Genomic DNA, 101,507 nt, shown 5'->3' on the forward strand with positions numbered 1-101,507 from the left:
AAGACAAACTCGCTAACCCGCTAACCCGCCACAGACAAACCCGCTAAACCCGTGTTCCGCATGGACCAAGCCCGCTATGCCCCCATTTTTGTGGACAAAATTTTGCTTGTCCAAGCCCATCCCGCAGTGATACTAATCGGGTCATGCCCGCGGGCTCTAAGCCCGTTTGACAGCTCTAATCTTGCATATTGGAGTTATTTCAGGTGTTTGGGAGATGTCCAGACTGTTGGAACCGAATGGAGGTTGAGACATGCGGCTCGACCAAGCATGACCGGAATGGACGTCATGTGACTCGACCGACATGCGACTTGGACGCGATCCTAGGAAGAAGCATCAGTATTCCACTCGATCCATCATGCCTGGAATGGATGTCATCAACGCTCGAGCCACACTCCAACATCCATGCTCGAGCCGCATTCCAAACTCCCTCTCTCGAGCCGACTTTGTCTCCCGTTCGAGCCTCACCAATCGAGCCAACCGCTGAACTCAATCGAGCCACTCACGCTGCTCCACTCAATCGAGCCAATTTCACTCACGCGCTCAAGCCACCACTCAGGCAACCATTAGAGCCACCAGTCGAGGTACTTAGCTTTTGACGTGTTCTTAAAAGTTTTAGGAATTGAGTCATCTTTCGAATGGTGTTTATTTCAAGCCAATCAGAGGTGTGGTTCAAGAGTTATCATCGTTTTAGTGGATGCGTATACACCCAGCTCGAGCCAACACCACTCTGGATCGAGCCAACACCACTCTGGATCGAGCCAACACCACTATGGGTGGAGCCAACAAAACTCCACTCGACCCAGCTCGACCGACGCACTCCTAGGACTGACAACCCGCGACTTGGACGACCCGATTCCCAAACCGACGCTCTATCTTGTCGTTTTATGTTCTAGGGCTTTCCATGTTTTTCTATACATACATTTTGTTATGTTTTCAGGGAAAATCTTTTATCTCGTTTTCTTTTCTAAGGTTTACCTAGCCACCTAAAATGTTCTCTGATCTTGTAATCCAGATAGCTTTGATTTTATTGAGTTTTTGCATTTGATTTCTTCTACAAAGTTGTTCACCTCATTTTTATCTATCGCATGATGCTTGATTCAATGTTATCCAATTTTGTAACTTTGATGATGATTTCTAGATCCGAGTAGTATGATAGTTCTTGAGGATGGGATAGATTAGGTGCAGGATCTTAGTATGTAGGGTGTTTAAGCTTGATTCGTATGATATCCTTCTGGACTAGAGTTAGAAATATTAGTTTCTCTCTGATCAATTGGAACTAGGTCTTAGACACTTCCACACCTAAAAGGTGTTTGATGAAATGTCTGACCAACTAGTGTTAGAGACTTACGTTCCTAGCCTAAGAGATTAGTTGTCTAGGATGTTTGTTGACGTGAATGAACTGGTTTGTCATGCCTGCTTAACCATGTTTCTCTAGCGAGAGCTAGGTTTGGAAGTGTTTGAGTATGAGTAGCTTCTGCCAAGAGATTGGATTAGCTAAGTCGTGTATAGGGATAGTTTGCTTGTGGCATGTTAAACACTCTGTATACTAGGAGACTCCGCCGACATCAATTACTCCCATCCTTAGGACTCATTGTATAGGGATAGTTTGCTTGTGGCATGTTAAACACTTCTGCTTGTACTCATTTTTACGTCTTGTCATACATGTTCGTTTCTAGTTCTGTAACTCATTTTCGTTTTGCATTCTGGTCATTCTAGGATTGTTAGATACAAAACCACTCTTTGAATTGGCTTGACTTGTGATTTCTTGATTGCATCCTGATTGCTAGCAACATCCCATTTGGATTGACACCTTAAGTACTACAACTACATAAGGTTAAGTGAACCTACTAGGACATACAAAAAGCCTAGTATCAGTTCGTTAACCGGAAATGGTAGTATGTTCTCAGTTCGTTAACCAGAAATGGCAGCCTCCTTCTGTATCTTTGAATCATTTTTGATAGAAAACAGTATGATTCTTGACAAGTTAGTACCATTGTAGTCACCAAATTCAACCAACAGACGAAGCACCCTCCACATGACAGTCTAAAAACTTTGTCCACCTTGTTAGTTGAAACCATTTTAGCAAAAGAAGTACTTTTAGATCAACTAACACATACTCATACTATGAAGTGTACAACATGAATTAACCAGTGAAAATTTAATCACAAAATTGTGATGAAGTACTCTTTTGCAGGGACACCGTTATACTCTCCCTCAGGAAGGAGGATGAGATCATCAACAAATTTTTGTGGTTGAAATCGGCATCAAAGACTTTACCGGTGGAGAAGGTGGCTGGTGATCGGCGGGGTTTAGGGCTATCAATAAGAATGTTGAGCTCTCCTTTTCTTCCCGTCAGAATTGAAAATGGATGCCCTCTACATTGTAATCACTAATTACTTGGCTTAATAGCATAAACCTCATCCTTTAGACAAATGAGATCACATTTCTCTTTATACCCAATGCATCTGATATGTTCGGGAAATGAGATATATCAGTAACATACCAAACTAAAGAAAGAACCTAATTGTCACATATAGGATAAAATGTCCCGCTCTACATTTTTTTCATGAGCAAAATAGCACTCACACCTACTTTTCCCAACTTTAATCACACTTACACCCACTTTTTGCTACACATATACATTCTACTTGTAAAACTACAATATACCCCCTAACTAAATTCTAACTCTCTTTACCTTTACTTTTTTTCTTTCCTTCTCATTTTTTCTCTATCTTTTTCCAATTAATCATCTTATTTTTATTTTTACTTTTTATTTCCTTCTCATTTCTGTCTCTATTTTTTCCTTTCTTTTAATATTTTTTCTTCAACATTTGTTTTTTATTTTAATTACTATGTTTTAAGTTTAACTTGTAAATAAATATTTTTTGCATCTTTCAGTATTTTTTCTTTCCACAAAAAATAATAATTTATGAGTCTAATCTAAATTAAATACAATTGAATTAGTGTTCATAGTCAAATCAATAATTTCTAAGTCCAAACTAATTTAATTAAATATTTGAGAAATTAATAATTTTATTTAACTAAATTTTCAATATGAAATAGACTTGTTTGTCCACATACTTTACGCTTAAATTAGATGCATAATGGATTAACAAAATATTGCATTCGCAAGTAGTTATCCATTTGGATAAGTTTTAAGAAACTTTGATCTGTTATCATTACCCACAAATTCTATTAGTGTCCGCATGATCACGAAAATATGGATTTGATGTTGTTGTTGTATCTTAAACCCTAAATATCTAGAACCCACAAATTCGATTGGTATCCACATGACCATGAATATATGGATTTGATGTTTTTGTTGTATCATAAACCCTAAATATTTAGAACCCATAAATTCTATTGGTATCCACATAACCACAAATATATGGATTTGATATTGTCGTTATATCATAAATCCTAAATCTCTAGAACCCATAAACTCTATTGGTATCCACATGACCATGAATATATGGATTTAATGTTGTCGTTGTATCATAAATCATAAATCTCTAGAACCCACAAATTTTATTGGTATCCATATGACCATAAATATATGGATTTGATGTTGTCATTGTATCCTAAACCCTAAATCTAAGCCTTAAACTCTAACTTCTAAACCATAAGCCCAAAATATTAACATTGAATCCACATAACTCCTAAAATCAAAATCCTAAATTATAAAACTCTAAACACTAAATTATAACTCTAAATGTTCAGATAAAAATGGATAACATATAACTTATTCATATAAAATAGACAAAATATATCTTAAAATGTAGAAAAATGTAATCATAATATTTTGTACAAAAATATATATTATTTATTGATATTAACTGCACAAATGATTTTAAAGATTAAAAAAAAAAGAGAGAGGGGGGGGACCATGGACCAAAAAAACTCAATATTTGTCCTATAAAAGGGATACAAGGGCAAATTTGTCCCAAATTTGTTATAAACTTTGCATAACACACACAAAAGTATAGGAAGGAAGAAAAGTAGGTGTATATGTAAGACTTTTCACAAAAGTGGGTCTAGTGCTATTCTCTCTTAAAAGAATATATTTACCAACCTATGTCACCAAAGTGCAATTATCTTTTTGGTCAAGGGTCTCGAGAGTATTCCACAGTTAAGCGTGTTTGAGCTAGAGTATTCTCAGGATGGGTGACCTTCCGGGAAGTGAATGTCGGAAATGTGCGAGTGAGGACAAAACAAAAGGAAAGATCATGTGGTGATTTTGTAGGGACAAGTCTTTAAAATCTTCCGGATGTAGCAAACCGGCCGTCGGATATGGATGGGCTCACGGGCCTACTGAGAGGACATGAGGCCCATTAAGAAAGGTGGACTCATGGACTGGGACTGGACATGGGCCCACTGACTAGTATTGGACATGGGGCCCACTGAGAGGTGGCGATCGGGGAGTTACAAGTGGTATCAGAGCCGAACCCATACGAGTGTGGAGTCGTGTGGGCTCATACCATAGGGGGTGACGGTCTTGGTGTGCAACGAAGACGTTGCGGTCTGTTAGGGGGTGAATTGTGACACCCCGGTTTCAGAGACTTGCAAAGAGGTTTAAAAGAATCGATTTTGTCACCTATGTCACCAAAGTGCACTTATCTTTTTGGTCAAGGGGCCTGAAAGAACTCCAGAGTTAAGCGTGCTTGAGCTGGAGTAGTCTTACGATGGGTGACCTTTCGGGAAGTGACTGTCTAGTGAGAGGATGTGAGGCCCATTAAAGAAATTGGGCCCATGAGCTGGGATTGAACATGAAGCCCACTGAAAGATGGCTGTCGAGGCATTACACCACCCTATTTAAATAAGGTTTTGAGAAAGTTATTGTAAAAATATTTTATCTTAGCTAGGATTAAAAAAAACTATTAATCATTATTATTATTTCTCGAATATTAGAATATAGAGGTTTTATTATATAAACATCTAACCACAAGGAAATATAAAAGCACACAAGCACATGAATTGATAATTAAAAAAGTATATGGTACTTCTGGGATATAATTTTTCAGTACAGTATATATGGTATTTGGTGAGATTAATTATATAACTTAATGATTCGTCACCCAAGTAATATCGAAATATTAGGTCTGAATTTTCTGATATAACTTTGAGCCAATCTAGGTTTCGCACATGCGAGTAGAGGCTTGGCCATGAACAAGTTGCTCTCCGCCGAAATGAGCTCGACTTGACTTTGACCATGAGGGAGAGTCCATTCGAACCCTTGGAGAAGCCTGGCTAACAACATGATGGTCATACATGCCCCAACCTTAGTGCCGGGCAGCTACGCCAACCGGTGACGAATGTAACAAACCGCATGTCTGGCTCCATCAAACCGGGGCAGCTAAGGCATTTCTGGCTTGAACCGCATGTTAGGCTCGTCCCATATTTTAGGATTCCAAACAAGCCCCAAACGGCTCACAAGAATTTGACTACCTGTCGTCATTGCAATCATATAATATAATTAATGTTAGACTATACCATGTTGGAATAAATGACATTTAATTATTTATTATAATTTATCATTAGAATTTAATATTCAAGATAAAGATAAACTCACCCCGTTCATATGGTTTCTTTTTATAATTAAACTAGATTCTGACCCACACGTACATGCGGTATTGATTTCATAAACTAAGTTTGCTAACATATTTATAATATATTATGTATATACTACAAGAAACATGCGCTTAACGACTCCAATATTGGTCGCTAAACAGTCGCAAACACCTACTTTGCGACTACTAAACGACTGTTTAAGATAGTCGCAAAAAAATGGACGTAAATTTGTGGAATCTCAAAATGGTCGCAAAATTGCGACTGGATTACGACGCTGTTCTATAGTCGCCAATAAGAGACGCTTTACAGACTCTTTATATTAGGAACCTTCGGTCGTAAACATAGTTACAAGTCAGTCGCAAATTAGTGATTAAATTGTGTGACAATTTTAAGACTCCGTATCTGCCATCGCAAAGTAGTCCTCATATATTAGTAACCATTTTGCCACTTATCTGATAGTTTCACAGAAATAAATTTGGTCGCAATTTGGTGACATTTTAGCATATAATAAACTGTTTTATTTCTCAAATTTGGAAAGAATCACAATTAATTAAAATTCAAAACCAAATCATTAAGAAAGATATCATAATCATTCAACACACAAAAAGATTAGCATCATTATATCTTAATCATTCATTATCCAAAAAGATCATCCTAAAGCAAATTAAAATTTATGTTTTCTTAGAAAAGACAATGTTTAGAACTTGAGTAAATGGAGAAAGGGGATGTGGTGGCTGGTGTTGTGTCTAACGCGGTGGCTGGTGAGTACCTGACCCGGTGGCTGGTGGTATGATGTCTTCAGGTGTATAGTCTTCAGGTGTGGTTGGTCGAAAGGAAGCAATAAAAGTCTCAAATCCTGGATCTTTCTCTTTCATGTAGATGAGAAGCTTGTTGGTCTTCATTTGAGATTCTTGATGCTTCTTATCACGTCGGGTATTCTCAGCATCTAGATGAGCTATCTTGTTGCGAAGTTGTTCTTGAAGCTCGAGAAGTGTTGGTGTTGATGGAGAAGATTCTGCATAGCTTTCTTTCCTTTTCCCTTTTCTAAGTGTCTCAACCAATGATCCAAGACCAAAAAGGTTTCCCTTCTCATTTGTTTGAGTACACTAAAACGAATAAAAACAAAAGCATTTCGTTAGTCAAGGCTAGAAACAAGTATTAATAAAGTAACAATGCGGATTATGAAAACCAAAATGTGGATTGAGAAAGCAATGGTGAGAGTACCGTAAGAAAGATTTCAATCTTTTCCTCAATGCTGAGATTACGATGACTTGAACGTTCAGAAGAATTCCCTGAATTTTCTGGACCATCATCGTCTACTTCACACAGTTTCTCCTCTAAGGTTTTCTCATAAGCTTCGGCTACTTGTTTAGCTTTTTGATCAACAAACGATCCGTCAGCTCGAGTATGTGTCTTCATGAACACTTCTGCAAATGATACCGGATAGCCCAATTCTTCCTCCTACAAAGAAATAGTAAAATGTTAAAACCATGGAAGCAAAGTGTTTAGAGTTTTAAAATCATGGAAGCAATGTTAAATTACCATTTTTTGATGAATTTGCACATATAATTTCTGACCAGCAAGGTCTTTGTGGACTCCAAGACCACCACGATCGGAGTTTCTTCACTGTGAGGCATTTGAGCTCCTCTCCATTACATCAAGTTCGTTCCAATGATCACACATCTCAGCCCACAGTTCTGCACTGGTAATCCAAACAGATTATTTACCACTGCTTTTAGCTTGACTAACAATGCCTTTCAATCGTTTCTTGTCTATGTTTAAGAACCCCTCTCTAACAAGCTCAGTAATCCCAGCATCCCAATAGAACTTCCGCTACATATTACAATTGAGTTAAGTTAGTGATGATACTAAAAGTCAGTTATGAGAGATAATAAAACTTTGAAAGCTATAAGACATTACCGCAAATGTCCTGAAATATCTCTCTTGAATGGGTTTAGGAGTAACCTTCCAGATGTAGTAATGACCATCGAATTTCCTTCTAAATATTCCAGCAATCACCCGGGAAATTTTTCCTTTGTGTCTGTTAAACCTGTCACAAAACAAACACAATCAGTCTTAACCACAATCAGTCTTAACCAATACAAATTAACACAATCAGTCTTAACCAAACAATCAAACACTAAGCAGATGTAACTTACAGACAACTAAGCATAAATTCTCTAAACTTAATAAAAAAAACAGAGTATTAGACTAGACCAAACAATCAAACACAATCAGTCTTAACCAAACAATCAAACACAACCTCTAACTAAATCAACAAAACAATCAATCTCAACCTACCACTAAGAGCAAAGAGAACAATCTCAATCTCAATCATTCAACAAAACAAACAATCTCAATCTCAATCTCAACTTAATCAACAAAACAAACAACCTCAAATCTCAATCTCAAAACAAACAATCTCAATCTCAATCAAACACAACCTCTAACTTAATCAAACAAAGCTGTCTTTCACTAAACTTAATCAAACAAAAACAGAGTCTCAACCTAACACTAAGAGCAAAGAGAAATTACCAGAGAGTCTCAACGCCGGGGATGGGATCGACAGACAGAACTGGGAGATGTTGTCGGCCTGGAAGAGCTAGCATAACATCTAACAATCTTGGTATTCTTCTTGAGCTGGATTAGGAGTAGGGTTTTCTTCTTCGGCAGGATTTGGATTAGGGTTTTCTTCTTCGTAATCCTCTTCCATGTTTAGGTCTCGTTGTTCTTGTATGAGTGGAGGAACAGGAAGTGGTGGTTGAGGAGCAAGAAGCAGTGGTTGAGAACCAACCCGCGATGATTGAGAAGCAAACTGCGGTGGTGGAGAAGCAACCCGCGGTGGTGGAGCAGGAGGCGATTATTGTGTCCTCGGCGGAAACTGGGATGGCATAGTTCTATTTGAATTAGTCACGGAATGAGAGGCTGATGGATTCGAGGAGTGAGACGACGTTAATAGCATGTTTGTCGCAAATTGCAAGAGTCGCAAAATTAGTAACAAGTCAGTTGCAAATTGTTGCCGTATTGTGACTCTCCTACTTTAGTCACAATACAAATTTTTGGAATGTATCATTTTTGACCAGCTCTATTGATATCAATCAACAATATGGACTAATGATTGTCTTATAGAGTATATGAAATAGTTTATCACTTTTAAATATTGTTTTCATATCTTTTTTTTGCAATTTTCATAAAATTAGAAACCTTCTTATGAAATAACATGTAACTCTTTACAATGATTTTAGATATTATGAAACTTTTGTGTCTAAATACTGAAATGGAAACTTTTGACAAAGTTTATATGACTGATATTGATCAATTAAAATTGGAAACATGTATAGAAACATGTTAACATTTCTCTAATGTGAAATTTCAAATTCAAAAAATCGAGAGTTGCTAAGGAGTCGCAAAGCAGTATCTAATTCAGGTGTTAGACGCTAAACAGTCGCAAAATAAGTTGCAAATAAGTCGCACATATGGTAGCACGTTCGTCGCAAAAAATAGGAGTTAGCAAGTTATCTATAAATAAACTTGTGACCGGAGTATACGTTACAAAATCGTTGCTAATTTGTGACTCTTTTGTTTTTTATAAAATACTGTCACTGAACATTCTCAAATTGCGATTGTTTTGCGACTATATTGTTTCCGTCGTATATATGTGACTGTTTTGCTTCTTCTGTAATTTTGATCGGGAAACAGTCGTAAATGAATCGCTAAATGGTCGCTATTTTTTACTACTGAATAAAGAGTCACAAGTGGTAGTCGCTAAAGGCAGGTTTTTTTGTAGTAATATATGAAGTTAAGTTTTTAAATATATTGTTTTTTAGAAATATTTTATCAACATTCAGCAGTCGAACTCTACCAATTTTCTATTTGATTTGTTTTTAATTCTCTTCAGACAAAAGATTGATTAGATTGGTTTAAGTTATCAATAAAGATAATTACATTAAAAATAATAGTAAAGGAAATATGTTATGTTATTTTGGGACAGTAAATGGGTCACGTTGTTGATTTAATTTCGATTAGTTTGTAAACAAATATCCACTTGTTTATTTGAACAGGTCATCAAATTACTTTTTTTGCATTTTTACTTTATTCAAAAATATTCTACCCTTTAATCAAATATAAAACAAAAACCGTGAATTACAATTTCAAAACAGTTTTATAAAATTTATTAATAAACAATTTATCTTTTATACCACATATATATCTTACACTATGTGTGGATAGATGCATAAATCTTCTTTAAGATTACATGTTCTTTTCATCTATATAAATCTTAACGCAGTAAAGCCAATCACAAAACCAATCACAAGTGAAGTATATTAAGATTAAAGTCCCTTGCTTATACTTCTCCCTGTATGATCTTGCATGCTTTCGTCTTTCACACCATCTGTTCTGCAATGTCAACTGTACATCATTTTTAAACGTCTTTCAATCTTGCAAGTTCAAAAATCTGCTTAGACTACATATATATTATTTACTTGAGGGTTGTATACTTGTCTGTCAACAGTAACATTATATTTTATTATACCCATGTAATTTAGAGACTATATAATACATGAACTTAATCTATTATTGGTTTAGTGACTTACCTCTTCATTTGCTAATAGTAACTTAATTGTTGCATCTTCTGTTTTCTTTTTGCTTCTAGATACTCAAGATGTCATTGGGTTAATCTGTCTAGACGAAGATCTGAAACAAATTAATAAGTTATGTGAAACAAATGAATTTTAGTGGAACTACAGAAACACTGAAGAAATATTTTAATAGAACTACAGAAATGAATCTGAGTAATCGGCTTGTCAAGCAGTATTTATACAATAACAAATAAACTTTAACGATTTAGGTTTATAGGAAAATCTTTCATTATTAAAAATATATTTTTTAATAGTTATAGTTCCTAAATTTACTCCGAAAGATTAGGTTAGTAGTTTAGGTAAATAAGATAACAATTCCTAATTTTTAAAATACATTTAGAGCTATGATCAATTCAATGCAATTCAATTCAATAGAGCTATGATCAATTCAATGATATTTTATGAAACAATTTATTTGTTGGTATAGATAACATATTGTTGACAGTTTTTATTTTGTAATTTACTAATCTAGTTGTTTAGTATACGTGATCTGAATTTGAAATTCATTTTAGTTATTTATAATATTTGTACTTTTCATATAATTATTTTGTTTTTATTTAATTTTATTAAATCGATTTGTTGTTTCCGTAATTATCTCACAGTATAAAACCAAATAAAATAAGTTTATGTATATATAATTTCGAATTTAATTTTTAATTTAAACAACTTCCTAAAATATTGTGTAATTAAAATATCGATTACCTTAATTATTCAAACTGATAAGATTTCTTTATGCTGCATTATTAGGAAACTTAATATTTTGTATCTGTTTAGATAAACGTTTATTTCCAGTTGCTTGGGTAAATTTGTTTGTATTTAATGGCATCTACACTAAAATATCTTTTTTTTTTTACAACGACACTAAAATATCGTGTAACCATATTTGTTTGGTTCCGATTTTTATGTGTTAAGAATCAATTAATATTTATTAAGAATCAATAAATATTCTCGCTGCATGTTATTTTTGTCACACACTACTAGTTTGGTGTCTACTACGTTGTGCATGCATGTCTTACGTCAGAAATGCCTCTCTTGTTCTAACCTTTATCTTATATAACGTAAGATTACGTCAGCAATTTATTGGTATAATTTAATTTAAAAAAAAGTTTGAAATTTTTATTGCTAATTTTTTGTTCCATATCTTTAAAAGTTGTGAAATTTTGAGGCAAACCCGCTTCAAACTCATCAACAACGCTCACGGAATAAATGAATGAGTATATTTACGTACCTTTGGGGACAAAATAACCAGCGAGGGTAGTATGTTCTCGGGCTACATGATGAAGCATGAACACATTAGCTGGGTGAAGCCGAAACGTTTCTCTGCTACGAGCTTTGATATAGTTGAGTTGTGGTATGTCTGATTCTTGCACAAGTCTGTCTTTACCAACTATCATCACTACAAAAAATGATTGTATTACACTACAAGAAAACAGGCTAACGGCCACTGTGTTAATAGTCGCTAAATAGTCCTTAAATGAACATATACGACTATTTAGCGACTAATTACTGTTGTAGGTAAAATTTTGTTGCTAATACGTATAGTCGTTAAATAATCGTTATTAGCAATTATTTAACGACGATATAGTGTTGTCGTTACTTTGTCGTCGCATTGTCGTCACTTAGTAACCAAATATGGCGACAATTTGCCGACAATTTAACGATTATATTAGCATTAGTCGTGTATTAGTCGCTAAATTTAGCGACTAATCTGCAACAAAGTTACAATGTTTTTACATGAAGAAAACTTGCAATACTTTAGTCTGAAATTAGTCGTTTTATTCTGCGACTATTTACCCTCTATTTAACGACAATTTGCCGGCTAAATGACGACTATATAGCAACTACTTTGTTTTAGAAAATAATGAAATTAACTGGTTTTTATTGTTTTGTAATCCTGATTTTAATCCTGATTTATTAAATGAAAAATCTAATGAAAACATATTATAAACATAACCATAATTGTATTAAAAGCAGAACATACACAAGTCCAAAATAGAAATCAAACCAAAAGCATAGAAAGAAAAAATTTATAACACATACAAACTGAATAAAAGAACTTAGTTCATGAGTTGAGAAACAATATGCAAAGGTTGTGGAGTTGATCATGGAGTTGTTGATGGAAGATTGTCCTCCTCAGCTGATTGAGAGGTAATAAACTCCAAGTAGGCTGAATTAGTGTGGCGCATAAACTTTTCCATCATCGTCAACTCTTTAATCTCGTGCTTTTGCTCAGCCACAAGGAGAGCAGTCTCTTTTTCTCGAGCAACAGCTTCAGCGTTGAGAGTCGCCTGAATTTCAGCCTGAACTTCAATCTGGCGTTGGTCTTCCTTTAGTTGCTCTTGCAGTGTAAGAAAGGCTTCGGTTTGTGATAGTCGATTGCCCTTTCCCTTGCCAAGAGTATCTTTGAGGCTTCCAACACCATAAGGAGTTCCACGTGAATCCCTCTCAGTGCACTGTTTTTAGAAAAAGAAAAACAGTAAGTAAAGAGCAAAACAAATGCATGATCGAGTAGAAATGCTACTTTACCTGAAGAAAAATGGCAGTACTTCATCGTTGGTGAGCTCCTGACGGTGTGAAGTACCATCTGAAACAGTTGAATCTGCCTCGAGCTCAGCCAACTTCTCTTGCAACTTCTGGTGATAAGCTTGATGGATTTTCTCTGCTTTGCCATCACCATAAGAACCATCCGGCTTTGTATGTGTTTTGAAAAAAACTTCACCCATACAGACCTCTCTTCCAAACTCCTCTTCCTGCAATGTTAGAAATTAAAGAATGGTTAGTACTAGATAAAATAGAAATGTTGATAAATGTAACTCACAAAATAGAAATGACTTATTACCGGATCATCTTGGATTTCCCTATATGACTTAGGGCCTGGTAAGTGGATGTGAGGACCGAGACCATTACGGTCAGACATACGACACTTGGAATAGGTGGTACTCCTTTGTTGTTGTTCTTCAGTATCCCAATTAGCAACCATCACTTTCCAGACTTCACCTTCAATCCATTAAGGTTTTATTCGAGCCGTCCTTGCACCGCTAACCATGCCCTTCATCCGGCGGTTACAGATGGTGTTGAAATGTTCTTGAACGGTTCCTGTTATCAATGGATCCCAGGTGTGAGTTTTCTACATAACAAAGAGAGAAGGAATTATGTCAGTGAAAACAAGCAATAAACAAAAGTCTAAAACAGGTTACGTTGTACTATTCTTACCGCAAACACCATGAAGTATCTCTCTTTTCTATCGGGAGGCACACAAGACCAAGTATAATATGGACCATCGAATTTGTTTGTAAAAATCTTTGTAATCTTCCGAACAAGTTGGCCTTTTTTGTCCCGATCAAACCTCCATAAGAGTGTACATGATGTTGTCCAAAAAATTCTTCTTTGTATGCATCACATCAATATTATGCCGGAGATTAAGGTCCTTTCAGTACGGTAGCGACCATAAAATGCTTTCCTTGTGCCAGTTATGGTGCTTTCCATAACCATGCATCTTCCTTTCATGACCATTTCCACCGACGTCTTTGGTTCTTGGTGAATTTACAGAATTCAACCGTTCAGAATAAACTTGCTCACCGGTCAAGGACTCTGGTGGATACTCTCTTGTAGTGTCTTTTCCCTTCAGGAAGTCTTTTTTATTTCTCCTCAGAGGATGATCAGGAGGAAGAAATCTCCGATGACAATCAAACCAACATGCCTTCCTTCCGTTAGGTAGATAAAATGACTTTATATCATCCATGCAAACTGGACAAGACAATTTACCATGTGTTGTCCATCCAGATAACATGCCATACGCTGGAAAGACGCTTATCGTCCACATTAGCACTGTGTTTAGGTTGAAATTTTGGCCCAAGGACACATCGTATGCATCGACTCCAGTAGACACAACTCTTTTAACTCATCAATAAAAGGTTGGAGAAAGCCATCAAGACTAGCTCGCGGATGGTTTGGACCAGAATTCAGAATTGTAAGAAACAAGTACTCAGCATCCATGCAAATACCAGGGGTAGATTATATGGCGTCAATATCACTGGCCATAATGAATGGTGATGAGACATCCCAAATGGATTGAACCCATCAGTACACAATCCCAAATACACGTTACGGGTTCTTCAGCAAATTGAGGATTTTGTTCTTGAAAATACTTCCACTCCGCTGCATCAGACGGATGACTCATTTCTCCCACCTTTGCTTGGTGTTCGGCATGTCATCGCATTGCTGCTGCAGTCTTGTGACTCTGATACATTCTTTTCAGTCTATCACCAATAGGTAAGTACCACATACGACTATATGGTACTTTGGTTCTGCGTCGGTCATTCTTAGGCTTCCATCTTGGTGCATCACAAAACAAACATTTTTCTTCCTTTTTGTCATCTTTCCAGAATAACATACAATTGTTTATACAAACATCAATTGTATGATATGGGAGTCCTAAATTGCGCATCAATTTCTCTGTCTCGTAATGAGAACTCGTAGCCTGGTTTCTTTCTGGTAAATAATCACTCAACATTTTACATACTGATTCCACTAACTTTTCACTCATATTATAATCTGCCTTATTTTGCATAACTCTAGCAGCTAAAGATAATTGTGACTGACCTTCACGACAACCATCATATATTGGATTTTTTGCACTTTCTAACAAGTCATAGAATTTTTTTTGAATGGTTAAGTACTGGTTCTTCTACATTCTGATAACCCCCATCCCATTGATAGTTATCATCAAAACCCACATTAGAAGGAAATGCATCATTCACCATATCCACATATCAATCTTCTACTACATTACCCACTTCCTCACTCCCACTAATAAATGTCGGATAAACAGTACTCGTTCCTATATCCATATTAATTTCTTCCCCATGCTTATACCAAACATAATAATCTGGCATAAACCCATAACTAAAAAGATGATTCCAAATTCTAGTCCCTAGAAAACGCTTCCCGTTTTTGCACCTACTACAAGGGCAAAAAAACTTACCCCCGTTTTCTTGTGCAAAAGGCTGGCTATTTGCAAACTGCATGAACGCTCCATCCCGGCTCTGAACTCTTCTGTAAAATTTCTCGTCACCTCATCGATCCTCTTGTACATCCACTCTCGGAAATTACTATAATTGTAACTTCCTGACATTATTATAAATCTCTATGATCTCGTTTTTTTTGTGTTGCTTTGTGTTTCTGTGAGTGAGAAAAACGATTGGTGAGCTCAGTTTATATATGCATATTTAGCGACTAAAATGTGACTATATTACGTAGTCACCAAATACAGGTAACACCTACTCCGGAATGCTAAAAACGTGTTTTAAACCAACTTTTAGCGACTATTTTGCGACTAAATTTTGCGACCCGCCGAATATGTCGCAAAATAGTCGCCAAATTTACGACTACACAAGCAACTATCTTTTAGTCGCTAATTTAGCGACTATTTTGCGATGAAGATTTGCGACCCGCCGAAAATGTTGCAAAATAGTCGCCAAATTTACGACCATTCTTATTTCGTCGCGTTTTTGTCGCCATTTAGCGACTAAGGTAGCGACTAACTTATTTTGTCTCAAATTAGCGACTAAAAATTGACTATGTTAGAATAGTCATAAAGCAGTCGTGAATGAGTGGGTAATTAGTCGCTAAATTTAACGACTACGAATATAGTCGCCGATCGTAATCGGAAAATCCGTGTTTTCTTGTAGTGTTACATCATTTATTTTATATATTTGCATCATGTATAATTGATGCAAACAAGTTTTACATAACTTATAAAAGTTATTTATTGTTTGGCGATGCAAATATTTTGCATCAGTTTAAAAAATATTTGCATCAATTATTGTTATTGATGTTAATATGTATCACTTGTTAAAAAATGATGTTAAGTTTTGTATCATTTATTATAAATGTTTTTAAATTTGTATCAATTAATATAAGTGATATTACTATTTGTAACAATTATTATAATTGATGTTAAATTTTTGTATCAATTGTAAGTGATGATGTTAAAATTAATGCCAATATTACTTTTTATAATTGATTTTCAATAATTATATTATTTACAATACATTTATTTATAATTTTCACATTACTAATTTATTTGATTATTAAAAATATACATTTTTTAAATATTATTTTTTATAGCAAAAACCGTTAAAAATATTAATAAAAATCTCGATAAAAATATATGAAAAACTTTAATAAAATCACCATTAGTAAATCAAATCTTATTCAAACGGTGATCTTATACATGATCATCAACCCTTTACAGAAAAAAAAATAATAATAAAAAAATACTGATGCAATGGTCCTTCAGCGTTTATGATACACATCTTGCTTTTGTTCATGTTACTTCATTTCCATTGTCTTGCGGACTAATGAAGTTTAGCTCTGGCTAATTGGATCATTCAAACTATCATGGTGCTTGAAAATATCTCCATTCTATAAAAATTTAAATAAAATTAGAAGGATTATATCTCTTGAAAAACTTTTAGATCTATAAGAATAATTATTTGAAAGCATAAGAATAACTTTACATTACCTTTCCCCAAACCATATGTAGAACTACATACATATTGATCTCCTCACCGTTTCCAAAATCATGATTTAAACGAAATTTGCAAAACTCAATTTTAAGATAAACGGAATCAAAGCTGCAACATATATAGATTTATTGAAGAAATTAAGAAAGCAAAAAACTATCCAGAAAAATTAAAGGAGCATGGAAAAGAATGAAATACACTACAAAATTTGGTTCGTATAGCTACGAAAAATATTGTAGCTATTTACATAATTTTGTCACAAATTTATATTTGCTACAAATTTGTTTCGAAAAAAAATTTGCGCCTATAGGGTAGTTGCTAATTAAGCTTTGTAGAAAATCGTAACAAATTTGCTACAATTTGATTTGTGTCAGTTTGCTTCAATTTTGTTTCAAATATAATTGTAACAGATTGTTACAAATTCCCACAAAATAAATCGTCACTAACAGTTACAAATGCTATATTTAGTGTGTAACAAATTTGCTACAAATTGCCATCAATAACACTTGTCAATTTGTTTCAATTTTGTTTCAGTATAATTGTTATAAAAGCCCACAAAATTAATTGTACACAAAAATGCCACTAGATCATTTGATATGGTTTTAAACCAAAACCATTTATATGGTAGTAATCATTTGTGTTCATATGGTTTTAAACCTGTAAAAGAACCCAAAATTAATAGAAATTTTCACAAATTATATTACATCATTTCAAACATCCTATACCAAAAAGCAAGCATTTATAAAGAGTTTCAAACATCCTGTACCAAAAAGTAAGCATTTATACACGCTTCTCTCAACCCAAAGTTAGCAAAGTTAACAATACCTTGAGTGTTAACAAAGTCAAAAAGATGTAAAGCACTAAATTGAACGTGAAGCATGCAGGTCGGACAACTGCCACAATCTGTTTTGGGGGAGCTCGCCTAGCACGCACGGAATCACCAACTGGTAACTGTAACACATTGATACATAAAATGTTAGACTATGTGATAAGCTTGTAAGAAAGGAAAAGGTTCTTAATACGCAAAGGCAGTTGGCATCAAACTCTATTACTAGAACTAACCTTAGTTTATACTAAATAATGAAACGTTCATACCCCATCAACGCTCAATTCACTGCAATCTCTCTCATCCAGCAAATCAATTTTTGACGGTGCCTTTTCCTGTTGCTTCTCAAGTTTTCTATTCCATTCGTTTGCATTTACAGGTAGACACTGTACAAAAACATTTCAGATTGAAAATCATTAGCTGTATGCAGAAGAGGAGAATAAAAATATATACATATAAAAAGATACAGAACATGGGTAATAGTTTAGTGATTGACCTTTCCAGAGTCGATTATAGTGATTGGTAAAGATAAAGACCTCCCAGTTTCCAGTTTCGCAATTCCATCGATGATTGAAAGCTTGCATCCCTCTCAACAGTCAAGGAGAGTCACTTAACCAAGAAACTCTCCTTATGAGAGTTTCCCACCACCTGGAGACAATGGTGCTTATGAAATACCTCCTTGGAGCTCTCAACAATCCCAGGATGTACCTCTTTCTCAAGAGACACCTGTCAGGAAGGATAGGAAGAAATGGAATTCGGCTGACGATGAAATTCTTATCAGTGTGTGGCTGAACACTTCAAAGGACCCAATTATTGCAAATCAACAAAAGGGAGGAAGCTTTTGGCAAAGGGTTAAAAAATACTATGCAGAGTCTCCTCATGCTATAGTCAATGGTGAACAGGGGCTGAACAAAAACTGTAAGTAGAGGTGGTTTAAGATCAATGAGTTCACTAACAAGTTCTGCTGGGCTTATGCAGCTGCAGAGAGACTAAACAGTAGTGGACACTCTGAGAACGATGTGCTGAAGGTGGCTCACGACATCTACTTCTCTGACTATAAGACGGAGTTTACAATGGAGCATTGCTGGTGTTTGTTAAGGTTTGAGCAGAAATGGCTGAACCTTAACGTATTAACAACCCTTCAACTTCAGTCAGAACAAAGAGGAAACCAGTTGCTGCAGCTTCACAATCCAAGGCAGCTTCACAATCTGAGGCAACCCACACTGAGCAAGACTTTGAGAAAAGGCCTCAAGGTATCAAGGCTGCAAAGGCCAGCAGGAACAATGGTCATGGACAGGCTCTTGCTGAGTACAAGAGCATGTGGGAAGTAAAGAAGGTGGATATGGCTGAATAGGAGAAGCTACGGAAGCTTGGCATACTAGACACACTTCTTGCCAAACCAGAGCCACTTAGTGCAGCTGATCAAGTTATCAAGGATAAGATAGTGGCTCAGTATTTTTGAGATTGATGTATTGACTTAAGATGCAACTTTGTATTTCTTATTTTAGTATCTAAGTTCGAATTTCTATTTTAGTTTGTTATGTATTCAATTATGTTTGTTCTTGTTTCATCAACTCGGCTTAAGATGCACTTTGAATTGCTATCTAAATATTAATATGTTCTCGAAGGATGATAAATTCTCCTTATGTTTCAAATAAATCAGATGGGCCAAGACTACAACTACTCTCAGCCTGATTCCTCAAATCAATATGATAGATACTCTGATGACACTGAGGACAGGGAAATAGAAGCTTTGATTCGGATGGATGAGGCTGAGAGTAGCTTCATCAATGCTCAGACGACTCAATACCCTCCTCAACCTGAGGTTGAGTTCGGATTCCCCAAGGTATGCTACTGTGGTGGTCAGCCCTTGTTATCCTCAAGCTACAACAGAAGGTATGTGGTTTAACATAAACAGATTATGAAGTGAGTTGCTATGCTTTAACTGATTATGAAGTGATTTGCTATTTAAATATGTTAATGCAGTTTCTTCACATGTGGTAATGTTGATGATGGAGAGATGCATATTCACAAGTGGTGGGATGAAGCTGTCATGGAGGAGATGAGAGAGATGGGCAGACAATGTGAAGTGATGTCTGAGAAGGTACATAACCTTACATTATCGAGTGACTATGAGTCACACATCAGTAATGAAACAGAGCAGAAAATAGTCCAGTTAGAGAAGGAAGTGTTTGAGCTAGGGAAGACCAGAAATAGGTTTAGTAATGGTTTTAAATTGATGGTTTTGGTAATTGCTATTGTGGTAGCTTTAGTAGGTATGGTGATGATGTCTAATTAATTAATGGTTTGTATCCTTTGTTTGTATCCTTGTATCCTGTTTTTTCTATGGCCTTTGTATGATTTTGGGAACCTGTTTGTAAGCTTTTGGTTTCCGAAAATATCAAGTCTTCATCATTTTAGTGTCACAGATCGTTACTATGTAGTCACAAGCATACAAAGGAGTCACATGCTTGGATATTTTGATATCACGGGTAACAAAAAGCTTGTCATAACATTTCCTATATATATGCAGGTTCTTTTGTAACACAAAACCAAACAAACATAGTCAAGATCTCCACTTCTCTCTTTTTTTTACTCGATTTCTCCTCAGTAACAAAACAAGATCCCCACTTCTCTTTTTTTTTCTAAATGGCATCTTCATCATACCATTATCACTACCAAAGATATGGTGCGGATGATGATTTTGATGATTATTTTGATAATTTTCTTGAGAATTCTAATATCATTCAAGAACCAATAGAGCCAAAGAAACGGATTTTTATCCAGAGAAACCAGGAAGAAGGCCACAATAATCTTTGGAATGATTATTTCAGTGATACTCCAACATACTCGGACTATTTATTCCGGCGACGGTTTCGCATGCACAAGCCATTGTTCATGCGTATTGTGCAACGTCTCTCTACCGAAGTCGAGTATTTCCATCAATCCCAGGATGCAACCGGATGGGCTAGTCTATCACCTATACAAAAATGTACTGCAGCAATTTGTCAATTGGCATATGGTACTGCATCCGACTCATTTGACGAGTATGTACGAATTGGTGCTTCAACAGCTCGGAAATGTTTGCACGAGTTTACCGTCGGAATAATCCTGTTGTTTGGCGATGAATACCTAAGACGTCCCAGACCGGACGACCTATAAAGACTACTCTATGAAAATGAAAAACGTGGATTTCTCGGGATGGTTGGGAGCATTGACTGTATGCACTGGGGGTGGAAGAATTGTCCAACAGCTTGGAAAGGGATGTATTCATGATCAACTGGAAAACCTACAATCGTGTTGGAGGCGGTAGCTTCGTACGACCTCTAGATATGGCATGCTTTTTTTGGACGATCTTAATATTCTAGATTGATCAAATGTTTTTGATGACATCGGTGAGATAGTACGCCAAATTGTACTCCCTTCCGTTGACAAAGTAGTTGACTTCCGGAGCTTTACCGTTAATGGGCCACTTTTATACAATCTATCCGGCTTCCACAAGGTATGAAAAATTCTCTCTTTTCTACAAAACAAGAAGCTGTGCGGAAAGATGTTGAGCGTGCTTTTGGAGTCTTGAAAGCTAGATTCGCCGTTGTTAAAAATCCATCTCGTTTATGGGATAAATACAAAATAGCAAATGTTATGAGAGCATGCATAATACTCCATAATATGATTGTCGAGGATGAATGAGGTACATACAGTTTCCGAAACATTGTTTCTGAATTTCACACGGAGAAGATGTGGATCAAACATATACCGTCGGTGCCGCCAGCTTGGGTTCAAATATGAGCACTAAGATTACTCGTCTTACAAAAATTCGGGATAAAAAAGTCCATGAACGGTTAAAAGAAGATTTGATTGAGCATATTTGGACTAACTTTGGACATCTTCCAGATAATGAAGATTAATTAAAAAAAATCTATGAATTGAATAAAATGTTTGTTTTTATTATTGATATTTGTATGTTTTATGTTTTTAATTTTCAATGTTTTAATTGTATGTTTTGTTTTTTTTTTCAAGTTTTTTGTAACTTTATAATTTTCTTATGTTTTTAATGTTAATGTCATATGTTTTATTTTAATTAAAAATTTAATATATTTTTACTTATTAATTTAAATAATTATTTTTTAAAATTTAAAATATAATTATTTTATTAAAGGAACCAACTGTGAGGGACACCAATGCTCGTACCAAACTTAAGAAACACTCAAAATAATCCTATGTGTCGTACACCAATGCCTATGCTCTTAGCACGTTACGGGCAATCTTGCTTGAGGTTACGGTGATGACGTGGAAACGGGCAAAGCGGAAGCAAGCTATCTCCGTTTGCATTTCTTCCATGACGCGGTGGATCCACAAGTGAGCCAGTTGGTTGGTAATCATTTGGACCATGTTCCCAATGATTTGCCATCCCCGTGGACCGGGAGGAAGCTGATCTTTTGGTTTCTTGGATCTTAAGAAACGTTTAGCGAGAGCCGGGACCAGCGTAATAGAAAGTAAAACAAGTGTGAAACTAGATGGATTCGTGATAATACATGGTCATGGTCAAAATGATTTTTTTTTGGGGGGGGGGGGGGGGGGGAAAAAGAGGTTTCACTTGTAGTAGTGGAGAAATCTTACTACAAAATGAGTAATAAGAACGTTCACCTAACTATCTATTTATACATTTTAAGTTTTATATATAACCGTATAAAATATTGTTGGTCTAAGAAAATCGTTATTCATTAATCAAGTAACCCTAACAAAAATTGACCTAAAATTTAATATGGTAGCTAGTAGCAGTAATTAACTTAAATAACATAAAATTTAAATTGACCTAGTAGCAGTAATTAACTTAAATAACATAAAATTTAAAGTACCCGCCCGATGACCGGATTTAAAGTTTTGTAAATAAAATTTAATAAAAATCAATTAAAATTTATTATATATTATTTATAATAAACTTTTTGTTATAATATACTGATTTATATCCATATACAAATCTTTTATTCATATTACCACTAAAAGTGTATTTTTTACACCTAGATATATTATATGTTACAAAATATATTATTTACCATTACCTAGAAAATGTCTATATCAACAAATTAAGTCTGCTATTATAGGCCCTGATTGGTGAAGACTTTTAAGACTTTCAAAGCATTTAAAAGTTTTAAAAGCATTTTATTTACCAATCAGACTTTTATGACTTTTTTATTTTTTAAAGTTTTAACAACCACTTTAATTTTTTCCTTCTTTATTTTCTATCTTTTTAAAAAACTTCAAAATGAAGCTTTAAAACTAACAAATTTAAAAAAAAAAATTTCTTCCTCTATCATAATTCAAAACTCTCTATAAATTTATATATATTTTTGCACAATTTGTTTTTTACAGATTAATTATCAGTATTTTTTCTCTTTCTTTTGACATCCACTTCTCTTCACAAATTTATTATTTTATCATCACTTTTATATTATTTTACAATTTTGTTATTAATAAAATTACGGTCACAACTTTTAAAGTTTTTTTTAACAATCAGATTTTAACAGTTACAGTATTTACAACCAAAGTATCTGCAGTCAAATTTTATACAGCCAAAATTTTACAGTCAAATTCGCTATAGCCTTAAATAACAGTTGTTACCGATCGGGACCTATGTATCTCTTTACTTTTACTTTTGCATAGTTTCTTTAAGGATGTGTTGTAGGTTTAGTACACTTTTATAAACAAATTAAGTTTTTAGCAGGTTCACTATTTATAATTGTGAAAGTAGTTGTGAGACAGTGTGAGAGAGTGTGTGGTTGTGTGGGTCTGGTTGTGTGGGAGACGTGAGGTTCACTATTTATAATTGTGAAAGTAGTTGTGAGACAGTGTGAGAGAGTGTGTGGTTGTGTGGGTCTGGTTGTGTGGGAGACGTGAGAGAGGGAGGGTGTGTGGGAGATGTGAGAGAGGGAGGGTGTGAGAGATGTAGGACCCATTTTTTTTTAAACACCCCAAATCTAGTTAATCACATATTTGATAATATAAATTTTTTTAAAAAAAAATTTCAGATACAAAAATACTAGGTTTTTTTCTTTATAATTTGATATGTATTTTGTTTTAGTTATTTAAAATATATTTTATACCAAAAGTGATATATGCAATGGTTCTCTACAGACATCTGTACATATAATAATCTGTACAGACATCTGTACAGATAGATAGTTTGTACACATAATATTTTTTTTTAATTTTTTTCAGATACAAAAATACTAGGTTTTTTCTTTATAATTTGATATGTATTTTGTTTTAGTTATTTAAAATATATTTTATACCAAAAGTGATATAATAATGTGTACATATGTAATTTGTATAAAACCGTTGCGGTACAAACATCTGTACAGACATATGAAAGTCTAAAAATTGAACGAATTACATCTACACACTTAATAATGTGTACAGACTTACATTACAATGTATAAAGACATCTGTACACATTAAAAGTCTTTACAGATATATAATTTGTAAAAAATATTCATATTATTAAATAAAATCATCAAACAAAATGCATATCAAATTCTAAAGAAAAAAAAATTAGACTTTTTGTATCTGAATAAAATTTCAAAAAAAAATTAATATAATCAAGTATTTAAGTAACTTAACATAAGGGGTATGTTAAAAGAAAAAGAAAAAAAACTACAGTGCCACGTTGCTACAATGAGAGATCACTTATTTCTATAATTATGAATAGTAAACGTACTAAACTCTTAATATCTTCCCAAAAACATACTAAAATTACAAATACCTCTTTCTTTAATCACTAAAATTGTTAGCTCGAAAAACATTTTGAATAAAAAATAAATTACATCACAATAGTGTATGACTAACCATAGAGAGAATCTCGGATCTGCCAAAGAACCTTGCGTCCAACCTCCTACACCATGGATAGAACTTTCACTCCACCTTCCTCCCTTGGGGAGATAACCTTGCGTCCGACCTCTCCCACTTTCCTCCCTTGGGGAGATTACCTTGCGTCCAACCTCCTTCAGCATAGAGAGAATCTCGGCTCTGCCCTCCTCCTATGTGGAGAGAACATGTTTACGTCTTTTAGATATCTCAAAGTGGCTTGCTCCAAAACCAATGAAACAAAATACCCTTTTCCAACGTCACAAAATCTTTTGATAGTAACTAATGTTAAATTTCACCATGTATTCATGAATGTTTCTTTGACACACCATGATGTAGCCTCTGTCTTCAAGCTTCTATGGATCTATCAACAACGATTTATGTTTTTCCGATCTATCTATGTTTGTTGTAAGGTTGTGTTTGATTAGCCTATTTTATTTAACTTTATTCAACCATTAGGTTGATGATCTTCTCCTCTTATCTCCTTTTGAGATTGAACAAATGGTAACAATTATGTTTGCACAAAAAAAAGGCCTATGACCAACCAATCAAGGTTGAGAAATTAGAAGAAAATTAATTTGACATAATTAATGAAATAATAGAAAATGATAAGCACGACAATATATGAATCTCAAATAATTCAAAGATAAAAATATAAATTAAATTAAATAATCTAAAACTACTACAATAAATTTTAAAATACAGTATTAGAAAAAGAAGATACATATATTAATCTTCTATTTTTTGTGGGTCAACGTATTAATCTTACATATTCCAAACTGCAAAAAGTAGAAAGTAGGAGTATATTTTGGTTTAAGAAAATGAGGAAAATTTTTCTTCCTATTATAAAAGTTTGACCAATAGAACAAAGGGAAAGCAATATTTTTGAATAAATTATTTTGTTAGATGAATAATATGAGACGATCTATGTTGATATAGAAGTGAGTATTTACATTTTTTAGAATTAATAATTTGCAGTATATTTTCCTTAACCCTTTTTCTATTTTATGAAAAAAATTATTCCAATGAGCTCATTGTTTTTTTTTTCAATTTTTTGATTCTCACTTTCTTTTAAGACGTATTATCGTTCGATGATAAGAACACTTTCTGTTTAGTTGATCTAGTGTTATATAATCTCGTTAAAATTGACACGTGTCACGATCTGATGAGTTACTGATTGGGATATTTAAACATTAAAATTGACACATGTCACGATCTAGTGAGTTATTAACTTTGATTTTTGATCATTAAAACTAACATATGTCACGATCTGGTGAGTTACTAACTTTGAGAACTAATGTTTATATAATAAGATAATGTTACTGTCATTTTGTAAGCTGGATATATATGTCCTATATTATGCGGTTAAAAGTGTTATGTTCAAGTCCAAGCCAACTATTCTATTAGTAAGATATTGTCCGTTTTGAGCTTAGGTGGCAAAAGACGCACTTCACTCTGATTTGCTAAGGAGAACCACCACTTTTTTCAATAGCTATTTTAATTAATAAGATTTTAAACATATTTTACAAAAAATAAGACATGTTCTAAAATTGAAGTAATGTAGTTTTAAATTATCAAACTAAAGATAAACTTTTATTCTCTATTAATTTTACGTTCTTTATTTTGGTATCCTTCTACACTCTTTATTGTCCGTTTGATTTTGCCTTTTTCAGTACTAATTAGGGGAAGTTCTCTATTGTTTATAGAATAATATGTAAAATAGTTAAATTGACTAACTATGGAGTTTGCTTTTGTAACATATTGGAGTGTAAATTCATAGATACGGGCTTGCTGATGTTGTTACGCGGGTAATAAATATACATATATACACACACATATATATATATCTTGTTTTTGCATGTTGTAACTTAATGGTAATGAATACAACACATATTGAACAATTTCAGCATTGATTTTTTAGTTTTAAATATCTAATTGGTGACCAAAATGATGTAGAAACTAGGTTTCACACGATGAATTTGTTTGAAGGGGAAACAAATTCGATAGAGCTTTCTCTCTAAAAAATCGGATCTAAGCTAAAGACAAAAAAGAATTGAGATCTCTTGAGGAAGAAGTTAAGGTTTTGCTCAAGAACAAGTAAAAAGTAGGGTTTTTGTATTAATTGCTGGATACTTTACAAAGAGGGGAATCCCCGTTATTTATATGTTCTCCTAGATTACAAAATATGTCTATTTTCTAATAAATTGTACTACGATTAGGAAAGTTTCTTCTTCCTTCCACGTTGGTCGCTGGGCGATCTCGGAAGTCGGCTTCACACCTTCGGACTGGGCCTCCAAGATCTTGTTGGATCCTAGTTTAAAGGTCGAATTCAATCTTGACATTGAATTCCCGGGTTTAAATAACCGGTTCAAATTATGGTTTAGACCGGTATGTCGGGGTGCCAATTCCCACACCAACAATTAGTCCCCCCCCAGTTCGGAGTATTCGAATATTAATGCGAATGTGTGAACTTTGAAAAGGAATTATCTGATCTAAACTATATGGAAACCGTATTAATTTCAACTGGAAATCCGCACAGTTTTATTATTAGATGTCGATACGACGCGTCGGTCAGGTCGGGAGTCGAAATGTCGCGTAGGTCATAATGACAACGCGTAGGGTTCCCGCCCACTTGCTTCTATAAATACTTCTCCTTCCTCCTCATTTTCACTTTTCGCCAAACTTCAGAAGTTGTTTGCTCTGTTCTATCTCCTTGCTGCTTGCTTATTTTATTAATTTATTTTCTTAGATCCGTCAAATTCTTCCACACTCTTCGGCGAACTGCTATGACCGACACCTCGACTCCCGTTTCATCGTCTGGTACAGAAAGTGATCAGCTGATCTGTCACAATTCCAGATGAAGATCTCCCAGATCGGTCAGCTTGGTACTGATCGAAAGGGTTGTCAGATACGATAGCGGTACTGAACTGCCTTCAAGTTCCAGAACTCACGGAGCCAACGTTTCACAAACTCTGTTCCCAGTCGGTGTGACACCATGTAGGAGTCGTGGTAATGCTGCAGCCACGTCCGACCTGCCGTCAGACGATCTGAGGAAGAATCTCGAATTGTTGCATGCGGGATTATGATAGAGGATATCCCCCCGAGCATGGACCATAAAGACAAAGTTGGGGGCAAAAAGACACAGAGCGACACTGAATTTGTTCGAAATTCTGAATTCTTGCGGCCTCAGCAATTGCGGTGTTTACATCATCATATCCAGAGAGCACCAACGCCCATGGAATCCACCAAAAGGGTTTATCTGTTTGTACAAAAGTTATTTCACCCAGTGTCGCCTGTGGTTTCCTCGACTGAGTCTGCTGATCCGGTATACCCATCGTCGGATTTGTTAGCTCGCACCTCGCAGTATCTGCAACGAAGTTGCAGCTCTTACCATTGTGGCTGAAGCTGGTGTATTTGTTAGTGTCGAATGTTTTGAACAGTTGGAAAATTTCAAAAATTTGCAAGGGAACCCCACTTGGGCTTTCAACATGAAACCAGCCCACAACTTCCTTCCTAGTCAGAAGGTTAGCAACTTTAAGAAATGGGCTGCTAGGTATTTCTTCGTCCGAGTTGACGAACGTTCCTTTGAGAACCCAAGGTGCGGTAGGCGAAGAGTGTGGAACAGTTCGCCCAGTATTGATTTGCTCCTTGATTTGTAAGATCGGAAACACACGTCCTGACCTAATTTTATTTTCCTTTGGTTTAGTAGATCGTCCTTCCTCAGCAAGGAAACTAGCAGGCGAATTTCAATTAGTCAAGGACGCGGGTTTGCCGAAGTCAACCGTAGATGGGAACACATAACTCGGCGCTGTGGCGTCGGTAATCGCCGATGCCAGCGGGCTCCAATCCATCAACCCGAACACCAAACGTGAAATTGTTGATATTGACCCAGAACAAACAGAGGATGAGTTCGTTGAGATCAAACAATTCAATGACGACCTGATCGTTGATAACTCCAATCAGGACAATCTTTGGCCTTCCGACCCGCTCCCAGACGATGCGGCTGATGGTGGCTCAACGCACGATGAGCAGGCCAAACCAACCATCCCTGAGCTAGCTGCCCCCGAGCCGAGCAACACCGGGAAGAAAAAGAAAAAAAAGGGAGTCAGAAGCATGCTGCTTTGAGGAAGCCGAGCTCGAATCATACGACCGCTTTTGAGTTAAGCGGGCAGGCAATCGATCAGACAAGTTTGCCTTTGATTACTTTGGGGAAACCCCTCTTGTATGAGACAAAGCAGCCTGCGGTGAACTCTACAGGAACCTGAACCAGTCCCCAGCTATGGTTCCGCCAGTGGACAAACTTGAATTCCTAGAGCACTTCCTCAAGGTTCCCAATCAGCGCTTAAGGTAAAATTCAACGCTTGCTTGATGAATTTTTTCTCCCCAATTCCCCGCCTAACCACCTGCTTTTTGTGTCGCCTAGACTGCCGCCTATGCCAGCTCGCTGGATCTGGCTTACGATAAGCGGGTTAAGTCAATGTCGGCTTCGGAGTCAGAGTTTGACAAGCCAAAGGAGTGTTTGGAACAGGTCCGAGCTGTAGATAGACTCAAGGAAGAGAAGATCAAAAGGCTGGAAGGCACGCTTGCGGATACGGAGGAGGTCAACAGAGGTCTTCAGTAGAGAGTCACCGAGTTGGAATCTAAAGAAAGGATCCTAAAAGAGGAGAGGTTCAGGCTGCAACGGGAGCTTGATGATCTGAGAAGAAAATTTGACTCGGAAACAACTAGACTCCGCCAAGATCGGTTTCGTTCGAGGGAACCGCGAAGAAAGGTCAACGTCGTCTGGACAAGGTGCAAGCCTATCTGGTTGAGCAAAGCAACGTGGTTTGATCGAAGGAGGATATTCTTAACTAGGCACATGGGGTCGTGGAAACCGTGAACTCTCTTCTGGAGAAAGGGGCATCGATTCCCGACGTGTTGGTCTCCAAGATTGAGGAGAAACGAGAGAAAGCTCTTAACAAGGTCGAGGCTCTGGACGTCTTGGAGCTGAGTCAAGGCGATCTCACCATGTCCCCAGATCAACTCAACTTTGGACTTCTGCACCCAAGGACTTTTGCTCCAGAGTCCGTAAGAGATCCTCATGGATCCAATGCTGAAACGTTCCAAACCGACCGATTAAGCCTCATTTTGTATTGAGGTTTGCCATTTAGGCTCCTCCCCCTTGACCTTTTTTCAGAATATTGCTCGTTTTGCGGCCCTTTTCCTATTTAGGACAATTTATTTAGGAATTTCGGCAATTTTCCATTTGTCCAAAAAAAAGGAAAATTTCCAGAAGAAATTGATTTTCTAATTGGAAAAATTGGGAACCGAATTTGCTTCAGTTGATATAAATATGACAGTTTCGTCATTCATCGCCCACAAAATTTCTAAAGTAACAGAATTTGCTTTTAGACAGAATGTCGAGCTCAAGGAGGATATTTCTAAAGTAGCAGAAACAATGTTCCAACGTTCTCGAATGCCGAAGCGATAGAACAAGGAATTTCCTACTATCCGAGCATTCGAGTTCCATGGACTCTAATGTTTCACGTTAGCCCCGAGGAGAGGTCTAAAATGGAGGAATTCTTTTTTGCAATCGAGAACCGTCACTTGGAATACCATCTTCGTCTTGGCGTGGTGGATGACATGCGAGATGACCTGCTAGCAAAACTCAGACTGCTTGAATCGCACCCACAAAACTGGATTCAGAACGGGCTCAGAAGAGTGGCAGAGATGCCACCCTGTTTAGTCGCGTATTGCAACAGATGTTCTGCCGAGGCGAACTCGAGACTCTCGAACAATATGTTAGAGCTTGTCTCGAGTAGCGATTTCACCCCCGTAGATGTTAAACCATTTTATCTAAAGGAGCATGTTGACTAAGTCAAAGTCGCCGAAGCGCACACTTTTATTCTCCAGGTAGGTATTTGCAACCTTTACCAATTGAATTAATTATTCATTAATTACTACGCTTTTGCAGATTTAAGCGATGCATTTATATCAGCGCCACGATCTTTGCTACTTTCGCCAGGCACCGGATCAAGGATCACTTGGCGGACCTGGAAGCAGAGGTCGCCGCTTTGAAGGTGAAGAGAAGGAATATCATGGCGTGCATCGACGAGGCCGAGCAAAAGATTAGGGCCTTCGAAACCCGTTCGGAAGATTGGGAGAAGACATGAATGCAGCTGCTATGGCCCATGCCGACCCGCCTTGGGATAAATGCTCGTGAGGTCGCTAATGGTCGAGCTCAACCTTGCGACTAATTTATTGCGATGCCCCAATTTTTTATTTTTTATGTGCAATGAAACATCAATTTTGATATTCGCGAATAAAACGAAACATTTATTTTATTTTATCTTGATTCGGACTTTACAAGAGGCAGGACGTCTCCCGGCTTACATCAAGTAATCCTACGTAAAATAATTGTGGAGAAAAAAAATTCTAATCTTTATGGTCGGGTTGTTCTGTGCTGAGCAAACACTGCTTTGGCGGAGGGCGAGATACTTGGCTCGGCTTATCTCCTACGCTCTAACTCGTAATCGGATGGCAAAACAATAAAAACTTTGGGTCCGGTTTACAGATCTGTCCGAACTAGAGCTTGGGTGCGAAACAAAAAAACTCTGGGTTCGGCTTATCCCTCAATAAAGAGTTAACGCGTTATGATGCAAGTCGATCATCTGGCCAGGATGTCGACGAAGTACGAGTTCGGTTTCGAATTAGCCTTTTCTTTAACGACTTTTACGTTCCTGAGGCGTAACCGCAACATTAAATGTTAACGCGGTTTTCGCAACGCGTGGCGAAAGAGGCCTCGGGACGCAGCGAACATGCTCTTGCAATCTAATTGGTGCTTGAATTCTCGGGACGCAGCGGTTATCTCCCTCACCCTTTGCTATAAATAGGACGGGTGGAAGTTCGCTGAGCATCACACATCCAATTTATAGAAAAGAAAATAAAAGTCTGAACGATGCCACTAACTCGATCTGCATGGTTGAAATGAGTTCGGAAACTTTCCGCCGCCGAGGTAAGCGGTTTTGATCCGAAAGAGGCTGATGCTTCCCTCCTCCAAAAAGGGACAATTTTGTCCCAATCTCGTGAACTTGCTGTTGTTAGGAGATTGGGATGTACAAAGCCCGTTGTCAGAAACTGAGCACATATAGAAGAGCATTCCGCCGCAAATACGACCTGATTTTCCATCTTTGCGGACTAGAAGGAACCATCAAGGTCCTTGACGAGCTGATCGCCGATGGTTTTTTTCTTCATCTTACTGTAGGAAAAACCATCGGCACAGATCAGGTGTAGGAACCGCTGGAGCCGAACAGGACAGCTCAGATCCGCAAGGGATGGCGAGGTAGTGATGCTACCACAGGACGACACTGGCACTGCGGGTCGGTGCTCCAGAGATCAGAAGGCTACAGATTGCCCCCCTAGAGAGTTCGCCTTGCGGACCATTGTCGTTGGAACACGGCGAAGGAAAGCTTAGGACATTCGTGCTTGGGTTGTTTTTTTTATATATATATATATATTACTGGTGATGTACCGGACTAAATGTAAACAAATCGAGATGAATAAAAATTTGTTTGAGAATTTCCACCTTATCATCCGGTGAAGTGCCGAGCTGTGCGTAAACAACGCAAGATGAATAATAATAAAAATTTGTTAGAGAACTTCCTTATCATCTGGCGAAGTACCGAGCTGAGCGTAAACAACTCGAGATGAATAAAAATTTAAATAATTTTCTTATCATTTGGCGAAATGCCGAGCTGAGCGTAAACAACTCAAGATAAAGAAAAAAATTTGTTAGAGAATTTCCTTATCATCTGGTGAAGTGCCGAGCTGAGCGTAAACAACTCGAGATGAATAAAAATTTAAAGAATTTTGTTATCGTCTGGCGAAGTGCCGACCTGAGCATAAACAACTCAAGATGAATTAAAAAAAAATTGTTAGAGAATTTCCTTATCATCTGGCAAAGTGCCGAGCTGAGCGTAAACAACTCAAGATGAATAGAAATTACAAGAATTTTCCCCTTTCCTTTTTTTTTGAGACAAAAGAAGTTTTATTATCTTTCTAGCTGTACCTGCTTGGTCTTAATGAAAAGACAAGGGGTTGCCTATGTACCCTGAAGCAGGGATCAAGTCAGTCATAGTTCGAAAATACAAGTAGACAAGGGATTACAGCCGCGAAGGCGTTAGTAATAGTAGCGCTTAAGATGCGCCGCATTCCACGAGTTCTGGATTTGCTTGCCGTCCATGGTCACGAGCTCATAAACTCCAGGCCGAACTGTCTTAGATATTAGGGATGGCCCCTCCCATCGAGCGCTGAGTTTAAAAGGCTTTACAATCGGCAACCATCGTCGGCCAATAAATTCCATCTTTTTTGATCTTCAACGAAAGTGCGCGGCCCTCGCCTTCATGCACTTCCGCCATTATACACTCCGCCTCTTCACGAATGATGCAAGTAAGCAATACTCTGGACAGGACGGCCTCAAAATCGCAATCCGGCCAGGACGGCCTCAAAATCTGTCTTGTTGTCGGACGCTCTGAAGTTGAGCTTTGAGGACTACTCGAGGACTTCCCCGGTCGGAGATTGGAGGATGAGTCCCACTCCGGACCCTTGATGGGAAGATGAACCGTCAACAAACAGGGTCCGGTGCAGGTCCTTTGGAGTGGCGTCTTCCAGTTCAGTGGACAGCTTGGTGATGAAATCAGCCAGGACTTGTGACTTAGGCTCGAACGAGAACGATACTTGATATCGTACTCGCTCAGTTCGATCGCTCATTTCATTATACGTCCTAACTGTAAAGCGCTATGAAGAACGGTCCGGAGTGGCTGGTCAGTATAGACAATGATGGAGTGAGATTGGAAATATGGTCGGAGCTTTCGTGCGGTGACGATTAAAGCGAGAGACTACTTTTCCAAAGTTGGATATCGTGTCTCTGCATCGTTTAGGGCCTTGCTAGTGTAGAATATCGGCCGATGGTCTCCGCGGTCGTCCCGGACAATAACTCCGCTTATTGTCGTCCTTGAGATGGAGATATAGAGGTATAGGGTCTCCCCCTCTTCGGGACTGACAAGAACAGGGTGACTCGTTAAATATTCTTTAAGCTGCAGAAAGGCGAGCTCGCAGTCTTTGTCCCAGTGGAAATCTTTGTTACCTCGGAGAAGTTGGTAGAACGGAAGGCACTAATCTGTGGATCGTGTGATGAACCAATTTAACATGGCAATTCGTCCGGTTAAACGATGGATTTCTCGCTTGTTCGTCGGAGATGGCAGGCTCAGCACGTCTTCGATTTGCTTTGGGTTTGCTTCGATTCCTTGTTCGGTGACGATGTATCCCAAGCATTCGCCCGAGTTTACTCCGAACGTGCACTTGGTGGGGTTCAACTTCATTTGGAACTTATCTAGGACGTCAAAGCATTCGGCGTGGCGGTGGACATACTGCTCCACGATTAAGGACTTCACCAACATGTCGTCGATCTAGACCTCCATAGTTCGCCCTAGTAGGTCAGCGAACATCTGGTTTACCAATTGCTGGTAAGTTGCCCCCACTTTTTTCAGTCCGAACGCCATTACTTTATAACAATTAGTGCCCCGATCGGTTATGAATGCAGTTTTCTCGCGATCTGTTGGGTTCATTGCGATCTGATTGTAACCGGAGAAAGCATCCATGAAGGAAAACAGCTGGTTCCCCACGGTGGCCTCGACGAGGCGATCTATGTGTGGCAAGGGGAAAGAGTTCTTTGGGCAAGCTTTGTTGAGGTCGGTGAAGTTGACGTAGACCCTCCACTTGCCGTTTTTCTTCTTTACAACCATCGGGTTTGCCAACCAGTCCGGATATTGGACCTCCATTATCTGGTCTGCTTTCCGGAGTCGCTCGACTTCATTCTGTACTGCCTTTGCCCGATCCGGGCCCAAACGTCTGCGCTTTTGCCAGATTGGTTTGAACGTGGGGTCGATGTTAAGCTTATGCCAAGTGACGACGGGGTCAATGCCGATCATCTCTTTGGTGGACCATGTGAACATCGAGGATCCTAACTTCAGGAAGGCGATAAGCTAGGTCTTGATGTGGTCTTCGATTCGGCTCCGATTCCGACTGTTCGTGAAGGATCCGCGTTGTTGATATTGACCTGAATGGTCCGACATCCCGATGACTTCAGCCGGTCACGCTCCGGTTTATGAAGATCGACCAAGTGATCCCCGTTCTGTAATTGATATGCGTCCTCCTTGACCCTTTGCTTCTTTTCGATGATGGAGCAAGTCTAAGCCATCTTCTGGTCGCCATAGAGCGTGTAGATACCGGTGGCATTCGGGAATTTGTCGCAGAGATGGTAAGTGGAGGGAATCACCTGCATGGATTAGATCCAAGGTGATCCCAGGATAGCGTTATAGATCGGAGGTGCATCAATAACCACGAACTTGGTTTTGCGAGTAACTCCGCCGGCGCGAACCTGCAGTTTCACATCACCCATGGACATTTTGGCAATTCTATCATAACCGGTCAGAGTTCTAGTTTCTGGTTTGACTTGCTCCGGTGTTAATCCCATTTTCTCCAATGTCTGCCAGAACATGACGCTGACCGTGCTTCCAATGTCAATCAGAACCCTCTGCACGTCGAATTCGCCCATCGCTACCTCGACGACCAAAGGATTGTTGTGAGGGTGATGAATTCCTCTGGCGTCCTCGGCCGTGAACATGATGGGGTCCGTGCTGAGTGGCTGGTCTTTGGAGTTCGCCTGCACGCTGCAAATTTGGCGTGCTCGCTTATTTAGAGCTCGGACGGAGTCCTTGCAGTCTTCCACTTGCCCGATAATCATGGTGATCCGACCTTGAAGTGGATAGTTTGCACGCTCGGATAGTTGTCCTTTCTGACATTTTGGGGGCCCTAGTAAGTTGCCTTTTGGCACAGGGTTGGCCTGCTGCTCGGCAGGAGGTGGACTTCGACGGTCGTTTGACGGCTCGTTGGTGGGAGCATTGTTTTTTGGTCTCTGGCCACTGCCTGGTCGTCCAGATTTCCCTCCGCGGTTACGTTTTCTGCCGCGGAAACCCTTTGGTTGGTAGACAGCCTGAATCTCACCGGACAAATACTTATCGTATAAATAATTAGACAGGTGTTTGCACTCGGCGGTAGAATGGCCCGGAACCATGTGGAATTCGCAGTATAGCTCTGCACGCGCGTCTGAGGTCTGCTTGCTTAACTCGTTGTCGTCGGAGACTACGTTGATTACGCCGCGCTTAAGATCCCTCGGGTCGTGGTGCTTGCGGGGCTCCTGGTAGCTGTCTCGATTTTTATCTTACGTTGAGCTCGGATGCTTGGGACGGGCTTTCGCGACTCGCCGTTCCTCGTCCTCCTCGACGTATGCAAATCAAGATCCTTGATGAAGTGCGTTATCCAAATCATTGGCTTCCAGTATATTGAGATCCACTTGAAGGGGCGACCCGGGGATTAGTCCTTTCTTGATGGCGGCGATTACAACGTCTTCGGAGACCAAGACGCTGGCGTATTTTTCCATGAACTTGGTCAGATAGTGTCGAGGGACTCGCCAGGCTCGTGGACCGTTTCCCACAACTCAACACTAGAGATACCTCGCTCGATGAAGACCCGGTAATTTCGCAAGAAGGCCGTCGACAGCTGGGCAAAATTATCGATTGAATTTGCTGCGAGCCTGGAGAACCAAGTCAATGCGTTTCCTGACAAGCATTTGACAAACAGCTGGCAGTACCCAACGTCTTTCTGCACCTCGGAGAATCTAGCTTTTGACACGGTGGCCATGAACAATTTCATGAATTGCACCGGGTCCTTCTTGCCCTCGTAGGTCGGGAGCTTCAGCTTGACATGTGGGACCTTCGTTTCCAAAATTCTTTTGGTAAACATAGTTTGCTGTGTGGCTTCGAACATTTTATTAATCTCTGGAGGGTTGCCCGACGTGGGGATGTGCTCCCGAGGCTACAACGGATGGGGGGTTTCCCGTACCGAATCGTTTAGTTGACGGAGGGGGATCCTCGAACAGGTGTCGTCGGAGCGTGTTGTTTCTCCTGGTGGGCTGGTGTGGCGCGGCATTCTCCGGAAAAGGAGGAGGTGCACGACACTCCAACGTGTCCATCCTTCGGTTCGTGTCAGTGATCATCTGGTAGATGTCCTTGGAAATTGTCCTGAACACGATCCGGAGGTCGTCCATCGAGACGACCTGAGCAGGTTGTGCAGTTGTGGTCTGTCGAACACGAGGCTCCTCAACGGGTAGATCTCCGCTGGTGTCCTCGGTTCCCTGTGTGGGATCTTCCACTTCTTCCGTGTCTACCCGGGGCAGTCAGGCTGCCAGTTGGGTTTTTCGACGCGATGTGACTGCGTCGAGTGTAGACAAGTGGGGGAGGCACGGTCGAGGTGGTGGTAGGACTGGAAACGGCATCCTGCGGATTCGTGGTCTCAAGGTCGTTGGTGTCCGGAATGTTCTACTGGGAGAGAGTTGCGCCGGTAACATCGTCGTTGGTTGTTGGCGATATCTTTCAGGTTTTATGGGTAGCTTTGAGGGTTTTTATTAAGAGAGAACTAGCTTGAGAACTTAGCGTCCCCATAGACGGCGCCAATTGTAGAAACTGGGTTTCATACAATGAATTTGTTTGAAGGGGGAAACAAATTCGATAGAGCTTTCTCTCTAAGAAATCAGATCTAAGCTAAAGACAAAGAAGAATTGAGATCTCTTGAGGAAGAAGTTAGGGTTTCGCTTAAGAACAAGTAAAAAGTAGGGTTTATGTATTAATTGATGGATGCCTTACAAAGAGGGGAATCCCGGTTATTTATATGTTCTCCAAGATTACAAAATATGTCTATTTTCCTAATAAATTGTACTGTGATCAGGAAAGTTTCTTCTTCCTTCCAGGTCGGTCGCTGGGCGATCTGGGAAGTCGGCTTCACACCTTCGGACTGGGCCTGTAAGATCTTGTTGGATCCTAGTTTAAAGGTCGAATTCAATCTTGACATTGAATTCCCGAGTTTAAATAACCAGTTCAATTTATGGTTTAGATCGGTATGTCAGGATGCCAATTTCCGCACCAACAAGAGCATTTATTTTTTCCATTTGTATATGTTTTTTGATTTCGTTATAAAACGTGCATGAAAGGGCTTTATTTCCTTTATATGATTCGATTGCAATATTGGTTTAAATGTCCTTTGTTTGGATTTATTATATATCTCCAACCTCTTTCATTAGCCGTGAGATGTCATTGTTATATTATTATCTCCAACCTCTTTGCTTGAATATACGTCAAATTTTTATTCCGATCGAGAGTTTCCCCCTATTTAAGCCGTGAGATGTCATTGTTATCTTATGTACATGATTGATGATTCACGTGAACGTGATGACGATTAATTTACTTACAAGGAGTACATTTAAACTAATGAAAAAAAAAATATATATATATATATAAGGAGTGCATTACTGGTCACACAGTATCATAGAAAAATATAAAAAGACCAATGAAAACTAGATGAGAAGTCATTTTAAATGATTGTTTGTTAGATTATTACGTATCATAATATTTCCTTATTGGCTCATCGTTGTGTTCTTTGGTTGAGAACATTGATTGCATTGATTTGGTATGACTTACCGATTTAGAATTTTTTTTTGAACAAAGATTGAAGAGAATTTTCAAATATTCACTAGCTAAAATACCCTGCTTCACATGCATTGCAGCATTGGCCTTGCACAAAGAAACCATCACCTCCCAGATATACTACGTACTCCCTAGCTTCTTTTTTCATGCATCTCTTACACAAGTTCCAAGCATAACACACAATATCCCAAAATGCATATACTATTAGAACAGAAGAAGCATAATGTACATATCCACCATTGCTTTTGTGAAACAGAGTCAACATTTAACACACGCCACGCCACTAATATTGTGAGATACACAAATGACCGTAATCATCTACATCACACTACATATTGATGGAAGGTGAGTGAATCAAACCACGGTGATGCTGCTGCTGGTTCCCTTTACCTCTCCCTCCTTCAATCCCTTTATTATCTCTGAAATTGTTCTATTGTATCGTCCTCATCTCCTCTTCGATCTCACTAGGCGTCCAGTGTACAGTTAGTGAGATCAGTGTAGAGACAACATATATTATGAGAGCCACCAAACTAAATTTCCAAAAACGTTCATCTTCTGATATCAGACTGAGCTGCTCATCGTAAATTACCACAGCCTTAGACCTGCTGCAAAAACAATTTTTAAGATACTCAATGGGAAATGGCTCCTCAGAAAGCTACTGGTTTTGGACCTCTTGGACACAAAGGGAATCATGCAATGTTTTGCTTGTAATTCGTTTTTTTTTTTTTTTTTGGCTTAAGTTTTGCTTATGTTTTATCTATTATTTTCTTTAAAACATAATGAGCGAACTTTATATTTTTCTAGAGCAACTATACCGTATTAGTAGAATTGTAAACAAAATAACTTCTCATAAATACGTTATAAACCTACTAGATTAGGATCCACGCGATGTAAAAATTATAAAGAATATTTTTGTTGGAAGTATATATATATATATAGATATTTTTAGTTACAAAAAATCATATTCATGTTAATACACCAATTTTTATTTAAAATTTATTATAACAATTATTAGAATACTCTAAAACTAAAGTATCAGACCAAAACTTTTGCCAAACATTCATTATTACAAAAATTATTATTACCAAATTTAAAAAATATTCCACAACTTATTCACATGATACTCTACTAGATATCACATATACAATTTTACTGTATGTTTTATCACAAAAATGGTGTTTTTACACCAAAAAAAAATTATTTTTAAATTATGCTCGTTATCATCACCTATAAAATGCCTCTATGAACAAACTAAAACAATTTTATATCCCTTTACTTTCACTATGATATAGTTCTTTTTACCATTATTTTTTTTTGTGATATAGTTTCGTTAATCAATAGTATTGTTAAAATTAATTTGACATCAATAATACTTTTGTAAAATACCTAAACGATTGCAATGGGCTTATGACCAACCAATAAAAGTTGAGTCGGTCACCCACGTTATAGGGATTTGCTATAGCTTGGGGCTTGTCGATTCAATGAAAAAAAAATTATTGATCTTGCATATCCTTATCTAAAAAAAATTCAAAAAGGTATATTAAATCATCACATATGTCTAATTAAAAATCAAAATGAGCTACATAATTTAAAATCTAAACATACTACAACATAAAAAATATAAAAACAAATAAAAGTAATAAATAATGTTATCCTTCATATCTTTAACTGAAAAAGAAATACAAATAAAAAACATATCAAATATATTTAAATCATCGAGGATTTATAATATTAGAAATTAAACCATAACACATGTCACTATCTTTTATATGTGTTGTAATCTTATATAATATTTTAAAATATATAACATAAAAATAAAATATTTATTTTTTGACATGTTTTAACATAATCTCATATCGATAACTTGACATGTGTCAACATCTTAAATTGATAACTTTATTTTTAAGACCAAACTTTAGATAAAAAATAGTTAGTTTTTTTTTTCTTCTAAATTTTCTTGACATGTGTCAAAATCTTATCGATAAATTTGACAAATTTTGCGATCATGTTAGTGGTCAAGTTAGAAGCGAAGTTTTGTATAATGACACATGTCGTAATCACACTAACTACATAGTTTGACATATGTCAATATCTTAAATTGATAACTTGATATATGTTATGATCACGTTAACGATTAACTCAAATTTTTGTAATTTATATAATAATATTGCTAATTTTCCTTTTCTAAACATTTTTGTGACATTTGTCAAAATCTTATCGATATACTTGATAATTGTCACGATCATGTCAGTGATTAACTTTGAAACCAAGATATATATACATATATATATATATATTTATTATATAAATAAAAAAATCCTGCAGAATTAGGTTAATAATTAGAAATTAGTTTTATTTTTACATATATATAAATAACTATTTGTTGTTACTTATATATAGATTTCCTTTTTATCACATGTTTAGAATTTTTACATTTCTTATTTTTAAATATTTTAGATATGTAACTCTTTGACCCCCACCTTTTAGTGGGCTCCATATCCATTCCCAGTCCATTGGTCCACCTTTTTTAATGGGTCTCACGTCCTCTCACTAGGCCAGTGAGCTTAATCGATGGTCGGTTTGCTACGTCCATGAAGGTTTAAAGACTTGTTTACCGTCCTTACAAATCAACACATAATCTTTCCATGTGTTTTGTCCTCACTCGCACAGTTCCGACAATCACTCCCAGAAGGTCATCCATCCTGAGAATACTCCAGATCAAGCACGCTTAACTCTAGAGTTTTCTCAGGACCCTTGACAGAAAAGATATGTGCACTTTGGTGACATAGGAGGCCAAATCAATTTTCTTAAACCTCTTCGCACACCGGGGTGTCACAATTCACCCCCACTAACATATCGCAACGTCCTTGTTGCGCACCAAGACCGTCACCCCCGATGGTGTGAGCCTGGTCGACTCCACACTCGTATGAGTTCAGCTCTGATACCACTTGTAATTCTCCAACCACCACCTCTTAGTGGGTCTCATGTCCACTCCCAGTCCATGGGCCCACCTTTTTAATGGGTCTCACGTCCTTTCACTAGGCCCGTGAGCCCATCCATATCCGACGGTTAGTTTGCTACGTCCGGGAGGCTTTAAAGACTTGTTTACCGTCCCTACAAATCACCACATCATTTATCCCTGTGTTTTTCCTCACTCGCACAGTTCCGACAATCACTTCCCGGAAGGTTACCCATCTTGAGACTACTCCAGCTCAAGCAAGCTTAACTGTAGAGTTCTCTCAGGACCTTTAACCGAAAAGATAAATGCACTTTGGTGACGTAGGTGGCCAAATCAATTCTTTTAAAACCTCTCCGCAAACCGGGGTGTCATAATTCACCCCACTAACATACCGCAATGTTCTTGTTGTGCACCAAGACCGTCATCCCGATGGTGTGAGCCCGCTCGACTCCACACTCGTATGAGTTCAGCTCTGATACCACTTGTAATTCTCCAACCACCACCTTTTAGTGGGTCTCATGTCCACTCCCCGTCCATGGGCCCACCTTTTTAGTGGGTCTCACGTCCTTTCACTGCGCCCGTGAGCCCATCCATATCCGACGGTTGGTTTGCTACGTCCGGGAGGCTTTAAAAACTTGTTTACCGTCCCTACAAATCACCATATCATCTTTCCCTGTGTTTTGTACTCACTCGCACAGTTCCGAAAATCAATTTCCGGAAGGTCACCCATCCTGAGACTACTTCAGCTCAAACACGCTTACCTCTAGAATTCTCTCAGGACACTTGACAGAAAAGATAAGCGTACTTTGGTGACTTAGGTGGGCAAATCAATTGTTTTAAACCACTCTGCAAGCGGGAGTGTCACAAATAGATTTAGAATTGATATGTGTCACCATCTTGTTAATGAGTAACTTTGAAACCATATTTCATATAATAACATGCATGATGTATATAATTTAAAATATATAAAATTATATACTTAAATTTTAAAAATAAAAATTAAAATCATATAATTAAATTTATAATTTCTAACAATATAATTTTGGATCATCTCCTACCTTATTACAAAAAAAAAAGCACAATTAGGAAAATAATTGAACTTCAAAATTCAGAACAATAAAATTTCTCTGTTTCTAATTAAATTCGATTGGTAACACAACAGGTTACAATAATTTAAGTAAATAAAGAAAATGGTTAACAATACAGAAATAATAGTTATATATATATTATTTTTTTTGTACCTTTTCATGAATAAAAAAATATGAAGGATTTTAAAATTTTAAAATATAAAGTTTTTTTTTTGATGAGAAAGAAGAACAATGAATCAATGAAGATGTAAATGACTAGAAGAGACCTCTATGATCCGACTCCCCAAGCGACACAGTTGTAAATTTACTCCCCCTTCCTTTTTTATTAACTACAAAAAGACATCTCAAACGTCTTTTTACCCAAGAAAACCACCGAGTTTACGCTACACCTCCCACACCAGATCCTCACCTTACTCCATCGACCATCGTCGCCAGTCACACATGGCCATCCATCAGACCAGCCAAACAGTCTCTCTCTCTCTCCTTCTTAGCTCTCTCTTTCTCTCTCTAGCGATCACACTCCCAGAAACTTCGCGGATCGGATCTTTCTTCTATGGAGGAAGCTCTCTAGTCTCACAATTTTGACTGATTTGAAACGGTTAGGGTTTATTCTCTCGGACTTGGGAACTGTGATGGTGTTTTGTTCAGAAATAGATTGTTTTAGTGCCGACGGTGGGTGAGATAATTAGTTAATTTATCCGGCGGAGTTAGTTTCTCTCTCTCTCTGCTGCGGCGGTGGTGGAATATGGCTGCTTCACCTGCGAAGTTCTTCTTCGGGTTTCTAATTGTTTCCATCGTTTTGTGGATGATCTTCATGTGAGTTCTTCTCTTCCTGCTCGAGTTTTTTTTTGTTGCTGATCTTAGTTCTATTGATGAAACAAGTTCAAATCGAAGTGTTTCCAATTCATTATATGATTATTTTACTTGATCTAGTGGTGCAAATCGTGGCTTACACTTCCAATTCTCGTGCAGACTTTGTTCCAGGTTGTTTGCCTGGATGCTTAGTAGAGTGCTGGGAGCATCTGTTGTGTTCCGTATTGGCGGGTGGAAATGCCTTAAGGATGTTGTGGTGAAGTTTAAGAAGGTGAGCACTATATACTTGACCTGAGCTTTTTATTTGTTAAGGGAGGGAAGAGAAGACTTAAGAGTGTTTTTGCCGTAGCTGAGAAAGAATGTGTCTGTAGAGGCTTGAGAATCAGATCAATGTAGTGGGTGTTGTGTTTTTGCTGTAGCTAAGAGAGAATGTTTCTGTCGAAGCCTGAATCAGATATATGTAGATGTTGTTTCTTTGATGTAGCTGAGATAGAATGTTTTCTTAGAAGCTCGAGTCAGATCAATGTAGTGAATATAATCAGATCAATGTAGTGATGAATGTAGAAGCTTAAACCAGATCAGTGTCCAGGATTATGGATGTCGTGTTTTTTCTGTAGCTGAGAGTTCTGTAGAAGCTTGAATCAGAGAAATGTAGTGGATTGCACCTTTCCTTTTTACATTTCACTTTCTTGGGATTGGTACTATAGTCATCTTGGTTTTAATTAGTGCCATTTAAAACCCAGGTAGTCATATCATTTTTACATGATTGATTGTGTTCTACTGGCCACTGGAACAATAGTTCTTTGCCAATAATTTCTTCGACAACAAAGTTTATCTCAAGGAATGATTTTCTGCTGATTTGAGTGTTTTCCAGGGTGCCATTGAGTCGGTGTCTGCTAGTGAAATTAAACTAAGCTTACGCCAGTCCTTGGTCAAACTTGGCGTTGGTTTTCTTTCTAGAGATCCAAAAGTGCAAATCTTGATATCTGATCTTGAAGTTGTGATGAGGTCCTCAACTTCAACGACAAATTTACAGAAAGCTAAAAGTCAGAAATCTCGAACTTCAGGCAGGGGAAAGTGGATGGTGGTGGCTAATGTTGCAAGGTTTCTTTCACTTTCTGTCGCAGATATGGTTGTGAAGGTAATTGATTTGAGTCCAAATTCTAGACGGAGCTTTAATTTCTCTTGAATAGTACTTCTCTGGAAACCACTTTCATACCTATGTGAAATGCAGACTCGAAAGGTGATTGTGGAAGTCAAGGAGCTGAAGTTGGATATAAATAAGGATGGTGGGACAAAGCCAAATCTATATGTTAAGCTAAATGTTCTGCCAATTCTGGTTCATTTATGTGAATCACGCATAATTTCTGATCAGTCATCTAATGTAAGCTTTGAAAGTTGCACTTCCCCCCAAGCATCTGCGGCCTCTCCAGACAGATCCTCTGCTGCTTTATTTTGTGATGAACTCTCACTTTCTTCCGAGTTTGGACATGACAGGTACCGTCACTGGTATCTGATTTTTAAGTGAAGTAAATCCTCCTTCACTGGATGAGTTTGTCGACGGTTTTAGGAAATTTATTTCACTGTCTAGAATTCTTTGTGACTTTAAAGATTGTTGTGCCCTTATGTTACAGACAATAAATCTATATTGAAACAGTGGTTTGCTCACTGTTGGTACTTTTTGTTCTTCTGAATTTAGGGCAGTAGGTATTGTTGTACGAAATGTGGAAGTTGTATCTGGTGATGTGATTCTCAATTTTGACGAGGATTCATTTCCCAAGAGCAAACAATCATCTGCTCCAGTTCATTCAGATGAAGTTAGAGCGTCAGCTACTGTTGCCTCATTTGCCAAGAAACCCCATAAAGAGAATCAGCTGTTGGCAGCTCTTGCAAAGTATTCTCCGTCGTTTCCTGATAAGGTCAGGTTGGCTTAATGGAAAGTGATTTTACTCTTTTCTTTGTGTAGTTTTGTAACTTTAGAAGAATTTATCCAAGATCTACTGACAGTTTGGTAATACCGAGCAGGTTTCCTTCAGTTTACCCAAACTGGATGTCAGATGTGTGAATCGAGAACATGATCTTCTTGCTGAGAATAACATCACAGGAATTCATCTAAGAAGTGTTAAATCAAAATCTTTTGAAGACACAGGGGAGAGTACACGTCTTGATGTTCAGATGGAACTCAGTGAGATTCATGTATGCTCGTGTGATGGAAATTTTCAGATATTTGATTTCCAAAAACTATTATTTACTATTTTGTGCTGATGCTATGGTCTCGTGGTTCTTTGCAGTTTTTTAAGGAAGCTGAGGCATCTATTCTGGAGATAATGAAAGTTGATGTGGTCTCTTTCATCTACATCCCAATTCAGGTTTGAAAGCCATGACATTATATTTCTATATTTCAAGGTTCTCTAAATTTGACTCAATACTCTGGCTTGTGATAAAAGATGCTTATTTATTTGTGTCTTAACAACTGAATTTCGATTGACACGCTTCCTGCTGTGCAGTATTTTTTTGTCTGTTCTTTCATCATTGTGTGGCTTTTTATATGAGTGTTCATCATCAATAAGGTTTTCAGTAGCTTCAGTTTAATTTTCAGTACCGATGCCCGAACTGTTGCAGGATACATCGGAAGTACATATGTTTTTGAAGAGTTTATCTCTCCTGCTTATCAGCTTTTAAATTTTATTCCAAATATTCCCTTGTACGTTTTTGACTAAGGAAAGCACCTTACCATTTCATAACAAAGAGAAGTGTTTTCCGATTTGTTATTTGTTGTGTATTTTCTGCAGAGTGGAGTTTAATTTAAATGATTTTTCTCTGCTACTCAGATTTCTGTTTGTAGTTTTACTTCTCGATTTGCCTATGAGTTCATGGGCTCTTTTAGTTCTTGCTTGACATTGGTAACAGTAGTTCAGTCGCCAAATATTCCTTATGCATTTATATAGAACACACAGTATGCTATGTTGGTATGCATCAGATTAAGATTTATTTTTCTAAACTATGTAAGTTTATGTTGTTACATATTATTTTGATGGTTACCTTCTCTTTTCAGCCAGTTCTGCCTGTTAGAGCTGAAGTTGATATAAAGCTAGGAGGTACCCGATGCAGTCTATTCATTTCTAGACTACAGCCATGGTTGCGCCTTCATTTCTTAAGAAAGAAAAAATTGGTGCTGCAAGAAAAAGCTCACACACTTGAGAAAACAAAAGCTGCTGATATGAAGGCCATCATGTGGACAGGCACAGTTTCAGCCCCGGAGATGACGGTTATGCTATATGGTATTGATGATTTGCCTATGTATCATGTAAGTAACCTTTTCCAAGTATATCTGTAGTGGTTGAACATGAATCAAACGGTCGTGCTGCATCCCATTATGTGCATCTTGTGCAAGTTAATTTTAGACTTCATACATTAACTGAAATTTATCTGTAGTTATGAGATAGGGCGATAAACCTTCAGATGCTTGATTGTTGAGTTCTTAATTTTGTTGTGCAACATATAAAATGGCTTACTAAATGCTAAACAGTATTTTTTTCTCGGTGTTTTATATGCAGTTTTGTTCGCAGTCTTCACATGTGTTTGCAAATAACATCTCAAGTCTGGGCACATCAGTTCATGTTGAACTTGGTGAATTGAATCTGCATTTGGCAGATGAGTACCAAGAATGCTTTAAAGAACACCTTTTCGGAATAGAGCCAAACTCTGGTTCATTGATGCATATAGCAAAGATTAGCTTGGATTGGGGAAGGAGGGATAGGACATCATCTGACGAGGTTGGTTTCAGAAGTAAATTGGTACTCTCAGTAGATGTGACCGGAATAGGTATCTATTTATCTTTCAAGCGTGTTGAATCTATCATAACAAATGCTATGACCTTCAACGTTCTCTTTAAGACATTATCTGTTGCTGGCAAAAAGACAAATAAGACTGGTGGAGTGCAACCATCCAAAGCTTCTGGGAAAGGAACTAGGCTTGTAAACCTCAATCTAGAACGTTGCTGTGTAAATTTCTGTGATGATACAGGATTGGATAATACTATCATTGACGATCCTAAATCTGTCAACTATGGATCCCAAGGTGGTCGGGTTTCATTTAGATCACTGGCTGACGGCACACCACGCACTGCGAGCATTCTGTCTACTGCTCCTGAAGTTTGTAAAAGACTGAAGTACTCAGTCTCTCTTGAAATATCACAGTTTAGCGTTTGTCTCAACAAGGATAAACACTCAACCCAAGTGGAACTTGAAAGAGCAAAATCCATTTACCAGGAGTATCTGGAGGAGCATAAGCCTTGTTCGAATGTCACATTGTTTGATATGCACAATGCGAAGCTTGTACGTCGATCTGGTGGTCTTAATGAAATTGATGTCTGTTCTCTCTTCAGTGCTACTCATATTTCACTGGGTTGGGAACCTGACGTCCATCTATCTTTTTATGAACTGTTTTTGCGGTTGAGATCCCTGGTGTATGCACAGAGGCATAATGGACCTGAAAGCGGGTGCGATAAAGGCATCTCTAGTGTGAAAGATGGTGGCCCGAGTGAAAAAACAAATCAGTCCAGTTCTGTTGACAAGCAGAAGAAAAAGGAATCTATGTTTGCTATTGATGTGGAAACGTTGACTATATCAGCTGAGGTAGGAGATGGGGTGGAGGTTACGTTGGAGGCACAATCAATTTTTTCTGAGAATGCCTGTATAGGAGTGCTTCTTGAGGGGCTTATGCTTGCTTTCAATGGATCTCGAGTATTTAAAACTACAAGAATGCAAATATCAAGAATCCCTACTGCTTCTTTGAATTTGTCTGATTCAGTCCCTGTAATGACAGGTGGTCCGTGGGACTGGGTTGTACAAGGGCTTGACATGCATATTTGTATGCCATACAAACTACAATTGCGTGCTATAGATGATTCAATTGAAGAGATGTTGCGAGGCTTGAAACTTATATCTGCAGCGAAAGGAAAATATTTTTTACTAAGAAAGAGAGAAAGCTCAAAGCCTAAGAAATCTGGTCCAAAATTTGGCCGCATAAGATTTTGCATACGCAGACTTACTGCAGATATTGAGGAAGAACCAATTCAGGGTTGGCTTGATGAACACTATCAGCTGGTGAAGAAAGAAGCCTGCGAGTTGGCTGTCCGATTGAAATTCCTTGAAGATCTTATACACAAAGCTAGTCAGGCTCCTAAAGGTGCAGAAACAAGTGATGCTTCAGATGAAAGAAGGATGTTTTTTGATGGGGTTGAAATTGATGTCGAGGATCCTTTAGCTATTAACAAAGTGAAGGAGGAGATTCATAAACGTTCGTTTCAATCGTATTATCAGGCATGCCAGGGTTTAGCTCCCTCAGAGGGTTCAGGTGCCTGTAGGGAAGGATTCCAGGCAGGTTTTAAGCCAAGTGCTAGTAGAACCTCTCTTCTTTCTGTTTCTGCCACAGATTTTGATTTAAGCTTGACGGCAGTTCATGGTGGTGATGCTGGTTTGATAGAAGTCTTGAAGAAGCTTGATCCTGTTTGTCAAGAAAACGATATACCCTTTTCACGTTTATATGGAAGCAATATCTACTTGAATACTGGATGCTTGGTTGTTCAGTTAAGGAATTACACACTTCCGCTCCTCTCTGGCACTTCTGGCAAATGTGAAGGTCGTATAGTACTGGCTCAGCAGGTATTAATATTTTTATGTTATCCTTTCCTTTCCCATGCCGTCTCTATATTGTGTATTACTTCTCTTTTGTGATTGATTTTTTTTTTAATGTTTTTTTCTGTGATTATTTTGTTTATTCTAGAGCATAGTAATGGTAGTAGCTGATTTATTTTCTGGGACCTTTAGTTTTAATGGTCTGCTCCAGTACTATATATTTCTGAAATCCAACAAAATTAGTGGTTTCGGATAGTTTCCATCCCCAGACGATTTGTTTCTCACTTCATTCTCAATCTACGCAGAACATAAATGCTCCTATTAGTAAGAGATCAATATTCTTTTCTTGTCGTCCAATGCATGCTTGTTTGGATTATTATTCTTCTTTGCACGGTAGACAAGTTCTCGTAGATCTGTAGTTGTGCATTTGTATGGAGCTGGGATTGCTTATAGATGTAGTATTTTAGTTCATCGTCACAGTGAATTTACTAGCACAATGAAATGCCTGTTGTTATCAGTTGACTGATTATTTAACTGCTTGTAATTGTTTTTTTAAACTAGGCAACATGTTTTCAGCCACAAATTTCCCAAGACGTCTTTGTAGGAAGATGGAGAAAGGTGCGAATGTTCCGGTCAGCCAGTGGCACAACTCCACCGTTGAAGACTTACTCAGATCTGCGTATACACTTTGAACAAGGAGAAGTTTCCTTTGGGGTTGGATATGAACCAGCTTTTGCAGACATTAGCTATGCCTTTACAGTGGCTCTTCGTAGAGCTAATCTGAGTCATAGGAATCCAGGTATGGCACAGGTTATCAAAAAAGAACGAAGCTTACCCTGGTGGGATGACATGAGAAACTACGTTCATGGCAATATTACTTTGTCTTTTTCTGAATCAAATTGGTCTGTCCTTGCTACAACGGATCCATATGAGAGTCTTGACAAACTTCAAATTGTGACTGGTCCTATTGAACTTCAGCAGTCAGATGGTCGTGTGTTTGTCAATGCTAAAGACTTTAAGATAAAATTGAGCAGTCTGGAGAGTTTGATTAGTCGACATTCCTTAAAAGTTCCAGTCGATGCCTCTGGAGCTGCATTTATTGAAGCTCCAGATTTTAATCTTGAAGTTACAATGGACTGGGATTGTGAGTCTGGGAATTCTTTGAATCATTATCTATATGCATTTCCAGCTGAAGGAAAGCCTCGTGAAAAGGTCTTTGATCCATTCAGATCAACATCACTCTCGCTTCGGTGGAATTTCTCACTAAGACCCGAAAAGTTCCATCAGTCTTCCTCAGGCACTGAGAACCCAACAGACGTTGGAACTGTCTACACTTCGCAAGACAAGCCGGACAGCATACCTCTTGCACCACCAGTTATGAATCTTGGAGCTCATGATTTGGCATGGATACTTAAGTTTTGGGGTATGAATTACTATCCTCCACACAAGTTACGTTCTTTCTCCAGATGGCCTAGGTTTGGAGTCCCAAGAGCTGCAAGGTCGGGAAATTTATCTATGGATAAGGTAATGATGGAATTTATGCTCCGTGTAGATGCCACTCCTTCCCTGATAAAGTACATGCCTTGGGATTCTGATGACCCTGCCAAAGGATTGACCTTTAACATGGCAAAGCTAAAATACGAATTATGCTATAGCCGCGGGAAGCAAAAGTATACATTTGAATGCAAGCGGGATGCACTTGACCTTGTATATCAGGGTCTGGACCTTCATGTGCCTAAGGCTTTTATTAACAAAGATGAGCATCCATGCATTCCAGGAAGTGTTCAGTTTTTGAGAAAAGGTACTCAGAATGCTTTGATAGACAGAGTACCCTCTGGGAAGGACCATAAGAGGGATGAGAAGCACCGCGACGAAGGGTTTTTATTGTCTTCTGATTATTTTACAATCAGAAGGCAGGCCCCAAAAGCAGATCCTGAAAGACTGTTGGCATGGCAAGAGGCTGGACGAAGAAATCTTGAGATGACGTATGTGCGGTCTGAGTTTGAGAATGGAAGTGAAAGTGATGAACACATACGATCAGATCCTAGTGATGATGACGGATACAATGTTGTCATTGCTGACAATTGTCAGCGGGTCTTTGTTTATGGCCTCAAACTCTTGTGGACGATAGAGAACAGGGATGCTGTTTGGTCTTTTGTTGGTGGAATTTCAAAAGCATTTGAACCTCCTAAACCTTCTCCTTCTCGTCAGTATACACAAAGGAAGCTTCATGAAGAAAACCAAAAGGACTCCTGTCCCGAAACGCATCAAGGGGAAATGTCGAGATCTTCTGCAAGCCCTGGAAGAAATCTCCCTTCTCAGCCTATGGAAATGGCTAAACCTCCTTCATCACCGTCACACTCGTTGAAAATTGAGAAATCAGATGACAGAGTTGGTATGCCTTGTTTTCTTTCAATGTCTGATATCTATCTTGTTACTCAAACTTTATCAAATTACTGGAATTTCTTAATATAAGGAATTTCTAAAAAGATTAGCATTTGACCTGGATGTATGAACAGGTATAGTTGAGACCATTGAATCTGAGGAAGAAGGAACTCGTCACTTTATGGTGAATGTCATTGAGCCACAGTTTAATCTTCACTCAGAAGATGCTAATGTAAGTATTTACTGATGCATAAGAATGCACATTTAATACCCACTTTAGAGCGTTTCAACACTATGGTTCTTGGGTGATTAAGTTTACCAAGCTCGCATTCAAACTTCTCTTGGCATGTGTTATAGCTGTGCACTGTAAATTTATATTATTTGTACAAGGTACACGGTAAATATTGTTAATAACCAAAATTGTCTTTGTGTCTTGGGTTTAAAAAGTGGTGTACTGACTCGTTGATAAACTTTACTTTGATGGATATCAGGGTCGCTTTCTGCTAGCTGCTGTCAGTGGTCGTGTTCTTGCACGTTCATTTCATTCCGTTATGCGTGTTGGTGTGGAAGTGATTGAGCAGGCTCTTGGCAGTGGAAGTGTCCAAATTCCAGATAGTAGTCCTGAAATGACATGGACACGGATGGAAGTTTCTGTAATGTTAGAGCATGTGCAAGCCCATGTTGCTCCTACTGATGTTGATCCAGGTGCTGGATTGCAGTGGCTCCCGAAAATTCGCAGAAACTCCCCAAAAGTGAAGCGTACTGGGGCTCTACTTGAAAGAGTTTTCATGCCTTGTGACATGTATTTCCGGTATACTAGACACAAAGGTGGAACCCCTGATCTAAAGGTAACACCAATTCCTCATAGTGTGTTTTGGTCAAAATTTCATTGCATCGTCTCCAGAGACATGTTTCGTCGCTTTCTTGTGCATAGGAGAACAGTTATAATTCCTCGTTGATAGTGCAACAGTTATAGGAGAATTCTGAAACATGTCATATGTATTCTGCATTGGATCATGGAAGGAGATGAAATGTCTCAAAAAAAAAAAAAAAAAGTCTCTACATTTTCATGATAATACAACACCATATGCTGGAAATTGGTGTACATTTTAAATTCTTTGAAGTGGGAGTGGTGTTCTCTTTATGCCATGTGTAGCAATTTAACTTCACATTTACTGATTGAAGATTTTTCTCATATAGACTAGTACAATTCTATGAACGACTGAATTTCTGTTGGCTGTCAGGAGTAATTCAGTCAATTTACACATGTGATTGATACCTTCATGTCTCTGAGCAAATATGTTTCTTTTGTTTCCGGGTCTAATCAGAGACTTAACCTCAGTATTAATTTCTTTTAAGTAATTTAATTCTTATTTATACATTTGCAGGTGAAACCACTAAAAGAGCTCACTTTTAATTCACACAATATAATAGCTACAATGACATCTCGGCAATTCCAAGTTATGCTGGATGTGTTGACAAACCTTCTCTTTGCAAGGCTTCCAAAGTGAGTATTGAACCTGAATAATATTATAGGGACCCACATTTTCATGTCAATATTCTGCATTTTCTCTTGTTTCTTGCTGTAACTAGCCTTAAATAAACATATGTGATATTTTGAATCCATACCCCCTTCAGTTTGCTGATGATTAGGGCTAAACGTCAAATACTTTTTTCTTCTTTGTTTATTTTTCAAACATGTCCTAGCATTAAGGAGATCCGTTTTATGATCCAGGCCTAGGAAAAGTAGTCTCCAATGTCCCACTGAAGATGAAGATGTTGAAGAGGAGGCTGATGAGGTAGTTCCATACGGAGTTGAAGAAGTAGAACTTGCAAAAATCAACCTTGAAGAGAAAGAGCGAGAACGAAAGTTGCTTCTTGATGATATTAGAAAATTGTCACATTCTTCTGACAATACGGATGACACACATATGGAAAGGGAAGGTGAATTGTGGATGATTAGTACCAGGAGATCCATTCTGGTAAGACTCTACGGAAAGAAGTTTGCTTCATGATTCATTGGTTACTGCTTCAACTTGTTTCATTCACTAGTGTTAGCTGTGCATGCAACTATTCAATTAGAGATTTCTGGTCTTCCTAAGCATCAGCATTATGTTTCTGTTCTTGATGTTGACTATATAAAGTTGATGTTGCAATTTCTGCTGGTCTGTTTTAGGTGCAAGGATTGAAAAAAGAGCTTACATATGCACAAAAGTCTAGAAAGGCGGCTTCTGCATCTTTAAGAATGGCGTTGCAAAAGGCCGCACAGCTGCGAATAATGGAGAAGGAGAAGAACAAAAGCCCATCATATGCTATGTGTATTTCCTTGCAAATAAATAAGGTTGTTTGGAGCATGCTTGTAGATGGTAAATCCTTTGCTGAGGCAGAGATAAATGACTTGGTACGTTTATACATTATGTTCCTAGTCCAATGCCTCTAAAGTGATAGCATCAAAAGAATGTTGTTCGATTATTCACTTACTGTTTACTCTTTAGAATATGGAATGATGAGAGTAACTTGCTTACAATCTTTCCTTAGTTTACTTAATTTATCACTGTCTTGGTCTGTTGGATGTATGCAGCCTGTTTAAATTTAAAGGCGTACATATTAAATTGGGTTTGTTCATGCAGATATATGACTTTGATCGGGACTACAAAGACATTGGTGTTGCTCGATTCACCACCAAGTACTTTGTTGTTAGGAACTGTCTACCCAACGCAAAGTCAGATATGCTCTTATCAGCATGGAATCCTCCACCTGAATGGGGAAAGTAAGTTTTCTTTACATGCTTCTCCACAGCGCCTGTTTTGTTTTCCATGGACATACTACATACTTTGCACTTTGTTTTTGGATTTTCATACAGTAGTATATATTACGGATCTTATTTAGTGTGATGTGACTCTTCTTTACTTTATAATCATTATTTTATACTGGTTCTGACTTTGGGAGTGTGATTCCTTTTTATTTCCACATATGTTATAGTTGACTAAAGCCACTTAACTCTTGTGTCAATTCTGATAAGTTGAAGTTGAATTTCATTAGAGGTGATGTAATTTTATTTACAGGAAAGTTATGCTACGTGTGGATGCAAAGCAGGGAGCGCCAAAAGATGGGCATTATCCACTTGAGCTTTTCCATGTAAGTTTCCTCTTTCAACACTCTGTTACTGGATTTGCAAATTTACAAAAGACCCAACGGGACCAGTAGAATTAATTATCAGTAATTTATATGACTGTTTTACATCTTTTAACTGAGCTATATTTCCTTTCTTGTGTTAAATATGTCTGATAATCGCTGCAAATCTTGTAGGTGGAGATTTATCCTCTCAGAATCCATTTGACAGAGACAATGTACAGAATGATGTGGGAGTATTTCTTCCCAGAGGAAGAGCAGGATTCACAAAGGCGACAGGTCAGATATAACATCCTAATTGCGCCTACAGATGAAAATCTGATTAAAGTAAATTTATATGAATGCTTTTTGGGTAAATATTGTGTCCTGCAGGAAGTTTGGAAAATTTCGACAACAGCTGGTTCAAAACGTGTAAAGAAAGGGTTGGCAGGTCATGAATCTTCTGGAACAACTAGCCACGCCTTAAGGGATGTTGAAGCATCTCGAGTTAGTTCTGCAGCTCTCTCTTCTTCTGCGATTGTGCAGTCACAAACCAATGCAGACTCTGTCCAAGTAGGCTTTAACCCTAGTCTGAATTCAAAGTTTTAAATTTCTTCTCTATTATTCTTTTTTTTTTTTCTGATTTTACTTGCATTCTCTTTGCAGAAACCCAATATCCTAAGCCTCAGATCAAGCACTGGTGGTTCAGCTCAGGAGTTGAGAAGAACATCTTCTTTCGATAGGAGCTGGGAAGAAAATGTGGCAGAATCCGTAGCTAATGAACTTGTCCTACAGGCTCACTCTTGCACTGTGTCATCTTCCATTGAACAACAGGAGGATTCCTCTAAACAGAAGGTCAAAGAGATGAAACCTGTCAAGTCTGGCCGCTCTTCTCATGAAGAAAAGAAGGCTGGGAAATCACACGAGGAGAAGAAATCTAGGCCTAGAAAGATGATGGAGTTTCACAATATTAAAATTAGTCAGGTAAGTAAGCTAAACTCTAAACCGCTTTAAATTAAGGTCAGAAATTGGTTAATTGGTTTGCTTTAACCAGTTTAAATAATTTCAACTCAGGTGGAGCTTCTAGTTACCTATGAGGGCTCAAGATTTGTTGTTAACGACCTCAAATTGTTGATGGATACATTTCATCGTGGTGAGTTTACCGGGACTTGGAGAAGGCTTTTTTCCCGAGTTAAGAAGCACATAATTTGGGGAGTATTGAAGTCAGTTACTGGAATGCAGGTCAGAAATGTCTTGTGTGAATGAATTATGAATCCTCTTATTTATAAAACATCATACTTATAGAATAAAATGATGCTTAGGTTATGGGGACAAAGTAAGCAAAGCTAATTAGTTCTCTTTTTCCATTCAAACTTTCAGGGGAAGAAATTCAAAGACAAGTCACATAACAATCGCGAGTCTACTGACAATGACCTGAATCTAAGTGACAATGATCAAACTGGGAAACCTGATCAACAACAAGTCACATGGTTCAAGCGTCAAAGTGATGGAGCAGGCGATGGTTTTGTTACTTCTATTCGAGGACTCTTCAATACCCAAAGGCGCAAGGCCAAAGCATTCGTCTTGAGAACTATGAGAGGTGAAGCAGAGAATGACTTCCACGGGGATTGGAGTGACAGTGATGTAGAATTCTCTCCTTTTGCTCGGCAATTAACTATAACAAAAGCTAAGAGACTCATCAGACGGCACACTAAGAAATTCCGTCCAAGATCTCAAAGAGGTGACGAGAAACACTCTTAACCCTACTTAGCTGTTCCCAGTCAGTAACTACTGATTCCTATAGAACTGTTCAAGAAAGTGACCCCCTTGATTATTTCAATCTTCTAATTTGATAGATAAGGATAACAGTCACATTGGCAATTTTATTGTCAACCTCTTGTCATTCACTCAGCTTTTTGATTTGTTTTTTCTTCTTAGGTTCAACATCTCAGCAAAGGGAATCACTTCCATCATCTCCAAGAGAAACCACTGCATTTGAAAGTGGCTATTCAAGCGGATCGTCACCATACGAAGATTTTCGCGACTAGTTACACGTTCTGACCAAATTTTGTTATCCCGGGTAATATAGGAGAAGGGAAAAAAAAAAAAAAGTAAAGTAAATTAAGAGAGAAAGAGAGACATCAACAATATTGTACAGACGTTGGTATATTGGAATATAAATTAAAACCACAGGTCACTTGTTCAATCAATCTTTCCATTTACTTCTGAGTTTGCAAAACGTAAGCCCTGCTTGGTGAAGTGCCTATCAGAGTCGCAGAGACAGCTTTAATTTCATATAAGGCATAAAAAGATGGCTGTTGGGAGTCGCTGAACTTTTTAGTGTGCGTGGAATCACAGCGGCAGGGGATCACCATTCCACCGACAGAGATGAAAATGGGATGAAGGGATATAAACTTCTTCTATTATGTCGCTAATAATCATCACTGTGACATGTTGCCGAACAAGGCCGTGGTGTGCGCCTTGTCAGCTCAAGTGCAAGAGACACTGTCTGTATATAATAATCATTGAGGGAAAATGCCATAAAAACAAAACAAACGCCCAAAAATAACAGTTAACTTCGATTTTAGTAGATAGTATGAAAAGCTTCCACTAAAAACCTGCGTGAAAGGAAAAAACATTATCTAGCTATCTACCAAATTCGTAAATGTCTTCGTATTTTCCGTAATATTATACCACTCTAACCGATGTTAATGCACTGACAACTGAGTTTAATTTCTTCATATGCAATAAACATGTTAATTATATATACAAAGTTACAAACTACAAAGTTATAATGTATTAGATTTGTTTGTTATTTTATGTCATTCTCTGCCTCGTCTCGCATAGTTCTCAAGACAAATGATTTTGCCTTGCGCCTTTGGGTATTGAATATTACTGAACAGAAGTAGCAGAATCAAAATTCGCAGCATATCAGACTTCATGTCGACCAGGAAAAAAAAAACCATAGCTAAAATTTACAAAATGAATGATTAGTTATTGTTTTTATTTTGCTAAATTGATTAGTTATTGTTTGGATGGCCAAATCAACAGAAAAAGTAACTTAATTATATATAACAAGAAATGGTAGGCGATGGACCATTTTTAGACGTCCAAAAAGAATAGACAAACCAACTAATTAACAAAAAATTTAAAAATAATTATCTTACTACTTTTGCTAATATAAGCCACAGAAGGCCAACCCAACACAATCATCCTGTTACAAATTTGTTTGCTATATAACACAAACAAAATTTAATATGGCTTGAACACTCGCAAAACTCATATTGATTTTCACACAATGGCGACAATGAAAAATATATGCAGTGTTTTGATGATTGTAGTTTTATTTACGATGATGGTTTCAACACATGCAAATACGAAGGATGTGTGTGTTAAGCATTGTGTCCCAAACCAATGTATGAATGTTTCTAAAAAGGCAACTCTTCCTCTATGTGAGAATGCTTGTAAGAAAATCTGCAACGAAAACGAATTTGCGCATGAGGAATACGTCCAGCCTCGAGACAACTGCGGAATATTCTGGTTTTTATGTTAAGTAATACAGTACTTATAGGTACGAAACTCGTTTTTCTTTAACAAAAATAATACATATATAATATATATTTGTGTTTTGTTTACTATCTTTGTATTAACTATTGTAGTATCTAATAAATTATTCGGTTTTATTATGTTAAGTGAAAACTAAAACTGTCCTACCTAAAACAAAGGGAAAAATGCCAAAAAAAAATCCAAAGTTATTTTATTTGTACGTTTAATACCCAATTATTTTGGATTGGAATAAAAATAGATCAACTAATAAAACGTGTTATTTAAAATCCAAGATACATAGTGTTGCTATTTTCATACCCACGATTTTTCAACAAAATAAAAATTCCAATTTTACTCCGATTATCTAATTAATTATTTAATTTTTAATTTAAAAACTTTCGATTTTCTGTTAACCATATCAAACCGAGAGTTAACCGATATTTAATTACTCTTAAACCGTTTCTTCAATCTTCCGCTATCAGGTAAAATATTTTTTGATCCAGATAGAGTAGACTCTATCGGTGAACGATTTTGGGCGACTTATTGTGTTTATTTTTGTTTTTTTGGATCATACAAAAAAGAAGGTTCCGGTGCAAAATGCGTAGATACGGTTTTTTAGGATAACTTGTTCGTTATGTTTAGTGAGGAGGTTAGATTAAACAATAGAGTTTGGCTACTAGCATGACAATCCACAATATCTCTTCAATATGAGAGTCAACCAGAAAAACGTCCGATCAATTTATTTGATTATGAACAATTCTTGGTTCACCCTAAGATGAACCCCTCCTTATGTTAACTAATGAGAATATGACATGTTTAAAAAAATCAGTATATATTATTATAAAATTAAAAACTCAAACCGCTCTTTATAAACCCCTACCGATATATAATTTTATTCTAATTGTAAAATCTAAACTATAACCATCTCACTTGTCAATCTAAACCGACATATAATTTTATTTGAATTGTAAAATTTAAACTCTAACCATCTCATTTGTAAACCTAAACCGACATATAATTTCGTTCTAATTGTAAAATGTAAACCCTAACTATCTCATTTGTAAACCCAAACCGACATACAATTTCGGTTTAATTGTAAAATCTAAACCTTAACCACTTATTTGTAAACTCAACCGGCATATAATTTCGTTTTAATTGTAAAATCTAAATCAAGCCAATTTTTAATCTCCCTTAATTAAAAATATACAGAATTTGTTTACTTATTTTTTTTTTGTTTTTAATATAATTTTGATTTTTTTTTCCACAAATAATTTTGTTTTTTTTAATAAAATAATGTATAGAAGATTTTGGTTGAAAAGGTGGAGGTGAACGAAAAAAAAAGGTACACCACAAAAAATAAACGTAAGTATTTTTCTTTGACTATTAGCCTCGTAGAGTTGTGCAGTCTAGGTACCTAGTAAAATTGGTTGGGCAAATTTGCTGAGTAGCCAAAAAAAGAAAAACTAACAAATAATTTAGCCATCTATTAAAAAAACAAACTAGGAGTAAGCGTAGGGTAAATTACTATTTTGGGTTTTATGGATTAAGGGTAGTGGTGGATAGGGGTAGACGGCGGTGGTGGTGGACGGTGGCCAGGCGGTGGTCCGTCGACAGTCCGGCGGTGGTCTGGCGGTGTTACGGTATACTTTGGTGGTACTCCGGCGGTGGTCCGGCGGTATTCCGGCGGTGGTCCGGTGGTATTCCAGCGGTGGTCCGGCAATACTCCAGCGGTGTTCCGGTAATTGTCCGGCAGTGGTCAGACAGCTGGAGGTGGTGTGATGGTGGTAGGAAGTGGTTTTAGGAAGTAGAGGGAGGGTGGTTGGTGGTGATAAGGTGGATATAATGGTGGTAGAGATGGATATAATAGGGTTAATATAGTATATATTATACAGAGGATATATTAGATCTGTAGTTAGAGTAATTAGTTATTTAATTTTGTTTTTTTTCTTAGTCATTCTTGCAAATTTTCCAAATTGCTTTGATGTTTTTTTGTCAAATAAAGAAAGTAAAATAGGTTCGATTAGACTCGCAAGGGGTAGTGATGGAATATTGGATTGGTATATGTTTCGGTCAGAGCCTCATTTGCATTAATCTATACCACGGAGATTCATCATAGCTACATTGAGTCATTCATTGACAATGGGAAATTCTCGATTTAAACCTGGAGTATTGTATACTAATCGTATGACCTCTTCAACCACATCTCTATTGTCTAGTATAGTATTGTTACATCAATTAACATCTCTCTATTGTCTATGCATCTTAACTGCTTAAGATGAGATATATTGCACATTTACAAGGCAGTGAAAATTGTCATGTCCTCTCTGCAGAACACAAGATTAGCCCAAAATCGAGAACCCCATTACTTAACCAATGGATTAATCGGACATAAATTTACATACACAAGATAGAATCAGGATTTTGTGCTCCAGATTGGGCTCGGTTTCCGATGTTGAGGATTCTCGATAGAATAAACAAGAAGGGCTCCATCTTTTGTCCCTGCTAAGAAACACTCTTCCTGAGTTACAGTTAGAGAAGTGATTATTTTTCCCGCTCCATTATACCTTCTTACTACTTCAAGTGTGTTCATAGACCGGACAACTATTTGTCCTTGGTCACCGGCACTGACCAAGAACTCTCCACATTTACTAAGTTCAAGACAGTTGATTCGTCCATTTGACTCCGAGCTAGCCAGATGTTTTCCGTTAATGGAGTAGAGGTGCAGACTAAGATCATCATCACCGTACAAAACAATTCGTCCATGGTGCGATGCAGCAATCTTCGACACTGCACTGCCTGAAGGATGTTTTAAAGATCTTATGTATCTTCCTTCCCGCAATGTGTGGAATACACATGTTCCATCTTTTGACCCACTAATGACTATATCAAGATCAGTGCTGACGTATAGGCAGGTTATGATATCATCATGACCACAAAGAATATGAGAAGGAGCATCGGCGAGGACAATATCTTTCCGCATTACGTCTGCCTGCGTATTTCTGACCCTCTTTTCAGGTGTTCTCATGCGGATAACGTCCCACACCATCACAGTCGTGTCATAGCTACCAGTTGCAAGGATACTCGAATCAGCAGTCACTGCAGCATCACGATATATTCAGTAACGCATCAGTGGCTTGGGGAATTACAAAACATGATATATGTAGACCTGGTTAACGAGAACCCTATTTTAATAAACAAGTTAAAGCACCTAGGTTGTGGAACTGGCTGAATCCAACTCTTATTATTCTTCACATAATTTCATATTGGAACATTTCTCGAGCATTATTAACAACATCCTATTCTAGAAATCTAATATTGGCTAGAAGCTCATCTATGTGATCATTTATTCATTTCTAAGAAAGCAGCAGTATCTTCAACCAGGCAAAAGAAGCAGAGAACAAAGAGCATACCTGCAACACAACTTACGACATCTTTATGATGTCGGATGCTCTGGACTACCCGTCCATCAGACAAGGATATGACGTGAAAACTGTTCTCCCAGTTTCCACATGAAACCAGAAAATTTTCCAGTGGTGCATGCATTGCGGCAAAGCACTGTGATCCGAGTTCAACATTGTCTGCTAGGGGACTTCCAATGTTACGGGGAGAGAGAACATCAGAACCAACTCCAAAGAATGGATCCTGCAATACCGAGGCCTCAACTGAAGTGAATTAAAGAATATCGAACTGAAAGAGTCCAAAAGGATGATACTGAACATACCTGAGCGCTAGAAAAAGTAAAATTTCCGCCAGAATGTAGTTGAGTTGTCAACCAAATCTTGACTGACAAAGTTAGACCTTGGTTAACGAGAACTATATTTGAATCCACTACACCAACATATAGAACTGCTGATGGGGGATGAGTTGTAGCGGGAAGAATAGAAGTCAAATTAATGGAAGCAGGCGCAAAGGACAACGGATGTGCAATTGGAATAGGTGGCCCTCTTCTTGGATGTTTCTTCCGGAAAATTTGGATGGGAGTTTGACCAAAATTAGCTATCTGATCTTCTATTGCTGATATTTGCAATTCATCTTCCATATTTTCGGGGTCGACAGCACCTTCATATGTAAGGTAGTAAAAGATATTTGCTGCCTGCAATTCAAGTTTTTATTTAGTAAGAACAATTCGGGAAGCTTCAATACCATGTAAACAAAAAAAGAAAAAAAATGCTTGTGAAATATGAACTATCACAGCTGGCAAGAAATAAGGTAGTTTTCGAAAATTAATCAGGAGTACCTCCACAGCTGGTTTGCCACGCTGTTTGTGTCCAAATATCAAGTCAATCCAATCATGGAGATGAGAACTAACATACTCGCTCTCTAGGGCTTCTCTATTACGAGCAATGAACATCTCTGGAGAACCCTGCATATTTAATCCGTACCTAAGTTCTCATGGAGATAAAACAACAGAAGAATGCAACAATTGATTGGAGGTACATTCAGGATTTCTGGAATCCAACCCCGTCACTACGATTCCTTAACGCCGCCCAAACACCACCAAAATAAAGTTCTAATTTTAGCTTGTTACTGAACATTGCTATTGTCTCCAAATAATAATTATCCTATAGGTGTTATCCTTTTTAAAGGACCAAAAACGTCTCATTGAACATGTTTACCATATTTCAAGATTGGGTAGCAAACATTAATAAATTACTCGATTCATATGTAGTGCCATATTCAGTTTTCGCACCAAACATCAAACTAATTCAGCGCTCAACTACAAACTACCGTGTAAATCCTATGTGTGAGAAGCATACCTTAGCCCATGGAGGTAGACAAACATCTCCAAGAGGTTCACCATCTTGTTTCACTCCAAGATGGTAAGAGTTAGAATTCACCAGAAATTCAGGCATGTAGAAGAACTCAGGGATCAATTCTTTTACATCGCTTGTATTGGACAAGCAATTCCGAAAGGACCCCTCAACACTTTGGAAAAGACGATCTGCGTGATCAAATTTACCACCCTGGCCACGGACGGAACTATTTAGTGGATACATTTGTATTCACCATTTTTCATAATTTATTTCAAAACAGAATTGCCTATAATACTCCAGAAATCTGCTATTGGTCAAAGTGGGAAACAAATACCTGTAGACTACGATGAAGGGATGTAAACGGCTCTAACCTCAAAAGGTAATACAACACACTTCCCATACTTGAATAATGGGATCCGTAATAGAAACTGCATTAAGTTCATAAACAAAAATTACTAAGGTGCCGAGGGGGGAAAGTATCTCTTCAATACAGAAAAAATGCCTGCAGTGTACCTGGGTATATCAGGGTCAGAGAAGCTGTGATATCTGTCCTCAAAAATCTGTCAAAAAAAAAAGTCATATTGTAATACATTTCATGCCACTAATCTCAGAAACTAAATTCATGTCGTTGCTTTATACTAACCTCAAACCTTCTTGTATCTAAAGCTCCAACCGGTTTAGAAAGATCACGAAAGGTAGACGCTTTGCTAAAATCAAGAGTCTCTGATGAGTAGTCAGCCACTACCCAAGGGAAAACAGGATACTGAGTCAAATCATTATAAGATCTGCCTGCAAGGGTATTGAGAATCATCAAGTATTCAAAGTTTGTAATCTCTCTCCTTCTCCATCTGTCTCTGGCTGTTTCTGCCATCTCCATAGCTACACGTCTGTCGACAAACGAAATAATTGCAGTCCTATCCCTAGCAACATTCTTCGGGAACAGGAAGTCGTTCCTGGTAGAAACAATTAACATCCCGACCTCCTTTGCATTCTTTTGCGACGCAAAATTTAGAAAGACTGGGGGTACAGATTCCTGGAAGAAAATCTCCAGAGCTGTGTATTGAAGCAAATACCGCGTCGAATGAACACCTTTCACCTATCAGCAGCATGACCATCAAACGTTATCTAATATGCTGAAAAGATGCATGAATTTCCAAATTAGTTTAGTGTTTTTTACCTTCCCTATTTTCCATCTTCTGTGGCGCTTAACTTTTTTTAATGGTTTCTTATTGTTGTTTCCTGATTCCAAATCTAGGAATGTCTCACTATCATAAGGTGAAGACCATTTGACAAGGTTCTGTTTATTGTCAGCCTTTGTTACATCACTACCCTTTGTAGTGCTAAAGTTCTTGAAGACAGCTGATCCACCAGTTCCTTCCACCAAAAACTCCCCAGAGAAATGCAAAACATTTTTCATAACTGCCAACCAACCAGCCAGTTTCCTCTTCGGAGTTATAAGAACACAAGGAACTGATGTCAAAACCTGAGAAATAAAAGCGAAAGCATGTTATACATAACCACTTTATTGTCTACTTCTTCAAAATCTGTGAAATATGTACCTCGCTGGTATCAACTTCTAGAGAGGATGCATCCACTTTATCTTGTACGACATCCTTGAGGCCACTGCTGGTTCTCACAAGCTCCGAGAACTGGATATCTGCAGAAGTATCCATGAAACTCTGCTCACTTTGACTGCTGTCGTTCTCACAGGATTCTGAGCCACCATCATCAGTTATCCTGCGAATGCCTTTTAGTAAAAATCGCTTCATCTGTTCAGGTATATGTATTACACCAGACTTGCTTTCATTAATAACGTTTAAAGTCTCATTTTCAGTGGCGGTGGAAGTAGAAGGTGGATGACACAGCCTTTCGTCAAAATGATAATTTCGTCTCAGTTTTGGTCTACGCCTCCAAGAATCTTCTGTTCTGTCGAGTTTCCAGTGGTTTAAAATGCTATTAGGAAAAGGTGTTGCAGACCAAGGACCTCTCTCATCCATCAAAGATCGCAGCATGTGAATCCATTTCTCAGTAACATTTTGCTGTTGCTCTTCATGGCTTAATTGCACTGCAACTCGTCTATTTTCATCCCATGTAAGAACAGTTTTTAATAAGTTTTCCAGCTCATCATCAAAAGCTTTCCTGCTGTTGCTTTCTAAAGACGATGTTTCATTATTTCTTTCAGAAAGGGTTTGCACTTGACGAGTACGATCAGATATCAATGTTTTCATGTATGTTGTTTCATCAGTGATTGCCGCAAGCACACGGTCTTTGTGTATAAGATTCTGGATCGAGCCCATTTCTTTGAAGATTCCCCCAGAATCAGAGCTGTCATCCTTAATCATACCACTGGTGGCAAGGATGGACTTTCCGCAACTAACAGTTTCACGTATCAGGTGTGATATGACATGAAAACGAGCCCCGTCATCTAACTTTCCATACTGGTGTCTCACATACAGCAAACACCCAATAAAGAGATGCAATCTGCTCTTGCTTTGTTCATCATCAGCAGCTAAAAAGGCAGGCAAGAGTGAGGTCACCTGCTGTACACATCTAGTGGCTTTTTCCAGCGAAGACATGCACAGATAAAGGGTGACGAGCCTAAACACGATTCGCGGGCATTTCTCCCCCCTTAGGAGCATGGCTTTATCAACGGTTTTGTTCATTTTTCCACTCAACAATGCACTGCCAATCCCTCCTGACACAACAACTGCGGCCATTTCAGCAGCTGGAACATTCAATGATTCTACTAAACCTCTTGCTCTTTGGCCAATAGAGGGACCAGTAGCCGAAGATTTGGGAGATATCTTTACCGGACCCCTTCCATTAATATCACATATTATTCTCCACAAATTGTCATACAAATTCCACCATCTTTTATTGGTCATAAGTTCAGTTACTGTGGTGCAAGACTGCTGACTTTCTGTGTTTCTGGAAAATGAATGATAAATTACATCATAACCAAAACTAGCAAGCAAGACAATGAAACAGCAAATATTACTAATCAGTCACTGAAAAGCTTTTTCTTTTTCTAATCAATATACTGGAATGTTGTACTATATCGTAAAAGAAAAGTAATATAGATGGTGTATTATCTGTTAAAGCAGCTTCTCATATATATTTTAGAACAAGTGAAATATACTAAGAGAATCGAAGAAAGAAACCAAGTAATATGCTTTATATCACATAGAAAACACTAGCCACATTTACCCAAACTCACGTGTCATATTTTTTATTGGAAGGCCAGTTATGTTTCTCTACAAAAATATCATGGACTGAAAGTTATGCTACCCATACAATGTACTCATAATGTATACTATGCTATCCACACTGGAGATGATTACATGTCTTCTAACAATTTATACTTAAATACAGCTAATCAACTCCTTATACAATACTTTCTTATGAGAACTTTGTAACAAAAGTGTAAATGGCACGAAACTAATGATGCAGTTAAATGAAATCCATAAAGAACATACCTAGAGGTTTCTTCCGTCAAAAATCGTTGAAAATTTTCGTCTAGCCCCAAACTGTGGTCTTCACGATTTCCAAGTTGTAATAAATCCTCTGAAAATTCAGTGCTAACTGCTGGAAACTGGAAGAAAACATTTAACATTATGTAAAGGAAAGCACATATATGATTTTCTTAACAACAGGAAACTGGATCAAACCACTTATTAGCATTGACCTTAAATACAATGAAGTTATTTGAGTTTAGAGAGCGTCAAGTAACTTTTGTTAATCCAAGATGTCTCACTAAATAATTTAACTAATAGCTTCACCACCCTGACTAACTTGTTCATAGCAAGTACATATAATGAATGAATGGAAAAGACACCAAAAGATCTAAATATCAAGCTAGTTAACAATCCTTGGAAACGTAAAAAACGCAACCAAAAACTCCATAAATCTCAAGCAACATGTAGGACAAGAAGCGAGTTTTACAAGATTTTGCAGCGTGTCAACATGGATTTAGTACAATTTAGTTCAACAATCAACTGCATGACAAAAATGAAAAACCAAGAATAGGTAGGTCATACCAGGAGCCTACTGCCAAATTCACGGACAAGCATCTCATCAACGAGCCGCAAGAGATACAGTACATTGTCGCGACATGGGTGCGAAAGGAAGATATTATCTTCAGATGAGAGTTCCACCAAACGCTGAATCAAGTCCTCATAGAGATCGCGGAGAAAAGACCGGTATGGGGCATCATTCTGTGATGAAATAGAATAAGCACAGAATAACAACAAATTTGTTCTAAGATTTAAGGAAAAAAAGGGTTTGATTAACTTACATGCTCACTCTGCAAGAGTATGAAATTCACAGTTTCCTCTAGCTGCTGCCAACCTCCCTTCACAGATAAAATATAGTGGCAGAGAACAACACAAAAGAGACCTCTGACAAAATGTTGCTCATTTAATGCCAAGTCATCATGATTAATCAACTCAGATCTGTAGTCTTTTATCACATCAAGTTTCACAGACGCTAATAACCATGCACTCCATCCAAATTCCTACACATAAGATTTTGTATTTTAAATTGCCATTTTATCACTTGCATAACTAAAAATTACAGCCATATGTGTCTATACCATCAAAGCTTCAACATTCATAGGATTTGAATCTAGAAGATCGAGTATGTCACTGATTATTTTCATTCTTGCTAATCCATCCTTGCAGCCGGACAGGAATTCGAAAATAAAAACAAAAACTTGTGGAAGAAAAAAGTGAGAGCTGCTTGGTTTGCCTTTCAGCTTATCAACCTGGTTGTGTTTCTGCAAAACCTACAAGAAGAAAAAGAAACTAAAAATGATCTTCCAACTAAATTTTCTGGAAAGTTGAGAACAAATTATTTGCATTCTTTAGCTGATACCTGCTTTGGGCTGGCCCCCCCAAGAAGCACATCAAACAAGGTCGCACGCAAGTTATCTGTCTGAGGATATTGAAACAACCTATCAGACATGGCCAAAAAAATTGGTTGCGTTCTAGAACCAATTTTCTTATGGCCTTGTGATAGAGACTTAGTTCTTCCAACAGCAAGATTGAAAAACTTAGGTCCTTTTTTCTCGGAAGGAATATCATAAAGAAGCCTTCCAAGGAACTGCAAGCCGAGTAACCTTATAGGCTCGTAATCCCTGTCAAACACAAAATGTTAAAGTATGTGACTGAAATTGTGTTTGTCTCATAATATAGAGGGAAAAAGCTGGGTAACATAACAAAAAGTTACCTCTGAAGAAGATTGACAAAAATGTGACATCCACCGATAAGATTGACTTGTTCAAGAAAAGAAACAAGGATTGATGTTTGTGAAATGGCACGGATAATCATATGCAGAACATCTTCGATACATGCTACATCTTGGCATGTCTCAAAAAATGCTGTCAAAGCTTTCACGTCCCCTGATGAGATATTCTGCCTGGAAAACAGAGGACATTTTTGAATAAAACTGAATGCATGGACTTAAGTACAAGTTTCAAAAAATATCCTATTATGTATTTGAAGCTAGCTACATAAAGGGTAAAAATATAGAGGCGAAAGAAACTGTATTTTTACAGTGGATGACATGCCTCAGACTCATTTCACCTAGTCTCAGCAAAAGGAGACGAATTTTATGAATTTCATCTTTACTTGGTCTTTCTGTAATAGTCCGAGCTGGATGCATAAGAGTTTTGCTTCCTTTAAGGTATTTTTCAGATTCCCAGTAAAAGTTCCATACTATGTCAATAACTCTTGGGAGTCGACAAAGGCTTCCCAGAAGTCGTGGATCATTATCTAGCTGTTGGATGAGAAACATGTAAAGTTCACGCTGCACATTATAGGCCGCATGGAGCCAAATGTGAGGATTCAGGAAAATGCTAGATATCGCATCCTCCACAAGCTGCTCAGCAAACCCTGGATAGACAAAAATAAAATAAAAAGAAACTTAAAGAACCAGCCCCGTGATCTACAAACAACTTTAAATACTGAATTAACAGACGAAACAAGGCAAGAATCCGACTAAATATACTAGCTACAGAAAACAGTATATGATTCCAACCATTGGAGGAAAAAAAAAAATCTAAAACAAACCAAAATTAGAAAAACGTTTCCACTTCATGTAAAAAAACGACTGCAATATATAGTACATGAATTGAAGCATTAGTACGAGGCAATCATAGCACATACCAGAACTTGAAATAACGTTGAATAGGTGTGTCAAGGATGAAAGCGTCTCTAGATTGAGCTGCTTCGGTTGAATAGACTGTAACAAAAATCCTAGTATGGGGAATCCAGAGAGAAGATGCATCTGTTGCTGATTTGCTGGATTTTCATCCAAGACAGACGCAATAAGTTCAATAACTTCAGCTATCATACGCTCTTTTGTCGGCATAGCTGAATTTTCCTCTTTAAATGCTTCACTTTCACATCTATCAGATTGTGTAATCAAAGGAAAGAAAACAGATATCCCTCCGACACAGTAAATAATCTGCTGGAGCAAGCGCCGCGAGCATAGCTGAGTACCAACCATAATATCGGCCTCAAATGCGAGCCTTTCTTGTAAATGATCTGACACCCGAGACACATTAAACAATCTCCTACCATCGCTCGCCTAAAAGGAGGAAATTTTGTTTGGTTAAAAGAAAGTTGTTATTAAAGATTGGCATAAATGATAGCAAATAATTGCTTAAAAGGGTGGATGACCTGTGCATTCAGTCCAAAGGAAACCTTAGATGCAAGCCCATCTTTTCCATCAAGAATACCACTCGGAAATGGATTATCAGAAAAGGGACCAGTCATCTCATTCTCCAAGAATGCATACATATAGCTTGGTCCTAGCGAATAAATGGCCTGAACTTGCTCGGAAGACAAGGAATCATTAAACAAGTAAACAGGTCCAATTTGGCCAAAAAACGGGAAAACATCTCGGATCGATTCCAGGCCATCGTTATCTTGGATTTGTGGCAAGGTGATTCTTGTACCAATTAAGCAGCTGGTAAGTACATCAGTAACTTTGGGATAGCTGAAACATAAGATAACGGAATCAACTATTGTAAATAGAAAAAATAAAGCAACCAAGCATTACACAATCTGACTTGTCAATAATTTTATGGATATTACAACAAGCCCTTAAAAAGTACTAGAAAAAACCTATGTGGAATCACCTGCATCTTTCAGATGACACAAGATCCCCATCAACATAACACCTCAAGAGGCTTCCACCCCAAAATGCTCTTCCAATACTATGAGATACACAAATAAAATGCCATTTTTTACAGACCAAGTTGGTATGCACATTTACACATAGCCGTTTCAGATTCAGAGACTGAAAAAAAAAAAAAACAGAGAAAATTGTGTTAGGAGAGGTGTAAGTAAATTTAAAGAATGAAAAAAAAAAAAAAAAATAAACCCTCAAAAAAGTGTCTTACAACATACGATAGCCCATCCTTCCCAATAGCAGCAAAGCAACCCTTTCCATTTTTTGACATAAAACTGAAGATACCCATTTTGCCATCTCCAGGAAAGCTTTCTACCCTAAGCCAACAGCAAAAGGAAAACCCCTTATTTGCAGGCCACTGAACGGGTGTTCTGATTACAATCCCCTGCGAATGTAAAAATAATTTACAAAAAAGGTAAGAATTAAGTATAAAAAAATTGTCAGAATTTCTCTACTCACCAAGAAAAGTGTAACACATTAGCATCAATATCTCCAATAGAGTACCACCATTTCTTGGAATCAAAAATGCAAATACTTTCCACCTCTACAAAGCCGCCACTATGTCTAAACATTTACCATTTAAATTTGAGGCATGTTTGATACAGTTACGGCAGTGTAAATTAATCAGTATGCAAAAGCAGCTTTAAATAACTGATGAGCTTATACTTTATCTCAACTAGTTGTAGCAGTACGATAGCACATATATTTTAAGTATGAAAACTTTCTCAAGTGGGACAAAGACTTACAGAATCAACCCCGTTCATGTCAAAAAAGCCTGTTGGTCCTTTCTCATTCAGCATTGACAACAAACAAGCCAATAAAAGTGAGCGGTATCTCTGTTGATTCCCCACTCTTTCACTCCGAAGAAGTGCAAATATCTTACGTATATCCTTCCCAGAAATACTGTGGCCACCAATTGTCTGAGTTAGCTGTGTTATTTTCAAGATTACACTATCATCATTTTCCAGAGAAAACCAATCAAGAAGCAGGTGAAGCATTCCCGCCCGAACACATGAAGCACGATTCGATATGGAATCCCTAAGGAGTTGCTGAAACAAATTTAGCCCATAACACTGCAAAGACTCGCTGCTCTGCCATATCATACACCTCCACAGTAAGGATATATCCCAAAACCAAAATATGGAAAAGGCAAATCTAAGTAACGAGAATTGAACCAACCTTCTGAAGTACATTTAAGTAAAGTATGATAACATCTTCATTCTGGATAGGAAGAACAAATTAAACATGAACACAGGAAAATAGAGTTAGCCCCAGTGAACTAGTTATTACAAGAAAATTAAAGGATAAATCATTAACTGATAAATAAAGGAAACTACATCACCTTTATAAGAGCACTGCCTTTATCGTCAAATTTTCCATCAACAAGCATATCAAGTAATGCGTCTAAGAGCCTTTGGGTAGGTTTCCATTGAAAGAAATCCAACAATAAGCTTTGCAGTGTCTGATAACCCTTGCCCGCAAGGGCTTTAAATGCAAACTGAAGGGCACAAGGAAGCAGTTGCAAAAACTAATTATACCAGTGCAAGAGACCTTTAGATTCAAACTTAGCTCAGAAAGTCTTCCAAAACAATAAAAGTTCATGTGTCTTTCGTTCTGCTAATTTACTATCTGAGATGACACTTCCAAGATTTCTTTCACAATAATATTGACATGTCATCAGCCTTATCTATATGAATCATGGGGAGAGAAGCGATATTCTTATTTTGGTAACACAGTGAGCAGAAACTTTAAAGAAACAAATTTTATGTCGCTAAATATGCTACAAAAAGTTACTTCTTCCACGAATCCCATGTTTTTTTCTCATCCAGAGGTGATAAGTGAACAAGCCAATATTAAGTGATCATTACTGTAGCGAAGAGCAAAGGAAAAGAAGAATCACCTTTGACGTATCATTATTCGCAAGCAGGGAAGTTAGAGTTTGAAGGACATTTAAAACCAACTTCTCTCCATTTGCTTCATCAAGATTACCATTTAATAGAGAGACAATGTGTAAGAAACACTCCCCCTCACGGAACAGGGCTTGGTAATACTGGATTGGCAAAACAATAGAGGAGAAAATTTAGAGGAAGCACAAAATAAAGAGAAGGATCTACAGTAGGAGTAGCTGACGCCAAACAGACATTACAAGCATTATATAACAAACATAGAGTCCTACCCTCGAATTAGTCTTGATCAAATCCCTCATACCCGCCAATAGATCAACAGATAAGTCAACAAAATCATTTTCTCTTTCCTTCACTTGAGTGAAAGTTTCTAGATATTTGGAACACACTTGTGATTTTGCGCTTTTGTCTTCGTCACACGAAGGCCTGATCTGAAAATGTGGATAAAAAAAAATCCATTTCATTCTCCTCAACAAGCTAAAAGATCAACAGAAGTATAGTAAAGACTACTTATAAGTACTTATTCGAAAAAGAGATACCTTCATGAGATCAATAATAAGTTTCATCACATTGTTTCTTACGGCTTTTTCCCAAAATAGCTCAAAAAGACAATCAACACAAACAGAGCTACGCAAAACATAAACTTTTGCATCATCTGCCGACGAGAAAAACTCTGTGAAAATCCCCACACATGATTCCACGCACTCAAACCAACAATCCTCCGTATGACTTGTTGAATCAGACTTCTTAACAGGTGAATCAACTACAACTCCACTGTCACTACTTTCTACTAAAGAGACCGGCTTCCTACTTTCCCTAGCTTGATTACAAGCCAATCTGAGCACACGACAAGCTCCATTCAATGCCTTAAAAGAAAGTCTGTTTTCATTTGAAAGCTGTAACGAACGTAACAGCCTCTGTGAAAGACCATTTGCAATCCTGGGTGTAGTTGCAGACTGCTCAAGAGCATCTAATAGTACAGATACACTAGGCTGCACAATCACAACAAAAAAAAACAAAAAAAGCAACATGACTGTACGATCACACCCAAATTAGCCACTAACCAAAGAGAAGCAAAGCAACATTTGTATTTGGTAGTATGATTCAAATAAGGAAACAACAACTTCAGCATCGGGGAAATTGAACTAAACCCTCAAATTCTTATCTCATTATTCAAAAACCAGAATCATCCAATAAAAGGCGTACAAAATGAGACGTAGTTGCATCAGAACTTGGAGACGACGCTGCGACAGATTCGGATTCCATTTAGCTCAATCGGGTTTTCGTGTGTTGTTCAATGATCTGTTTCAAGATCTCTAGCCGACGGTTCGATCCCAGAATAAATTAACCAGAACTGGCGCATAACCGTTGGTTTTTGGATTCACTACGAAGAGAAACGGCGAGGGAGAAAGCTTCTTCAGGTCTGTGATAAAGAGTTGTTATGAAGAAGAAAGCATCGGAGCAATTACCCCCAAATTCTGCAATCTGCAGAAACGAAAGAGTGCAGACAAGTATTTAGAATTTACAAAAGCAAGTCCTCCTTTTTAGTCAAGTTTTCTAAATTCCTCTTTACATTATATTTTATGCCAAACGTCACCCATTTTCTTCCGGTTAGGGAGACATTCGGTTCGGAATTGGTTCGGAATTGGTTCGGTTATTAGGGTTTTAGGTTTTTCGAATTTTAGGAAGAAAATTCATTCAGGGCAGAATAGGATTAAAATTTAGTGGAAAGATTAACATTTTTATGAATTTTGGTTTGGTTAAAAAGAATCGTCTAGTGCAGTAACGGTTATGAATTTTGGTTTGGTTATGAATTTTGGTTTGATCAAAACATTTAACGGTTGACTAACGCTGTTTGAATCAACAAAGGAATATGGGTAACGATTAGAAGTCTAGGTAGTAAATTTGAATTAAGTGAGAGTTTAGGTTGAAAAACACACGGTTCTGTTGTTTGGGTAGGAATTTACACTTTTGAAATAGTACGGGTTGAAATTTACCATTTTCACGTTCGTATATAACATTGTGCATTTCGGTTTTTGTCAATTTTGGTTTGACTTCGTAAAAAACAATTCGGTTCTGTAATTCTGCTCACCCCTAGGTTAGTCCATATAATTTTGTGCATTTCTTCAAACCACTCATGTAGGCTTGTAAACTCATGTCTAGAATATAAGCAAAGAGAGTTTATTTGCTTAGCTCATATTTTAAAATGTTAGATTTTTGAGGAAATAAACAACCATCAGAAACATATGCATTTACAACACGAGAGATAGATGACCATCAATATGATCATTTGATATACTATACCTCATCATGATACATTTTTTAATGTATTTTATACGGACTAGGATAGTACCAGCGCTACGCCGCAGGATTGTTTTTTATTTTGTTTTTATTTTAATTATTTTTAAGATTATTTTTGTATGTTGTTTATAATAATAACAAAAAAAGAAGTCAATGCCTCTGTTGATTGATTATCATTTCTCAATATTTTTTACCTTCAAAAAACTAATTTGTCAACATTAATCGAAAAAGATAATATTTATATATTAAAAAACTCTAGTTCCCAAAAAGCTAAAACCATACTGAAATTTCATAATGAAATTTCCTCAAACAAAATCCGCCTCAAATCAAACCAAAAAAATATTTCAATATCCACCTCTATCGCATATTCGTAATCACATCAAAGTTATACTTAATCAAATTTACGAGTAAATAAAAATGTTCATGATGTAACATCAAAACTACGAGTAAATAAAAATGAAGAAAATAGTTTGACCTATGGGTTCCTAGTTTCAATCTCTTCATCAAAGAAACATCTTTATTATTCTTGCTCCATGGTGAAGCTTTTTGAACAAAGATAAAAGTGTTCTTAACAATGTGGTCTTTTAGTCTGCATTTTTAGTATTTGTAAAACTATAACATCTCTTCTTCCAAACGATAAGTCTTGCCTACAATCACAAGTCTTTTTTTGAATTTAATGTTAAATTATATTCAAAAGAAAATATATTGTTTTACAACTAGTGCAACACTTTTAGAGGATAACAATTGATTAAGAGAGAACACAAATCATAGCCTAGAGTCGAGTTTGAAGCCACATCTGGAAAGTCTCCTCATATCGCTTATCCCCCATTAGGCCTATAGAGAGTAGCTGATCCCGAACTTGACGGTCAATCCATGCAATAAGAGTAGGGGCACTCTGCGACTTCTCCCCATGCCTTCGACCATTCCTCTCCCTCCAAATGGCGTAGATAACTGCTTGAAAGACGTAGCGGATAAGGAAACCCTCACCCAATGGAAGTTGCGGATTGGAGATATAAGCAAATATTGTAGACCAGTCCGTTGAAAACCGTGTTTTGAGCAGACCCTTAGCCAGATCCGACCACACCAAGGATACAAAAGGACAGGAGAAGAACAGATGATCCCTCGTTTCCATGGTAAGCTGACAAAAACCACACACCCCCACAGCACTCCCATTCCACGCCACCATACGAACTCCCGTCGAGATCCTATCAAGAGCTGCCAACCACACACAAAACGCAAACTTTGGCGTAGCATGACCAAACCAAACCCCTCTATGCCATGACACCGTACTTGAGGTTGTGCGAATGTGATTCCATGTGTCCCGAGTGGAAAACCTGGGACGGAAAACATCATTCTTACCTCTCCATAACAATCGATTTGCCTGCGGTTGGCAGTTCTACCAGTGCAGATGCAATGCCTCTTCAATCTTATTAAACACATATACTCGGTGACGTCGTTGCCGACGACGATGAGTCCATGCTTCGGCTACCGTACTTTGCTTAGCAATCCCTAGATCAAGAACACCATTACCTCCCACTACCTCATCAAGTACGCCTAACCCCGACCAGTTATCAAACCAGAAAGAGGTTTGTTCTCCATTACCCACGTCCACCTTACAAAAAGATTTAGCTAAATCCCGATGCTTAAGAAGCTTTGTCCATACCCAAGAACCCAACGTAGTAGAGCTCTTCACCGACCAGAACAACTCTTGTTTCAACAGATTCATATGGACCCATTTTACCTAAAGGGAGTCGCCATGAGAGACTAACCTCCAGATGAGATTTAAACAAGATTAGCCTCTTGAAGAGATCTCACCCCTAAGCCACCCTCTGCCTTTGGTTTACAAATAAACACCCAAGCAACCTTCGCTTTCCTTGTATTCATCTATGTCCCCGACCACAGAAACGCAGAACAGAGAGAGTTAATCTCATCAAGACATTCACGCAGCAAACTATAAGCAGCCATCCAAAAATTGCACACACTCCACAGTACCGAGGAGATCAAATTAAACCGACCAACAAATGAAAGATAGCGAGCCGTCCATGATCCAATACGCTTTCTAATCTGTTCCAGTAACGGCAAACAGTCGGCAATAGTTAAACATTTGGTGACCAACGGAAGACCCAAATAACGGATTGGCAGAGAACCAACCTCAAAGGGAAACTGAACAGTATCCAACCGTTGAGCCACATCACCCGCCAGATAAAGAGTGGATTTTTCCATACTTATAGTTAAGCCTGATATCTTTGCAAAATGTTCAAAAACCGCGGTGATCCCCTCTATCGACCGTAGCTTACCATCAGAGAGTAGCATTAGATCATCAGCAAAGCTTAAATGCGTGAGTCTAAGATTTCGACATCGGGGATGGTACCCATACGAGTGATCTGCAGCCGCTTTGTCCAACAGTTTGGAGAGCACGTCTATACAAATAACAAACAGATATGGAGACAAGGAACAACCCTGACGTAGACCCCGAGAACTACAAAAGAATCCAGCTAGCTCTCCATTTACTTGAATAGAAAAAGAGGCAGTAGTGACACATAACATTATCCACTGAATAAACATAGGAGGGAACTGCATAGCCATAAGAACCTTGGACAAGAAGGACCATTGAACAGAATCAAAAGCCTTAGAAATGTCAATCTTAATGGCACATCACCCAGAGATCGAGGTCTTATGGTAGTCATTTACTATCTCCGTTGCCAGCAACACATTCTCAATCAATAACCGATCTTTCACAAAAGCAGACTGGTTACTAGACACAAACTTTGGCAACACCCTTTTCAGCCTATTTGCAATGATTTTGGAGATAACTATATAAAGCACATTGCAACAAGAAATGGGACGGTAATCTTGCATCACCTGAGCAGACACTTTCTTAGGAATCAGAGCCAATATGGTTGAGTTAACACCCTTAGGTAGGAATCCTTTAGCAAAAAAAGACCGAACCGCGATGACAAACTCTGCTCCCAAAATCTCCCAAGTGGACTTATAGAACTCCGACATGTACCCATCCGGACCAGGCGGCTTATCATCCGGACCAGGCGACTTATCCGGACCAGGCGACGTGTACAATCACAAGTTCACCTCTTACTCGTTATCTTCCGTCACAACTTTTTCATTCTCAGCATTGTCTCCACTTGTCTTAACCTCTGACTCTATATCTTTTGTCACAGCTTTTTGATCATCTTTTTTATCTTAGTATCTATCTCCATTTTCTTTGGTACAGACATATCCTCATCTTTTATTTCTTGTGTTTCCTTACCTCCATAATTCTCCTTCTCTTTTTTCCAGCCATAGCCTCTGTTGGCTTTTCAAGAAAACAAGTGCTGTTTGCTGTTGGATATACGGTTGTCTTTGTATCTTCCCCCATATGTAAAGACAGTTATGTAGATCCTTTCACCTAAATACACTTCTTGTTGTAATCAAAGCATGTGGATGAAAAATAAGTTCATAAGATTATATTGCTGCAACAAGTAGAAATTAATGTTCCGTATAAAGAAACTCAACATCTGCCAAACCAAATCCAGACCCAAGGAGTAGCAAAAAAGGAATTCAATCTCATAAAAATGCATTGACCTCACACTGGCATATATGCAACAACAAAAAACTAACTCCACAAAAACAAAATCCAGAAGTTGGCTAGTCAACAATAAAGAAAATTAATTTAGATTTCATTTGTGATCCATAATAATCTCTTATTCCCACTTGAGATCTGAAAAATGAACAACTAAATGGAATTTTGATTGGAGAATTCGAGATTACACAAAGAGTTTGAAAATCAAGCAACTCATTTAAAAAAACAAATCTCAAATCTCAAAGGTTCATCATCTATCCTCACTTCAAATACATTTTGGAGAAGCAAAAATTATTTAGGTAAGCTGCTTCGTTAGCATTACCTCTTTGAGAACACAAAGCACATGAATTTTTAAATTCAAAATTTTACACTAATCAATTAAAGTCGATCTGAATCTGGAGAAAAATGATTAAAGATTCACTTACCCAGAATCAAAGAGGAGATATATACATTGACGCATACACCTCTACAGTTCTTCTTCTCCTTCCTCCTCACCCTCGTTATTGTTGTTTCTTCTATGAATTTAACTTGCAATACTACAATATTGTAACTTGCAATATTCGACAACAACATCATATGAGAGCTGCAAATTACAAAACAATTAAAATCTAAATTACAAATCCAATTAGAAAAGAAGAAGAAATCGCAAACGACACTTACAAGAAGCTCGTCGGAATCAAGGTTCATTCCCATGTAAACCCTCCTAAAAGCACCACAACCGATTAATTCCCCATTCCTACACCGAATCTACGACGGTTCTTCCTTTCTAGGATCAGGAAGTCCAGGAAGTCCAGGAGGCGGCTTTGTCGAGAGGCCGATATGAGAGCTACGAATACTTGAGTTAATCTTCCCGACGAATCCGCTAAGACCTTCGCCGCTACTACCATCGTTTTTGGCTAAAAAAAAATACAATACTAAAATTGGACGATAGAAAGAAGAAGAAATCAATGTGTTCTTGTCAAAAGAAATATGAGTTGTATTAATTGTTATAATTTGATCACTCAAGAAAACATGGATTTACCGACTGCAAAAACAGTCACTATACAGTCGCTAACTACTTAGTCACGACTGATTGGCGACTGACAAACGTAGTCGCTAAACAGTGCGTCGCTAAAAAAATCAGTCGCTAAAAAGTCGCTATGGAGCTAGTAATTGGAGACTGATAATTGGGGTCGCTCTTCTCTCGCCAAACAGTCGCTAAAGTTGCGACTGAATTGCAACGATTTAGCGACTGATATGGTTACTCATTTGCGACTGTTTGGGTACTGTTTTGTTTACGTTTTGGTGATTGTTTTGCGACTGTTTAATTATCATGTTTTTTAAAAAAAATCTGGTAAAAATGCATTATTTGATTTTGTAATACCAAAACTGATTAAGAAAACATGTACTAAAACATAACAAACATGAAATTAAACAAATACATAAGTACCATGTTTTTACAAAAGTTGCAAAAGTTCCAAAAAACATCCAAATATCCAAGAGTGTTGCAAATTACATGAGGGAACCTAACTTTGAAAATCAGCAGGGTTTAGGTCATTGGTTTGAGACTCAAGGAAGGCGACATAGTTTGGGTTAGTCTTGAGGAAGCTCACCAAGCGTGAGATCTCTGCTTGTTGCTCAGATGCAACCCGCAAAGCCTCAGCTGCAACCCGTGAAGCCTCTGCGTCACGCTCTGCTTGTAGAGCTGCTTGTTCCTCTATCTTGCGATTAGCGTCTTCAAGCTGTTGTTGCAGGGTTGTGAAAGGAGAAGAGCTTCCAGGGTACTTCCGCTTCCCGTTGATGTAAATTCCTAGGCTTCCAACTCCAAAGTATGTTCCTCTATCATTTATGTATGTAGACTCCATACACAAAACAGAGAGAAAAAGTTATTATAATTACTTAACAATGAAAAACTTAATAGCTTATTAGAAGGAAGCAAATTACCTGAAGAAAGAGCTCATCATCCTCCTCATGAGATAGCTCTGATCGACGTGAAGTACCATCTGAAGACTCATCTTTATCCTGACCAGCCAACTTAGCTTCCCTTCTTTTCTTATATGCCTCATGAACTGCTTGCGCTTTCTTATCCACAAAAGTACCATCTTTTTGGTATGAGTCCTGAGAAAAACTTCAGGAATAGTTGGCGGTCTTCCCAATTCTACTTCCTGGAATGTTAGACAATGAAAAGGTTAGGAACCATTTGATGTCAAGTAATTAAACAATGAAAAGGTTATGATGTAACTCACCATCTCTTGTTCTATTTGTAAGTAAGACTTTGGCCCTGATACATGCTTGTGAGGGCCAAGACCATTACGGTCAGACATTCGAGCTGCTGAAGTGGTTGCACTCTTTTCCATGGCTTCTTCTGTGTTCCAATAGTCACACATTTCTTTCCAAAGAGTTCTCTCAATCCACCTCGGTTTCACTTCCTCTCGCTGAGCTGCTGCCTTGGAAACCATGTCTTTCATACGGTTTTGACAAATGCTATAGAACTTTGCTTGAACCACACCAGTTAGAGAGGGATCCCAAGTGTGTGTTTTCTACAAAAGAAGACTAGTGTTAGTGATAAAAAAAACCAAGAAAAAAAACTATAAATACAGAAATCAAATTGAAAGGAGTAGAAGTTTACCGCGAATTCCAAGAAGTAACCTTCTCTTCTTGCATTCGGAACACAACCCCAACTGTAATATGGACCATCAAACTTGTTTGTAAACACTTTTGTAATCTTTCGGGTAAGTGATGACTTGTCTTTACCAAACCTTCAAACACAAACAAATCAGTAGTCAAATTCCAATCAAACACAAACAAATCGATCAATCCAAGTAAAATTCTAATCACAAACAAACACAAACAATCCAAAATTCTAAAAATTCTAATCACAAACAAACAAAATCAATTCAAAATTCTAATAATTCTAATCACAAACAATCCAAAATACAAAATTCTAATCCAAATTCTAATCACAAACAAACAAACACAATCAAATTCTAATCCAAAATACAAAATTTTAATCCAAATTCTTACCAAGTGGTTCCACGCTCTAATGAGGGAGAGAGGACAGTGGTATACTTCTCACGGCCTGGTTGGACAATCATGTCATGTAAAGAAGTGAGTACATCAGCTGGGAGATTTGATTCCCTTGCACCGTCATCCTCCGAATCAGCTTCTTCCTCATGTGAGTTTTGCGCTTGAGTACTGTGAAGCGATGCAGAAGCTGCTCAAGGTTGACCAGGTTGAGAAGAGAGTGGTCGATGAGACTGTCGAGGTAGAGGAGACTCTCGTGGTAGATTCGAGACTTGAGGAGATTGTCGATGATGATTCGTGACTGACGGTTGAGGAGACTCTCGAAGTTGACTCGAGAATTCTGGTGGATTCGTCGCGGAGGCGAGAGGTTGAGGAAAAGGACGCCTGGTTGGATCTTTGCCGGAAGGGGATGTTCCGGTAAAGCTCCTTGAGTGCTGGAACAGATTTGTCGGAGGTGGATAGTCTCGGTAAGAAGGTGTAGGTCTCGCTGGAGGCTGGAGGTTTGGGACAGGAGTTCCCTGAGAATCAGTCTCTGGAACTCGATGGTTCGCCGGCGTGAAGGTATATTGGGGAGGAAGATTGGCGGGTCTGTGATTCGCCGTTTGTGAGGTTCCAGAGGTTCGATTAGAGGGGTTTCTTCTTCCTCCGCCTCTTTTCTTTACTCTAGCCATCAAGGGTTTACGGTTTCGTCGAGTGAGAGGAATTTAGATCTAGGGTGTTGAGGTTTCGCTGTTTCGTCTCGAAGAAGAAGAAGAAGAAGAAATGAGAAAAGAAATGTTAGATTAGGGTTTGTTCGGGGAAGAAAATGAAAAATAGTGGGTTTTCGTGTTTTTTTACGGCCCAAATTTTGTTAAGCCCCAAATTTATTAAAGCAATCGCTAAATAGTAGCTCTTTAGTCGCAATCTTTTAGCGACTGTCAAACTGGTCTCCAAATTAGTCGCAAATTGGCAACTACACTACGACAATATGCATCAGTCTCCAATTAGCGTCTACTAGGTGACTGATTTATTTTAGTAGCCATTCGGTAGCTAAACAATCGCAATTCAGTCACTAAATTTAGACGCTAATTGCATTAACCAATTCCATGTTTTCTTGTAGTGGATTGGTTACAGATTTTTTCTGATGTGTCAAAAAAAGATGAGTTGTATTAATTGTTATAATTTGATTGGTTACAGATTTTTTCTGATGTGTCAGTCTCTGCTTCATTACAAAAGCTGAGCTGTCAGCACCTGGTGAAAAACCAAGAAGTTTTATTGTATTGATACCAAGAAGCATAATTAAATTATATATATATATATATTTTTAATATTGAATCTTAGGTCTTAAAATAATAATAAAAACTTTCATATTAAATGAGAAACGTACAAATTTCTTTATTCCGTGGATGTAGTATTTCAGACATCTCCAACAACCCCTCAAAACCTCAAATTTGGAGGGGTTTTGAGTTCCAACAATCCCTTAAACCTTCAAATTTAAAGGGGTTGAATAGTGAACCTTCAAATTTAAAGGTGCACTATTGAGACCTTCAAAATCTTGAACATATTTCATTTAAGTCCTAAAATTTTGTATATTTTACAAATCATTCTATGAAATTCAATTGTTTTTTTTTTGGTAGGAGAGGGGGAAGCAAAGCCTCCCCATTTATTAAAAGAAGAAAGAAAAAACAAACTACAATCTCACTGTTCGTGCACGAGTGCACCCAACAACATCGTCAAACATCAGCCCTTGAACACAATCAGGACTAACAGCTAGAGAATGAAAACCTAAGGGAAGAGAAAACGCATAGTTGGCTAATCCATCGGCAAGACAATTAGCTTCCCTATACACATGACAAATACAGACTAACCAGTCCTTCGAGATAAAGTCATAGCACAACCGTACTAGGATGGAGAGGGGATGAGTATTGTTGATCCCCAATGTTAGAAAGCAAACCACCACCTTAGAATCAACCTCAAGCTCCACCCGTGTATAACCCTTCTCCCACGCCATCACCAACCCGTAATACACACCCCACAGTTCGGCAAGAGGTGCGGAGCAGAATCTGATATTCAAAGCAAAACCCGTGAGCCAAGTGCCATCGCCATCATGTAAAACTCCCCTTGTTGTCTCCCTCCCTGGGTTTCCATGAGAAGCCCCATATGTATTCAGTTTTACCCAACCATCTCGCGGAGGAGACCAGGCAATTAAGCGTTCCTCACTACCCTTCTTCACACCGCTCACCACTCAAAGCCTGAAACGCCATATAACACTCTACTGCTAAATTCTTTAAGTAACGAACTCTGTCATGAAACTTACCTAAACCACCAAAAACATCTCCACACCTCCACTTCCATCCCCACCAAACTGCTCCCGCAAACAAAGTGGCCCAAGAATAACGATCCTTCCCCATAGTGTCATTCAGATTAACAAACAACCATTCCCACAAAGATGCTGCGAAGAAAGAAGAACGCTTGCTCGGAGGAACTAAGTGTTGCCAAACACCTGCCATAGCCGGACAATCTCGCAAAACATGTAAAAGTGTTTCCTCACCACTACTGCAAATAGAGCAAAGACTTGAATCACTCAAATGTTGGCGCACCCGTTCAGCATTAGTCATCACCACTTGATGAGAGACAAGACAAAGGAAGCACCGAACTCTCTCTGTGGACTTCACACGCCAAATGCAATCATAAAATTTACTCATATCTTGTCGGGGAGCATAATTCCTGCACAACAGCCTATGCGCAGAGCTCACAGTAAAGCATCTGTTAACTGTCTCACCCCACGAAAGTCGATCCTGAGCACCAGTAACATTATCAATAACCACTGCTTTCAAACAGAGTTGTGCAGTCTCTGACAGGAATGGATCCAAATGACTCAACTGCCATCCCGTGTCATTATGCCATGCATCATAAATTCAATTGATTGAAAGATATTTATATAAATTTAAACACAAAAAGTTAAAAATTAAATTATTGATATATGAAAGATACACCATCAAATTTTATACAACAATAACATTAATCATAATTTTTTAAGACACACTAATTAATCATATATGTGAGCATTCTGGAAAAAAAAATATTGAGTAATTTTATATCATGTAATTTTATTTTATATTTTCTTACAAAAATTACATATTAGTTTGTGTAATCATATAAGGTTTTGTATTTATTAATATTGTTTGATATAATTCTTTAATTGTTTTTTTTATATTTATATATGAAAGTTTTATCAATATAACTAATTATTAGTAATATTGTGGACTATAATATAAATATAAAAACTTTTAGAAAAGAATTTGATAGTGTACCATTGGAGTAACTGACCCTCAAACCTTTATTTTGAAGGTTTATTCCCCTTAAAATGAAGTTAGATTGTTGGAGATGCTCTTAGGATGGATGGTTAATCTAATCTCATGCAGATAAATTATAAGTGTGGATCACACTTCCCTAAAATAATTATTTGAACCCTAGGCTAGGGCTACCTATAACGAAAAAATTCTTGGGGGTGAACCACTCTTAATCAACCAATCAAAATACAATAAACTGCCATGTCATATCATATTTATAAAATAAATCAAAATTAAAAAAAAAAAAAAGACAAAACAAGTTAAGAAAACCAATTCTGTAGATTTTTTATTAAGGAAATTATGTTGGTTTAGGTTATAAAATAATGATTAGAGTTTAGATTTTACAATTAAACGAAATCATATGTTGGTTTAGGTTTACAAAAAAGTGGTTAGGGTTTAGTTTTTACAATTAAACAAAATTATATGTCGGTTTGGATTTACAAAAAAGTGGTTAGAGTTTAGGGTTTAGATTTTACAATTAAATGAAATTATATGTCGGTTTGGGTTTACAAAAGAGTTGTTAGAGTTTTGGGTTTAGATTTTACAATTAAGCAAAATTATTTGTCGGTTTGGGTTTACAAAATAGTGGTTAGGGTTTAGATTTTAAAATTAAGCAAAATTATATGTCGGTTTGAGTTTATAAAATAGTGATTAGAGTTTCGATTTTACAATTAAAAAAAATTATATTTTAATTTGGGTTTATAAAATGAGTGATTTGGGGTTAGATTTTATAATTTAAAAGTATAATATAATGTTTAGAATTAATCATTTTAAAATTAATTTATATACAAAATTTGTTTTCTTAATCAATAATTTATTTCTTGAACTAATAAGGGGTGAACCTAAGAATTGTACACCTATAACGACTAACGAGCAATGGGATGACACAAAATATTTCTTTGAGAAAGAAACATAATAAAGACATACAAAAACATGATAAAGACAGTCAAAGTCTTTTTTTTTTTTTTTTTAAAACTGTTTTTAGTAGGAAATAAAACTGGACAAGTTCTGATTTTCTGTTGGCAGTCATTTGAGTTGAAAATATGTTTATTTACTATTAACAGTTTGTATTTATGATGGTAAGGGAAACGCTATTAAACTCAAGGATCAAAATTAAGATAGATGATTTTTTTTGCTGAATGGTAACTTCTTTCTTATGTTCGTTGTGGTTTTTGATATATGTTTGTTGTTGCAGAGATCAAAACACATTCAAAACTTATTTTGTTGATGTTGGCTCAAAGATATACGGTTTGGATGGTGTTTACAGTTTTGGTGTGACTTCGAATGTGTTAGCCATTGATTGTACGTACGTCTCATACGGTACAGCCCGTCTCCCTCATTCCTAGGCCTATTGGTGATACAATCCCACCCTCATTAACAAAATCTACGTCATTGGAGAGTGTTTAGTCATCCGAGGATAAAGAAGGTCATGGTGCTTAATACAGAGAGAAAAATGTGAGAGCTTGAGGCTGAGATGACAAAGCCAGCCATGAAGATAGGTGGAGGGTAAGATTTACATAAGAGATCCAGAGAATAATTTTGTTTAAGGTCTAAAGGTAGAAGATGTGAAATGGATGAGATTCTGAATTCTAAGAAGTGGGAGTATGCATATGTTGTTGACGATATTTTGTATAACAGATTAAAAGCGTATAGTTGATACAAAGCACAAGTGTTGGGCTTTTGTTTATGCAACAGGTTTTTTCCCCTCCAATTTTTGTGATGATGCAATGATTTTTTTAGAGACCAATATTTATTTTTTTATTTGTTTAGGTATTTGATTAGACAGTAATAACATTTTAAATATATTTAGTTGTTAAAAATCAAATATTTTTAAGTTAGAAAAATAATTTCCTGTACGTAATACGGGTCTAATACTAGTAGACAAATAATTGCAAGACTTTTACAGAAGAACACTCAAAAAGTCTCACATAAAATGGGGTTAAAAAACAAAAATATTTTGTTGTGTCATATTTATCGGAACCAAAGTGTTATATTTTTTCATTTTATATACAACCACAAAATTACTTCCACTATTTGTAAATCCAATTGATTCGAAGATTGATATATATTTCCACACAAGCCCTCATGTACCTTTTCTTTGTTTGAGGGTTGTGGCATACCCACAGAAGCCCTTATGCACCTTTTAGATAGAAATACACATATTAATAGTATTCAACTTCTACCATATTACTAGATTAGGACCCGAAGTACACCGCGAGTAAATTATTTATAATTAAAACATTTGAATTATAAATTTTATTTGTTGGTTTAATATGTTATAATTATATAATAATTGTTAATTTTATGGTTTAAAGTTTAAACCATATAATACCACAATATAATTTTTTTTTTACATAATATTTATTTAATCCATTGAATTAGATATGTCTATTCTCTGATACTGATAGTGTTAACAAAATAATGAAATGATGTTTCACCTGTGTAACACCAAATTAATGCTATTTTAAATTAATATATATATTTACAAACCCATCCCGCTATATAACTTCGTCCCGAGATATTTTAACTCGCACTATATATATCATCTTAATTTTTAATATTTATTGTTTTATATTATAAATATTAGCTTGAATTGATATGTTATTTATTAAGATTGTAACCATTTACATTTTATAAGATTGATGCTTCTTATAAAGTTTAAATATTTATAATACTTAGAATTCTTAAAACGGTTGAGTATTTCTCATATTTGAAGTTTCGTAAAAATTTAAATATATTATTAATATTTTAAAGGTCTTCAAACTTTTATAAAGTTGAAATATTTATAATATTTAAACTTGATAAATTTGAAAATTCATAAGCTTTTAAATATTATTAATATTTTTTAACATTTTATAAAGTCTAACTTTCTAAAAAATATAAATATTTATAATATTTAACTTTTAAAAAATCTTTAATAAAGAACCGAAATAAAACAAATAAAAGTTTTTAATCAAGCTTATTGTATTATGAATCATTTTTGTCTCTTTTATAGTATGACTCTTAACCATTGCCCAACTTTTTAGGCGATGTAGGATATTGTATCCGTAAATTAAGTAATATATGTCCATTTTAAAAAATTTGTATTACATCATATGCAAGAAAAAATCACAATTTTTATTAACTAAATGTATTATAGAATAATTCAAGATAATTTAACTAAAAATTCAAATAAAAATGAAAAAGAATCATATATTTATATTTGAATGAGATAGAATTTTTTTTTATTTTTTTAAATCTTACTTATAACTAATTTGAAAATTTTGGTAACTAATATTAAAGTCAATGCATTAAATGTAAAAAATTTCCAAAACCGATTTTTGAGCAAAAGTTGTTGCAAAAATACTAGTATAGATTTCTGGGAGTTTTCTCTTCTCCTAATCCATAATTAATTGGCATAAATCCATTGAAAAGCTTATCCAACTGAAGTACTATTAATTTCCAATAATATATACTCTGATCCCTCCGTTTTTTATTACTTGTAGTTCTAGAGTTAAAATTTTGTGTTATAATACTTGTCGTTTAAGATTTCCAATGTAAATTTTTGGTAAATATTCAAATTTTATCTAACTATTTTAATGTTTTAACCAATCAAAAGATTAGATATATATTTAAAAGGAATAAACAATAAAATTTATGGTTTTCTTAATATGTGTGAAACAACCTTAAACGACAACTAATATCCGGGAACAATCAGTACTCACTCGTTAATCCATTGGGTTTCCAGTACATTTTAACTGACTTCGGCACCTCTGACCAGTTTTAACTTTTTCGTGTCTTGCTTCCAGATCGTCCATTTTGCGCAACACGTCTAGCTCCGGACTATCATCCTGTCAGGAACGCTCTACTATCCGGAAACAATCGTTGGTGGGAATTTATTACTCGTATCCGTGTTGAAACAGCGATGGGCAAACCCAGGACAACATTCCCAAGTTTCGCAAGTTCGCTGGGACGAACTGCGGAGCCAGCCGGGTCACGTGTTGTTGAATCCGACAGTCTCCAGATCGTTCACCGAGAAACTCAGGCGGCCATCAAAGCTGATATCGATCCTCCTCGGGATCGGACTGACGTCGATCCTGTTCAGGTCGGACCGTCGTCGATCCTACTCAGGCCCCTGAAGAAAATGTCGACATAGTCGATGTTGCGAAAGACGATACCCCTCCCCTAGCTTTAGGGAATGCCGATCCTCCGAACGATGAAGAGGATGTCCCTCAGCTTGGAGCTGGATCGAAAAAGAAGAAGAGGAAGCAGAAAAAGAAGACGCCGCAGTCAGTAGTAAACCGCAAACGCTCGGCTGAAGACGCCGGACTGGAATCTGCCGACCGATTCCATCTGGCAAGAGAAAATGACAAAACGGATCGGTTTGCCTTTGAGTATTTCGGTGATACCCCTCTGGTCACAAATCGCGATGCTTCAGGCGAACTCTTCCGAACCTTGAAGATCTCCAGTCGAGTCCTTCCGTCAGTGGACGAACTGGAGTTCAAACAAGTGTCCCTTGACGTCGCCGAATCCCACTTAATGGTTTGCCTTATTATTTTCTTTAACTTGTTCAAACTTTATGCGGACAAAACTGACGTATGTTCTTTGAATCCACAGACTGCCGCCAGCAAGAATACGCTGACTCAGTTGTATGATAGGTGAGCCAAAAACGATAAAAAGTCGGGATTTGAGCTCGAAAAGGTGAAAGAATGCGCGGAACAAATCTGAGTCGCCAGCGAAGCTAAAGATGAGAGGATCAAGGAGCTTGAAGCTCTTATCGCCGAAAAGGATGGTATCATCACTAAATCCAAACTGAGGATTGGTGAACTGAATTTCCGAGCGCTTACTCTCGAAGAAGAGAAATCCGAACTGTAGGGAGCATGTGACGAGTTGAAAATCCAACTCGACTTTGAAGTTAGAAGACTTCGGCGGGATCGTTTGGAGAAAGTGGAGCGAACAGCGAAGAAACCGCAGACTCGATTGGATAAGATCAAGGCTTATCTAGTCGAACAAGAGAAGATTCGCCCCTTGGAAGATCTGTTAAACCAGGCTACCGGAGTACAGGAAACTGTGCAATATTTGATTATAAAGGGGGCCATCATTCCCGAGGAGCGAATCGCGGAGATTGATAAGAACAAGGCCAAAGCCGAGGAAACTATCAAAGCGATTGATGTCCTCGAACTGAATGAAAATGACCTCGTCATGTCCCGGATCAGCTCGGTTATGGACTTCTTCACCCCGGAACGATGGCTCTGGATTCCGTCTACCATCCGTATGGCTCCAATGCCGAGAGCTTCCAAGCTGATCTGACCGATGCCTTGGATGCTTAACTTTCATTTTTTTGTTTTTGTTGCAAACTCTATTAAGTATGGGTTTGAATACCCTTGTAAAACATTGTCGACTTGTTCGGCCCATTCTCCCTTTTAGAACTTCTTTGCCGGAATTTTTCCTTTTTACCAGAAAAAAGAAAAATCGACAATTTCGAGGAATTGCATCTTTTCCATTTTGCACGGAATATGGAAATTTGGAAAGGATTTCACCTCCCAATATTCATATAAATCAACTTGCGCTGTCTCCGAACTAAACAACTTGCGAAAAACTTTCAATCAAAGCGATGTCAAACTCTATTAGCAGCGTGGAATCCCCTCTAGTCGGGAATGATGTCCTGACGTTCTCGAACGCCGAAGCTATTGAAAGGGGGATGGCCTACTACCCAAACATCCAAGCTCCTTGGATGCTGATGTTCCGTGTCAAACCGGAAGAAAGGCGTGACTTGGAAGAATTTCTCCATCAGGTGGAAGACCGTCACACGAAGTACCGCGATCGGCTCGCCGCATCCGAACAAGCGCAACGCGAATTGCTGCTCAAACTTGAAATGCTCGAATCCCACCCAAAAGATTAGGTCGAGAACGGATTCGAGAGGATAGCAGCCCTGCCGCCATGCCTGGTTGCGTACTGCAACGAGTGCCGAAAGGAAACAGATCGAAAGCCGACTCACATGGATCCTACTCTCATTGGTGATTTCATTCCAGGAAATGTCAAGCCTTTTTATATTAACAGGCGTGCTAATGATGTCGAACTTACTGAAGCCGACACCTTCTTTCGTCAGGTAACTATCGCGAGACATCCCGTAATGTCTGCTTCCAAACTAATCCGTTTTTGACTTTGCGTATGCAGATCGAAGGCACACATCAAGAATTGAGCCAGGATCTTCAGTACTTTCACATGAAAAAAGGTAGGATCGACCGCCAGCAGAGGACTTTGGAATCTGAAGTTGCCATACTCAAGGCAAAAAGGAAGAGGACTATTGACTTGCTGGATGAGTCCGAACAGAAGGCCAGGGCATTGGAAACTCGCCCCGAGGATTGGGAGAAGACCGGGCTGCAACTGTTGTGGTCGATGCCAAAACGACTCAAGACGAGTGTTCGTGAGATCGCGGCGAATGGCGCACTAGTTCGGAATTAACATGTGTTATTTGAGTATTTAATAATATTTAGCCGCATTGTAAGAGGCGAATTTTGCTATTTGAGTATTTAAAGTTTGCTATTTCAAGACGTCTCCCGGCTTATATCCGGCAATTTTTATTAAACGATGGTAGAAAACATCGATCAAACTTTAAAAATTAGGCTATTTGGCCCTAACGGGATACGTTTGGTCGGAGGGCGAGATACTGGGCTCGGCTTATCTCCTTTGCTTTAGTTCGGATGTTGGACTGCAAAATTATTCTCTGAGTTCGGCTAACCATTCCGTCCGAACTAAAGTTTGGGTGTGAAATAAATACTTTGCGTTCGGCGTATCCCAAAATTAAAAGATCGAGTGCGGAATAAATACTCTGGGCCCGTCTTATCCCTAAATTAAAAGATTGGGTGCGGAATAAATACTCTGGGTCCGGCTTAGTCCTGAGAAATAGTGCGTAGTTACGCGAGTTGATCACCTGGCCAGGGTGTCAACGAGGAGTGAGTTTGATATATACCAATACTTAATCCAGTTCGGGTTAAGAACCGAGATATATGTATACATACTCTCTTTTTTTCTTTTTGAAAATAAAAAGACGCGCTGCATTAAATGTGTTACGCGGCCTTTGAGAATTATTCTCGGGACGCAGTGAAAATTTTGCTGCGTTCTGATTGGTGGACTCGGTGGCTGTTATTTCCCACGACCCTATATAAATAGGGTTGAGTGTTGGGAGAAAGAAACATTCCAACTTCCACAATTTCGAGAAAAAGAAGGATGGTAACTACTCGATCTGCATGGCTAAGACAGGCCCGGGAAAGAATAGCTGCTTCGGCGAGTGGTTCCGGTCGCGCTGAACCTGTCCCCTTCGTCGATATGACTAGCACGGAGGGGAGTCTTATATGCCAGGAGCTCCGACGGTACCGAGCTCGCCGCTATAGGTTGGGGACTCATCTTACGGCGAGACGTCTTACCGCTTGGATGGGACTGTTCAGGTCCTGATCAAATGATCGCCGAAGGTTTCTTCTTGGCGAAGTGGCGTATGACCCGGCTGATTGCCGCGCGTGCGGCGTGCTAGGAACAGGTTGCGCGCATGGAGGTGCCTGCCCTACTTGAGGCCGACTGCCAACGCCTGGAGGATACCGCACACCCGTTTATCACGGAAATCTGGGTCTATCGGGCTTCCTTGGAAAGATTGAGGCGATATGCCAATTTTTTGGAATCGGCTGGCCCAATCTTTCGCGAAAGGCATATGGTCGAGGGCCCATGCACCTTCCTGGAAGATTTGGTGTTTAGTGGCTTCGAAGTCCCAGCGGAAAGACTCGAGGCCTTAAGGCAGGCACGCCGGTTTTGGCGAGCCGAACTGATCAAGACGGAGGTGGAGAAACCATTGGAGGACGATCTGTCTGGTCCTCGTCCTCCACTTCGGCTGCATGACCATCCAGAATGGTAATGGTGGGCCTCGTTCCGCGCCGAACTCCGAAAACGGGCGGTTTTTTTTTTTTTTTTAAGAGAACTGTCGCGAAGGGTTTTCCCCTTTGCGTCTCTTTTCTTGCTTTTTTTTTATCTATTAATCGGTCAAATCTCTAAAGCATGTAATGGCGATTGATCAAGAATTTGCTCATTCGAATTATCCGAATTAGGCAATGGAAGTTCTCCATTTGTATTTGAAATAATGATTTTAGACGAAGTGTAATGGAAATTAATCCAAACAACTTTCAACGAAGTCTTATGAAAAAAAAAAATGAAACTAGTATCGCGGAATTTGGCGTACTGCCGATCGAAGTGTATTCGAAATAAAGAAAGAAGTTTTTTCAGCCGGGAAAAGACTTTATTAATATCTTAGCTGCATTCAATTAATCTTGAAAAGACAAGGAATTGCCTACGTACCCCGAAACGGGGATCAAGCCAACCGTAGTTTGTATTACAAAGGAAAGATGAATGGAGTTCGGATTCCCAAAAACTCCTAGTTAGGGTCGTGACGATGATTTAGCAGTAATAACGCTTCAAGTGGGTTGCGTTCCAAGAGTTTTTGATCCGTTCTCCGGCCATGGTTACGAGTTCGTAGACGCCCGGGCGAACTGCCCGAGATACGAGGTACGGACCCTCCCACCGAGCGCCGAGTTTACTGGCGTTAACTTCTTTGGTGTTCTCGAAAACTTCCCGTAGAACCGGATCGCCTTCATTAAAATGCCGCTGATGAACAGTCTTGTTATAATACCGAGCTGTTGCGTCTTGGTAGTGTTGCACTCGGACTAGAGCTTGATCGCGCAGTTCTTCGGCAAGATCGTTGTGGTCAATCAGCATCCTGTTGTTAAGTTCGGGATTGTCGACCATCATGGTACGCCGGAGTGTCGGGACTCCTGCCTCGGCTGGGGCGAGTGCCTCGAGGCCGTACGGGAGGGAAAAAGGGGATTGTCCCGTACTCCGCCGCGGGTTTGTGCGATAGGACCACAATACGCCATCGAGGTGGTCTGCCCATGCTCCCTTCCTTCGACCGAGTCGTTTTTTTAGTCCGTCGACGATCGACTTATTAGTGGCCTGAGCTTATCCATTTCCTTGCGGGTATCGGGGAGTCGAAGTGCTGAGGCGTATTTGCCACTTCGTCAGGAAACGTCTGGTGATCATCGAGGTGAATTGTGTGCCGTTATCGGTGACAATCTCGTATGGAAGTCCGTGACGACATATGATGTTCTTCCATATGAAATTGGTTACGTCCAAGGATTGGATCTTTGTGAAGGACTCTGCTTCGACCCATTTGGTGAAGAAACAGGTCAGCACCAGGACGTATTTCTTGGATTTTGACGCCGGCAGAGGACCTATAGCATCCATGGCCCAGCGCATCAAAGGATATGGAGCTGTCACGGTATTCAGCAGTTCGGGCGGGACATGCCGCATTGGTCCATGGCGCTGGCAGGCTTCGCATTTTGCTGCGAAGGCTTCGCAGTCGGCCATCATGGTCGGCCAATAGTGTCCATCCTTTTTGATTTTGAGGGCGAGTGTGCGTCCGCCAGAATGGTTGCCACCTTCGCCTTCGTGCACCTCCATCATGATTCGTTCGGCCTCGTCCCGAGTGACGCAGGTAAGAAACCCTCCTGATGCGCTTCGGCAAAATAATTCCCCGTCTAAGAGTATGTATCTGGAACTTCGGGCCTTTAAGCGTTGAGCTGCCCATCGGTCTGGTGGGATGACGCCTTCGGAGACATAGAGTTTGATCTCAATTTGCCAGTCGTCCGGAGGCTTTGTGACGTCCGTCAGGTCCTCTATTGGCTCGTTGACCTCCATCGGAACAGAGTCGTTGTTGATTACAGCTATGTGATTGTCGGGATCGATGCTAGGAGCGTCGATGCATTTGATCGGGATGGTGCGCCGCAAATCAGGGTCGAAGCGGTTCACCAAGGCTGCGAGGGCGTCGACTGACGCGTTTTCGTTCCATGGGACCTTCGTCAGAGAAAAAGATGTGAATTCTCCGGACAATGTTTGGACCAACTGCCGATACGCCCCCATTCGCTTATTTTTGGCGTCGACCTCTCCGCTGAATTGGCTGACTACGAGTTGGGAATCGCAGAAGACTTGCAAATGTGTCACTCAGAGTCCTCGTGCTAACCGAAGCCCCGCAAGGACGGCCTCGTACTCTGTTTCGTTATTTGATGCTCTGAAGTTGGGCTTTAATGCTTGCTCGAGAACTTCACCGGTGGGGGACCGGAGAATGAGTCCCACTCTGGATCCTTCATTCGTCGACGAACCATCGACGAACATTGTCCAATGCTCTTCCTTAGGAGTGGGGTCGTCGAGGTCAGGAGATAGCTCGGTGATGAAGTCGGCCAGGACTTGCGACTTCAAGCTTGGACGAGAGCGGTATTCGATGTCATACTCATTTAGCTCGACTGCCCATTTCGCCATGCGTCCGGATTGGAGGGGGCTATGGAGGACAGTTCGGAGTGGCTGATCGGTAAACACGACGATGGAATGTGACTGGAAATAGGGTCGGAGCTTCTCCAGCGTGGGGTATCGTGATTTCGCGTCGTTGAGTGCTTTACTTGTGTAGAAGATAGATTTTGGATCCCTGCGGTCGTCTCGAACTAACACGCCGCTGACAGCCAAACTGGAGACCGAGACGTACAGGTACAGTGTTTCGTCGTCTTCCAATTTGACTAATACTAGGTGGTAAGTCAAATACTCTTTCAGTTGCCGGAAGGCGATCTCGCATTCCTCGTCCCAGTGAAAATCCTTATTTCCGCGGAGGAGTTGGTAGAAAGGGAGGCATTTATCTGTTGATCGAGCGATGAAGCGATTTAGAGCTGCGATGCGGCCGGTCAGGCGTTGCACTTCTCGCTTGTTGGTCGGCGACGGCAGTCCCAATATGGCTTCGATGTGTTTAGGGTTTGCTTCTATCCCCCGTTCAGTGACGATATACCCCAAAAATTCTCCTGAAGTAACTTCGAATGTACACTTCGTTGGATTCACTTTCATCTGGAAATGATCCAAGATGTCGAAACATTCGGCGAGATGCTCGACGTGCTGCTCTGCGATCAAAGATTTGACCAGCATATCGTCGATGTAGACTTACCTGTTTTTTCCAAGCAAACTAGCGAACATCATGTTCACCAGCCGTTGGTAGGTTGCTCCAGCGTTCTTCAGTCCGAACGGCATTAACTTATAACAATAGGTCCCCCTATCTGTAATGAATACCGTTTTTTCGCGGTCAGTCGAACTCATGGCGATCTGGTTGTAACTTGAGAAGGCATCCATGAACGAGAGCAGTTGGTTTCCGGCTGTGGCTTCGACGAGACGGTCTATGTGTGGCAAAGGAAAGCTATCCTTGGGGCATGCTTTGTTGAGATCGGTGAAATCCACGCATACTCTCCATTTACCGTTCTTCTTTTTTACCACGACTGGATTGGCCAGCCAGTCAGGGTACTGGACCTCCATTATCTGGTCAGCTTTGAGCAGCCGCTCGACTTCATCCTGAACTGCTTTGGCCCGATCTGGAACCAGGCGTCGGCGTTTCTGCCTGATTGGTTTGAACGTGGGATCGACGTTGAGCTTGGGGTAGATAACATCGGGATCTATTCCGATCATGTCCTTCGTTGACCAGGCGAATGTGGAAGACCGAGATTGCAGAAAGGCGATCAACTTTGTCTTTATGTGCTCTTCCAGTTCGGCACCGATGCCAACAGTTCGTGAGGGGTCAGAAGGATCAATGTTCACCTGTAAGATTCGACACTCCGGAGACTTGAGGCGATCTCTCTCCGGCTTATGGGGACCGGTAAGATGGTCCCCGCTCTGTAATTGCTACGCGTCCTCAGTCTTCCTCTGCTTCTTCTCGATAACAGACCAAGTTCGGGCAACCCTCTGGTCACCATAAAGTGTGCAAATTCCTGTGGTGGTTGGGAACTTGAGGCAGAAGTGATAGGTCGATGGTACGGCCTGCATCGCGTATATCCACGGTACCCCCAAAATGGCGTTGTAGACCGGAGGCGCGTCGATGACTGCGAACTTAGTCTTCCGGGACAATCCGCCGGCTCGTACTTGCAGCTTTACGTCGCCCATTGACAGTTTGGCGACCCCAACATAGCCCGTCAATGTTCGAGACTCGGGTTTCAGTTGCTCTGGTGTGACACCCATTTTTTCTAGCGTTTGCCAGCATATTACATTGACGGTACTTCCCGTGTCGACCAAATCTCGTTCAACATCAAAATAGCCCATGGAGACTTCGATAACCAAAGGATCCGAATGGGGGTGTTGGATTCCCTTGGCGTCTTCCAATGTAAACGATATGGGGTCCGAGCAGAGTGGAGATTCGCTCGGGGCTGTCTGAAGGCAGCAAAATTGACGCGCCCTCTTCTTTAATGTGGAGGAGAATTGGCCCGTTCGGGATTTTGCCCTCTCTGCCGCTTGGGTGGGCCAGGCAGTTCATCAGCCTTGGGCATCTCCTCTTGAAGGTTCGCCAGCACTTGGTTGGTCGGCTGTTGAACTCCGTTGGCCGGACCGTTGTAGCCTCGTCCTCCTCCTGCGCCATGGCCACTATTAGATCGTCCACCACGCCATCCCCCTCGGCGACCTCTGCCTCCACGGATGCTCTTTGGCTGAAAGGTGGCTTCGATTTCGCCGGAAAGATACTTTTCGTACAGGAAATTCTTCAGATGGATGCATTCGTGTGTGGAGTGGCCGACCATCATGTGGAAATCGCAGTACAGCTCCTTTAGGTCGGATGACTGTTTGTTTTGGTCCTCCACTTCGGAAACCATGTGAACGACACCCTTTTTTTGGTCTTGGGGGTCATGATGCTTGCAAGGTTCGTGGTGCTCGTCCCGGCTTTTAGCCTTAGGGGAGTGTGACGGTTGCCCGATTGTCTTTGCGGCTAACTGAGCGTCTTCGTCTTCGTCGAGCGTGAATCTTTCGTAATGGCGATCCGGGAATCAACCCCTTTCTGAAGGCTGCCATTGCGGCATCCTCTGGGACAGTAACGCGCGTTAGCTTTTCCTTGAATCTGCTCAGGAAACTGCCGATGGATTCGTCGGGTTCCTGGGCCATCTCCCAGAGGTCCGAGCTTGTCACGCATCGTTCAATGAGGATTCGATAATGCTTAAGAAAAGCCGTAGACAACTGGTCGAAGTTATCGATCGAATTCGGTTCAAGCCTTGTGAACCACACCAAGGCAGGACCGGAGAGGTTATCGACGAATAGCTGGCAACACCCAACATCCCTCTGTTCGTCGGTGAATCGTACCTTTGTCATGGTTGGACGTCATGAACTGAACGGGGTCTTTGTCACCCAGGTAGGTTGGGAGTTTCAGCTTGACGTTTGGTATGGCGGCCCGCAAGATCCGTTGAGTAAAAGGGGATTGCCGAGTCACTTCGACAATCCTGTCGATTTCTGGAGCTGTGCTAATAGCTCGATGAAGAAGTGTGTTCATACCGCTGATTTGCGTCTTGATTTCTTTGATTTCGAGGCAAGATCCCGTGTTCGTGAAGCGGATGACTGGGGCGGCCGAACTCTCGTGCACACGTGAGTTTGGGTTTGTTGGTCGAATACTCGACGTTGTCTGAGGGGGAGGATTCCTCCGCTCGTACTGTACGTCCGAAAAATCGAGACGACGAGTGAGACCGTCTATGCCGAGTATGGGTGACTGTCAAGCAGAGATTTGTGATGGGGTTGTCTGAGTGACGATAGCATCGACTCTGCGGTTGGTGTCGGATATCATCTGGTAGATTTCTTTCGTCATGGTGCCGAACAAGATCTTGAACTCTTCCATGGAGACGACTTGCGGATTCTGGACCGCTGTCGTGGCGCGAACAGGGGGGTTCCCGTTTTGTGTACGGAGTCGCTGCTCCGTGGCGCGTGCATCCTCCTCATCCGGGGGTTGTTCATCGGAGAGCTCTGTGTCGCGATTGACTGTCTCTTCACGAGTTCGTCCTGCTTCCTGGCTGGTCTCCCCTTCAGATCTGACCTCAACTGGGAGTTCGGAGGAGATATCGGTCAGGTTTGTCGACTCGTTGACGGGACGGCGAACGTACACGGCGGTAGCCGGCCTGGTTTATACAGCGCTCTGTGTTGCAGCGTTGTCTTGAGCAGATGCGATGCCTGTGACATCGGGCGTGCTGGAGGTGGTACGGTTCGCTCCGGTGACTTCGGTGATGAGTGAAGACATTATCGTAAGCTTTTCAAAGAACTTTTTCGGATGAGATTTTCTTAGAGAGTAACTTTTAGAGACGATTTGCGTTCCCCACAGACGGCGCCAATTGTAGAAACTGGATTTCCACAATGAATTTGTTTATGGGGGAAAACAAATTCAGTAAAGTAATCTCTCTAGAAAACCGATCTAAGCTTTGAAATTAGAAGAAAAGGAATTGATCTCGAAGAATTAGGGTTTTGATTGCTAAGAACAAGAAGAGAACTGAATAATTGTATTCAATATTCGATGCTTTACAACGGAGAAATCTCTGCCTCTTTATACATATTCATAGATCGCATAATACATTAACTTTCCTTATGAGACGAACTGAACTAAGGAAAGTTGCTTTATTTCTTGAGTCGGCCGCCAGGCGAAGTGGAAGTCGGTTCTTCTCCTTCGAGGCTGGGATTCCTCTGTCCGAATTGGGCTTAAATGACCTAATTGAGTTATTAACCAGATTCCCAGTTAAATAACCAAATTGTCTTTCTGGTTTAGTTCGGTATGTCGGGGGTGCTAAATCCCGCACCAACAGTACAACTTGATGGAAGTGTTTTGGTCGTGTTAGAGTATTACCAAGAGATCCTGTCTTTTTGTGCTTCTAACACCTCTGTTTCTTCAACATCTAAGTTCTAGGTCTGTACCCAAGCGGGTGAAGCCACAACCTTGGTTAATTGCGAAATTGTAGTTGTTACTGCTGATCACAGCAAGTATACTTGTTTATGGCTAATTTCTAGGGTTGTTATTAAAATGGGTGAGGCAACCCCTGCTTTGAGGAAGCCTGTGTTCACCAATTTTAATGAGCTAAGACGATTAACCAATGGTGATGCAGAGAAGAGGAGGAGGTCGTCCCAGCGATACAACAAGAAACGATCAAGATTAGAGAATACATACATGCTTTTGTGATTGTTTTTTAGAGGCTGCTTCTGTTCTCAATTATCATATTTCGAGAATGCTTCTATTTCTCAATTAGCATCATAAGGCAATCATTAGTTGGTTGTAAATTTTTAATTCTTAAGACCTCACCAATGAAGAGAAAAAAACTAAATACAAAGTTACTGGAATGCTTAGATTAGATTAATAAAATTTAATATTATTTTATACTTAAAGACACCATTAAAAAGTTTACCATGTGGATGCTCTAATTTTAACAGAACAACTCTACTTTAGACTTCACTAAACTTGCATTTATATAACACACACTTTCATCTTTGGACCTAAACTTATGATCCTTTTGTTGACTTTTCCACGTCGTTGACTTCTTTTCCCGTTTTCCGACGCGTCTTCGTCGTTGACTCTTATCATATGCTTTGCTCTTAATTCTCAGCTCAGTGACTCTTCTTCTTCTCATCTTAGCCTTAAACTGTTTGTTTCTCTTTGTCCAGGACTAATCAAAGGTTCAATTCCAACAAAAACCCATACAAAAAAAAAAAAACAAGACTTTTCAATAAATTAGAGCTGGAGAAGCTTCGAGGTCAAATCAACCTGCCTACCTTCCATCTTATTCATTTATAAATCCGATTATCCTAAGGTTTTAATTGGGATAAAGACTTAGACAACTATTGATTAGAACACAAACGTGATGTGCATAAAATCTTAATTTTCTCATGTCTATTACTTTATTACAAGAGAGCTTGAAACAGAGATTAAATTTGAGGAAGGATGGACGTCTTACATGCAGATGAAAAGGTATAACCAAACTGATAAGTATAGGAGGAGAGCCTGAACCACCAATTGATTCTGATGAATATATGAAACTTTACACACAGGTACGTAACGTAATATTTGTGGTCTTATGTAATGTTTGTTGTTTACATTTATGGACGTGTACTTACCACAATGATTACTTCTGTAAATTCACAGGACTATGTGCAAACAACGTCGTGATTACTCATTTATTCACACCAGCTTTATGATAAGTACCCTCAAGTAATTGAAGAATTTATACTATACAAATGGTGAGTAGCAATTTTTTTTTTTTTTATGTCTGGCTTGATTCTTGAATATATTGTGCGAAGAAGAAATGTGTTTTTTGAACTTAATTAATCCAACAGTTTAATTAATTTTTGTGTTATGTGTGGTTAGCTAGGTGTTTCCGTCTTTAAGGGAGAAGCATGATGAATATATGTTAGAAGAGCTTGTTAAGAGGTGGAATAACCATATATAATGTTATGGTTAGATGGTTAGCCAGATTCTTTTATTATATTGAACGTTGCTTGGGTAGAGGCACTCCAAGACTGAGAGAAGTTGGTTTGACATGCATCCACCGTTCCACGACCTCGTTTGTCAAGCAAATTCCTCCTATATATAGGTTATAACTTCTCACTGCCTCAGCACCTTTTTTTGTAACCGTCCAGCAATTATTTACCTTAGGTTTATCGTAACATGCATTCCACGGCCACAAAATCTGTAACTGCAGCCCTGGACTTGTAAGTATTAGTAACTGCAATGAAAAAGTTCTGGTCCAGCCTGATTCTTGATTTTTGTATCTAACAAAATTTGTGTTTTTGCCATATTCGTAAGGAACGTGAGGGGTATGGGAAATTACAATTTCAGTGTTTTTTTATTAAAAAAAAAAATCATACCCCATCAAATTATTTTGGATTTTATGTATGTTTTAAAAATGATTCAAAATTATCTTTTAAAAAAGTAAATTTATTTCTGCATAAAACATGATTTGAATTTTTAAAATTGGATGTAAAAACATTATAAGAGCAAATAGTGTTTGTAATTAGGTACAAATAACACCATATAGAATCTACATGAATAGAATGTTATACTATACTATTTTTTTTTGTAGAAATCTAATATAAATTAAACGAAAAATAATAAAAAATCGAAAATGTTTATAAACAGAACATATAAAATAAAATAATATATTATAAAATGAAAAGTATGAAACAAGTTATTTCCTAAGAAATATACAACATATGAAAATTAACATGCGAGTTTAACAATTTCCAAAGAAATAACACTACACCCAAAACTATCGTATTAAGCTCATGCTAAAATTAGATTACATGGGGATAATATTAATAGTATATATATATATATGTATATCTATTTTTTTAAATGGAATAGAATAATGTTGTACTCTATATATAAGAAATAATTACACTATTTTAGTTACATATTGAGTTAAAGTTGTTCAATTAAAAAAACAAATTAAAACAGAAAAGAAAATTTTTATTTTTGAAAAAGAATGTGAAGTCCATATAATTAGTGTAAATAGATTTTAGTTTAACACATATTGGGATATTTATTGTTTTTTTTATTGATCGATATTTATTTTAATTAGGTGCATTATCTATCAAATGAACTACATTCCGGAGGCCAATTATCTTCAAAATCTCAGGAAATAGATAACATAAATTCTCTACATGTTTTTGAATATTCCCAAAGCATTTTTAAACCTATGGCATATTGGTGTATAAACCTTACTAAAAGTATGAGTTTACGGGTGGAATCTACTTTTCCGACTTAAAGGCACACAACCTTGGTGAGAAACCTTGCCATTATCTACAATTCTACATCATGAATTTGCGTTTTAATATTCATCCCTCCTTTCTCTTTTGCTTTATCATTGTTTTCATTTATATACTAGGTATTGTCCCGCGTATTTTATGTAATAATCATAAAACTATTAGAATTTTATGAGAAGATTTTATAATATTTTTTTTAAAAAATAGTATTTCTGAAAAATGAGATTGAAAAGGATGCATTTTTGAAATTCTCCCTAAAAATACATATATAACAAACAAATTTTGTAAATATCAATAATACACTTTATTA

At 38.3% G+C, this 101,507-nt stretch overlaps 10 protein-coding genes and 2 pseudogenes across 17 annotated transcripts; 5 read left to right on the top strand and 7 right to left on the bottom strand.

The window, feature by feature from the left end:
- Positions 1–6,314: 6,314 nt before the first annotated feature.
- On the bottom strand, positions 6,315–7,205 carry LOC147925288 (uncharacterized). Its single transcript, XM_087492559.1, has 3 exons — positions 7,146–7,205; positions 6,793–7,029; positions 6,315–6,674 (listed from the first exon to the last, which is right to left on the bottom strand). The coding sequence occupies exons 1-3, from the start codon at positions 7,203–7,205 to the stop codon at positions 6,315–6,317; spliced, it is 657 nt and encodes a 218-aa protein (XP_087348685.1).
- A 10,970-nt stretch (positions 7,206–18,175) lies between these two features.
- LOC147925289 (glutathione S-transferase T3-like) lies at positions 18,176–19,006 on the top strand (annotated as a pseudogene).
- A 208-nt stretch (positions 19,007–19,214) lies between these two features.
- LOC147925290 (uncharacterized) lies at positions 19,215–19,860 on the top strand. The gene is made up of 2 exons (XM_087492560.1): positions 19,215–19,457; positions 19,548–19,860. Exons 1-2 carry the CDS (start codon positions 19,225–19,227, stop codon positions 19,858–19,860), a joined length of 546 nt encoding a protein of 181 aa, XP_087348686.1. The 5' UTR covers positions 19,215–19,224.
- Positions 19,861–20,210: 350 nt separating this feature from the next.
- LOC147925291 (uncharacterized) lies at positions 20,211–20,723 on the top strand. Its single transcript, XM_087492561.1, has one exon. It carries the CDS (start codon positions 20,211–20,213, stop codon positions 20,721–20,723), a length of 513 nt encoding a protein of 170 aa, XP_087348687.1.
- A 21,548-nt stretch (positions 20,724–42,271) lies between these two features.
- LOC104750207 (protein SABRE) lies at positions 42,272–56,203 on the top strand. 2 transcript variants are annotated; one of them, XM_087491205.1, is made up of 23 exons: positions 42,272–42,865; positions 43,022–43,133; positions 43,737–44,003; positions 44,097–44,359; positions 44,562–44,781; positions 44,888–45,058; positions 45,154–45,231; positions 45,918–46,169; positions 46,420–48,528; positions 49,063–50,896; positions 51,021–51,118; positions 51,378–51,734; positions 52,275–52,393; positions 52,622–52,868; positions 53,063–53,287; positions 53,517–53,656; positions 53,952–54,024; positions 54,196–54,297; positions 54,391–54,570; positions 54,664–54,981; positions 55,072–55,239; positions 55,378–55,738; positions 55,936–56,203. In XM_087491205.1, exons 1-23 carry the CDS (start codon positions 42,795–42,797, stop codon positions 56,043–56,045), a joined length of 7,875 nt encoding a protein of 2,624 aa, XP_087347331.1. In that variant the 5' UTR covers positions 42,272–42,794; the 3' UTR covers positions 56,046–56,203. The 2 variants fall into 2 exon arrangements, with proteins under 2 accessions (XP_087347331.1, XP_087347332.1); XM_087491206.1 differs by having other exon boundaries at positions 42,491–42,865; positions 44,567–44,781.
- Positions 56,204–57,287: 1,084 nt separating this feature from the next.
- Positions 57,288–57,686, top strand: LOC104753500 (uncharacterized). The gene has a single exon (XM_019238164.2). The coding sequence runs from the start codon at positions 57,296–57,298 to the stop codon at positions 57,548–57,550; it is 255 nt and encodes an 84-aa protein (XP_019093709.1). The 5' UTR covers positions 57,288–57,295; the 3' UTR covers positions 57,551–57,686.
- Positions 57,687–59,728: 2,042 nt separating this feature from the next.
- On the bottom strand, positions 59,729–72,945 carry LOC104753501 (BEACH domain-containing protein B). 7 transcript variants are annotated; one of them, XM_087492002.1, is made up of 28 exons: positions 72,602–72,945; positions 71,935–72,387; positions 71,668–71,826; positions 71,392–71,541; positions 70,834–70,989; positions 70,671–70,712; positions 70,238–70,582; positions 69,703–69,876; positions 69,439–69,599; positions 68,978–69,296; positions 68,462–68,885; positions 67,864–68,188; positions 67,524–67,712; positions 67,170–67,431; positions 66,889–67,080; positions 66,592–66,810; positions 66,335–66,511; positions 65,774–65,889; positions 63,857–65,225; positions 63,475–63,780; positions 62,941–63,393; positions 62,811–62,857; positions 62,632–62,725; positions 62,301–62,507; positions 61,781–61,906; positions 61,265–61,636; positions 60,954–61,185; positions 59,729–60,639 (listed from the first exon to the last, which is right to left on the bottom strand). In XM_087492002.1, exons 1-28 carry the CDS (start codon positions 72,659–72,661, stop codon positions 59,957–59,959), a joined length of 7,812 nt encoding a protein of 2,603 aa, XP_087348128.1. In that variant the 5' UTR covers positions 72,662–72,945; the 3' UTR covers positions 59,729–59,956. The 7 variants fall into 7 exon arrangements, with proteins under 7 accessions (XP_087348128.1, XP_087348129.1, XP_087348131.1 ...); XM_087492003.1 differs by having other exon boundaries at positions 67,524–67,708; positions 67,860–68,188; XM_087492005.1 differs by having other exon boundaries at positions 70,238–70,577; positions 72,602–72,882.
- LOC104753502 (uncharacterized) lies at positions 72,740–77,069 on the bottom strand. Its single transcript, XM_087492562.1, has 7 exons — positions 76,962–77,069; positions 76,388–76,744; positions 75,689–76,288; positions 75,512–75,580; positions 75,097–75,437; positions 74,556–75,030; positions 72,740–72,880 (listed from the first exon to the last, which is right to left on the bottom strand). Exons 1-7 carry the CDS (start codon positions 77,067–77,069, stop codon positions 72,740–72,742), a joined length of 2,091 nt encoding a protein of 696 aa, XP_087348688.1.
- Positions 77,070–78,677: 1,608 nt separating this feature from the next.
- Positions 78,678–80,947, bottom strand: LOC147925292 (uncharacterized; annotated as a pseudogene).
- Positions 80,948–92,029: 11,082 nt separating this feature from the next.
- LOC147925293 (uncharacterized) lies at positions 92,030–92,377 on the bottom strand. The gene has a single exon (XM_087492563.1). It carries the CDS (start codon positions 92,375–92,377, stop codon positions 92,030–92,032), a length of 348 nt encoding a protein of 115 aa, XP_087348689.1.
- A 2,958-nt stretch (positions 92,378–95,335) lies between these two features.
- Positions 95,336–95,749, bottom strand: LOC147925294 (uncharacterized). Its single transcript, XM_087492564.1, has one exon. The coding sequence runs from the start codon at positions 95,747–95,749 to the stop codon at positions 95,336–95,338; it is 414 nt and encodes a 137-aa protein (XP_087348690.1).
- Positions 95,750–96,367: 618 nt separating this feature from the next.
- Positions 96,368–96,781, bottom strand: LOC147925295 (uncharacterized). The gene has a single exon (XM_087492565.1). The coding sequence runs from the start codon at positions 96,779–96,781 to the stop codon at positions 96,368–96,370; it is 414 nt and encodes a 137-aa protein (XP_087348691.1).
- Positions 96,782–101,507: the final 4,726 nt, after the last annotated feature.

This window comes from Camelina sativa, chromosome 16 (assembly GCF_030686135.1).
Source record: "Camelina sativa cultivar CO46 ecotype springtype chromosome 16, ASM3068613v1".
Classification (NCBI taxonomy): Eukaryota; Viridiplantae; Streptophyta; class Magnoliopsida; order Brassicales; family Brassicaceae; genus Camelina; species Camelina sativa.

Coding starts and splice junctions, on each gene's coding strand:
- LOC147925294 (XM_087492564.1), bottom strand. CDS start 95,749: ATGGGCTATTTTGATGTTGAACGAGATTTGGTCGACACGGGAAGTACC.
- LOC104750207 (XM_087491205.1), top strand. CDS start 42,795: ATGGCTGCTTCACCTGCGAAGTTCTTCTTCGGGTTTCTAATTGTTTCC. Junction 52,394..52,621: donor CTCTTTGCAAGGCTTCCAAA/GTGAGTATTGAA, acceptor TTTATGATCCAG/GCCTAGGAAAAGTAGTCTCC. Junction 52,869..53,062: donor GTACCAGGAGATCCATTCTG/GTAAGACTCTAC, acceptor GGTCTGTTTTAG/GTGCAAGGATTGAAAAAAGA.
- LOC147925291 (XM_087492561.1), top strand. CDS start 20,211: ATGGCATCTTCATCATACCATTATCACTACCAAAGATATGGTGCGGAT.
- LOC104753500 (XM_019238164.2), top strand. CDS start 57,296: ATGGCGACAATGAAAAATATATGCAGTGTTTTGATGATTGTAGTTTTA.
- LOC147925293 (XM_087492563.1), bottom strand. CDS start 92,377: ATGGTCGACAATCCCGAACTTAACAACAGGATGCTGATTGACCACAAC.
- LOC104753501 (XM_087492002.1), bottom strand. CDS start 72,661: ATGGAATCCGAATCTGTCGCAGCGTCGTCTCCAAGTTCTGATGCAACT. Junction 69,297..69,438: donor GTGTCATCTGAAAGATGCAG/GTGATTCCACAT, acceptor CTTATGTTTCAG/CTATCCCAAAGTTACTGATG. Junction 65,226..65,773: donor TTGACGGAAGAAACCTCTAG/GTATGTTCTTTA, acceptor TTCATTTTCCAG/AAACACAGAAAGTCAGCAGT.
- LOC147925290 (XM_087492560.1), top strand. CDS start 19,225: ATGGGCCAAGACTACAACTACTCTCAGCCTGATTCCTCAAATCAATAT. Junction 19,458..19,547: donor TCCTCAAGCTACAACAGAAG/GTATGTGGTTTA, acceptor ATGTTAATGCAG/TTTCTTCACATGTGGTAATG.
- LOC147925288 (XM_087492559.1), bottom strand. CDS start 7,205: ATGCCTCACAGTGAAGAAACTCCGATCGTGGTGGTCTTGGAGTCCACA. Junction 7,030..7,145: donor AGTCCACAAAGACCTTGCTG/GTCAGAAATTAT, acceptor ATTTCTTTGTAG/GAGGAAGAATTGGGCTATCC. Junction 6,675..6,792: donor AGATTGAAATCTTTCTTACG/GTACTCTCACCA, acceptor TATTCGTTTTAG/TGTACTCAAACAAATGAGAA.
- LOC104753502 (XM_087492562.1), bottom strand. CDS start 77,069: ATGGGGGAAGATACAAAGACAACCGTATATCCAACAGCAAACAGCACT. Junction 75,438..75,511: donor AGGCAGAGGGTGGCTTAGGG/GTGAGATCTCTT, acceptor GACTCCCTTTAG/GTAAAATGGGTCCATATGAA. Junction 75,031..75,096: donor GAGGCATTGCATCTGCACTG/GTAGAACTGCCA, acceptor TTTCCGTCCCAG/GTTTTCCACTCGGGACACAT.
- LOC147925295 (XM_087492565.1), bottom strand. CDS start 96,781: ATGACAAAGGTACGATTCACCGACGAACAGAGGGATGTTGGGTGTTGC.